Source organism: Dendrobates tinctorius, unplaced genomic scaffold (genome assembly GCF_039654945.1).
Source record: "Dendrobates tinctorius isolate UK_male_01 unplaced genomic scaffold, ASM3965494v1 ptg000069l, whole genome shotgun sequence".
Lineage (NCBI taxonomy): Eukaryota > Metazoa > Chordata > Amphibia > Anura > Dendrobatidae > Dendrobates > Dendrobates tinctorius.
The window spans coordinates 12,979,702-13,123,880 of NW_027361737.1; the positions used below are offsets into that span (position 1 = coordinate 12,979,702).

The 144,179-nt window shown below is 44.6% G+C and overlaps 1 protein-coding gene across 5 annotated transcripts; it reads left to right on the forward strand.

Moving 5' to 3' along the window:
* The first annotated feature begins 2,956 nt into the window (after positions 1 to 2,956).
* SERPINE2 (serpin family E member 2) lies at positions 2,957 to 111,004 on the forward strand. Of its 5 annotated transcripts, XM_073581109.1 has the most exons (11): positions 2,981 to 3,108; positions 11,099 to 11,170; positions 49,661 to 49,744; positions 67,597 to 67,877; positions 72,112 to 72,339; positions 73,531 to 73,728; positions 86,812 to 87,007; positions 87,355 to 87,455; positions 94,585 to 94,671; positions 97,886 to 97,969; positions 110,473 to 111,004. In XM_073581109.1, the coding sequence occupies exons 4-11, from the start codon at positions 67,622 to 67,624 to the stop codon at positions 110,508 to 110,510; spliced, it is 1,188 nt and encodes a 395-aa protein (XP_073437210.1). In that variant the 5' UTR covers positions 2,981 to 3,108; positions 11,099 to 11,170; positions 49,661 to 49,744; positions 67,597 to 67,621; the 3' UTR covers positions 110,511 to 111,004. The 5 variants fall into 5 exon arrangements, with proteins under 5 accessions (XP_073437208.1, XP_073437209.1, XP_073437210.1 ...); XM_073581108.1 differs by lacking the exon at positions 11,099 to 11,170 and having other exon boundaries at positions 2,969 to 3,108; XM_073581110.1 differs by lacking the exon at positions 49,661 to 49,744.
* The last annotated feature ends 33,175 nt before the right edge of the window (positions 111,005 to 144,179 follow it).

Consider the following 144,179-nt stretch of genomic DNA (forward strand, 5'->3'; position numbering starts at 1 on the left):
CTGCGTAAGCGCTATTGAATGTTGTCATTATTTACTTTAGTTTAATCACCAGCAGCGTTAATTAGATAGTAATGAGTAATAAAATTATCTCCCAATCACCTCATACCATGCACTGTCCTCCCTCCCCCACTGCATCTAGCTCACTCTCTGATTTTGAACCAGTCACAGAAGAAGAAGTAAGCAGGCTCCTTGCATCTTCTCGCCCAACCACTTGCACCAGTGACCCATTTCTGTCACATCTATTCCAGACCCTTTCCCCTGCTGTCACCCCTCACCTAACTAAAATATTTAACCTCTCTCTCTCTTCTTGTATCTTTCCCTCCTCATTTAAGCATGCTATCATACATCCACTACTTAAAAAACCATCCCTCGACCAAAACTGTGCTGCTAACTATAGACCTGTTTCTAATCTTCCCTTCATCTCTAAACTCCTGGAACGCCTGGTCCACTCCCGTCTTATCTGCTATCTCTCAGAAAACTCTCTTCTTGACCCTCTCCAATCCGGTTACCGTTCTTTACATTCTACTGAAACTGCCCTCACTAAAGTCTCTAATGATCTACTAACAGCTAAATCAAATGGTCATTACTCCATGCTAATTCTCTTGGATCTCTCTGCCGCATTCGACACTGTGGATCATCAGCTCCTCCTCACTATGCTCCGTTCCATTGGCCTCAAGGATACTGTTCTCTCCTGGTTCTCCTCCTATCTCTCTGACCGCTCCTTTACTGTATCTTTTTCTGGCTCCTCCTCCTCTCATCTTCCCCTTACTGTTGGGGTTCCTCAAGGATCAGTCCTAGGTCCCCTCCTCTTCTCTTTGTATACTGCCCCTATTGGTCAAACAATCAGTAGATTTGGTTTCCAGTACCATCCCTATGCTGACGACACCCAATTATATGCTTCTTCTCCTGACATCATGCCAGCCTTTCTAGAAAACACCGGCAATTGTCTAAACGCTGTGTCTACCATCATGTCCTCACTATATCTGAAACTGAACCTGTCAAAGACTGAACTCCTTGTGTTTCCTCCCGCTACTAATGTACCTATACCCGACATTGCCATTTCCGTGTGTGGTTCTACTATTACTCCCCAGCAACATGCCCGCTGTCTTGGGGTCATACTTAACTCCGAGCTTTCCTTTGTCCCCCACATCCGATCACTGGCTCGCTCTTGTTATCTGCACCTCAAAAACATTTCTAGAATTCGACCTTTTCTTACTTTTTACTCTGCAAAAACTCTGACTGTTTCTCTTATTCATTCTCATCTCGACTATCGTAGCTCCCTTCTAATCGGTCTCCCTCTTACCAAACTCTCCCCCCTCCAATCTGTCTTGAATGCTGCTGCCAGGATCTTATTCCTCGCCAATCATTACACCGATGCCTCTACCTTGTGCCTGTCATTACACTGGCTACCCATCCACTCCAGAATCCAGTACAAACTTATTACCCTCACCCACAAAGCTCTTCATTGCTCAGCACCACCCTACATCTCCTCCCTTGTTTCAGTATACCATCCTACCAGCGCCCTCCGTTCTGAGGTTAGCATCCTCAATAATGAGAACCTCCCACTCCCGTCTTCAAGACTAAACACGTGCTGCGCCAATTCTTTGGAATGCACTTCCCAGGTCAATACGATTAGTCCCCAATCCCCACAATTTTAAGCGTGCCCTGAAAACTCATTTATTCAGACTGGCCTACCGCCTCAACACATTAACCTAATCTATCCCTATGTGGCACAGCCAAAAGTTTTTTTACCATAACCAGGTTCCCCGCATCATGTTCCCACATGCTTTATGCATCCATTAGCCCTCTGCATCCGTACTGTTACACACTAAACATTATGGCTGGTCCATACAATCAGGGCAACTGTTACCACCCACCTTTCGTGTCTACCTCTTTCCTCATAGATTGTAAGCTTGCGACCAGGGCCCTCATTCCTCTTGGTATCTGTTATGATCTATGTGATTATTGTTATGCTGTAATGTATATTGTCTGTACAAGTCCCCTCTGAAATGTAAAGTGCCGCGGAATATGTCGGCGCTATAGAAATAAAATGTATTATTATTATTATGAGCGTGCCGAGCGTTAGCTGGCTGGAAACAGCTAGTATATATATACATACACACTGAAGGAATGAAGAACTTAAAGGGATAGAGGTTTTTCACCTATCCCTACAGAACAATCAGAGGAAAAGTATATTAGAAACACGTCACCACTTCTGTATTCATCGCTCACTCCTGGTTTTGGCTTACAAATACTGAGGTACAAATCTCACCATATACTCAACATGTGCATAGGGCCTTATATTCTGTGGATCACTCATTCACAGCATCTACAAAGATAACTCGTGGATTGGTACGGGACTGATCGCTCATATTAAATAGAAGGTAAGCTGCTGGTTTTTGCAACAGCCACTACACAGTGTACAGGGCTGTGCTGTTATGTTATCTCTTGACATCTGGATGTAAATGGAACTTAAAACAGCTGATCTGTGGGGGGCTCTGGGAATTGGACCCTCACTGACCCCCACTGATCTGATATCTTAAAGCTGAACAAATTCTTTGACTCTCCTCAGACATGCTGTTGAAACACATCAGATGATCGCACCATCAGTGGTTTTAGCTCATGGGTGACTGCTGTCATGTAAGCAGAGCCTCCATTCATGTTAGGAATGACTGATAAATCTGCTCCAGGGTGTTGTGTGTGGGTGTTATAATATGTCAGAAATACTCTATCCGGACTGACGTGCAGCCCCATGCAAGTCCCCTGAACCTGGCATCGTACAATACTCAGTCATACTGAAAGAAATGAATGAACTCACTGACAAGAGATGAAATGTAATCACATTTGTATCTTTCCAAAAAAAAATAATTTTTTGTACTATGTATCTGATATAAGCAGAGAAATGGTTACCAAAATGTTAGATTTTCCCTTTCTATAAAGCTGTAATAAGGAGCTGTGTCAGAGAAGGAAAGGCAGGGTGGGTGGACTTCTAATCTAGGGGTTGGGGGAGGAGGAAGAGGCAGAAAGTGGATGGCTGGAGGAAAATCACAGATCAGTAGAGTGCAAAGCTTCAGCCTAGGAGCAGGAGACAAACTACAGCACAAGGAGGTGAGGAAGCTTCTTATCACAGCTGTCTGCTGCAGCCAGGGCTGTGTAATGGCAGAAAGGCGCCTTCTCTTTAAGCATTGATTTCTTTTGTCTATCATCTATGCTTATGAAAGATATTTTAGCAAGTTTGATGTCTGTTTGATCTGTTGTTTGTGCTTTTACATGGGACTGCAGGGAGGCTTATTTAGTTTTTGCTATCTTACCAGTTAACAAGGTGCATGAATGAAACCTCTCTAAATCTAAGCCAGAACCTCTGCTCTGCTTCATCAGTGTGATGTTCCAATAGGTAAAGGTTCTTTGTTTGGAAATGTAAAATAATCAGTGTTCATTATTTGGCTGCTATTAGTTTGTGCTCATTACCTGCTGGAGACTGGAGCTCAGGTCTTAGGTTTCAATCACTGTTTCCAGGGTTTTGACCTTTTCAGATTTTCATAGGTCAGAAAAGTTCGCAATACGCTATGATGTTTCTGACAGAGGAAAAATTGATATGGCAAACGCTTATAGAGACCTGTTATAAGGTAATCTGAGAGACGTCTTCTGAATAGAAGACTTTAAAGGAATGTCCGGGATATAACAGCCATTGTAGTGGACTATAAGCCCCGACAAAAAGATCACCAGTCACTTATTAATGGGGCAAAACGTACCTTGTTAATTAACCAAAGTGTCTTTTGGGGGAAACAAGCCGATGTGGAGCATGATTGCCATATGAAGGGAAACGCTTGCAGACCGTAACTTGCCCTTGGATTGATTTGGCACAAATTATTCAGTGTTTCCTAAAATGTACAGTAGATTATTTTTTATCAAATATCCAGTAAGCATTAGGTGTCACATTACAGAATGCTGTAGATAAGCCCCTGATGTCGTTGGCCGCATATCATAGGCCAAAAATGAGGTGACAGATTCCCTTTAATGGGTGCATAAAATCTGCAACATCATAAGCTGATTGTGGGAACATAGCCAAACAGGGGCTTTATCTCATAAAATACTTAAACTATAGGGCATGAATAAAGAACGGACCAACAGAGTATATTACTCCCAAAATAATTTTATTACAACATAAAAATTTACAAAATATAACTCTATATAAGACCGGTACAGCTAAGTATTGGAGGGTCATTCCAAGTCAGTATACCAAACGGATCTGTGTGTTTATAATTAGATTGTAATAATAGTTGTTGCAAAGTAATATAGATAAGTATTTCCCTAAGACAGCAACCAACCAATCAAATCTAAAAAATAAAAATTAGTAATAAAAGCACTTACAAGCACTGCTGTTGGTTGCGCTTTGTCCCCGACACCCTAACAGGTGAAAAGAAGAGGAAAGATTAATGCATATAGAATATGCACATCTAATATATAGAAATAAAAAAGTACAAGTTTATTGCCACCCTAACACACGTTTCGCTCTTTCTTCATCAGGTGCTATTGTTCATTCCAGCCAATTGTATATATTTCTGAAGTTTTAAATGAGTTTAGTATTGCCAATTACGTGTGCTACTTTGCCTCCTAACATTCTAACTTGTTGGCCCCACACTGCTCATGGGAACCCCATTTGAAAGGAGTGGTGGCACAGCATGTGCATTGCGACTCAATACAGTGTCTCTCAGCCTGATGTCAATATCAAAGTGCTGTGCTTGACTGCTTCTACATTCAAGTTTAGGACTCAGAACTTCCATGCACTTTATAAGTCCCAGCAGTGAAACCCTTGGAAGTTATCATCTATCACATAGGTGATAAATTTCGGTCTTGGTACAACTCTTATTAATTAAAAAAAAAAAAAAAAAAGTAAGAATTTATCTAGCAAGAGGCCAATCTGTGTCTGAGTGCTCAGACGAAGTCTGTCGGGGAGTCCGTCTAGAGTAGGCGTACATGCCTGAAAATGATGTATGACAGACGCACTTTAAGGCAGATTTCACATTTGCGTTTAAGGCCGCAGCGTCTGCCTGCGCACGGCCGCTGCTAAGCCCCGCCCCCTGCCGTGCCTCTGCCGGTAGCTCCGCCTCCGGGCGCATGATGCTGCATGCGTCATGCGTCCCCTATCTTTATCACTGAGGATGCAGGCCGTGCGCAGTATGCATTTGGCGGTGCCTGCGTCCTTTTGGCGGTGCGCTGAGCGCAACCAAACTGCAACAGGTTGCGTTTGGCGCTGGTCGGCGCACCGTCAAAAGGATGCAGGCGCCGCCAAAACGCATACTACGCACGGCCTGCGTCCTCAGTGATAAAGATAGGGGACGCATGCAGCGTCATGCGCCCGGAGGCGGAGGCGTGGCAGGGGCGGGGCTTAGTGCAGCTGTGCGCAGGCTGACGCCGCAGCCTTAAACGCAAATGTGAAACCGGCCTAAGTCTGTCAGCACCATTATAGTCTATGGCGCTGTTGGCGCATATACCTGAATCCCGTTTTGCGAAGGGTTTGGACGTAATCCTGACAGGATCAACAAATGGGTGCCAGCAGTATGAATTCTCCTTGCGGAGAATGACATGCTAAGCATGTCGAGATGAGGAGACTTAAATCTGCAATGCTCCTCTGGGAATTATGCAAATTGTCTCTTCAGAGAGGAAGAGGACTAAAACACTAGTGCCACCTATTGGAAGTAGCAATCCTAAAAGCCAATGTCGACCCTGTAAAGAACCTTGTTACATGACTTAGGATAAAAGCCAAAACCAGAATCTCAATTTGTAGACACTGTGTTTCAGGGTATTGCCCCTCATTAGTGCCAAGTGTGAGATCTGGTTTGGCTGTGTGAGCGGCGTCTGACTGATATTCAAGAAGTATCGTTTTTCCTTGCAGAGAATGACATGCTAATCATGCCAAGATGAGGAGACTTAAAGCTGCAATTCTCCTCTGGGAATTATGCAAATTGTCTCTTCTAAGTAGCACTATACAGCCACATATGGGGTATTTATACATTCAGCAGAAATTGTGGGACAAATTTTGGTGCCATTTTAACCCATGTCCCAGTGTGAAAATGTAAATGCTGGGGCTAAAACATGATTTTTGTGGTAAAAATGTGATTTATCTTTCTTCAATGCCCAGTGGTACAAAATTATGTGACACACCTGTGGTGTCAATGTGATCACTGCACTCCTAAATTAATTCATCAAGAGGAGTAGTTTGTAACATGGTGTCTTTCATGAGGAGTTCTGCTGTTCTGACACCTCGGGGGCTCTCCCAGTGGGTCATGACATCCACAAATCATAGCAGGAAAATCTGCACTTATAATATGGCGCTCCTTCCCTTCTGAGCATTGTACTGTGCCTGAAAAAGTATTTCCCATTTACATGTAGGGTACTGGTGCACTCAGGAGAAATTTTTACAACAAACAGGTCCATTTTTTTTTCCTATTAGCCCTTGGAAAAATTAAAAACTTGGGGCTAAAACAACATTTTAGTGGTAAAAATTTAATTTCTTTCTTCACCGTATAATGGTATAAAATTCTGTGAGGCACATGTGGTATCAATATGACCACTGCACCCCTAAATTACTTGGGGAGTGTAGTTTGTAAAATGAGGTCATATATAGGGAAGTTTCTGCTGATCTGGCATTTCAGGGGCTTTGCCAATGTTACATGGCACCCTCAAAACATTCAAGAACATCTAAACTCCAGTATGGTGCTTCATCATTTCTGAGCTTTGTACTGTGCCTCAAAAGTAGTTTTTGACCACTTATGGGGTATTGGCTATACTCAGGTGAAACTGCATAACAAATTTTGTGGTCCATTTTCTCCCACTATCCTTGTGAAAATTTAAAAAAAAAAAATTGGAGCTAAAACAGTTTTGTGGAGGGAAAAACGTTTCATAGATCAACGTTGTAAAATTTTGTGAAGCACCTGGGAGTTCAAGGTGCTCACCACTTGTCTAGTTTGCAAAATGGGGTCACTTGTGGGTGTTAAAGGGAATCTGTCACCTATTTTCTCGACTATCAGCTGCAGGCACCACCATCAGGGGCTTATCTACAGCATTCTGTAATGCTGTAGATAAGCCCCCAATGTAACCTGAAAGAAGATAAACGAATTATATTATACTCACCAAGAGGAAGTCCGGTTTTTGTCCGATGGGTTGCTGTCCGGTCCGGTGCCTCCCATCTTCTAACGATGATGCCCTCTTCTTTGCTTCCCGTTGTGGCTCCTACACAGGCGCACTGCTCTGCACTGTAGAATGCTGTAGATAAGCCCCTGATGGCAGTGTCGGGAGCTGATAGTCGAAAAAATAGGTGACAGATTCCCTTTAAGGCACACCAGGGGCTCTCCAAACAAGACAAGACACTAGCACACAATACCATCAGACTCTGCTTTCCAAAACATCACTGATTCCTTTGAGCCCTAGTACTTATCCCTAACATAGGAGGTATTTGCATACTCCAGATAAATTGCTCAACAATTTGTACACTGCAATTTCTCCTTTTACCCTTGTAAAAATAAAAAGTTTGAAAATTGCAAAATTTTCTCCAGCTTTCAGATTTTTTTTGTTTACAAAGAAACGCAAGTCATATTGAAGAAATATTACCCCTATCATAAAGTACAATATGTCAAGAAAAAACAATCTCCAAATCGGTGGGATCCGCTGAAGCGTTTCAGAGTTATTGAAGGGGGGTGGGGTTAGGGGTTAAAAACCTGGAGCTGAGAAAAATGCTCAGAAGACTCAACATATGATCAGCAAAGTTGTTTTACATGAGAAATGAATAGGAATGGTCTTTCATGTGTGGGGGGTTTATTTCTTCTTTGCTATTTTAGTTTAGTCTTTTCTTCCCCATGCATATTTTGGCGAGGACTTGTTCCACATAACCTACAGGAAAGTCTGCATTTACTGTAACTTTTAAAAATCCCACCAAGGCCACAATGTGTGAGTGCAGCCTAAGGCTATGTGCACACGCTGCGTTTTTTTGCTGCAGTTTTGGCCGCAGCAGAACTGCAGCAGTTCTGCAGACAGTGTACAGTAGCAGGTTATCCTATAGGATTTACATTCTGCTGTGCACATGCTCCGGATTTTTAACTGCAGAAAAGCTGCGGTTTTGAATCCGCAGAAAAAAATGACATGGCAATTCTTTTCTGCGGATTCTGCTGCAGTTTACCATCTCCTCCATTGTAGAGATGATAAACCGCAGGCCAATCCGCAGGTAAAACCACAGGTCATTTTACCTGCGGTTTTACCTGCAGTTCCGCAGATAAAAAGTCCGCAGACCAATCCGCAGCGTGTGCACAAGTTGCGGATTCTGCTGCGGATCCGCAGCGGATTTGGCTCTGCAGATCCGCAGCTGTTTCTGCTGCGTTGTACAGTAGCATTGTAACCCATGCAAAACAAAAAACGCTGTGCATATGCTGCAGATTTTTCCATGTAGATTTGATGCAGTTTTAAATCCGCAGCATGTCACTTCTTTGTGCGGAATCCGCAGTGGTTTGACACCTGCTCCATTACAGGTGTCAATCCGCAGGCTAATCCGCACTAAATCTGCAGATAAAGCACAGGTCATTTGACCTCTGGATTTGGCCAAATCTGCGCGGAAAAATCCGCAGTAGAATCCGCAACATGTGCACATAGCCTAAAGGGGATTTGTAGATGTTTAACACAAACCAAAAATATAGGCTTACATCATGATTTTGTTTTGCAGAGTAGTTGTTTTTCTCTTCGCCACGACAGCACCCACTGAGAGAGGGGATCCGCCCCTAGGAACAGGAAACCTACACAGAGATAAATGGGGCGGTCCCCTTCACTCCCTCAGTTTGGTTTCCTGTTCCTAGAAGGAACCCACAGAGAAGAGGATTCCTGGCCTCGTAGCCGACCGCGGCATTATATGAGCAGCGGGGGCCCAAGAGCTGGAAGCAGAGATGGGCAGATCAAACGTTGGACTCCCCCCTCAGCTGGTAATGCGGGTGAGCGCGGCACAGTATCGAGGCGGCTAGAGAGCACACCCCCCCCCCCCCCCCCGCATGAAGAGGCCAGGGAAGAGAGGAATCCCTGAGCTCGCGCAGGACATGGTAAGTGCTGGGAGCGCTGAAGGGGAGAATTGACATACCTGACGGTGTCAGCAGTATGTCGCTCCGGCGATGCAGGGGCAGCAGTCGGGAGACGCGTGGCGGGCAGAGGAGGTGAGAAGGCTGGTGCTCCTGTATGGAGACCGGGTGGCCCAGAAGTGCAGGAGGAACTTCCGGGGCAGGAGGCAGAACATTGCGGTATCGCCGGGCGCGACCGCGTATGCGCTGTAGAGATAGAAAGAAGAAAAAAAAAAAGGGGGGGGGGAAGCGAGACCAGGAGGCTGCATAAAAGCACCGGCCAGAGGCACACCGGTGCGCAGCCATGTCTTCAGCAAACGACCCGGTTTCGCTCCAGGAAGGACAGCCGGGGGAATCCCCACACGGCAGTACTAAGAAAAGTGGCAGCACAAGAAGAAGTGATAGCACTAGAAGAAGTAGCAGATCCAGGAGGGATACTAGCGGACGCTCTAGGCAGAGCGAACCCTGGGAGAAAAAGCAGAAGAAACCATCTCGCGCCTCGCCTCAGCCTGAGTCTCGAACCCCGCAGCCAGTATTATGCTTACGAAATTCACGGGTGAGTGTTTTGGAGTCAAGCTCCTAGCTGATGGCACCCCTTTTTTGTCTGTTTGTATACTCTTAGGCCAAAAGAACGGAGAAAGCTAAACATAGGGAATGTGCCTTATGTTCCCAACCCCTCCCAGATAGTCACCCTAAGAGGCTGTGTCAGACCTGTATTGAGCAGACCTTGCAGGAGGAATCCTCAGGTAGAAAGGAGGATATCCGTACAATAATCAGAGAAGAACTGCAGGCCTTTGGCGGTTCCAGTAGTCAAGGAGGGCAGACCTCCGTTAGAGGGATAACTTCACCGGCGTCTAGGTTGCCTTCAGAGGCTGGGGAACTGGACTCAGATATATCTCAGGAATACCTAACCGCAGAAGAGGAAGAGCAGACTTGCTTCCCCACAGACATTGTTAATAATTTGGTCAAGTCTGTGCGGAATACCATGGGCTTATCCGATACTAAAGAGCCCAAAACCCCGCAGGAAATAATGTTCGCTGGTATCTCCCAAAAGAAAGTCAGGGCCTTCCCAGTAGTACCAGCAATAAAGGAGCTAGTAAAAAAGGAATGGAAGAAACGGGCAAAGTACCTTCATCCCCTTAGCTTCAGTGGTCAGTGAGCCAGGACAGGCTAGTATTAAAGTATTAAAAACGGCCCCTCTTATCTTCCCAAACGAGCTACTAGGTTTCATGGATCCCAAGAGATCTGTCTCCTCTCCTTCTTCTATGAGAACCTGGTAACACCAGAGGAGGTTAAATTCCACACCTTAGACGTGAAGAGCGCAGTCCTAGCCTACCTGGATAGGACAAGTCCCTGGAGGCAGAATAGGGCTCTTTTTGTCTCCTTCCAGGGTAACAAGGCGTCTAGAGTTACGAGAAGCACGCTGTCCAGGTGGATCAGGGATGCGATCATGATGGCATATTCGGCAAAGGGAGAAGACCCTCCACAAGGTTTAAAGGCACACTCTAGTCGAGCCATATCATCCTCCTGGGCAGAGAGGGCGAATGTCCCAATTGAGCTAATATGTCAGGCTGCAACTTGGTCTTCTCCATCTACGTTTTATAGTCACTATAGACTAGATTTATCCTCCTCTGAGGATTTGGCCTTTGGTATATCAGTCCTTAACATGGTGTGCTCTCCCAGGTGATTATCTCTGAAAATCTCTCAGTGGGTGCTGTCGTGGCGAAGAGAAAAAAAACAGATTACTTACCGGTAATACTCTTTTGTAGAGTCCACGACCGCAACCGCTTACTTCCCTACCCTTAATTTATAAGTTTACACGTGATTCTCTTTGGTGGTGGAAAATGGAATTGGGGTTTAATATGTAGATATGTATAGCAAACGTATAAATGTGTATATGTGTGAATCGCTGACCTAGCAAATTGACTAAAAAATGTATGGCTTTTCCTCTTTGTTCTCTGTAATTCAAACTGAGGGAGCCCGCCCCATTTATCTCTCTGTAGGTTTCCTGTTCCTAGAGGCGGATCCCCTCTCTCAGTGGGTGCTGTCGTGAACTCTACAAAAGAGTATTACCGGTAAGTAATCCGTTTTTTCATGCAGATAAGTGAACTGATGGTCGCAATGGAGCAGCATTTTGTATAGCTGCATATTTTGTAGCTATGAACAAATTCTTCCAAAGGCGGTGTTCAAACATTGATTATCCAGTCTTTCTTTTAAGCAAACTTCCAGGAATATTGTGAAAATGCAGTGATTCTAAAAGTTGTGTTGAAAAACTGACTGGTAATACATTGTCTGAACACTGCCAGTGGCTGACAAATTAGTAGGATTATAAAACCATGTTTTTCTGAAAAGCAGCTTTGAAAGAAAAATCGAAACTAAAGACTTTGTCCACTACTTATACAGCCTGATACATTTCTCCCCCTCGTAAAATAAAAACGTCATATATTCAGCTCCCGAACCGACACCATTCCAGCAATGTCTGCGCCGGGTGTCCCGAGCCTCGTGAGACATTACTATGCCATGTGAGTCCTGCCGTCTATCAGCCGCCGCTAATGGACTGGACTGCTCACACCTCTCTTGCATGTCTGAGGTTCATACGAAATAAGTATGAGCCAAATAGCTGCAGTGCTCATGTGGCATAGGTCACGCACACCTCAGGAGACATTACTGGTATGGGATGGGAATATATAGATTTCTTATTTTACAAGGAGCAATATAGTATTTAAGAAGGGTTTGTCTAAGTAGTGAAATTTTACTTATAAGGGGTGGTTCTAGGTCTACACTTGTAATCTATAGCGAAGCCCTTTACAAATTATAACTTTTCAAAAAGCAGAAGGTGTTACTTGACAAACCAGGTATGTAAAAGGAAAGCAGTTGTGGATATGCACTTACAGTTAAAAAAAAGAAGTTTCTTCTACACTGCTGATTTTGCAAGTTTTCTCATCTACAAAGAATGGAGAGGTGTGAAATTTTTATCTTAAGTACACTTCGATTGTGAGAGACAGAATTTAAAAATAAAAACCAGAAAATCACATTGTATGATTTTTAAATAATTGCATATTATTGCATGAAATACCATATAAATGTAGGGAAGGTGACCTGACGGATGGACGGACTTGTCAGAATAGAGAAAGGAAGGTTTGCACAGTTTAGTCAGTTGTTACAGTGGGGAAACAGCTAGGAAAGTGTAGTGGACGTGCAGTACCTTGGGTTGACCATTAGAGGGCAGGGAGGAGTGTGAGCATAGGACTTGACATCAGCTTAGGGCTTAAGAAACTGTTGGTCATGGGGGCGGAGTTATACGGAACTGGGAAAGTTATAAATTTGACAGGAGGGTTCCAGAAAGTTCCAGTCCCCAGGGGGAGCTCAAGTGACGAGGAGACTGTGACAGTTGCCGCACTGTGAGGAAAACCCAACCAGGGGGACTGAGGAGATAGGAAGTCAGGGGGGTGGTCCTGACACGAAGTAACGCAGTACAGACAAGGCCCCGGGGAAACACATACCGAGTTGAAGACGATACCTGACCAGAAACATTACTGTTGGTGTACGGGCCTAAGGCGGCCACAGTGACCGAGCTGACAGTTACGTCGATAAGCAGAAAGGGACAGTACGTGTATTTACGTCCTTGGTGATAAGTACGGTGTGTGTGTGTGTGTGTGTGTGTGTGTGTAACGGGGCCTGGACACGGAGGGCCGTGAAGAGAATTTGCGGTGTATTGTGAGGGCCGTCAGTCGGACGGTGGGAAATAAACTTAGACCTGTTGCACCCGAAAACTGCCTCCATCTTGTGTCTGTACGTTACTGCGCGGTATACAGAGGGACCACCCCCCCCCCAGCCCGGCCCACTGACCTTACATAAACTCGAGTATAAGTTGAGTTTTTCAGCACATTTATGTTAAAAAAAAAAAACCAAAAAACCCTCAGCTGGAGCCGGCTGCTGGGGTTAACTCCTGTGCCCGCTGCTAAAGAGAGATGAATATTCACTGCGCTGCGCTCTAATTATTGGAAAATGGAAGAAACACAAGGTAACCGTCATTCTTCTTCAGTATTCAGCTCTATGCATGATTTTGCCTCGTGGGGTAAAGATAATTGTGCGAAAGGTCAGTAATCAGCGCAGAACTACATGGGAGAACCTTGTCAATGACCTAAAGAGAGCTGTGACCACAGTCTCAAACATGACTAACACACTACACCATCGATTAAAATCCTGCAGGTCGCACAAGGTGACCCTGCTTACGCCATAATGTGTTCAGGCCTGTTTGATGTTTGCTAATGACCATCTGAATTATCCAGAGGAGGCATGGGAGAAGGTCATGTGGTCAGAGAAGACCAACATAAAACTTTTTGGTATCAACTCTTACTTGCTGTGTTTGGAGGAAGAAGGAGTACAGCCCCAAGAACACCATCCCAACTGTGAAGCATGGTGGGGAAAACACATCATACTTTGAGGGTGTATTTCTGCTAAGGGGACAGGACTACTGGACTATATTTAAGGGAGGATGGCTGGGATCATGTATCGCAAGATTTTGGCCAACAATCTCTTTCCCTCAGTAAGAGCATTGAAGATGGACTGTGGCTGGGTCTTCTGGCATCACAATGATCTAAAATGCACAGCCAGGGCAACTAAGGATTGGCTCCGTATAAAGCATTTCAAGGTCCTGGAGTGTCCTAGCCAATCTCCTGACCTGAACCCAATAGAAAATCTTGGAAAGGAGCTGAAACTCAATGTTGCTTAGCGACAGCCCTGAAACCTGAAAGATCTGGAGAAGATCTGTATGGAGGAGTGGGCCAAAATCCCTTCTGCATTGTGTGCAGACTTGGTCAAGAACTACAGGAAACATCTGACCTCTGTAATTGCAAACAAAGGTTTCTTTACCAAATATTAAGCAGTTTTTAAATTGTACCAAATACTCATTTCATGCAATTTAATTATTATACATTTGCTAACTTAATAATGGCAAAGTATCTGTAAAATGTTGATGTTATATCAATGATCCTTATGTGATCCTTAACTGATTAGATTTTTTTTTTACACAACAAGACTTGTATAGGAGAGTCTCATCCAATTTTTTTTCCATATGAGAAACTGTCATCTGAACAGCCCTATTGAATCACATTGGGCAGTCAGCTGTTTGATATTTTTTTTTTTTTTTCTACTGTGGACAGCGTATGTCCATAAAATATTGTCGCCTGAGTGAGCATTTGTAGCCACTATATGTACAGTGGGGAAAAAAAGTATTTAGTCAGTCAGCAATAGTGCAAGTTCCACCACTTAAAAAGATGAGAGGCGTCTGTAATTTACATCATAGGTAGACCTCAACTATGGGAGACAAACTGAGAAAAAAAAATCCAGAAAATCACATTGTCTGTTTTTTTTTTCATTTTATTTACATATTATGGTGGAAAATAAGTATTTGGTCAGAAACAAAATTTCATCTCAATACTTTGTGATATATCCTTTGTTGGCAATGACAGAGGTCAAACGTTTTCTGTAAGTCTTCACAAGGTTGCCACACACTGTTGTTGGTATGTTGGCCCATTCCTCCATGCAGATCTCCTCTAGAGCAGTGATGTTTTTGGCTTTTCGCTTGGCAACACGGACTTTCAACTCCCTCCAAAGGTTTTCTATAGGGTTGAGATCTGGAGACTGGCTAGGCCACTCCAGGACCTTGAAATGCTTCTTATGAAGCCACTCCTTCGTTGCCCTGGCGGTGTGCTTTGGATCATTGTCATGTTGAAAGACCCAGCCACGTTTCATCTTCAATGCCCTTGCTGATGGAAGGAGGTTTGCACTCAAAATCTCACGATACATGGCCCCATTCATTCTTTCATGTACCCGGATCAGTCGTCCTGGCCCCTTTGCAGAGAAACAGCCCCAAAGCATGATGTTTCCACCACCATGCTTTACAGTAGGTATGGTGTTTGATGGATGCAACTCAGTATTCTTTTTCCTCCAAACACGACAAGTTGTGTTTCTACCAAACAGTTCCAGTTTGGTTTCATCAGACCATAGGACATTCTCCCAAAACTCCTCTGGATCATCCAAATGCTCTCTAGCAAACTTCAGACGGGCCCGGACATGTACAGGCTTAAGCAATGGGACACGTCTGGCACTGCAGGATCTGAGTCCATGGTGGCGTAGTGTGTTACTTATGGTAGGCCTTGTTACATTGGTCCCAGCTCTCTGCAGTTCATTCACTAGGTCCCCCCGCGTGGTTCTGGGATTTATGCTCACCGTTCTTGTGATCATTCTGTCCCCACGGGGTGGGATTTTGCATGGAGCACCAGATCGAGGGAGATTATCAGTGGTCTTGTATGTCTTCCATTTTCTAATTATTGCTCCCACAGTTGATTTCTTCACTCCAAGCTGGTTGGCTATTGCAGATTCAGTCTTCCCAGCCTGGTGCAGGGCTACAATTTTGTTTCTGGTGTCCTTTGACAGCTCTTTGGTCTTCGCCATAGTGGAGTTTGGAGTCAGACTGTTTGAGGGTGTGCACAGGTGTCTTTTTTATACTGATAACAAGTTTAAACAGGTGCCATTACTACAGGTAATGAGTGGAGGAAAGAGGAGACTCTTAAAGAAGAAGTTACAGGTCTGTGAGAGCCAGAAATCTTGATTGCTTGTTTCTGACCAAATACTTATTTTCCACCATAATATGCAAATAAAATGAAAAAAAAACAGACAATGTGATTTTCTGGATTTTTTTTTTTCTCAGTTTGTCTCCCATAGTTGAGGTCTACCTATGATGTAAATTACAGACGCCTCTCATCTTTTTAAGTGGTGGAACTTGCACTATTGCTGACTGACTAAATACTTTTTTTCCCCACTGTAAAATCATAAATTATTCCCTTAGGATATTGTAAGGTAGCGCATGTTATATGTGTTGGGGACACTCGCTAGGCAGCCGATAAATCTGGTCCGGCACAGGTTTCTCAACATAAACTCAGTCCATTCGGTTTATTATGCAGCATAAACCCAAAGCAACAGAAAGTTCATATTAAACAGCATAGCGTCCATGGAAGAGCTTCCCTCTGTTATCCCTGTGGTCACACAGGTTATACAATGTCCAGTGCGCAGGCTCTCGCCTAACCACAATTCGCTCACCCCGTGGCCGGGTTACCTCATAGTTGCTTCATACTTCAGACGTTCATTCCCTCTCCCTGGGAACTGTCAGACACTTGCAGCCATTACTCACAGGCATTTCAGGAAGGCAGACACCTCTTCCAGCGAGACCTTCCAAACGGACCAACCGGGTCAAAGCATTCTCTCATGTGACCTACCCTGGCCACCTTATATAGTCCGTAGCCATGCCCACCGGGTCACATGGCTATGACCTCATCACAGGTCCTACAAGCATTCATACATTCTTTACTATGGTGTTCTAGACACACTCCTGGGTGGATTTGTAGGTAGCTGGTCTTGCCCGTCTCACCAGCTACCTGGAACGCTCTCCCTGACACAGTGTAACAGAAGCTCAGCAGTACCTCTGCTGACCAACACACATGTTCAAGCTTCCATCCCAAGGCCACCCACCTTGAGATGCATAACGGTCATTCAGTATCCTACCATTCATCCTCTCTCCTGGGACACCCACACTGCGCCCCCTAGCGGACACAGTGGTCACTATACCACAATATATATGCACACGTTAAGTATTTGCTGACATTTCAGTATTGAAAATGTCTCTTGGCTGGAAAATTGCTGCATAAAAGACGTGCGTTTTTTACTATTCTCTAAAATGGCTGAGAATTGACATTCTGCAAATTTGAAACTGCTTCAAATCTACAAGGAAGTAGTAGGCAATGTTTGCATGAGCTTTCCAAAATCTAAATCACTTTAGACAGTAAAATGCGGTGTTTTTCCTGGTAAAAACATAACTTGTGAATGTAGCCTTATACCTATATACAGTAATAAAGGGAGCCGTTCATGATGGACGGAGCACAAGTGGCTTGAGTCAGAGCCTGGATTTTCGATTTACATCAAGAGTAAAACTTACCTAGATGCAAGCGGTGTTTTGGGAAAAAAAAGTAAGGCATGATTCATAAAGGAGTTTTCACCAGATCTCTGTGAAACACTTTGAAATATTACAAAGTTTTGAGCAACTGTAAGTTATGCAAAAAGGGTGACTCTTTGGGTTTTCATGACACTCCTGGCCAATTTTGCTTACTTATAGAAAAGTAGTCAGGGCTGGTGTGGGACAGGTTAGAACCAAGCACTTCCAACTAGTCTAGTGGCATAATTGCCCATGAAGTGTAGTAAATTATGGCAAGTGTACTTCAGTTTCTAACTGGAGCAACATTTCTGGTGGTGGTGCACGGCTGTTGAAGGATGCACCAATTGCATTCTGATGCTCACACCTCCTAATGAATGTGGCATAACTTACTGCAGTGGACAATGTGTCAAGATGTATGCAATTGCCGATCTTCATGAATTGGGCCCATAGATAGGAAAAGCCAGCTAGCTTTTATCAGCTCTTCTCTTGATTGACCTGTTTGTTGTAGACAGCACTGAACTAGCCAGGTCTCTCCCTATGATCCTTGGCTAAGCAATTCAGCTTTTTAGAGTAAAACATGCCTGGCTGCAATCGCATGAGTAGGCTCTGATTCATGCTGCCATGAATTGGGCACCATGAATCTAAAGATGGGTTCCTTTTTAAATACATCTATAAAATCATAATATCATGACATAGTTTAATATTTTTTTTTCTTTTTTATGGTTGAAGGTAGATTTCAGTACATTAAGTTCAACCTATAGCCGTAAATGTTGATGTAGAGGAAGGTAAAAACCCCATGAGGTAGACACCAATAGTTCCATATTGGGGGAGAAAATTCCTTCCTGACTCCACAAATGTCAATCGGACTAGTTACATGGATCAGTGTCCCAAACAAAATTTGTTGCCCGTTACCTGTCATATTATATTTTTCAAGAAAGGCATCCAGCCCCTCTTTGTAGTTTTCTAAAAGAATGTAATGGTTGATTCTTTACAAAAGTTGGTATTCTTTCTCGCTTATCAACCTAATGTTCAGAACCCTAACTGCTCCACAAAGATCCCCTGTTGCCAGGTAAAAATGCCCATTGTTTATTCTTTATTTTCCGCTCTTCACTAAATATTTTTTTTTTTTTTTTTTTAAGTCCACTATACACTGCCAGACATACGGGCCTTTACTTCAAACTTTTATTGTCCTTACTATGGGTGAATGGCTCACAGGGTAATAATTTAGAGAAGTCTAAAGTCATGTGGCCTTGAAAAAGACCACAAAAATCAGCACTAAATAATGGAAGATCTCTAGAATTGTATGACAGATTTTTTTTAAAAAAAAAAAGACAAAAAAAATACCTCGGGGAATAAGACTGCCGTAGTTTGCTGCCTCCTCCCCCCGGTAGGGAGTTCTGCAGTGACTGAGTTGTAGTAGGGTTGGGAAAGTTGATTCGTAATGCCGTTAACATGTGTAAATAATGTTCCTATATATGTGTTGTATACAGGGAGAATGCAGCATTAATAACTGGCCACTCGATGGTGATATATTAGTGGACATAGTACAGTACAGCAGTTCAGTAGTGTAGATAGTTAATGTAGGAGGGGGTCACATAGGTTAGAGGAGGGGATCTTCCTGGTTTGGAGCAGAGGGAGCTGAGCGCTCATAGGGCTCAGATGGGCTTAAGTGCCCATGTAAGGAATAGATACCCAGCAACGTTGAATTATGTGCCCAGCTATCCAGGGTTCAGGGGAAAAGATTATACGGTAGCAGCTCCCACAGACAGAGCAGCAACACAAAAGAAGGAAGCAGAGAAACGTAGCGAGGTCACAGCAGAAGTGTGCAGAAAGGTCGTTCCCAATGTGGCAGATCACCTCCTGGGCTGATTTTCTCCTGAGTGGGTCGAAACGGGCAGGGGAGCGCTTTACTGAGGTGATGCTGAATGGGGAGGATGCTGAGGGGCCGTCTGGGACGTGCCATCCTGTACAATCGTTAAGTGACTCAGGGAAGAGAGAAGGGAAAGGCTAAATGATGTGCTGCGTGAACTGTGAACAAAATGCCGTGTCGGAAATGGATGTGCTGTGTCCTGAAGCAATAAAAGTTGTTGAGTTAAGATTTGCGTTGGACTGTGTGTTTATTCAACTGAAACTGTGGCTACAGGACACTAGCGAGACGGAGAGGACTCTACCAGCACCGTGAGTACAGGTCGTGCCGTGCAGAATAACCGACTCCTACAGAGTCAAACAATGCAAATTTACCTCCTGTTTCTATACAGAACTTAGAAGGATTCAGCTAGTCGGTTTTTAATCACGTGATGTCATAGACCTAATGGAAAAGAGAAGAACTAGCTGGGTAGAGAGGCAAAATGAGCAAATGTAAGTACACAGTGCCATATATTAAGAGGATACAAATTTTGATGGGCATGATTCTTTAAAAGAGTAGCAAAATGGCATGATTGACTTTTTGAAGCTATTACTCATCACACGCATTCTGTGATTTCACGTACTTAGTCTCAATTTATTAATTTTTTTATCTTAAACTCGGCTGTAGAAACAAATGCATAATGTGACTTTTTTCATGACCATCACAAACTTGGAAGAGACTGTGCGTTCTGTCCTGGAATGTTAAAAGTTGTGATATTTTCAAATATTTGTTATTTAAGGGATACTCTGAGGATAGAGGCATTGTGTCTTTGTTCATGCTCAGGGTCAGGCTAACATCAATCTGATCTGCAAACACCAACAAACACTTTAAATGCTAATTTCACATTTCAATTTTGAGCACGTCTCTTCCACATTCTGTAAGACCAGCAAGACTATTATTTCAGTTTACGTCTTGCTTGTTTACTACAGAAAGATTTGAGTTTTATTTTTTCTTTGCTGCAAACATTTGTTTTGTGGTTTTAATTAATGAGTGAACACTTATTCAACTGCAAATCTGCCAATTACTGTAGGATTTACCATGCAGTATTAGAGTTTTACCTGAAGCAAAGACTTGTAAACTTGCAGCATTATGAAATTCCATTTTCTGTTTTCTAAAACTTGGTGTAGTAGTTTTTCAATTTTCCAATGGTTAAACATTCTGTCTTATAGTTTTATTTGCTGTACATTGTGCCATAAAAAAATCCACATTTGACCATATCGGCTTATACTACGGTAACTTATTTTTTTAACTCCATAATAACATGTGCCACTTGGTAAGCCAAAATACTGTCCTTTTAAATCCTGCTGTATAACTAGTAAATGGTGTTCTCTTGTGTCAATTCTATGAGTAAGTGTGCGTGTGTAGCCCATTCACTATCTCCATCCATCCTTCACTCCCTCAAGATGGCTGGACCTTCATTGTAAATACATCATTGTAAATACACACCTGTACTTTGTATCTCCCTCACCTCATTGTAGATTGTAAGCTCTCACGAGCAGGGTTGTCTTATTTTGCTTTAATTATTGTATTGTTAACTTTGTTACTTATGACTTGTGTTTTGAAACTGTTAAACTGTAATGTGCTGTGGAATATGTTGGCGCTATATAAATAAAGATTATTATTATACAGAACTGAAGTAAGTTCTAGGAGTCTTCAGACCCTTGGGAACCAGAAATTAAGATATTCATCTAAAAACTTTGTAATAGTCCAGAACAAAACATGTCATCTGGTTGTGCTTTAAGTGTAATAGATTTTGGCTACTCACGGTTTCTTAATTCTGGAAAATTTGGTGAAAGTATCAAGAGAAACTCAAGTATGTGAGTAACACTTCACTTTTGTTTTATGCCATTTCTTTTAGGACATTTGTACTTAAAGAGGATACATTTTCTTATGACCTCTCAAATGGCATAAACTTATTTTTGGCATTGAAGACCCTAATCCTCCAAATGTCCTAGTATAGCACCCCAATTTCAGGCGACTTGCTGCCCATGATGTCGGCGTGTAGCTTATGGCTGCTGACAATGTATCCATAGCACTCAATATGACGGTGATCATCTGATTTTAGCAATTGTGTTCTCAGTTCACACACAGATGTCAACATGGCTTGGTGCCTAGAACTTGGGTGCTGCAGAAAGATGAAGGTGTTGGGGATTTTCCATTCTGTAAAATACCACTAATGCCATCTTTGGCTTTACATCAAAATGGCAAACCTTTCTAGCTTGTTGTCAAGAATAGTGCTATATGTAGATGATCATTGATTAAAACACTGTTACTCAACAGAAGCATTGTAAGCCTCATAAATATCTAAGATTTCCTCAAGATTTGTTGAGATCCATCTGTCATAGCTGTCATGGCTCCTATAATGATGCTTGAGTGATAGTGTGTTTAAAGGGAACCTGTTTCAAGGATTGTGCACAGTAACCTACAGACAGTGTCAGGTTGGCGCCGTTATACTGATTACAATGATACCTTGGTTGATGAAATCTGTCTTGTGGTTGTTGTGTAATATTTATTTTCAGTTTTGAGTTAATGATATGTCTGTGCCCCAGGATGGGCCTGGAGGGGTCATTATGTGGTGGACTGCTTATGTATTCATAATGCAGAATGCTGACAGGTCATTGATCCCTTAGTGACCTGCCCCCTAGTTTGCATAATGAATACTTGTAGATACTGAAAAAAAATCCTGCAGGCTGGTGCCAGCCGTGGCACCTGCGCTGCAGCATAATCGCATGTTTAGTGTCCTAGTAATAACTGTTCTTGATGTTATCGAGCAAGTACAAAGAACTATTTGAAAATGGCGCCTGCTGCGCCATTGTGGTACATTGTCAGATTAGGTGTCATGCCAAGACCCCCCCCGAGTGAGATCACTTTTTTCTGCACTCTAGGTCTTCTGACAGAGAGCTCTGTTGCCAGCTTGTTACTGCTGATCTGAGTCAACAACATTGTGTGAGCAGTCATTCGGTACATTGCGCAGGAATTAGGATCCCTTTACACATAGCGACGCTCCAGCGATCCCGACAATGATGCGACCTGGTAAGGATCGCTGGTATGCCGCTGCATGGATGCTAGTAAGCTGTCAAGCAGGCAGGTCTACTCAACAACGCAGCAAAGATACGGCGATCCGTATAACGACCTCGGCCGTCGTTGGGACCTTGGCACACAACAGCTATTCTGACGAATCAGGCCTCAATAGGCGTGCTTCAGCGTTGCCTTTTCCACGCCCCTCTGCTCCGATTGGTGGCCACTACTGCGCTATCACTACATGGTTTGCTTCAGTGACTCAGACAGTGATGCTGAAGCAAACCGCGTAGTGAAATCCACGAATAATAACGCACTACCGACCCCGTGTCAGTGACTGTGGATCCACGAATAATAACGCACTGGCGACTCAGACAGGGACGCTGAAGGAAAACCATATAATACGATCCACAGTGCTCAGGAACAAAGGATGGAAGCACTACTACTTTGTCTTTTATGACGAGGTCGCCCAATCAGAGAATGATAGCGCAGTAGTGGCCAGCAATCAGAGCTAAGGGGGGCGTTGAAAAGACAAAGCAAAATCACGTCTGCGTCCCTAAATTCTGAGTCACCAACGAGGTCGCTCGTTGTTATGGCGTCAAACACAGCGATGCATGCTGGCCAGCGGGACACCAACAATCAAAAAATGGCCTAGGACATTCGAGCACAATCAGCAATATCGCAGTGGGGGGGTGGTCGCCGCTATGTGTCACACGTAGCGAGATCGCTGGTAAGGTCGCTGTTGTGTCACAAAACCTGTGACGTTTCAGCGATTTCGCTAACGATCTTGCTATGTGTGAAGTACCCTTTAGCTTGGCTCCTGAAACAAGCTCCACTGAAGATACTTTGTTATAGGGATAGAGCAGAGGCTACGGCACTGATCGTAACCTCTGCCACTGAAGAGTCATCAAAAAAAGTAGCAAGAAAAAAAAAAGGGACTTTTTAATTCCAGTATATTAGAAAATACTTTAGATTCTGGCACTAATTAGATAGGGATTTAGCAGGAAAATTACTTTGCACTTCAGACCACACCTTTAAAAAAAAACACCCAAATGAAATGTATAGTTGAACAACATCCACTTGTGTTGTACAGCCCTGATCATGTTCAGTGACTTCACTTGGAGATTAGCTTACCACTAAGCTTTGTAGTAACACGTTTGTCCATAGTTTGTGTGGGGTCTTAGGGTGAAGTGCACACAGTGCGGATTGAGCTGCGGATTTTTCCGTGCGGATTTGCAGGTAAATCTGCAGGTAAAATGACCTGCGGTTTGCCCCTGTGTTTTGACACCTGGACAATGGGACAGGTGTCAAACCGCTGCGGAATCCGCAAAGAATTGACATGCTGCGGATTTAAAACCGCAGCAAATCCGTGTGGGAAAAATCCGCATGTGCACTGCGGTTTTTAAAAGGCATTGATTTGCATTGTACTGTACGTTGCTTGCGGATCCGCAGCAAAATCCGCACATTGTTAACAAGCCCTTACATTTCAATCCTATGCTTTCCAAGAGTGAACAACTGCAATATCAGCCACTTGACCTTAAGAAACTTTGTGCATGTTTGTGTGTTTTTGGAGCAAGTATTCTTTGTCCTAAATTGTAAGCTTGCGAGCAGGGCCCTAGCTCCTCTTGGTAAATGCTTAATTGTGTTTACACTGTTTTGTCTTGTCTGTACAAGTTCCCTCTCAAATGTTAAGTGCTGAAGAATATGTTGGTGCTATAGAAATAAAAATTATTTTAGAAAAAAAACTCTGCACCTTCTGACCTAGCATAAGCTTTATGAATTTGGCATATGTTTGCACTCCAAAAAGGTCATTGGGGATTTCCTTGATTATTATAATTTTTTTTTTTTTTTTATAAAAAAAAAAAAATCTTCCCTGATATGTGAAGGTATTAGTGGCCATCCTGAGACTGGAACTTCTAAATACATTTGCCAACAAATTCTTTGAGTAACAATTGTCTGTATATTATTTATTAATAATAATAATAACAATATTAATAATATTATCTCGAGAGAGCGGTAATGTCACAGTGGGGGCAGGCTTTGCAGCGTTTAGAGTCTCCCCCCCCCCCCCCCCCCCCCATGTGCTCACCCACCTATCCACTTTCTTTTGCCACATGTGCTGACTTCTCCCGTCTATGCTCTCTTCTTTGACCTTGCAAGGGTGTGAACAGGAATAACGTCTTCAGACAGAAATGCGCTCTGGAGCCGGAACTATCGGGGCCATCACCGCTGTTGCAGGTGGATGACTTGCCTGACGTGCCTGACTTGACTGGGCGGGAGGAGCTCGAGCACCTGACTGAAGGGTGCATGGGGGACTTAAAAGGAGCGGGAAGACAGGAGACTTGGCGGGAAGGGGACTTCAGAGCAGGACGAAGGTTGACTCCCTCTCCTCAACTACCGCCACTGACGCCAGCCCTTTACAGACTGTTCCCCTCTCATGTACTGTACCCAGTGTCTCCCTACAACTGAGACCCGTAACGGGAAGTGCAGCAGACTTACCAACATTTCCTGGATGTTGTTATTCTGTACAAGACCTTATCAACCCTGTGGCCTGTACCACATCATGCTCCCAGCATGTTGCATCACACTGCAACAACCCACAGCAGGAACTTTACCCCAAGTTCAACAGACCCAAGTACAACGATACCAAGACTGGCGGATAGGGATACTTCAGCACAGTCTGGAGACAGTGCATCTCGTTCTTGCGCCACAGAGCCTAAGACTTTGTTCACGGACTGCAACGCCGTCGGGAGCTCTTCCAACCGTTCTCCAATGAGATCTTCAACCAATAAGTCTTTATCTTCACTTTTACTCTTTGTTGAGCTATATTGTACATTTTACTGTCTTTCTTGGCACCTCCCTGCGCGGAAGGTTTCCTTGTAATCATATCCGTTAATTGCTCAAGTAAACTTTGTTAACCCCTTCTCTGTCTCCTGCTGTTCACTGCATCCGACAAACATTTACCACCTTTCTACCCCATGCGCTAACCCCCTTGTCTACTGTCTCTCTCCTTCCTGTGCTGTGTTCTCCCCTCCTGTGCTGTCCCGTTTGAGCTGTCAGTATTGTCTTTTTCTTCCTTCTCTGCCCAGGAGATGTGGTATGCTCCGTACGCGGTCAGACACAGACCATTTTTAAAATGAACTTTCATTCGTGGGGATAACCCCTTTAGGCTATGTGCACAAGCTGCAGTTTTGGCCCAGCGGAAGTGCAGCAGTTCCGCAGACATGGTACAGTACCATGTAACCCTATGGGCTTTCAAAACCGCAGTGCTCACACTGTGGTTTTTTTTCCGCAGCATGTCAATTGTTTCTGCGGATTCCACTGTGGTTTCACACCTTTAACATAGTAGAGGTGTGAAACCGCAGGTCACTTTACCTGCGGTTTTACCTGCGGTTCCGCGGGAAAAAACCCGCAGGTGAAACCGCAGCGTGTGCACATAGCCTTAATGTGTCCGATTTCCTCTGCCTGTAGACACGTCGCGTCTCTGCCGCTGGGATCAGCCAAATGTTTCATTGCGCCTGCGTGGAATTCGCGCAGGCACAGTGCGACGGTGTTCTGCTGGAGGTACCGTGCAATAGGTTGGAACCAGCAGCAGTTTCCATATTGAGACACCCATCACTTGGGTGTCCCAATATGGCAGTCGGTGAACTTCCTCCACTTGGAATTCTAGGATATGGTGACATCTGGACAGAATGGGAAATTAAAACATTACAAGGCAATTATGAAAAAAAAAAAAATATCAATTTATATTATAACCATACAAAACATTGATTCATGCAGAGCTGTATCCTACTTTTCTATCCACCCAAATAAAACTATTTACTGTAGATAGCTGACAAATCACTGGTATGCAATGAACACAACTTATTACCAATAAAGAAACGTTTAACCTATAATCATAAAACAATTATCAAAAACTAATGTCTCTTACATTACATTAAATAGTTGCATGACCTTGGAAATGTCCCAAATAGAATAAGGTAATCGAACACCTTGGATTTGCCTTCCGTTGGAGCAGCCTAAAAATGACACAGTCCAAAATTTACTTAAAACAAAATCAAAGGTGATCTTTCAATATTATTGATTTTAATTTCTGTCTACATTTCCTGTGCGAAACAGTGTGTCTCTATAGACAACAAACTAATCTTTTGTGTAGTCTGATCGTTCAGTCCTTCTCCCTCTTCTTTGGTTTCCTACTTCTTTAGTTCCGAAGATTAGCAAAAAGTACATGTAGTTGTAAAGGAGTTGGACCACAAAATACTATAATGCAAGGTTTGTTCACTTTTTGTGAAATGTTTACTCCAGGCTATTTCCATGACTGTTTTATTTTTATTTTAGATTGAGCCAGTAAATAAAAACTTAAGTGAGATTAACTCTTTAAAAGGTTTGTACGAGATGTAGTGTTGTGCAACATGTTAAGTCAAATGCCCCAGTCACCCATAGCATTAGGATAATATTAGCCGTTGTCCTCTTCTCCCTGAAACCTGTTTTGATCTTTGTGACCAGGCCAATTTTTACAATTCTGACCACTGTCCCTTTATGAGGGTATAACTCTGGAACGCTTCAATGGATCCTGTTGATTCTGAGATTGTTTTCTCGTGACATATTGTACTTTATGATGGTGGTAAAATTTCTTTGCTATGACTTGCATTTATTTGTGGAAAAAACAGAAATTTCTAGAAAATTTTGAACATTTCACAATTTTCAAACTTTTAATTTTTAGGCACTTAAATCAGTCATATCGCACAAAATAGTTAACAACATTTCCCACATGCTTACATCAGCACAATTTTTAAAACATAATTTTTTTTGTTAGGAAGTTATAAGGGTTAAAAGTTGAGATTTCTCATTTTTACAACAAAATTTGCAAAACCATTTTTTAAGGACCACCTCACACTTGAAGTTACTTTGAGGGGCATATACGACAGAAAAAACCCATCAAGGTGCGCAAAACCACATTCAAGAAGTCAATTAACCCTTCAAGTGCTTCACAGGATATTTTGGGATGTAGAAGGAAAAAAAAATTTACTTTTCTTTCACAAAAATTTTCCTTTAGACCTAATTTTCTTTTGAAAGCAAACATTTTTTGGAATAATTAGCGGATGCCATGTCTCATTTGAAGAGTTCCTAATGTGTCTAAACAGTGGAAGCTCCCAACAAGTGACACCATTTTAGAAACTAGATCCCTTACGGAACTTATCTAGATGTGTGGTGAGCACCTTAAACCCACAGGTGCTTCACAGAACTTTATAGTGTAGAGCCATAGAAATAAAAAAAAAATCACATTTTTCCCAAATCCTTTTTTAGCTCCATATTTTGCATTTTCATAAGGGTAACAGGAGAAATGACACCATACAATTTGTTGTGCAATTTCTCCTGATTTCACTGATACCCCATATGTGGTTGAAAACTACTTTTGAGGCCTGGGACATTCGAGCACGACCAGCGATATGCAGTGGGGGGGGGGGGAGGTCGCCGCTATGTGACACACGTAGCGAGATCGCTGTTGCGTCACAAAATCGGTGACTTTCCAGCGATCTCGCTAACAATCTCGTTATGTGAGATATGGCTCTTAGGGCCCCATCACACATAGCGACTCACCAGCGATCCCGACAACGATATCAACGTGTCAGGATCGCTGGTGAATCGCTACATGATCGCTGGTGAGCTGCCAAACAGCTTCACCAGCGATCAGCACAGCGACGCCGAGCGCGCGCCGTCGCTGTGTTCGTTAGTTACCAGCTACCTGCATCAGCGCGCTGGTAACTAACATACACATCGGGTATCTAAGGGATGCACGTCCCTTGGATACCCGATGTGTACGTTAGTTACCACTAGATCGCTGATCTCCCGCCTGTCATACGCAGCGATGCGTGCTGGCCAGCGGGAGACCAGCGACCAAAGAAAAGTCCAGAGGTTTCCAAGAGCGATCAGAGATACCGGCAGGGGGGTCGATCGCTGTCACACACAGCAATCTCGCTGGTGAGATCGCTGTTGTCACAAAACTTGTGACTCAGCAGCGATCTCGCTAGCAAGATCGCTATGTGTGACGGGGCCTTTAGTCTTTCTAAATCTTATGCTTGGCTGTGATTTCCTCTCTGCCTATGACGTAAGTATGCTTCTTTGGAGACCAGCATGTTTGTTTAGTGTTCTCGTAAACTCTCTGCTCCTTATCTGGCACCAGAACTGGGGTGTTTCCCTCACTGTTCCTGGAAGGGAAAACTATAGTGACATCTACAATGTAATCCAGCTTTGGAGTGCATATTGCTTAATAATCAGGTCACAGACAGAATAAAGTACAAGTGCAACAATAGTTACTGTTCCATACTCTCTCTCCAGTCCCTCATTGAGATTCACATGGTTAAGGTTTAATTCATATTAATTAGTGCTTCATCGTTGCTGATGGAAAGTACTGATTGTTCGTGTCCCCAGTGGTTGACATGAGCTTAAAAGGAACCTGCCACATAATTCAAGCTGCCTGTACTACGAGCTGCAAGGAGAGGTTATTGCTGCGAGTGGAGAGCACATCTGCCTGTAAAATGTGGCTTGGGGTCCCGTTACACGCTTCAATGTCCAGCGATCCCACCAACGATCAGACGTGGATGGGATCGCTGGGACAGTTAGCTGATCGCTGGTGAGCTGTCACATAGACAGACCCACCAGCGATCAGGACCAGCGAGCAAGCTGGTATCCAGGGTAAACAGCGGGTACCTCAGAGCCGCGCGGCTCTTAGTTACCCGCTGTTTACCCTGGATACCAACTCCCAGCGTCGCTGATCATTGGTCTCTCGCTGTCACAGGCAGCAATGTGTGCTGCCCAGTGGGAGACCAACGACAGAATTATGGCCCAGAGCATTAAGCAACGATTAACGATCAGCCATCTGCTAGTTGATCGTTGCTACATGTCAAACGCAACGATATCGTTTCGACATCGCTGCAACGTCACCAAACTGGTGACGTTGCAAAGATATCGTTCACAATATCGTTGTGTGGAACGGCCCCCTTAAGTCACACAAAAGGTAAGGCCACACCACAAGGTACCTCCTATGTTGTGTGGAAAAACCTCTGACTACCTAAAGGGAATCTATCGCCACGTTTTTGCCACCTCAACTAATAATGTATAAAAAGAGACCCTGATTCCAGCGATGTATCACTTTAATTCCCAATTTCTGCACCCATTAAACTATCAGAGTTCTGAGACATAGCATGGAGCAGAGCTGAGAAAAATAACCCAGCCCCCACCACAGCTCTTTTTACATTGTCTATTGACAACGATCTGCTTATCAGAGGAGGGGGCGTGGTTAGACGCCTGTTCACAAGCCAGCTTGTCACACCACCGATAATGTCCTGGTGATTAAAATGTTATTATAAGTAAACAGCACACCTTGTTGAATTCAGTGTTTAACACCTAGCTCATGCGGTTATCAGATTACACAGCAAAAATCTGCTGACCGATTCCCTTTAATTGTCCCTTTGTTGCCTCATTGTGGGTCAGTTATTGAATGGTCTCCTGTTTTACACATTTTTATTGCCTCATCCTTGAGTGCAAAACCTCTCCTCTCTTTTAAAGGCTGCACTATTCACAACTCATTTTTCTGTATCTGGGTAGTTCTACTCAAGATTGGTTTGTCAAGTTTTATGGCCACTGAAGTTTTTGCAATGGTGTCAACATATCATGGCTATTGATTGACTTAAGGCCCCGTCACACACAGCGATCATCGAGATCGCTGTGTGTGATAATAATAAATTTTATTTCTATAGCGCCGACATATATTCCGCAGCACTTTACATTTCAGAGGGGATTTGTACAGACAATAGACATTACAGCATAACAATAATCACATACAGTAGATTATAACAAATACCAAGAGGAATGAGGGCCCTGCTCGCAAGCTTACAGTCTATGAGATGGGGGTCAGCGACCGGCCCCCCTGCCGGATATCGCTGATCGTGCAGGATCGGCCTGGGCCGTTTTTCGATCGCTGGTCTCCCGCTGGCCAGCACGCATCGCTGCGTGTGGCAGCGAGAGACCAGCGATCAGCGACGCTGGTTTCTAATGTAAACATCGGGTATCCAGGAGTCACGCAGCTCTTAGATTCCCGATGTTTACATTAGAAACCAGCGTCGCTGGTCCTGATCGCTGGAGGGGCTGTCTAACGATGTCCCAGCGATCCCATCATGTGGGATCGCTGGGACATCGTTATGTGTAACGGGGCCTTTAGTTGGCCAAATGTGAATACTCCTGGCCATTTGCTGGATGGCAGAGGACCAGATGAGTATTAACATGTGAACAGCTGGGGACTGGATTGTCGGTACTGCTTCTCTTGTCATCTTACCATTGGCAATTGTTTGTAAAGAGTTAATGGGGCTGGGAAAACTACTTTATTCTGGATGAGTAAAACTAGTAATCTATTATAACTACCTGATAACATAGTGGTGTAAATGTGACTTTATCTTTAAAAGTTAACTGCTGGACTAATTGTAGCTAAGGCAGGAGAATGATGAAGAATACTAAGCACGCTATTTACACTGCCAAACCTTCTGAAACAAGAACCTCTCTCTTTTCAGTAAGCCGCCATCCAGAATGAGAAGGACGTGGGGAAATTAATGCACAATGCTTATGAGCACAGAAAACTGTACTAAGAAAAATTCTGGGAATAAGTGATACACAAGGCACAATCCTCTCTTGGTAATTTTTGGAGTAAGTTTTCCACCGTAATACAGGAATGCCTATGCTTCCTTGTAAAATTACATCAACACGGTGACTCATGGGTTTCAGTCTTTCCTCCGAGAAAGGACATTGCATATGACCTTTATAAAAACCATACTAAAAATTAAAAATCCGGATTTTGCAATGGTCACCGGGTTCTTTTAGGATGCCTTTGGGTATGTGCACACTGTCTTTTTGCTGAGGATTTGGAGCAGAAACAGGTGGGGCAGCGGGATAACGTCTTTTATAGCTTAATATGAGGGAATATGCTGCAGGGAACAATCGGTCTCCTCCTATTTCAGAACGACACTATCAAAATTTGTACTAGCGAATTTCCCAATTACTAACCTCAGTTTCGCCTATTAAGTGATCCTTACTGTGTGTCACTATTTCTCAATGTCTTGTAGTGATCTCTGTCTACTATTCTGACTCCATAACTAAGCTGCACATGTAGGGCACTTGGGACACTGTTTCTAGGCTGCCTCTATCAATCGTTCCTCACACAATGATGTCCTCAGGTAGCTTGAACTCGACTACGGGAGGCACATATAAAGATTCCAGAAGGCTTATTTTCAAGTTGAATTGCTGTAGTAACAGCTGCAGTCAGTAAAAGACTATTTTGAATCAGAGATGTAAGATATGAGCAGCTTAACATGGCGAACATACAAAGAATGAGGAAGAAGGGAGCGGTCACTGCCATCAGAGATGGTGCAGCAGACTGGGAGAGACCGAGGATGAACCTTTGACAGGCAATCCTTACACAGTTGTGTATTGTTGGGTTGCTATGCAATGATTCCCAAGTCATGGGGCTTGACATCTACCAAGCACACAACACCTTATTAGACTAATGAGAATGCTGTGCGCTCAGTTATACAATATGAAAGCTTTGATTTGACTGCAACTGATGTGCGGTCATGTGATATGCGGGTGGCATGCATTTTAACATATAAAAATTTCTCATAGTTATGAGAACAAAGTGCCACAGAAGTGTGTGTGTGTGTGCGCTTACTATACAGACATTATTCAGATGCAGAATGACTGACCATGAATCTCTAATTTTATGGAGAAAGTTATGCAAAGCGATTGCCATAGTAACCCATGACTCTGCTTTGTAGGGCTGATAAGGGGTTAATTAGTCTGCACTAGTTGGAGAACATTAGTGGGGTCAAAAGTTTATGGGGTGATTGTTACAAATGAGCAGAGGCATATAACAGGAGGGAGGGGCTGGGGGACACATCTGTCCTGGCCTTTTTGTCTTGGTTTATTCTGGAAAAAAGGGCATGGGTAGGATTATCATGGTGTAATTTCGGCATGGCGGTGTAAAGGGGTTCTTGAAGTTGGTGCAAAATTGTAGTTTGGGGGGGTTCAGCATCACGTAGACTACACCCTCCAATTGTGTTTTGGGATTAGGTAATGGCCTAGTGGAGTTTTTGTGACTCTTCAGGGTGGGGTCCCTGGGGAGTCTGTGGCATAGAGAAGGTGTTTCCGGTGACGGAAGTGCTCTCAAGCTGATGGTCACGGCTTGAAGATAATGATAATGAAGATAATAACAAAGAATTTGTGTTTGCAATCATTTTCTGAATTGCAAACACAAATTCTTTGTTATTATCTTCATTTAATTTGTCTTAAATGAAAAAACACAGAGAATTGTCCTAAAGCCAAATTGGATATAATTCCACACCAAACATAAAAAAGAGGGTGGACAAAAGTATTGGCACTGTTCGAAAAATCATGTGATGCTTCTCTAGTTTGTGTAATTAACAGCACCTGTAACTTACCTGTGGCACCTAACAGGTGTTGGCAATACGTAAATCACGGCAATAGTTAAAAGCTGGCAGCTGACGTCAGCGCACATGTCGCTGACATATGACATCATTGTTGTACGCCGTCGAGTCCACGCTGAAATGCCTGGGGTGGACTTCGGTGCTGGACTGCGGCCAGGTAAGGAGAAAGTTTAGTTTATTTTTATTGAAAGCAGCAAGCCGGGGGCATGATCTTGGGGCTGATGGGGAGATCATATGGGGGCAGGATGGGAGAACATATGACTGGAGCCTGCAATGAGATACATGGGGCCAGGATGGGGGATATTATTACCATAGGGGCTAATTTAGGGATATTATGGTATTACTGCAATGATGTATTAATTTTATTTTTTTGAGGATACTGTTTTAAATGGGGGCTCAGTCCTGTTACTATGCAGAGCGACACTGTCGCCTTTTTTTTTTTTTTCATCTGGTGTAGTGTAGAAGTTGGAAAAAAATTAATGTGTTCTGCAAGCGGAGCTCTAGATAACTGTTACTTCCTGTGTACAATGTTACTAGTGTTCACTGTATTACCTTTACACTTACAATATATACAGAGCTCCTGTGTACGTTGTCACTGGTGATCACTGTATTACCTGTACACAGACACTGCACACTAATACAGATCTCCTGTGTATAATGCCACTTATGGTGATAGTATTGTGTTTTTTTATTAATGATCAGTATTGTAGAATTCAGTCACCATGTGGTGGTATTTGTTCCTTGTATGTGCTATTATTCGGTCACTGTGGTGGTAATATGTGGTCTGGACATGGTGTAGCTGTGTTCGGTCCTTGTATGTGGTATTATAGGTCACCATTTGGTAGTAATATTGTGTCTGATCATGGTGTGGTGGTATTTGTCCCTTTTTGGATGTGATATTATTGGTCATTTTAACATTTGAAAAATAAATAAAAAAATACCTAAATTGTATTGCATATTTTTAAGAATTTTTAATAGGTTGCATTGAAGCATTACAATGAAACACTTCAAAGTGCCCTGGATGAATTTGCACCCCCTATAAATAGAACACCACAACGCAGACGGCGACAACCCTGGCACACGGTGCAAACACGTTTCCTGCAGCGGTGCTCCAGGTGCGCCGAACGTCTGTGGAGAAAATCCAATCTACACGAAGATTTCATCCATTTTAAGTTTATGCTTAGAACATACAACACTGCCCTTCACCTCTCCAAACAAACCTATTTCAACACCCTCATCACCTCACTGTCCAATAACCCGAAACGTCTCTTTGACACTTTTCATTCTCTACTCAATCCAAGAGTACAGGCCCCAACCACGGAGCTCCGAGCTGACGATCTGGCCAATTACTTCAAAGAAAAAATTGACCAGATCCGACAGGAAATTATCTCCCAATCACCTCATACCATGCACCGTCCTCCCTCCCCCACTGCATCTAACTCACTCTCTGATTTTGAACCAGTCACAGAAGAAGAAGTAAGCAGGCTCCTTGCATCTTCTCGCCCAACTACTTGCACCAGTGACCCATTTCCGTCACAGCTCCTTCAGTCCCTTTCCCCTGCTGTCACCCCTCACCTAACTAAAATATTTAACCTCTCTCTCTCTTCTGGTATTTTTCCCTTCTCATTTAAGCATGCCATCATACATCCACTACTTAAAAAACCATCCCTCGACCAAAACTGTGCCGCTAACTATAGACCTGTCTCTAATCTTCCCTTCATCTCTAAACTCCTGGAACGCCTGGTCCACTCCCGTCTTATCCGCTATCTCTCAGAAAACTCTCTTCTCGACCCTCTCCAATCCGGTTTCCGCTCTTTACACTCCACTGAAACTGCCCTCACTAAAGTCTCTAATGATCTGCTAACAGCTAAATCAAATGGTCATTACTCCATGCTAATTCTCTTGGATCTCTCTGCAGCATTCGACACTGTGGATCATCAGCTCCTCCTCACTATGCTCCGTTCCATTGGCCTCAAGGATACCGTTCTCTCCTGGTTCTCCTCCTATCTCTCCGACCGCTCCTTTACTGTATCTTTTGCCGGTTCCTCCTCCTCTCATTTTCCCCTTACTGTTGGGGTCCCCCAAGGATCGGTTCTAGGTCCCCTCCTCTTCTCCTTGTACACTGCCCCTATTGGTCAAACAATCAGTAGATTTGGTTTCCAGTACCATCTCTATGCTGATGACACCCAATTATACGCTTCTTCTCCTGACATCACGCCAGCCTTTCTAGAAAACACCGGCGATTGTCTAAACGCTGTGTCTAATATCATGTCCTCACTATATCTGAAACTGAACCTGTCAAAGACTGAACTCCTGGTGTTTCCTCCCGCTACTAATGTACCTATACCCGACATTGCCATTTCTGTGTGTGGTTCCACTATTACTCCCCAGCAACAGGCCCGCTGTCTTGGGGTCATACTTGATTCCGAGCTTTCCTTTGCCCCCCACATTCGATCACTGGCTCGCTCTTGTCATCTGCACCTCAAAAACATTTCTAGAATTCGACCTTTTCTTACCTTTGACTCTGCAAAAACTCTTACTGTTTCTCTTATTCATTCTCGTCTTGACTATTGTAACTCTCTTCTAATCGGTCTCCCTCTTACCAAACTCTCCCCCCTCCAATCTGTCTTGAATGCTGCAGCCAGGATCATATTCCTCACCAATCGTTACACTGATGCCTCTACCTTGTGCCAGTCATTACACTGGCTACCCATCCACTCCAGAATTCAGTATAAACTTATTACCCTCACTCACAAAGCCCTCCATGGCTCAGCACCACCCTACATCTCCTCCCTTGTTTCAGTATACCACCCTACCCGCGCCCTCCGTTCTGCTGATGACCTGAGATTAGCATCCTCAATAGTCAGAACCTCCCACTCCCGTCTCCAAGACTTTACACGTGCCGCACCAATTCTTTGGAATGCACTTCCCAGGTCAATACAATTAGTCCCCAATCCCCACAATTTTAAGCGTGTCCTGAAAACGCATTTATTCAGACTGGCCTACCACCCCAACACATTAACCTAATCTATCCCTGTGTGGCAGAGCCAAAAGTTTTACCATAACCAGGTTCCCCGCATCATGTTCCCACATGCTTTATGCCTCCATTAGCCCTCTGTGTCTGTACTGTTACACACTTAACATTATGACTGGTCCATACAATTCAGGGTAACTGTTACCACCCACCTTTCGTGTCTCCCTCTTTCCTCATAGACTGTAAGCTAGCGAGCAGGGCCCTCTTTCCTCTTGGTATGTGTTATAATCTACTGTATGTGATTATTGTTATGCTGTAATGTCTATTGTCTGTACAAATCCCCTCTGAAATGTAAAGTGCTGCGGAATATGTCGGCGCTATAAAAATAAAATTTATTATTATTATTATTATAATAGGTTAGAGAAGTGTAGGGCCCGGCCAAAAGCGTCTTCCTTGTTGTGGTGGCAGATTGAAAAAATCTTTTGGCCAAAACAAGAGCTGACTATGTGTGATCTAGTGATGGGAACTGTTAATGAGTGATTGGTGAGAAGTGGAGTTTTTCCAAGAGAGAGCGGTGGGATTGTGGACAGTTCAAGAGGTGGAGCCTGGGTGAAGTCTCAAGGGGGCCCCGAAAATATTGCCAGTGTGGGGCCCCAAAATTCCTAGTGGCAGCCCTGCTCTCTAAATTGTCCCCTCCCTTACACAGGAAGGCAGGGAGACTATACTACCCCTTCTTACACAAAGGTGTATGCTTAGGCTTAGCAGTCAGATAGTGAATTATGTACAACTTGCCTGGGCATAATAAATATGTAGGGGACCCCAGCCAATGTCCCTTCTTTTTTATCTCTCCCCCCTTCACTGCTTGATTCTTGGGTTCGTGATTCCAGGTGGTAAGGATTTGATAAATAGGATTTTATGTGCAATCACAAAATAAAACCAACTAATATTTTTAATGTAGTGTATATAAAAGTGATAACTTTTTAACATGAAAATACAAAGGGCAAAAGAGAGACACTTTTTCTTTACCTGTATTACCTAGTGGTGTACACTTATTGAATGACCTTGTGTGTTGGAAGTCTCAATGATGTCCGTTATTTTATTCCTTTGATTATTGCAAATTCCTTCTTGTGTGTTTTTTTTTTTTTTTTTTTTTTTTTCTTTTTCTCTTTCTCCTGAAATGTGATTTGTAAAGATTTTTCCCTTTTGTAATAAGTGTATTTGGCTGTCTGTTAACTTAATATATATTAATTGAGAAAGTATAATGTCTATAAATAATGGAATCTGGGATCTATTCTTTCTTGGGTCTCCTATTCCTGTACCCACCACTCCAGCAACCATGAGGGCATTAAATGGCAATGGATGAGCTAAGATTCACTTTCATTTCTCTAGTGTGGTGTGTTTTTTAATTTTGAGAGAAAAAAATAATCTGTCTAAATTAGATTTCGATGTTTAATCGGTTAGTGATTAGTATGTTGTAAAAATGATGCACAATAACAAATTATATTGTGGTACCATGTTAGAAAAATCAATGTGAATACTTTTCTGCCCGATGATGACAAAAGTATTCTATAAGTGATACCTTTATTGGCTAACCAGAAAATAGTATGTTTGCAAGTTTCAGAGCAGAAAGGGTCCTTCTTTAGGCAGGATTACAAAATCTATTTTCTGGTTATCGCTCCTAGAATACTTTTGTCATCATTGGGCAGAAAAGTATTCACATCGGTATGTTGTAAAAAGAAAGCAAAGTATACTTTCTAAAATACATTTTTCTGTTTAGCATAATTTACGTAGGAATTGGCAAAACATCTAGATAACCAATTTTAATTTGTAGATATCTTGACTATAGACTGATCAGTGTCCTCGGCTAGAACACTCTGCCATTCTGGAGAAAACCTGACAGGATTGTGGGCCAATATACATGAGAATAATAATAAAGTAACTTGGCACTCAACTGAATTGTCCTTTTTAAGTGAAGTTTTTATTTATCTGCAGTCCTACAAAAAGACGTTAGGAAGTTAGGTTGTAGGACTGCACATAAATAAAAACTTCACTTAAAAAGGACAATTCAGTTGAGTGCCAAGTTACTTTATTATTATTCACTTGTGTCTGGGTAACCTACTTGTGCACCTTGTGATAGTGCCATGCTATACTTGACACATATACATGAGAAGACGCCGTCATTCCTGTTTGCCTGATGGTTAGATCTTCCAACTTCTCCATACACCTGATAGGTCCCCTCCCTATGTACACACTTGGAAGAGACCAATCAATCAACTGTCGTAGTGTGTGGAGAAGCCAACCGGAGCCAGTCTTGCCTAAACTAGTCTCTGTCCTGCTTTTCACACTATATTTTCTTTGCAATGCCAGATCATTTCAGAAACAAAACATACTTGGCTGCATTTGTGCATTCAAGCTCTAATTCAGCTGCCCCTGGTTTGTGTTACATGTATCAAGTGACAGGTTCTTATGGAACTGCCAAATCCCACTCTTACCCTGTTCTGTCCCCACTTAAGGCAATTGAAGGTGTGTAGTATGGCAATGGTGTGAGAAGCCCTACTTTCGTGTCTTCGAAGCGGGGCAGACAGGGCCAGGTGTTGCTTCTGGGTGGATGAATTCAAACGTGGGTGCAGAGAGATGAATCTGCAGTGGTTTATTTGAACCATAACCCAAATGCATGAGGTGGTACAATGCAGATGGTACTAGTAGCCATTACTGTGGTTGTCTTGTGGGTGTTCACCCCTGGAGCCACTACTGAGTGGTCAAAAGACTTTGCTTTCTGCAGCCCAAAAGAGATGTGTACTTCTCACATGGTCACTGGAAGTAAAAAGGATGCCAGGAAGTGAGATCATATATAAGGCTGCAGGACACTCCCACATGCTAGAAAAAAATGTAAAAGGAGGAGCGAGGGAGTGACACACAAAGCTTTTGGTCAGTAGGTGGCAGCAGCAGACATGCATGAAAAACAAGCTAATACAACAGTAAATTGAAAGATATGAAGAGAACAGCACATACCTAACATGGTCATCTGTCAGGGGAGAGCTGGTGGGCCTACATACACACTAGGTAGTTGTCCAGTTGTGCCAAAATTGGGGAGGGTTCAACCAGGTTTAATTTGTGTTAAATTTTCCTACAGAGCCATTATTAGGATAGTTAAAATGATATTTCAGCTTTAACAAGTTATAACTTATCCATTGGATAGCTGAAAACTGTTAGATTGGCATAGGTCCCAAGGATGACCAGAACGGGAGTTTACCCCTGATTGAAAACGTTGTTGTTTTTATTTTTCTTTCTATAGCGTCCACTTATTCCACAGCACTTTACATTTTTAAAGGGGACTTGTACACCAACGTGTACAGAAGTTGAATAATGTGGTAGGTGGTAAATGCTCTATGCTGCTCCATTAATGTCCTATGAGGTCACGTTCAGTATTTGGTCAGTATTTTACATCTGCATTTTTCACCCACCCCTGGTTTTGGCTTAAAAATACAGCAGTCACGTGTCTCCATTATGCTTTTTCCTCTGATTGTTCCTCTCTTGATTTTTGGCTGACAAATACTGATGTAAAATACTAAACATGTGACCGTAACCTCACACTGAAGTGCAGCTCTTGGATGTTTTTGGGTATCTTTACTGTCATGGGACCCTTTAGGCAGAAGGGCCGGAGTGTGGCTGCAATTTTTAAAATATTTACTAAGTTTCTTAACTTTTTGTGTATAATTTCTCATATCTAGTAAGTCAAGAAAATTGCATCCAAGGCAAGAAATATATATTTCTGTGGCCACATATAGCAGAGTCTTTGACTTTAAGGTTTTCTGTATTTTGATGTATGATTCCATCCTGATAAAAGGTATGTTTTGTGGTGCTTATAAAGCAAAATAAAATGTCCTTTTTCATTCTTTCAGAAAATCATGGGGGAATTTTGAAGCAGTTGGGGAGCTGTTATTTTATTTTTCAGACTCCTAAACATCCTGTTGTACTGACAAAATAAATGTATGAGTCTGATCTCAACAACCAAACTCGTTTTGGCCGTGCAGTGATTTAACAGCTGTGAGTTTTCCTATGGCCACACAAAAAATAAATTTATATAAACTGTTTAGGCAGATAGTAAATTAATACAATCATACGTGATAAAACTAGTATCTATTAAAATTTGAGAAAATTCTCAAGCATAAATAAATTTTTACCTTAAAATGTGATATTGGATGTTCTCATAAAGTGCAGATGTGCTAGAGAATTAGGGTAATAGCTCCAATCAAGGGTCTTGTCAAAAATTCCAGAATAGATAAAAAGGCACTAGTAATTAATATAATGTAAAATTGGTTTATAAGGAAATATGCCCAAATGATTAAATATCAAGGTACTAATTAATTGAAATAATTTGAACAGATAGTATGGATGCTACATACAACATAAAGTCCAGAGCGCTGTTTAGTCCACGTCCATAAGATCATGCGCTCAGGAGATGGAGGACAGCGGTTCTTTATATTTGCTTTATCCAAAAAATCAAAACGAAAAGGGATCCATATCACTATTGAAACATATGTAATAAATTGTAGAGAGACCCTATGCATCAATATCCACTGTTCCCAGGATGGATACCGTGGTGAAATTAAAGCAACAGTAACAAGAGAGATGTTCAGTTACCTTAATCTCTTGCAATGGGGATCAGACGAATAGGTTGAAATGCCGTATTGCTCTAATTGCTAACGTCTGATAGTGAATGCTTGATAGAAGATCGGATCTAGTGAGCTATAGAACCATGAATTGCAGTGATGTCCCGGCCGGCGACATACGCTGGATGATAACGTCCTGTAGTTCAGCGCTTGTTGCACATGTAACGCTTACACTCGATTCAGGACCTGCAGGACCTAGATGACGTGTTCTATCACGTGACTCTTTGAAAATCAGATGATGCGCATATCTCAATGATAGGTGATTAGGACCATTTCCGGCGTGTTTTGGAAAATACCGCTTTCCTTCCTCAGGGATGGCCCTAGTCTCCTGGAGTTGCGTTTATATAGTGCTGTAATTTATTCAAATGCAAAAAGTTCAATTTCGTTATTTAATCCTTTTGGTTTTAATGCATCCAATTCAAAGATCCACTGGCTCTCTGCTTTTGACATTTTTTTTGATAAAATCCCCTTTGCGCCAGTTCTGTTTAACCACTTGAATCCCGGTTATGTCCATACCGTTTGTGAGACCACCATGTATACTGGCAAAATGTTTTGAGAGAAGGGTGGTCATCATATTTTTTTAGTATATTGCACAGATGTTCATTGATTCTCACATATAGGGGTCTCTTCGTTCGCCCTACATAAGTTTATTGCAAGGACATTTTATGCAGTATATAACCCCTTTTGTTGTGCACGTGATAAAATCTTTTATTTGATGGCTCTTGTCTCCCTGTATAATTTCGTTTCTTTTCTTTAAGCTAGTTTGCAGAATGTAAACTTTGTATAGGATCAAACTATACTTGGTTAATTTGCAGTATATGGATATAGTATCATAGAATGTTAGTGTTGGAAGGGGGACCTCCCAGAGTTATCACGTCCAACCCCCTGCCCAATTCAGGATTCACTAAACCATTCCAAACAGATATCTGTCCAGTCTCTGTTTGAAGACTTCGATTGAAGGAGAACTCACCACCTCGTTTCAGCCTGTTTCACTCACTTATCACCCTCACTGTCAAAAAGTGTTTGCTAATGTCTAATCTGTATCATCTCTCTTTCTGTTTTTGTTCCATTGCTTCTTGTTTCCATGTGTAAATTAGAATAAGGATGATCCCTTTACACTGTGACATCCCTTCAGATATTTGGAGACCGCTAATAAGTTTCCTCTTGGCCTTCTTTTTTGCAAGCAAAATGTTCCCAGATCCTTAACCATTCCTCGTAGGACATACTTTGAAGTTTGCTCACCATCCTGGTAGTTCTTCTCTGAACTTTCAATATCATTTTTAAAATGTGGTGCCCAGAACTGAACACAGTATTCCAAATGAGGCCTGACCGAGTAGTAGAGGGAGATAATTTCACGTGATCTAGATTCTTTGCTTCTCTTAATGCATCGTAAAATTGCATTTGCCTTTTTTTTTTTTTTTTGCTGCTGCATCACATTGTTGACTCATGTGCAGTCTTTGATCTATTGGTATACCCAAGTCTTTTTCACACGTATTGTTGCTTGATCCTATTTCTCCCATTCTGTAGATGCAATTTTCGTTTTTCTTGCGCAGATGTAGAATCTTGCATTTATCCCTGTTAAATACTATTCTATTAGTCACTGTCCATTGTTCGAACATACCTAGATCTTTCTGAATTTTGAATATATATTGGGGATCCATGTTTCTCATTAATGGCTCACTCATGTTACTGTATATCTCGGACGAGTGCTGTCCGATGTTTTATCAGATGGCACTCCGACCAATGTTATTTTATTGGTTCCGTGCAGATCTGATTTTTTTTTTTTCCTACAGACTGCATCGGCATAACAAAGAATTAGCTCCACAAATCTGATCACACGCACCCATTCAAGTTTATGGGTGCATGCAAAACATCGAACTGCACTCTGTCATCTGAGTGCAGTCTGATTTCTGCGGACACACAGTGGAGAAGATGAAGGAATTAATTTCTTTGTTTTCTCTGAACCAGAGATGCAATTCTCTTATCTGAAAGAATCTGATCATGGTAAAATGACACTCTGCTAAAGCTCTGATCAGAGTTTGAGCCGAGGGTCATTGCCATAATCGAGCCAGTTTTATCTCTGAACAGAGAATCATTGCTGGTGTGACTGAGCCCTAAGAACTGTTTTATACGTCTTGATATTTCCGGTACCGGAGATATCCATGTGTGATACTTGTGGCATGCGTGCGGCAACTGTGTGACCGATCAGTACCACACGCACTGATGCTAGGGAAGCAGCATGCAGTTAGCGCTGTTCCCCGGCACTGGGTGCTGAAAACAGCTCTCCTCATTCTCCCCTGCCCTGCCAGCCAGCCATCAGCACAAGGAACGGAGAATGATGAACGTTATATTCAAGTGATAACTGTGAGAGCAGGCGGTGGCTGATGGGAGTATATAGTAGCTGCTGACTGTGCTATAAATTAAATAATTAAGACTGTGCAATCCTCCCCACTTTTGACAACCAGCATTGCTAAAGCAGACAGCTGGGGGCTGGTATACTCAGGCTGGTAAGAGGCCATGGGTATTGCACCCCCCAGCCTAAAAAATAGCCTGTAGCTGCCCAGAAAAAGCTTCTCTACTATTAGATGCGTCAATTCTGGTGCTTTGCCCGGATCTTGCCACTTGCCCTGTAGCGGTGACAAGTAGGATAATATTTGTGGGGTTGATATCACCTTTTGTATTGTCTGGTGACATCAAGCCCATGGGTTGGTAATGGAGAAATGTCTAAATGACATCTATCATTACTAATCCTATAGTTGTACTGTAAATAAAGACATCGCCAGAATAAAGTCTTTTATTTGCAATGAAACAAAATACACTTATCCATTATTATTTAAAAATAAGTTATACTCCCAAATGCTCATTCCATCGAACTGCGGTGATCTCCACACCGTGGCAAAAAGTCATGAGTTCACTACAGTTCAGCCTCGGTGACCGGCGGTAACCTCGATGAGGGTTTCTATTTTTTTTCTTTTTTTTTGCTACTGCTTCTCTTGCATTCAAAAAAATTAAAACTCTACGGGTCTTGGATAATCTCAACATAAGTGGTTTATTTATTCTTTTTCTTCACCAGTTAAATAAAAAAAAGAACTTGCACATGTTTGAATCATATCGCGAGGTCAGTTTTACCATACAGTGAACATGGTAAATAAACCCAAAAAACAATCGTGGAATTGTAATTTTTTTTTTTCTAATTTCATTGCACTTCGAATTTTCTCTTTCCCCCATGACGGCACCACGGAGAGAGTGATCCGCCCTCAGGGACAGGAAACCTACAGATGAGAGGCGGTACCTCTCTCCCACATCAGTTGGTTTCCTGTCCCTGACGGGGAACCTACAGCACGTACCTGCAGTCGACGCGGGATGCCGGGGACCGAACCAGTCCGGTAATAGGCAGCGGGGCTCCCTGACTCGGCTGGGTCGAGGCCTTGCGCAGGCTTCCCCGTAGCACCACCTCCGGGGTCGGCGGGCCTTGAGGGTGAGTGGGGAGAGGCAGTGAAGATCCGAGGACGAAGCCTGCCGATCCCAAGAAAGAAGAGGAAAAAAAAAGGGGTTTGCGGCCTCCTTTAAGTGAGTGGCGGCGGTCACTCAGGGAGAGCCCCCCCGCTGAGCCCCAGACCCAGAGCGTGCGGAGGATGGCGGCGGCCACCGGGACGGCAAAAGGTACAGGGGTCAGGGCGACTGCCACCGGGAGCCGCGAGGTATAAGCCCGTAGGGCTTGCAGCAATGGGGGTGGCGGCGGTCACCGGGGGCTGCTGGAGAGAACGGAGGGCGCAGGACGCCAGTACTGGGAGGACGCGCACAGCAGCTTCCTTTAAAAAAAGGAGGCGCAATGCACTGCTGGGAAATCTCGCAGTGCGCATGCGCCGGCGGTCACTTCCAGCAGGGCCTTGGACAGTGGGGAGGAGGTGCCAAATTCAAATTAAAAAAAAATAAAATAAAAAAAAAAAAAATTTAATTTAAAGCCCCACTAAAATAGGAAGAAGGCGATCACTATGAGAGGAAATCCTCAGAAAGAGAAGGAGACGCGGCAGGGGTCCTCGAAGCAGGGGCGGCGGCAGTCACAAAAACAGCGCCAGCGTGACTCCTCCCAGCAGCGCGGCAGCAGTGGTCATACAGGATCATGGCACAGCTAAAGCTCCACCATGGCGGCACAGCCAGAAGTGGATTCAGTGGTGGAAATAATCCCTACGCCCGAGACGGTATCTCTCGTTCCACATGGGGGGTGAGTGATCTCCGTGAGCTCCCGCTCGCTAATATGCGATTATTAACTTTTTCTTTTCAGGGGCGCAAGTGCACAGCAAAATCCAAGCACATGGTATGTGCTATATGCACGGAGGAGCTGCCCCCCTACATGGCAGAAAAAGCTCTGTGCGGCGTGCATAGAGCAGACGATACGGGAGGAATCCCCGAGGTTTGCTTCAGACCTCCAAACACTGATAAGGACCCAGGTAGAGGACGCCCTCAAGGGCGTTAGAACCACTAAGAAAAAACATAGATCCAGGCATAGATCTCCAGAGTCCAGTATTAGTGAGTCAGGGAGTGAATCATCTAACTCGAGTTATTCATCATCCTCCCAGTCATCATCATCATCCTCAGAAGGGGGACGCAGCTGCTTCCCTATTGAGGAGGCGGATGCACTGGTAAAAGCCGTGAGGACAACTATGGGGCTGGTAGATGAACGCCCTAAAAAAACGGCGGAAGAGTTAATGTTCAGTGGACTGGAACAAAAAAAAGGAGAGTTTTCCCAGTGAATGAGAAAATCCACTCTCTAATCAAACGAGAATGGAAAAAGCCAGACAAAGCCCTCCTAACACCCAAGAGGAAATACCCTTTTGATGATCCGGCCTGCTCCCTATGGAGTAAAGCACCTAAACTGGATGTGGCGGTTGCAAAGGCTTCTAAAAAATTTGCCCTGCCCTTCAAAGATATGGGTACCCTGAAGGACCCAATGGATAAACAGGCAGAAAACTTTTTGAAAAACGCTTGGGAAGCGGCAGGAGGGGGACTAAAGCCAGCCATAGCAGCCACATGCACGGCACGTGCCTTAATGATTTGGTTAGACCACTTAGATTCCCAAATAAAAGAAAAAGTCCCAAGGGAAACAATACAAAGGTCAGTTTCTGTAATGAAGGGAGTAGCAGCCTTCCTGGCGGATGCGTCAGTAGACTCAACTAGGTTGGCGGCCAGAGCAGCCTCCTTCTCAAATGCCGCGAGACGCGCCTTATGGCTAAAATGCTGGCCAGGGGATCTGCAGACTAAAACCAAATTGTGCGCAATCCCATGTGAGGGAGAGTTCTTATTTGGCCCAACGTTAGACGACATCTTGGAGAAGGCGGGGGACAAGAAAAAAATCCTTTCCCAGTTTCCCTAATCAGGCATACACACGGCCTTTTCAGAACAGAAGATTTATGCGGCGAAGACCCCCAAAAGGGAACAGAGAAGGTTGGGAGGATAAAAGAAATAAGAACAAAGGCTTTCAGTTCAACAAGCCCACCGATAACAAAAAGCCACAATGAAGGTGCTCCCCGGGTCGGGGGAAGATTGTCCTACTTCTTCCAGGCCTGGGAAAAAATATCCGCGAGCCCGTGGATTCTGAACATAATAAAAGAAGGACTGAGACTAAAATTCAATACCCTCCCCAACCATTTTTTTGTGATAATGCCCCAAAGGACATCACACGAGCAGCTGGCTCTGCAACAAGAGGTCGCGAACCTAAGGGAAAAGGGGTACTACAAGAAGTCCCCTACCAGGACAGAGGCAAAGGCTTCTACTCCCCTCTCTTTCTCCGCAGAAAGCCAGACAGAACATACAGGGCCATAATAAATCTAAAGAGACTGAACAAGTTCCTGGAAATTCAGCGTTTCAAGATGGAAATAATAAAATCTTGTGTAAAATTGCTTCCCCCATCATGCTTCATGGCTGTATTAGACCTGAGAGATGCATACTACCATGTACCTATTCACAGAGACCACAGGAAATACCTCAGGGTGGCGGTGACAATCCAGGGGGAGATAAAACATTATCAGTTCAAAGCTCTCCCCTTCGGGCTAGCTATTGCCCCAAGAGTATTTACAAAGATAATGTCGGAAGTAATGGCCCACATAAGAGAGCAAAACATCCTGATAGTCCCATACCTGGACGATCTCTTGGTAGTAGGCGTCACCTTTCACCACTGTGAAACAGTTGGACATGGTCATGGGATCTCTAGTGAATCTAGGATGGATGCTGAATTTGCCCAAATCCAGACTCGTACCAAGTCAGGTACAGGAATACTTGGGAATAATACTGGGCTCAACCGAACAAAAATGTTATCTTCCACAGGCGAAGATTCAAAAGATGACACAGATGGTGTCACAAATGATAGCTTCCCCAGTAACTACCCTGAGAAAGGCAATGTCTCTATTGGGGTCAATGACAGCCTGCATGCCTGCAGTACAGTGGGCACAAAGCCACACGCGAGTCTTACAGTGGGAAATATTAGACGCAGACGTTTCCCTTAATGGGAATTTAGACAGGTGGTTAAACATCACACCAAACACAATACACTCCTTAGCATGGTGGACAGACCCAGCCAATCTAACCAAAGGGGTCCCTTGGGCGTTACCAACAACAAAAATCTTAACCACAGATGCAAGCCCCTGGGGGTGGGGTGCACATCTAGACAGCCAGGTAGCTCAAGGGCCCTGGGCTCAAAAAAGAGTCAGTTTCCTCAAACATGAAGGAGCTGCTGGCAGTGAAACTAGCTCTCGTTCATTTTCTAGACTCGCTTCGCTCCCAACACACAAGGGTCTTCTCAGACAACCGGGTAGTGGTAGCATATCTACACCACCAGGGGGCACCAGGTCTCGAGCACTGATGGAAGTAACAAAATCCATCTTTCACCTAGCGGAGCACAATCTGGAATCCCTGACAGCCCTCCACATAAAAGGGTCGGAAAACCGAACAGCAGACTTCTTGAGCAGAACACGCCTAAAGCAGGCGGAGTGGGAACTAAGCCAGTCAGTCTTCAACCAGATTGTGAACCTCTGGGGCCGGCCAGAAATAGACTTATTTGCAAACAGTCAGAACCGGAAATTGGAAACCTTCTGCTCAATAGATCCCCGGGGGGTCCCAGTAGCTCTAGATGCCTTCACGGTTCCCTGGGATTATCATCTGGCTTACGCTTTTCCTCCAATATCGCTCATCCCCTTAGTACTGAGGAAAATACGGGGGGGACAAAGCGACGGTAGTAGTAATAGCGCCCTTCTGGCCCTGGAGAATATGGTTCCCCTGGCTGAGAAAAATGTCTGTCACAGACCCTTGGGTTCTACCAGAAACCCCGGACCTTCTATCCCAGGGACCAGTGTATCACCCCCATATAAAAAACCTACACATGACAGCTTGGCTTTTGAGAGGGAACTCCTAAGCAATAGGGGCTTCTCGTCAAACTTGATAACCACGTTACTACAAAGTAGAAAGCCAGTAACCACTATGGCATATGGGAAGGTGTGGAAAAAATTCCTATCAATTTCAGATTCTGACCCAACGGGAGAGATCCCAATAGGGGAAATTCTGGAATTCCTACAGAAAGGGTTGGAAAAGGGACTAGCTACAAGCACCCTGAAAGTACAGGTGGCGGCCTTAGGGGCTTTGTATAATCATGACTTAGCTGGAAATCGGTGGGTTAGGAGATTCATGAGGGCCGCAAGTAGATCTAGGCCGATCCCCCTACGTACCACCCCCCTTTGGGCTCTAAACCTGGTATTGAACGCACTAACCAAATCTCCCTTCGAACCCTTGGCGGAGGCTCCCTTAAAAATATTGTCCCTTAAGACCTGCCTCCTCATAACCTTAACTTCTGCCCGCCGCATTAGTGATATACAAGCCTTGTCTGCCCACTCACCCTTCACGCAAGTTCTGGATGATAGGGTAATTCTTAGAACTGACCCAGCATATCTCCCCAAGGTGTCTTCACAGTTTCATAGGACCCTAGAAATCTCCCTACCCTCCTTCTGTCCTAATCCCAAAAACAAAACAGAAGAGGTATGGCACACTTTAGATGTAAAAAGATGCCTGGTCCAGTATATAACAACCACAAGGGAGTTTAGGAAGGATAGGGCTCTGTTTGTCTGTTTTCAGGGTCCTCGGAAGGGTCAAAAAGCATCGAAGGCCACGCTGGCGAGGTGGATAAGAGAAGCCATCACCCTATCCTACTCCTCCTGCGGGGCAGCCATCCCAGAGGACATAAGGACCCATTCAACCAGGGCAGCATCCTGGGGGGAGAAAGCCGGCGCTTCAATAGACCAGATATGTAAAGCCGCCACTTAGTCTTCCCCCTCTACATTTTTCAAACATTACCATCTAGACTTGACCTCCTCTTCAGATCTCACCTTTGGGAAAAGGGTTCTGGAGGCGGTGGTCCCTCCCTAGATGTACAATCTTTGTAATTCTCTCCGTGGTGCCGTCATGGGGGGAAAGAGAAAATCGTAGTTACTTACCGATAACGGTATTTCTCTGATCCCATGATGGCACCCGTACATCCCCTCCCTTTCACACACACAGGTGTGCACATTAGAGTGAGTTAGTTAGCTTTGATACTTAGCCACACGGTGCCTCTATTAAGCTTAACTTGAGTAATTTGATTAATTGTGGATTTTTTTTATAACCATTTGAGTTTCAGCTGAAAGTTCTGTGTAATGCTCTGTAAACCAACTGATGTGGGAGAGAGGTACCGCCTTTTTCATCTGTAGGTTTCCTGTCCCTGAGGGCGGATCCCTCTCTCCGTGGTGCCGTCATGGGATCAGAGAAATACCGTTATCGGTAAGTAACTACGATTTTTTTTTTTCCCCTCATTTTCCAGTACTCTATATGGTAAAATCAATGATGACATTCAAAAGTACAACTCGTCCTGCAGAAAATAAGCCATCATATGGCTACATTGACGGAAAAATACAAAAGTTAGGGCTCTTGGAAGAAGGGGGATGAAAAACAAGAACACAAAAATCAAAATTTTTTTTTTTTTTTTTTTTTTTTTGCTGAAACGTCGCAGTGTTTGAATCAAACCTTCATGGCTGAAATCAAGCGGAGTGCCTGATACATGCCAGCTGATGGGGCAGCATGTATCAGCTGTCAGGTTCACTTTAAAACTAAATGTGGTGACAGAATTACTGACATTTATAGTGCAGTGAAGACTTTTTTTCTTACTCTTCAGCTTTTTTGTAACGGGAAGCAGTCACCATGAAAATGCAGATCAATCTGCAGGCACCATATTATATAGTAGGAGGAGCTGAGCAAATTAATAAATAGATTGTGTAAAGACTCGGTTTAACCTGTCTTTTAACCATTTGAAACTTTCTAGGGTTTTTTTTTTTTTTTTTTTTTTTTTAACAGTTTGTACTTGCTGATTCCAGGTCTTTCTGTCAAATAAACTGGGAAGAAATAAAGCCCAATAAATGAATTGATTTAAGAAGTTTTCATCTCAGCAGCACATAAGTGATATCTCCCTTCGTTTTTTTCTTTTTACCAGGTCTTTCTGTAGCTCTCTACAGGTGGTCCTTGGTTCTTGGACAACTTTTATGATTCTTTTCACTCTTCTGTTTAAAATCTTACGGTAAGCACCTGATTATGGATGGTTTATGGTGAAATGATCTTTCCACTTCTGGCTTATGACCCAAACAGTGCTCACTGGCACCTTCAATAGTTTCAAAATTCTTCTGTAGCCGATGCAATCAGTATGTTTTGCAACAATAAGATTGTGAAGGTCTTCAGATGGTTCACTGGTTTTACCCATCATGAAATGTTTCTTTGTGTGGCACCTTGGTAATGAGACACCTTTTTATAGGCATCAGTTAAACGAGCTGAAAGTAATCCTGCCACTTACGGAAAAATAATGATTTCAGCTGGTGTCATTACTTTCTGTGGCTTTTTGCACTACCAAGTATTCAATACTTTATTTCCCCTGTGTCCCATCTCATTATTACACACAACTTTATTTATGAACATAACATCTATGGTTTGATTTCTTTGCCTATGTAGATTGGATTGGTTGTTGTTACTGACATCTGATTTAATGTCAATAGCACCTTTAGAAATATATTTATCTAGAAAATTGACGTGTTCAATACTTGTACACACACATAGCTTTGTCATGATTTATAACATTCAGCAATATTTTTTTTCCATCCCCAGTTTCAATATGTGGAACTGGATTTCACAATATTTCGAGACAAGTCTAAACAGTCATGAAGAAATTATTGGGTGGGTTGTGAGGTCGGAGATTCCATATTAAGTCTGTTACTTATGCCCAGTAAGAGTTTCATAACATATGATGAAATGGGTTTTCTCACTCTTTTTTGAGGTTTCAGGTGCTGGGAATTTGGTGTGGAAATTTACTTCCATTTATAACTTTTATTAGTGCAATTTCCAGTGGGGAGACAAAACTTTTGTTGTTTTATATGGCCCTTTTTACTTCTCTAATTATTGTACTTTGTGAATGTTCTGCAAAGAAAAGTAATTTCTGTAACATAGATGATGAAATTTGGCATTTATGGACATGACTGTAATCTTGCATATATGGATAACCCATCTACTCCAATGAATTGCTTTACAAAATATCAAGATATTTTTGAGTAATAGAGCCATTAAGATTTACTATACTTCTTGCCTTGTACAAACTTCTCCATATAAACCCAAGTCCTTTTTTTAACTCCTTCGAGACATACTATACAGTGTGTATGTGTGTGTGTGTGTGTGTGTGTGTGTGTATATATATATATATATATATGTATGTATGTGTGTGTATGTATATATATATATATATATGTGTGTGTGTATACCACTACCAGATTCACCCTACTTCAATCCAGACTGCTTCGGGATCTTACAAAGAGAAGCCGCCCACTATCAGGGCCTGGGCAAAGTTCTCATCTTTGGAGTCCTCAATGCAAGAACAGGGAGAGAAAATGACTTCCTGACCACGGATGGCAACATCTACATATTTGGAGCAGAGAATGACGGCCAAGACTCGGTAGTCACAGAGAGAAACAGCTATGACAGTACAGTCAACAAAAGTGGTAAAAAGCTCCTGAACGTATGCAGAAGTTTAGGACTTCATATTCTTGATGGACGAACCAAAGGAGACTTCTTTAGGGAGGTGTAAACTAAACTCCCATGTAGGGAGAAGTGTAGTAGATTATGCCATTACAGATATGAACCTGGCAAATATCAGCGCCTTCATAGTCTCCCCACAAACGCACCTGTCAGACCACAGCCAACTTCTTCTGTACCTGAAATCTACAGAGAAACCATCGACTCAAAAGCCTCAGCAGAGCGGCCTCTTCACCTGGCCTCCATCCTATAAATGGCACAAAATGTCGGCATTAAAGTATAAAGAGGCTCCCAGCAGACCTGAAATACAGCGGATGCTCCACCACTTCTTCAACTACGAGTACCAGCCTAACCCAAAGGGAGTGAGTCAATCTGCAAAAGACCTCAACAATATATTCTATGCAATGGCCAGACTGTCTAACCTTAAAGTGAACTACAAGAGACCAAAAGAAAAACAGATCAACGGATGGTTTGACAGAGAATGTAAAGCCGTATGGAAGACCCTGAGAACAGCCTCAAACAAGAAACACAAAGACCCCAACCACCTGGGTCTGAGGGAAGCCTATGAAACCATACAAAGGCAGTACAAAACCATCCTCAGGAGGAAGAAGCAGAGTTACATCTCTACCAAGCTTAACCAACTCCAAGATGCCCTCCAAGACAACCCCTTCTGGGAACTATGGAACCACGTGGGCACAAAAGACAAGAAAAACAACATCCAAATCCATAATGGCAACATCTGGCTCCAGTACTATAAAGACATTCCAAAGGAAAAACTAAGCCAAGAACAGGAAAGCATAAAGGCAAAACTAAAAGCAATGGAGGAAAAAGTAAAAAATTTCCAAAACCCCCATGGATGCACCTATTACATTACAGGAAGTAGCAGAGAGAATGTCTTCCATAAGATGTAGAAATGCCGGTGGCCGGGATGGAATCCTACCAGAAATGCTGAAGTACAGCCCACCAGAAATACAGGCTGCAATAGTTAAACTCTTCAATATTGTGCTAAGTGCCGGCTACTTCCCTCGTACCTAGAATCAAGGCCCCATGACACCCATCCACAAGAATGGGGACAGGTATGACACAGCCAACTACAGAGGCATATGTCACAGCAGCAACCTGGGAAAACTGTTCAACAGCATCCTGAACAAGAGGATCCTCAGTTTCCTAACTGAGCACAACGTCCTCAGCAAGAGCCAAGCAGGGTTCATGCCAAACCACCGCACTACTGACCACATCTACCCCTGCACAGCCTCATTCAGAGCCACGTCCACAATACAAAGAACGGGAAGATATACGCCTGTTTCGTGGACTTTAAAAAGGCCTTTGATTCGGTGTGGCACCCAGGCTTAGTCCTGAAACTGCTGGAGAGCGGAATAGGAGGAAAGACCTACGATGTTATCAAAAGCTCCTACATCGAGAACTTCTGCAGTGTGAGTGTGAACGGCAGAAGTACGGCCTATTTCCAGCAGAGCCGGGGAGTCAGACAAGGCTGCAGCCTAAGCCCAATGCTCTTCAACTTTTACATCAATGGGCTAGCTACCGCTCTGGAATCTTCCACAGCACCATGTCTCGCCCTCCACGAAACGCAGGTGACCCGCTGCTTCTGTCACCAACCGAGAAAGGCCTCCAAGACAACCTGAAAATCTTAGTGAAATTCAGCTCCACCTGGGCACTACTGGTCAACCTAAAGAAAACCAACATCATGGTGTTCCGAAAGAGAGAGAGAAAATCAGACCAGCACCCTTCATTTGTCCTCAACAACTGCGCCCTGACAGGAACGGACAAATACCTACCTGAGCCTAGAGATTCACCAGTCAGGGAGCTTCAAACAAGCCATAGGGACCCTGAAAGACAAGGCATGCAAAACCTTCTATGCCATCCGAAGGAAACTCTTACCATCTAAAGCCACCAGTGAGGGTCTGGTTAAAAGTCTTCAACTCTATCATCGCCCCAGTCCTCCTGCATGGCAGCGAAGTCTGGGGTCCTCACACCTACCCAGACTGGTCAAGGTGGGATTCAAGCCCAACAGAAATATTCCACCTGGAATTCTGCAAGCACCTTCTCCAAGTCCATCGGAGCACCTCCAACAGTGCCTGCCTGGCTAAGCTGGGCAGATCCCCTCTACACCTAACGGTTCTAAAGAGGGCACTGTCATTCTGGGCTCTCCTACGTAGGAGCAATCCAAGCTCCCATCACCATAAAGTCCTGACACATGTAGGTGAAACAGGAAAAACCAGGACCCTTGGAACAGCTCGCCCAAACCCAACCTGACCAGAACACCAATCACAGCAACCTGACAAAAGCCGGAATCAGGAAGATGGTAGACGAAGGCCAGGAGAGGTACGTGACTGGAAGAGCGACATCATCCGCTCACAGAAACTGACCATGTACCGGAGTCTACAGAGAGACTACAGACTGGCCCCATATCTGGAGAAACTCCCGGACCCCAGAGACCGCAAGATCCTGAGCCGGTATAGACTCAGTGCCCACAGTCTGGCCATCGAATCTGGCCGACACAGGCAGAACTACAAGCCCAGGGAGGAAAGACTGTGCCAACACTGTGACCAGGAGGCCCTGGAGGATGAGACCCACTTCCTGCTACACTGCTCCAAATACTCAGCAGTGAGGGACACTCGCTTCAGGAGACTCTCACATCTCTTCCCGGATTTCATCACCATGAAGGAGGAAGAGAAAACATATCCTGCTGGGGGAAGAAGAGAGAGCAGTGGAGATAGCAGCACAATATGTGAGCGAATGTCATAGACTGCGAGAAAGAGAACTATGATATGCCATGGACTTCTATGGCCCCCACCCTGGATATGCCCCATCCCCCCATCCACCTTCCCTATGCCATGGACTTCTATAGCCTCATCCTGGATCTGCCCCCATCCACCTTCCCTATGTCATGGATTTCTATAGCCCCATCCTGGATCTGGCCCCATCCTGGATCTGCCCCCATCCACCTTTCCTACAGCCCCTACCCAACATCCCTACAGTCCCTATCCCCATTCCCTTCTGTACACTTGCTTTGGCAAAGCTAATGTATATTTAGTCCTGCCAATAAAGCTTCTTTGAATTTGTGTGTGTATATACAGTGTATATATATAATATTTACACACATGCAGGTGCTTCTCACAAAATTAGAATCTCATCAAAAAGTTAATTGTTCTGTCCCCACATGAGGCGAATGGAGGTGTAGTTGATTGGGGCTGGGAGAGATTCCTACCTTCCATTTCCTCAATGCAGAGCAGACAGGACCTTTGTTGCTGTTCATGCATCCGGAGAGATGATACAAACCAGATATTGTGAAGTCCAGACTTGTTTATTGGAAATCTGGACGTACAGCATATGATTGGTAATGCAGTACTTCTCCAGAAATGCAGGTGTAACGACCAAGGTGGTACAGCAATGGGTGTGCAGCAAGTTGGTAGCAAGATGATTCAGCAAACTGTGGTAAAAAAAGCTGATGCCTTTCACAGCCTGGTAAGTGTGTCTCTCCCAGGAGAAAATGAAACTAATAATGGCCACCAGCAGGAAGAGAAGGAGTGACTGACCTGGAAGTGGAAGGCATGTACTAAAATTAATTAGCCGCAGTCTGCTGTACAGAAAAGGACCAGCAGGTGGCAGCAGACAAAATGCAAGACTGTACACAAAGAATGTGTTATGTGACCAATCTATATAAAGCATATAAGAATAACTTTAGCCGGAACAGCACACTCCCCGTCTAAAATTCCGTAAGGGATTTCACTATATTGTTTTTGTTTTTTGTTTTTTTTTTTTAAATTAAGTTCAATAACCTAGAAAGGAAACACAAATATGCATGCAACAATAACTTCAAAACGAGGTAGATGAGTCAGTTCCTATGACACTCCAAAGAAAACCCGTCTTCGGATCGGAGAAGCCGCACTAGGCCAAACGGTACCCAACGGTAATCCAATGGACGAAGCACTAGGGCAGAGTTCTGTTCATGGTTCATCCTACTGGAATGTCCTCAATTGGCAGTATCAATACGAGCTCGTGGATTGGCCTCTGAAATGTCTTAGGCTCGCCTTTCCTAAGGACCTTCAGCTCCACCTTTCGGACCTTACCGTCTTGTCTAGGGAAAGTCTTTGTAACGATTCCCATAGGCCAGTCGATCCTTCGGGCTTGTTGTTCTTTCATTAGTACCATGTCTCCTTCTTTCAAGTTCGGTTTATTCTGTCGCCATTTTCTTCTTCCTTGGAGAGTCACAAGATATTACTTTCTCCACTGGCTCCAGAAGTAGCCAGCGAGGTACTGCACACGTTTCCACTGTTTCTGGTAGGTGTTTGCGTGAGTAAACTCTCCACTAACTGTTAGCTGGTTCCCGGTCTTTTGGGTGAGAAGAGTAGCTGGCGTAAGAATGGTCGGTTTTTCGGGTTCCATGGACACTGGGACAAGTGGTCTTGAGTTGATTATAAAAAGAGAAAAGAGCCAGCACTGCCAGTGGTCAGAACGCATAACATGAGGTGCATATGCACATATCTTACTGCATTCAAAATGAGACATTTAGCAAAATATTGATCAATATATTGAGCCACCCCGCCACGCCAAGGCAATCTCATATGGGGGGTCCTACTCTACATTTGTATTTATTCACTGTGCCATTGCGGCCTCCTAAATGTTTTAAAAGCAAGACCATATCAAATGCAATCCATACCTGAAGCATGACTGCATCACTCCCGTGCAGCCAGATGGAGCAGGTGCAGATGAAGGCCAACCAGGTCTGAACACAGACATCTCAGGTTTGACCTCCACACACTGCCTGACCAGCAAACACAGATGAAGGGCAATTGCAGGCTCAGACATGGATGCAAAAATAAATAAAGCCTGGGGCAGGGCGGGGCTGCCGTGAGTGTGCACAGCAGCCTAGATCAATCACAATAAACACAGAAAAGATGGCGAACATGACCCAGCGTGCACGGCAACAGTGGTGGTCAGCCACAAAACCAATTTGCAATAAAAAGAGAAAAGAGCCAGCACTGCCAGTGGTCAGAACGCATAACATGAGGTGCATATGCACATATCTTACTGCATTCAAAATGAGACATTTAGCAAATGATTGATCAATATATTGAGCCACCCCGCCACGCCAAGGCAATCTCATATGGGGGGTCCTACTCTACATTTGTATTTATTCACTGTGCCATTGTGGCCTCCTAAATGTTTTAAAAGCAAGACCATATCAAATGCAATCCATACCTGAAGCATGACTGCATCACTCCCGTGCAGCCAGATGGAGCAGGTGCAGATGAAGGCCAACCAGGTCTGAACACAGACATCTCAGGTTTGACCTCCACACACTGCCTGACCAGCAAACACAGATGAAGGGCAATTGCAGGCTCAGTCATGGATGCAAAAATAAATAAAGCCTGGGGCAGGGCGGGGCTGCCGTGAGTGTGCACAGCAGCCTAGATCAATCACAATAAACACAGAAAAGATGGCGAACATGACCCAGCGTGCACGGCAACAGTGGTGGTCAGCCACAAAACCAATTTGCAATAAAAAGAGAAAAGAGCCAGCACTGCCAGTGGTCAGAACGCATAACATGAGGTGCATATGCACATATCTTACTGCATTCAAAATGAGACATTTAGCAAAATATTGATCAATATATTGAGCCACCCCGCCACGCCAAGGCAATCTCATATGGGGGGTCCTACTCTACATTTGTATTTATTCACTGTGCCATTGCGGCCTCCTAAATGTTTTAAAAGCAAGACCATATCAAATGCAATCCATACCTGAAGCATGACTGCATCACTCCCGTGCAGCCAGATGGAGCAGGTGCAGATGAAGGCCAACCAGGTCTGAACACAGACATCTCAGGTTTGACCTCCACACACTGCCTGACCAGCAAACACAGATGAAGGGCAATTGCAGGCTCAGACATGGATGCAAAAATAAATAAAGCCTGGGGCAGGGCGGGGCTGCCGTGAGTGTGCACAGCAGCCTAGATCAATCACAATAAACACAGAAAAGATGGCGAACATGACCCAGCGTGCACGGCAACAGTGGTGGTCAGCCACAAAACCAATTTGCAATAAAAAGAGAAAAGAGCCAGCACTGCCAGTGGTCAGAACGCATAACATGAGGTGCATCTTTTCTGTGTTTATTGTGATTGATCTAGGCTGCTGTGCACACTCACGGCAGCCCCGCCCTGCCCCAGGCTTTATTTATTTTTGCATCCATGTCTGAGCCTGCATTGCCCTTCATCTGTGTTTGCTGGTCAGGCAGTGTGTGGAGGTCAAACCTGAGATGTCTGTGTTCAGACCTGGTTGGCCTTCATCTGCACCTGCTCCATCTGGCTGCACGGGAGTGATGCAGTCATGCTTCAGGTATGGATTGCATTTGATATGGTCTTGCTTTTAAAACATTTAGGAGGCCGCAATGGCACAGTGAATAAATACAAATGTAGAGTAGGACCCCCCATATGAGATTGCCTTGGCGTGGCGGGGTGGCTCAATATATTGATCAATATTTTGCTAAATGTCTCATTTTGAATGCAGTAAGATATGTGCATATGCACCTCATGTTATGCGTTCTGACCACTGGCAGTGCTGGCTCTTTTCTCTTTTTCTTGAGTTGATTATGGCAGAAACTTCAGTCAGAAGTAACCAAGGTCTCATGCGTAAGCCTTGAAGAGTTTACGTCCATAAACATAGAGTTCAGGATGTTGCGCGAGATCCCGATCATCCTTTCCCAGGAACCTCCCATGTGAGAACTATGCGGAGGATTGAAGATCCAGGTGCAACCTCGTTCTGCCAGTTGATCCTGAATTAGCTTGATGTCAGTATCCAGCTCTCGACATGCACCGATGAACTTGCTTCCGCTGTCAGACCTCAACTGTTTCACCGGTCCTCTGATCGCTAGAAACCGCCAGATCAGGCTGGATGTGTCCATAGGCTCTATTACCTCTATGTGGACGGCACGGACAGTCTGGTCCCAGGTCTATGTCCTTGAATCCTGCTGCGTGGTCACTTGAATCAAAGGCTCTTATGACAGCCAGGCTGTTTGAAGCAATTTTGTGCAATCTAAGCTTAGCTTGGTTCAGTATACCTTGGGTCCTCAAGAGTAGATCGATAGCCGCTTCTTCTGTGGGTAGAGATTTTAGTCCATCATCTACATAGAAGTCTTTCTCTACAAAGTCTCTGGCATCTGTTCCATATTCGGTCTCTCCTTTTTGAGCGGTTCTCTGCAGGCCATAGGTTGCCACTGCTGGGGAAGGGCTGTTCCCGAATACGTGCACTCTCATGCGATACTCCACCATCTCTCTGCTGGGGTCATTGTCCTTGTACCATAGGAACCTGAGGAAATTCCTGTGGTCTTCTCTGACTATGAAACAGTGGAACATCTGTTCAATGTCGGCAGTGATGGCGATGGGCTCTTTCCGGAACCTCATCAACACTCCTACTAGGTTGTTTGTAAGGTTAGGACCCGTGAGGAGGACATCGTTGAGAGATACACCTTGATGTTTGGTGCTTGAATCAAAGACCACTCTAATTTGCTTAGGTTTACGTGGGTGATATACTCCGAATGAGGGTAGGTACCAGCACTCCTCATTTTCCTTTAAGGGAGGCGCTGGCTCCGCATGGTAATTCCGGAATATCTTGCTCATAAAGGTGACAATGGGTTCTTTTGTCTCCGGTTTGTTGCTAAGTGTGCGCTGGAGAGAGTTAAATCTGGACAAGGCTTGTTCATGATTGTTCGGGAGTCTTACCCTGGTAGCTCAGAAGGGTAGGTGCCTTAGGTGTGGTTGGTGGAACGCAGCTTCTGGGGTAGGGATCTCATCCCTTTGGTCGGGTATTTGATCGCATTCGATTAGCATAGGTAAAGGTATTTCTACGCCTCCGCTGACAGGAGAAGCAATGAAACCTTGTGCCCTTCTGCCGCTAGTCTCTATGCGGCCTGAGCAAGTGTTCAGATTATATGGCGTTGCTGGTCCCTTGATTCCAAAGGCTTCAAAGAACTTAGGTCCAGCTAGGGATCGATTGCTCTGATTGCCAATGATAGCCTACATTTTTACTGCCTTCTCTGGTTGCCCTTCTGGATAAACTCTGATTAGGCATATCCGGGCACAGCATTTATCACTTTGGCTCTCCCCACATACCTCTGAGCAGGAGACAGCTGTGGTAGACTTGGCGTTATTCTGTGGCTCCCCGCCATGGCTTGTAGCTGGACTAGAGGTAAATGCGACTGCTGGATCACTGGTGGCCGAGGTTGGATGCAAAGCTGATGGGTGTATGACACTCTTTACACTTAATGGCAGATTTACAGTCCTTGGTCATGTGTTCTAATGAGGCGCAGCACTTGAAACATACCCCAAGTTCGCTGAGGATTTTCTTGCGCTCCTTCATGGTTTTGGACCTGAAGCCTCTACTTTTGTTCAATGAGTGTGGTTTTTTGTGAATGGGACACTCACGATTGAAAGACTTATCTCTCGATTGAATAGTGTACTGTTTATCGGCAGTTACTGCAGGTGGTGGCAGGTTAGTCTTTCTGACACTTATACTGCTCCTCAAGTCCTTGTGTCTTTGTGAGACGCTTTCATACCTAGATGACGGTGTTGCTGGAGCTGTAGTGTTAGACTCCAGGAAGTCTAGGCTAGGGTCGTTCCTCATTTGGGCCTGTTCGTCGACAAACTTGCAGAACTCATTGAACGGAGGAAAGGTGACATCATGTGATCTTTTGTACCTGGAAACGCATACTGCCCTCTTCTCTTGCAGACTATGTGGCAGCTTTGAGACGATTGGGTTCACCCCATGGGCAGTGTCAGGTAGCATAATCCAGACAGATGAGGGTCACATAACACAATCTATATAAAGCATATAAGAATAACTTTAGACGGAACAGCACATTAATTTATTTCAGTTCTTCAATACAAAAAAATGAAACTCCTATAGAGTCATTACAAACAGTGCTCTGATTCAAGTGTTTATTTCTGTTAATGTTGATGATTATGGCTTACGGCCAATGAAAACCCAAAAGCCATTATCTCAGTAAATTAGAAAACTTTATAACACCACCTTGAAAAATGATTTTTAAATCCAAAATGTTGGCCTAGTGAAATGTATGTTCAGTAAATGCACTCAATACTCGGTTGGGGCTCCTTTTGCATCAATTACTACATCAATGCGGCGTGGCATGGAGGGGATCAGCCTGTGGCACTGCTGAGGTGTTATGGAAGCCCAGATTGCTTTGATAGCAGCCTGCAGATCGTCTGCATTGCTGTGTCTGGTATCTCTCATCTTCCTCTTGACAATACCCCATAGGTATGGGGTTAAAGGGAACCTGTCACCAGTTTTTTGCCCTACCAGCTAAAAATATTGAATTGATTGTGAGCTATGCATTCCACGACTATATCTGAAACCTCCTGACACCCCATGAATCCCCCATAAAAACCTTTTATATTTGTCCCGTGCTGTATGCTATTCTGTCCAGTCCGATGGGCGTTGGCTCTGTTGCTGCACTCCACCCCAACTCGGCTGCTGTACTCATTTTTCCCAGTGAATATTGGAGATCGCGTATTGCATTGGCGTGTGCCCAACTGCGGGCAAAGCCGAAAATCAGTAGTGCACATGCGCAGTTGTCCTGGAAGTATTTTGCGGCCTTTTCTCTGTTCCCTCCCTCCGCATGCGCACTACTGATTTTCGGCTTTGCCCGCAGTTGGGCAAAAGCATACTGCGCAAGTGCCGGGGCACATTTCAATGCGCATATGCCAAAGCAATACGTGATCTCCGATATTCACTGGGAAAAATGCATACAGCAGCCGAGGAGGGGTGGAGTGCGGCAACAGAGCCAACGCTGACCAGACCAGACAGGTTAGCATACAGCGCCGGACAAATATAAAAGATTTTTATGGGGAATTCATGGGGTGTCAGGAGGTTTCAGATAGTCGTGAAATGCATAGCTCACAATCAATTCAATATTTTTAGCTGGTAGGGCAAAAAACTGGTGACAGGTTCCCTGTAAAGTCAAGTGAGTCTGCTGACCAATCAAGCACAGTGATACTGTTGTTTTTCACCTCTTAATGACCAGAGGTATTTTTGGTTTTGCATTTTCATTTTTTGCTCCCATTCTTTGATCCCATTCTTCCCAGAGCCATAACTTTTTTTATGCTTTGGTCAAAATGGCCATATGAGGGCTTGTTTTTTGCAGGACGAGTTGTACTTTTGAATGACATCATTGGTTTTGCCATGTCTTGTACTAGAAAACTGGGAATTTTTTTTTTTTTTTTTTTTTTTTTTGCCATTTTCAGACACCCGTGGCGTCTCCAATTTTTGGGATCTGGGGCTGGGTGAGGACTTATTTTTTTGTGTGCCAGTCTGACACTTTAATTGATATCATTTTGGTTTAGATACAATCTTTTGATCGCCCGTTATTGCTTTTTATTGCAATGTTGCCGTAATCAAAAAAAGTAATTCTGGCGCTTTGATTTTTTTTTTTTTTTTCTCGCTACACCATTTACCGATTTGGATTAATTCTTTTTATATATTGATTGGGCGATTCTGAATGCGGCAATACCAAATGTGTACATTTGATTATTATTATTTTTTTTCTTTATTTTATTTTGAATGGGGCAAAAGGGGGTGATTTGAACTTTTTTACTGTGTATTTTTTTATATTTTTAAAAACTTTTTTTACTTCAATAGTCTATATGGGAGACTAGAAGCTGCAGTTTTCTGTTCGCCTCTGCTAGATAGAACAGGGCTGCAGCCTTGCTCTGTGGCAGATATGCTCACTTCCTTTGAGCGACGACCACCAGGCAGCGCTCATAGCGATCCAGCAATGACAACGACAGGGGTCTCCTGCTGACCTCGGGTTGCTATGCCAACTGGTCAGCGACCCGTGGTCATGTGACAGTGGCATTTAACATGTTAACAGCCGTGGGTGAATCGCTATTCTACCCACGGCTGTTCCAGGCACATGTCAGTTGATCAGCTGTCATGTGCTGGAAAAGGTGCTGGCTCATCGCCAGAGCCTGGAACAAACAGGGGGAGGTGTCCAATGACTGAGTCATGGACGTTAAGGGGATAAACCAGGTATTGGTACTTTTGGCAGTGTGGACAGCTGCCAAGTCTTGCTGAAGAATTACATTTCCATCTCCAAAAAGCTTGGCAATAGAGGGAAGCATGAAGTGCTCTAAAATTTTCAGGTAGATGGCTGCGCTGACTTTGGTCTTGAGAAAACACGGTGGACTTAAACAAGCAGACAACATGGCTCCCCAAACTAGACTAAAGTAGCTCCACACTACCACACTAGACCTCAAGCATATATATAATTTTTTTTTTTTTAAGTTCGTTACCCCCAGTGAAAATAATAGTATTAGAAAAATAAAAAATACACATTTGGTATCGCCAAGTTCATAAAAGACTGATCTATCAAAAAATATAAAAACAATTAACTCAGTCGATAAATAATGAATGGAAAAAACTCGATCGCCAAAATCAAAATTACCTTTTTTTTTTTTTCTGGTCACCACAAAAAATGCTGTAGCAAGCGATCAAAAAGTCACATATATCCTAAGATGGTACTAATAAAAACGTTGCCTCGCCCTGCAAAAAATTGGCTATCACACAGATTCATTGGATGAAAAATAAAAATGTTACGGATCTCAGAAAATGGTGACACAATCTACCCCCCCCCCCCCCCCTATCCCTCCGCTGCCAATTTTTTTTTTTTTTGCACCTTTCAAGATCTTGGTTCTACAAATTCACAATATTGCAGGCTGGAGAAGGTCATGCAAAACCACCCCCTGTGATCTTTCTTTCGAACAGCTCTGCTGCCAGCTATTGTCCGGGCAATTACTTACTTGGCCAAATAACTGAGGAGGCCGCAGGCTGTTTGCACTAAAGGCCACGTCACACACAGCGATATCGCCAGCGAGATTGCAAATTTTGTGACGCCACAGCGATCTCGCCAGTGAGATCGCTATGTGTGACATGGATCAGCGATCGGCCCTCCTGCCAGGTATCGCTGATCGCGCTCGAAAGTCCTGGGCTGTTTTTTGATCGTTGGTCTCCCGCTGGCCAGCATGCATCGCTGCGTGTGGCAGCGAGAGACCAGCGACGCTGGTTTCCAAGGTAAACAGCGGGTAACTAAAGCCGCGTGGCTCTTAGATACCCGCTGTTTACATTGGAAACCAGCGTCGCTGGTCTTGATCGCTGGAGTGGCTAACTGTGTCCCAGCGATCCCGTCCATGTCGGATCGTTGGTGGGATCGCTGGGACATCGTTATGTGTAACAGGGCCTTAACAGGCCATTTATCGGGAAATAGTGAGGGTATGGTATATACACCTCCGGACTCCAACACATGGAATATATGTATTTACCCCCTAACTCCACGATAACCCCAGACTAGTCACCCCACCACCAATCTTTTGTATAGGCCGATTGGATGCCTGATAGGTAGCTTGTGGCTTCGAGGCATGGTTTACAGAACAAAGAGAACAGAGCTATTACATTTTATATTTAATCCAAAGAGGCAATTTTTATGAAAAATATACAAAAGATTTTACAATGAAACAAAAACAAACAATATATGTGAGTAAGGGCCAAGGCTGTAGTCATGGCCGAGGACACTGAGGCTTCTAGGCCCTGGCCTCCCATCACATGAAAATAATATCCATTAGTCAGCATACCTTGACTTCATAAAGATCTCTTCTGCACCACCTAAGGCTGTCTGCAAACGATTTCGCATCGATTGAGACAGTTCATTTCAACTTGAAACTGAACAACTTTACTGTTTTCATTTCTCAGCACATCCAAGTATTTCACAGAATTATTCACATGTTCAAAATTACACACTTATTCCTCTTTCCCTGTACTTCTTTCACTATCACACAGCACGTTCCCGGGTTGGACCGTACCATAGGTTCCTCAGCGTCCTCCCTGTTTGGCTCTGCCATGGCTAGACACTCCTCAGTCTGTTTCACCCCAGACATCATATCCTCTGTTCCCGAAGTCAGTTGCCACATGGCGAGAGACCTGCCCTTCTATACTGTCATAGCTTCTCCTGTGGTACTTCCTATTGCCTACATTACATTACAGGGGCCTACCGCCTTTAACGCTAATGCAGAATCCTCTCTGCTTATACTCACTGTGGTTGGGGAGTCCCTCAGCCATTTCGCACTGGATCTTAGGGCATCAGCCCATGCGATAAGTTGCCACATCATGGAGTCTCCTGCGTCCCTCTACTCTCCTGGCCTTTCCTTCTGCACCACACAGCTGTAGCCCACTGTAGTTCTGTCTTGCTGCTTTCCTGGCCTGTTACTACAGATGGCTGGGATCCTCACTTAGTATAACTTTGCGGGGTTACTGCTATGATTCTGGACACTTAAGTCCGTACTATATTCCTGGGCACTGAAGCCCATGCAGGTGGTTTGGGCACTGTGGCCCGTCTGTCTCCTATGAGGAAGTTCTCCCTCTTAGCTGCCGCTTACCCATCCTACATTAACTATTTACTCTGTGAAACTCCTATGCTAGTTTCCTACCATACTATGTACAGTACTCTATCTACGACTATGATGTGCCCCATCTTGTGGCTAAATTTAGGTACTATGCTTTCCCTGCTTAACAGTAGATGTACAAATCATTTTGGTCAATACCCAGCAGCAATACAAATATATGCAACATATTATACAAATGGTTATATACAGCACAACACATGGTACCGGAACGAGTGGGAGAGGACAGTATCGCCTTTGTACCCCTTACACATGCACAGTTACAAAATAAACTTAATATACTGGAGAGACTATTCAGTTTGGCTGAAGCAGAGCACTTCGATTGGCCATTTAGTGATCCTTGCGTACACTATATGTATCTTTCTACACGAACACAGATCATAATTCGCCTTGATCTTTTATTAGCCCCTGAGTGCCACTCACACACCCTCCCTATGATGACCTCACATGGGTCAGGTTGTGGGGTGTTCTCAGCCCTGTAGGATTTTATGAAATCCCAACTCATGCGATAACTTCTCACCGGACGATTGCAGAAGTTTGAGGGTGTTGCCACTTTTTTTTTTTTCTTGATTTTATCTTTACATAGAGACCAAATATGGCATAACTGTTGGCAGTTATCTTGCCCCTATGGATTTTGGGCCTTTTTGGCAAGGGTTATGGTTAAGAGAAAATATGCACCTTTTTACATTTTCAGCGCTGGGGCTAACCAGGTATCTTTCAATAATATCGGATTTATAGAAAATGGAAATTTTCTATGTTTTCTTTGAGACCTACTGTCTGAGCTGGCTTATCATAACATTTCCGCCTGCAGGAACCCAGTGTCACCCGAGTCCAACATACATTTCTTATAGACAAAAGGACTTCCACTGTCTTGTTTGTGTAGGCTGGGTAACCATGGCTGTTTGTAAAGGGTGTGAGATACTCCATTTCATCCTCTCAAAACTTAAAAATCCTTTCCCTTTCTAAACGATGTCTAACCTGTGCTTTGTCTGTCTATGCACAATATATACATATTCGTTCAGTCACCTGGACATAAAGAGGACTCCATGCATTTTAATTAAGATGGTTCACATCTTTGTCCAGTGCCATTTTACATAAAAGCGGCTTTAGATTGCTAGCTCCTGTTTCCTTACTGCAAATGAGAGAGGGGCAGAGGAAGAGTGGTTTTGCATCAGGTCCTCTGTTAAGGGGGTTTTACACATAGCAATATCGCTATAGCGTCGCCGATTTTGTGACGCAGCAGCGATATTGCTAGCGATATCGCTACATGTGATACTTACCTCCGACCGGCTCCCCCGCTGTCTATCACTGATCGCGCGAGATCGTCCACTTCTCATCGGCTGCTTCCTGCTGGGCTTCCTGCTGGTGCCGACGAGCGATGCGTGGACGCGGGCCAGAGGACGTCATCATCGCCGCGTCTGAAAGGTAAGTAACGACCGCTGCTGCATCGCTGTGAGATCTGCCTGTGTGGCAGCTCACTAGTGACCATTTAGCGATGCACCAGCAATCCTGACCGGGTCATATCGTGGTCGGGATCGCTCGTGCATCGCTAAATGTAAAGGGGGCTTAACTCTTACTGTAATCTGGTGACAGAAAAAATGAGGCGGGGGATTGGGAGTGACTTCAGAGATGAATATTATCTATGACATCACCACTAAAATAATTTAAAAAACTAAATGTTTGGTATTGGTTTCTCCATCATGAAGAGAATCCTATTGGATGGTCATTTTTACCACAAAATGTTCTCCAGGAGCGGACACTGACAGCTTGGGGCCCCTGTGCAAGAAATGTCTGGGCCCCCCTCCCTGCCGGATATGCTGCTTATGATGAGAGCAATCTGGCAATGGGACCCCTGGACCCTCGGGCTCTGAGAAACCAGACAGATTGCCGTCATTATTGCTGCTCTGCAAGCAGTGACGTACATAGGAATCACAGGGCCCCATAACAAAAGCTGTGGCCAATGTTGGTCAAATAAGGGCAGCTCAAGTCTGCCACAATGGGGGCCATTTGTAATTAGTAGCCATGAATTCTTGCTCGTAGGGAGTGGTTCTGTATAAAAGGAAAACCTGAAATGTGGATGTTGATGCGTATAATGGCATAAATGACTACAGCTCTGACTGATCAACCAGTGTTTTTTTTTCTTTTTTCTGTGTAAGACTTGGCTTTAAACTGTTATAATCAAAGTGTTTGACATGGTTCCCAGGCTTTGACTCTCTAGACATTTTTAGCTGATTAGAAGTCCTCCTTCAATTTTTCTCTAGGCTTCTATCCTCTCGCTTTCCTGCGCTGGCATGATACCAGGTTCAGCGTTACTGGCTTGCTCTACATTGAGGTTGGGAATGCCAGCGGTATTTAAAAATGTTAGTTTTTTTCTGAAATGCTGTCAGCCACAAAAAAAAAAAAATTGCAAAAAAATTGATACTTTCAGATGCAGGATCCATTGCAATCCTAATAACGATAAAGCCATAGCTATATTATGTATGCGTTTTGCAACTTGAAGAAATCTTGATGTGGGGAACAGAGCGCACAGTAGGGTGATGCCAAAGGGAGGGAGATGGGTAAGTGCTTGGTTAACACTCAACCTGGTGGAGTTGTGATAGGCAAAACTCCTATGTGGGCATGAAGAATAACAGCTGCTGCTGCTTTGCTGATAAATCCTCCAGGAAATATTGGATCCAGTTGGTTGGAACACGTTGGGTGGGCTGCACTACTGGAGTAAATCAATTCTTCAGCAATGATAATGGCTTCTTTTGCTTTACAAACCTGCACATCATCCTTGTAAAAGTCCAATATATCTAAGGGCATAGTATCTGATACTTCAGGAGCAAAAGGATATGTATGCTCATATTGTTCCTACTCTTTATTTTCAGGTGAGCTCGAAAGTGTTTAAAGATCATGAAGAAGCTCTTCTTGGCTTTACTTACGGTGGTGTACTTGGCGTCTGTGCTGTCTCAGATCAACCTGTTATCGCTTGAGGAGCTGGGTTCAGATATTGGAATTCAGGTGTTTAATCAAGTGGTAAAGAACAAGCCTTATGACAATGTGGTCATATCTCCCCATGGAGTCGCTTCAGTCCTTGGCATGCTTCAGCTGGGTGCAGATGGCAAGACAAAAAAGCAGTTGACAACAGCAATGCGGTATAAAGTGAATGGTCTGTTTATTTTACTTTTTTCTTTTTTGTCTTTCTTATAATATGTGGGTTGCACCTTATGTACATTGCATTGCAAACTGAGAATGGAGATCTGTGTATATACTGTAAATTAACTATACTGACAATGCATCATACATTTTTTTTTTTCTTTTGTCGAAACCCCTCCATAATGTTTTATCTTAACGTATCCTATTAATTCCATTCTCACCTCTGTTCTGACATCCGGAATGGAGAGGTGTAGGATTTGCACCGGGTGATGTATTTGCTGAGCAAAACGGCTACCAGACTGCCTCATGCTTTGGTCCTGTTCTAATAAAAAGTTGCATTATTGATTTCTCAACTAAACCAACCAAAGCCCACCTTGTGCTTCCTCATGCCCCCTCTGTCTAAAATAAAAAATGGTGTTCACAGATAAGTTTATCTGACAACTTTGCAACATTTACAAGGTAATTTTGTTTCTCCCACACACTAAGTTACCCCTTTCATGGCCCTCAAAGTATGATGCCAGTTTGTGACCCCCCCCCCAACACTATGATACCCCCACAGTGAATTTCTCCTCAGTACCCTCCACAAGCCCAGTAGGATGACCCCCCCACAGTGACCCACCCTCCCCACACACACGGCCATACAATCCTACAACTCTGTATAATCAACCTCTACATTGTACTTATTTAAAAATGAATAAATGCGATCTGCACTTGCAGGCGTGATGTAGTGACATCATTACGACTGCTGCGCTGAGATATAAGAGCTCAGTTGCACAAGGAGAATGATGGATGAGGGAGCTCACTGCTGCTCCCTGTTCCATCATTGTTTTCAACTGTGTCTGCATCCAAACTCAACTCATGGGCTCCTTAGCGGGCCTCACTGCTCTTTAAAGTCCTTTTAAAGATGGGTTCTAAAAGGAAATTAAGCTTCTTGGTGTGCCGATGAATCTTCCTGTTCAATGTTCCTTAGTATACATGTCGCAACCTGGCCTGTCTTCTCTATGACCCTCAGTTCTGGCTACACTTCTGTAGGGAAGTTGGACTGACGGACAGATCTGCCTGTAGTGAGAGACAGAGGGGGGTAGCGCAGTGTAGGTGTGAAAGCGCTGAGATAAAGAGAAAGGGTGCCGTATTATAGTTTGACCATTAGAGGGCAGTGGAGAGTGTAAGAGTGGGACTGAATAACTGCCATTGGTCAGAGAAACTGTCAAGTGATAGTGGGCGGAGCTACCAGGACTGGGTAATAAAGGGCTGAGGGAAGGTTCTGGAAAGTCTAGTCAGTGAGGGGAGCACACTTGAGAGGCGGTTCTGCTGCGGAAATAGAGACAGTAGAAAGGCTCCAGAGAGTACTGACAGTTGAGGCGGTCACGGGGGGTTGCCCAGAGGATGGTAGCCGCAGACTAAGACGGTCTGTGGGTATTGAATGGACGGTGTACTAGGATTGGTGAAGTGCTGTGGTGGATGTGCCTAGGGCAGCCACAGTGAAAAGAGCCACAGATGACGCCACGATTATAGTGACAAAGGAAGTGAAGGTACCCGGGCCTGCACACAGAAGTGTGGAACTGCTGTGATGAGCTGTGGTGGTCGTCAGAAGGACGGCCAATAAAAACGGACCTGTAGAATACAAACTCTGTCTCAGTCTCGTGTCTGTCTGCGGCAAGAAGCGGGTCACCCCCCCATCCCTGTTAGTTAAACTTTTCCTCCATTCTACACTTCCACTTATCTAGTATAGGTAAGGCTTGTTGTACGCCTCCACTTGCCTGAGATAAGTAATCCTTCTGCCACTTGATACCAATTCAATCTAGAACTTGCTATCTGAGTATAGTCTCGCTTCTTCACACACAGCACCTTCACAAAGCAGGACCATAGGTTCTTCCCTCTTCAGTACTTTCTGCTAACTCCCTGACCAAAACACAAGCTGAATTTCATATGCCGCTGTAGGGAAGGTGGACCGACGTACAGACCTGTCTGTAGAAGAAGGGCAGAGGAGTAGTGTATAGAAGGTGGACTGTTGTAGTTAAAGAGGGGAAACAGCTGGAGATAGGAAGGAGGGCTGTAGTATTGGATTTTGACCATTAGAAGGCAATGGAGAGCTGTGAGGTTAGGACTGAACAATAGCCATTGGCTAAGAAAACCGTTGAGTCATGGTGGGCAGAGTTACCAGAACGTGAAGGTTATAAAAGAGGGAGAGAAGGTTCTGGAAAAGTCAGTCAGCGAAGGGAGCACAGGAGACAAGAAGTATGTTTGAGGAGGGAGGAAAGAAAGGAAGCTCCTGAGAGGACTGACAGTTGTGACTGTTACGGGGGGGTGGCCCTGACAGGATTAGCCGCAGACAGAGACAGCAGAGATCACAGATGGAGAGCAAAGAGAGGCCGTAGACAGAGACAGCCTGGGCTACCACTAAACCGAACGGACTCGGACTGGAGAAACGCTGTGGTGGTAAGCCTAGGGCTACCACGGTGAAGGAGCCGCGAGGGACGTCCATTTGCCAACGAAAGAAAGTGAAGGTACCTGGGCCTGTGTACGAAGTCAAGCAGCTACTGTGTGTGGCTGAGGGGATTGTCGAGCAGCTGCTGTGCGCAGCTGTGGAGGTTTTCGAGCAGCTGCTGTATGAGGCTGCGGAGAATAACGTGCAATTGCTGTGAGGTGCTGTGGGTCGTGGAAAGACGATCAATAAAGAAGACCTGTTTAACACGTTCCTGTCTCTGTCTCGAGTCTGTCTGCGGCCAGTAACGGACCACCCCCCAGTCGGTCCCCCTACCTACACGTACTATATTCCTCCCTCCTTGGGCTGGCCTCAATAGTTAGCAAACCAGTGCATAAGGTTAAGCGCTGCAGGCCACAAACTAGATAAAGTAATATAATGCATTGCCATGTTTTAAGATCTTCAAGGGGACTGTGGAGAGCTTCTCCACTCCTTTACAGGAGCACCATGATGTCACAAGGAAAAAGTGATAACGAAGTGGCTCTGTGACCACTGACCATTTTGGGTCCATGGCAAGGAAACTCACAGATGTAAATTTCATTGAGAACCTGTGAACAATTCACACATAGCAAGTGTACAAATAATAGTGATTGTGAAAACCCATTCTTAGGACCCTGTCACACATGGCGACTCACCAGCGATCCCGACAATGATATCAACTTGTCAGGATTGCTGGTGAGTCGCTACATGATCGCTGGTGAGCTGTCAAACAGCTTCACCAGCGATCAGCACCAGCGACGCCGAACGCGCAGCGTCGCTGTGTACGTTAGTTACCAGCGCGCCGATGCACGGAGCTGGTAACTAAGATCGACATCGGGTTTCTAAGGGGCGTGCGTCACTTAGAAACTCGATGTGTACCTCGGTTACCAGCTCCCTGCACCAGCGCGCTGGTAACTAAGGTACACATCGGGTTTCTAAGCACCGCCCGGTGCTTAGAAACCCTGCATTTACCTTAGTTACCAGCGCGCTGATCGCTGGTCTCCCACCTGTCACACGCAGCGATGCGTGCTGGCCAGCGGGAGACCAGCGATCAAAAAAATGTCCTGGCTATTTCAGGACGATAAACAATAACCGGCAGGGGGGGCCGGTCGCTGGTCAGTGTCACACACAGCGATCTCGCTGGTGAGATCGCTGTTGCGTCACAAAACTTGTGACTCAGCAGCGATATCGCTAGTGAGATCGCTATGTGTGACAGGGGCTTTACCTAATCAGTGCTTGGAGGTTGTCATCAGTCATGATTTGGCCCAGAAGCTAATATCAAGCATACCAGGGCGAATTGCAGAAGTCTTGAGAAATAAGGACAACATTATAAATATTGAGTCTTTTACACAAACCTTATGGCTTTATCAAAAAGATCAATAACTTATGAAAATCTTTTAATTGTACTTCAGTACCTGGAGAAACATTTGACTAAAAGGTCTAAATGCACTTAAGTGTCAAACTGTGCAAAAATGAAGAATTGTCAATCTCAAGACTTTTGGTCACGACTGTAATGTCCAATCATAGCAGCAATAGTCCTGAAAAGTACATTTGTCAACTTCAGCCATGACTTGCCTGCTATTTTATGATCTCTGATCTGGGTCCCAGTGTTGTCTATTTTTTAAAGGTCTTTGTGATGAAGAGCAGTAACGAATTGAAAATATTCTGAGTCTGTTCTTTAGATTTGCATTTAACTTTTATATCATTTATGCCTGTTTTTTATATTTTTTGTCCTGGATGTTTTACGGTATTTTACCAAAATAAATTAAATCTTATTTTTCAGTTGTTGGGAAAATATTAAAAAGGATCAACAAGGCAATAGGAGCAAAGAAGAATAAAGATATTGTGAACACAGCCAATGCAGTATTTGCCAACAGCGGATTCAAGATGGAGGAACCTTTTGTTAGCAAAAATAAAGAGGTCTTTCACAGCCAAGTGAGAAGTGCAGACTTCCAGGACAGGAACACAGCTGCCTCTATGATCAACCAGTGGGTAAAGAATGAGACAAAGGGTAAGTGGCTCACAGATGTACCACACTTATTAATGTGATCCCTGGACACACAATGTTTACAAGGGGTCCATTAATGTATCATATGGACATACCGTATAACTTACGCTTATGTATAACCAAGAATAAATAAATTCTGTAGAATGTATCAAACTTTTATGTCCACATATAGGCTCAGGACTGAAAATAGGCAGACATTTATAAATTTATTCCCCAAAAAATGGAGAAAATACCCCAAAGCAGTATATATATTTTAAACAAGATCATATAGATTTCAAGTAGACACAATAATGCTTATAAACAAAAAACTACTTGAAGAAAGAGAATACCAAAAAAATCGCTTAAAATATTCCATTATATTTTATTTAGCATTGACACCAAGAAAATATTAAAAATGAAAAGGGAGCAGGTCAGCACATACAGCAAGACATAATGCAAGTGCACGGTACATACGAGAGGTGATTTTTAACCCTAAGGCTACACAAAATATAAGCAATACTGACCAGGGTTCATGCTGGATGTCCTGGCACTGCCACCCTACACGCCAGTATTTTTGTTACTGACCTGGCCTCTTTAATGTGATGATTATTGATTGTGTTCTGGAGTTAGCAGGGAGTCAGAATCGGTATAGATATCACTAAAATGGCACACATGCCCTGCACTTTATATTGAATCTGGTTCTGCTTCTCTGCAATTCTGGTATCACACCTTATTGGATTCTGACTTCTTATAATTATGTCTTGCTGTATGTGCTGACCTGCTCCTCTTTCATTTTTAATATTTGCTTGTTATGTGTCTGGTTTTATTATGTGTTTTACTTTTCTTGGTGTCAATGCTAAATAAAATATAATGGAATATTTTAAGTGATCTTTTTTGGTATTCTCTTTTTTTCAAGTACCATAGTTTTTTTGTTATAGACAGACATTTATAGATTGTCTAGTTTTTAAAAAGTGCAAAACTCAGTTTGGGATATCTTTATAAACATGTTTACTATGATCATACAAATGCTTCACCTATTCACATCTGATTATCGCTAAGAAAACAAAATTTTTACATATAATTATATTATTTTATAGTCATTCTGTTCCAAGGGTCAGTACAATCTCAGAAATTTGGAGCACATAAGGCATAGTGTGACAAATCCATGGAGAATTTTAAGCTGCGCTCAGGTTCATCTCTATCTGTATTTTATAGGTATGATCGACAACCTAATTTCTCCAGAATTGATAGACAGCTCAATGACCAGATTGGTAGTAATCAATGCCCTGTATTTCAAGGGTCTATGGAAATCTCGTTTCCAACCAGAAAACACTAAAAAACGGACTTTCCATGGTCCCGATGGAAGGACTTATCAAGTCCCAATGCTGGCCCAACTTTCTTTGTTCCGTAGTGGTAAGTGTTAACTTATTTCCTTCCTATACTATTGAGACGTAATTAGTGATAAAAGTAAATAGAAGATACACTTGTCCAGAAAATAGCAAGCAGAAAACCCATACATATTAATTTCCTGTTAGTCTTTCCCCAGATAAAAATGGATGAGATCAACTCCTACCAAACACGTTGGACTATGTTCCCACAATGAGCTTTTGGGGAGTTTTGATGTTGTAGAGTGTTGAAGCACTTTTATCAAAACTTTTATCATCATAATATATTGCAGTCATCATATTATATAGCACTGTGTACTTACAATTGCTCATTTTGCCTTTCCACCCAGATAATTCTTCTCTTTTCCATTAGGTCTATGACATCGCATGATTAAATATAGACAAGCTGAATCCTTCTAAACTATATAGAAAAAAAGGAGTTTCTTTTCACTGCAGGAGTTATCACTGTGAAAGTCCCTGATAGGGGGAAGGAGGAGCAGCTGGGTCAGGAGTTGAAGAGGGGAATGATAAATTTAGGGACAAGAAACTTCTTGTTTCTACATAGAGTAAAGAAAAGAGAAGAATTCATATGTTCTCTGAGAGCTGCTTCCAGACATGTCTGGTAGTGGCTTATCTCAAAGAGAACAAAAGGATCGGTAGTCCAAAATCGGATCCTTAACTTCCCTGACAATTTAATTTTCTGTGGCCCCCATAAATATTAGACTGTGGCAAATCCCACAATTATTGGCGGCTTCAGCTAACAATGGTCTGTTTATGGGGAAGCTTAACGTGCATAAGAAAGTTTCCTACTGTTGTTTGAGCGTGGGGTTGGACTATTACTGCAGCATGATACCTCTACATCCACTAAAGGCTCAAGGAAAAAGAAAATAAAACAAAGCTTTGATTTTCTGGCCTACTTATTTTTTTTCCCATTTCTCGGTTGTAAATTAAATGTGAGACCAAAGAAGATCGACATAAAGGAGGAATTTTATTTCCTTGTATGCATTTTAAGCTTTGTATATCAAGGGGTTGTCCACTGCACGTCAATATATTGGCAAATAATTTATAAATAAGCCATGGCAGTAGAAAAATCAAATTTTCACAATAATATAGGGATATGTACCCACCTGCATAGAGCAAAAATGACTATACAGCCATACATACGAGGGGCGATCCAAAAGTAATGATAATCAATAATAAACACAATGAATATAGTAAAAAAAAATAAATTATTTTTCTACATAGTCTCCTAACAAGTCTATACATTTAGTCCATCTCTTTTCTAAACTTAGAATTCCCTTCGAAAAAAATTCTTGATCTTGACCCTCAAAAAACTCCCCAACGGCGGTTATCACGTCGCTATTGTCATCAAATTTCTTGCCCCGGAGGTGTTCCTTGAGCCGAGGAAAGAGAAAGAAGTCACTGAGGACTAGATCTGGTGAATAGGGGGGGGTGTTCCACCAGTTCAAAGCCCGCTTCTTGAATGGTAGCCATGGCAACTGCAGCTTTGTGAGCCGGTGCGTTATCTTGGTGAAACAGCACTCCAGCCCGCAGTTTGCCGCGCCTTTTCTCCTTGATAGCCTCCCGCAATCTTCTTATTTGTTCTGCTTAGTAGGAGCCCGTAATAGTGGCTCCCTTCTCCAAATAGTCCACCATAATAATTCCTTCAGTGTCCCAAAAAACAGACGCCATAACCTTCCCTGCTGAGCTTGACACTTTGAATTTCTTCGGCGACGGTTCGTCGGCTCGTTTCCATGTCATCGATTTGTGTTTAGTTTCGGGATCAAAGTGGTGGATCCAGGTCTCATCCATGGTCAAAAAACGTGACAAAAAATTCTCCTTGTCTGCTTGGAACTTTTCGAGATTTGCAATTGAAATGTCAACTGGTTTCTTCTTTTGCTCGTCGGTTAACACTTTTGGCACCCAACGCGCGGAGACCTTTCTCATATGCAATTCTTTTGCAAGGATTCTTTGAATACTGCTATGAGATCCCTGTGACCTCAGCTACATGCCTGATAGTCACTCTTCGATCTGCCAACACAACTTCTTCAACTTTTCACGTTTTCTTCATTGAGGGACGTGGATGGGCGTCCTTCGCGATGTTCATCTTCCGTCGACGTTCTTCCCAGCTTAAATTCCTTGGCCCAGCCTGCAACTGTGGAATATGGAGGAGAAGAGTCCCCCAATGTTTCCACCATGTTGCTGTGTATGTCTTTGGTAGACATTTTTTTCAAGCAGAGGTATTTGATGACAGCTCTGAGCTCGTTTTTTTCCATTTTGATGTTCACTCCTTGGCAGTTCATATTCAAATGAATGTAGCTCCCAGGAATTGTGGCCTATTTAAGTGATTTTTTTTTTCCTGGACTAGTGGGTACCTAAGAGAGAAGAAAACATTTTATTTTAATTTCTGTGTGCAATAGAAATAACCGATTATCATTACTTTTGGATCGCCCCTCGTATGTATTTATATCAAGTGATTTGTAGGCTTCTAACAGCTATGGTACCATGAATCAATAAACAGTTAATCAGTAATCAAAGGTATACATAGATAAATCAATGGTATAGTTACACCACACCCGACGTGCGTTTCGCTATGAAAATTATTACCTAATTTATTATATGTATATCTTCATGTGTTCCCCACTGCATTCTGCAACTGCAGAAAGCATTCACTGGTAGCATCTATTGTGAACATTTATTTGATTTTTCTACTGCCATGGTTTCTATGTATTTATGAATTATGTGCTAATATATTGACTCTTTTGGTATACAAATATATACGCTATGGCTGTATGTATTTACAATCCTGGTGGTTCCCACTTTTCCTTTCTGTATTTGTGGTGTTTTGCTCCATGCTTTTATATTTTTTATTACATATCTTGTTTCAATAAAAGTATATCATTGTGATTTGGCTGTGCGTAAAGCTCTTTTTTGGCATTATATTATGTCTTATTTGCTTTATGGCCCTTATGCAGGATAATAGTCGGTGTGTCAAAGTAATACTCTATTTAATTCATCTTCTGTCTCTACTACTATGCGAGTTACAGCAAAGATCAATTTACCCGTGCCAGTGGCCTACCTAGGGTTCACTGAACCCTGGTGCAAAATTTAGACCTGGGCCCCCACCTTCATGTTGGTCACATGTAATACTAGATCCTATAAAGACATTTGTTCTTGAGGCAACCCCCCCCCACCAACCCATCCTGCATGTAATAATGTCTTCCATCCTGGCACCTTGTTGTAGTAATCTCCAATCTGGCCCATTCCAGAAATAATGCTCCCCCATCCTGGGCCCCTTCCATTCTTCTCCAGCACATTTTAAAAAGAAGCGAACTCTGCTCCCATGTCGCGTGCCATTGTGGGGAGGTTGACCTGGCAGATGGATCTGCCTTTAGTGGTAGGCAGAGGGATGGCTCAGCGTAGGAATGGAAGCGCTGAGATGAAGAGGAAATGGGTGCCGTGCTGTATAGTGACCATTAGAGGGCAGTGAGGAGCGGAGAAGAAAGTGGTTATTTAACGGCCATGGGTCAAGGTCATTGTCATTGGTCAGAGGTCTCTGTCAGGTGATAGTGCGCGGAGCTACCAGGGCAGGTAGTATAAAGGCTGAGGGAAGGTTCCAGAAGTTCCAGTCAGCCAGGGGAGCTCACTAGATAGGAGGGTCTGCTGTGAAGTGAAAGGCAGCGGAGGGCCCTCAGAGAGGATCTGACAGGAGAGACGGTCACGGGGAGTGGCCCAAAAGACAGCAGCGGCAGACAGACTGTCTGAGTGACAAGTAACGGTGTACTCTGAACGGTGAAGCGCTGTGGTGGAAGTGCCTAGGGCAGCCATAGTGAGGAGAGCCACAGAGGACGCCATGACTGTGAAACAGAGGAAGTGAAGGTACCCGGGTCTGTGTAAAAAGGGAAGTGTGTAATTCCTGTGACAAAGTGCTGGGAGTCGTCAAAGAACGGTGAATAAACACGGACCTGTTGAACTCCATTTCTGTATCAAGTCTCCAGTCTGTCGGCATCAAGAAGTGGGTCACCCCCCCAGTTCGGTTGGATCAGCACACCTTCCCCGCTTATCAGCATCAACAACACTAGATCACGCCCTTGCTCAGCCCGACCACTACATTTGGCGTAGTCGGCAGGATCGTTGATGCCAATACAACATCTTCAGCGGCTAGCCTGCCACCAAGTAACAAAGGCCCCCAAGCTGTGTGGGGTGAAGAATTTTTTCTTCTCTCCGTTCCCTGTGGATTACAATTTAAAAACTGGACTGTGGATTGCTAGCTGTTAACAAGCGGATCCGGAGCGGAAAAGTGCTTTGTTAAAAATGGCTGTGGTAATTTGGCACCAAAAGAAGGAGACACAGGCGTTTACAACTGAACTGGATGACCCGGGGCTATATATCAAATCCGCCCCTGGGGGGAGTGGTGTTCATCTGGAGAGACCTGCTGCGGCTGTTTGGCGCCATTCGCCTACTGGACCCCAGGTGGCATGAGACGTTGCAGCTGTCGGGGTATCTGGCTCCTGGAATGGCGGTGGCGCCAAGAAATGGAGGCTCATCAGGAGACCTGCCCAGGGAGTCTCCCCGCGGAACTGACGGGCCTGGAGCCGGCCCTGCCGGATGGCGGGGTGAAGGTCAACGACCGGAGAGGGAGCCGTGGGAGAGCCTACTGGGAGCTGCGGCGGCTGTGAAGGTGAGTGTGCCCCCCGGTCCCGCCGGTGGTACTCCAGGCAAACCTCAGCCCCACGCTCCATGTATCGGACAGACCACGGGGCCCTGACACGGCCCTCGGCCTCCCCGCCTGACTCCTTACGCCGTGGTACCTCCCACTCTGGATGACGGCGTGGCCCCCGCCAAGTTGACTGCCGCTGCAGCGTTCCCACCCCCGGTCGCTGCTGAAATCGGACCATCAGCTACAGTGGATGACTCACCGGCAACTGCGGTCGCTGCTTCATCGGCAGCCCTGCCTGCGGTTGATTTGCCGGAGCCTGTGATCGCCTTAAGTCCATCTGCGGCCTCCCCCGCGGCCACACCAATGTCACCGTCAAAGATGGCTGCGGCCTACTCACTACCGGAGTCTGCGGCCACTCCTGCCCCTCCCTCGACCGCGGCCCGCCCACCGGACTCTGCGTCCTATGCCGGACCCTCCGCTTGGGTTGCGGAGGTCATCGAAGGAAAGAAGGCCAGAGAGCGGGAGATTTGGGGGCTACTTCATGAAAAAAGAGAGGCTGGCATGGCGGTTCCACGATCCATCGGGAGGCTGGTGCACACGAATCGGGAATAAGGATATGGCTTCATCCGGGATCGCGCCACTGGTGAGAGTGTATTTAAATGTGGCGTCCATCCGTCATGGCCGGGCTCTACAGGACGGAGACTGGGTCTCTTATCATAAGGAGTACTGCCTCCGAGGTTACTACGCTGTGGCAGTAATTGCTTGTCCTGAAGATAGTGCCCCTGTAAAAGGGACTCCTAGAGACACCCCAAGAATCCCAGGACTTCACGGCTGTGGAGTCTTTGCTCAGTTGGTGGAACACCAGCCACAGGAGATGGCCCGGACTACCGGGAATTCGATGCACCGTTGTGCAATTCATAGGATAGTTCTGCATCCAAGTTAAAAGAAATGTTTTTTTTTTTTTTTTGTTCTCCCCTGACACAGCGGGGACGCATATGGGGAGGTGCTCATGGCAAAGGAAGGGGGAGTGTTATGATTGAGTCACCGTAGGAGGCAGACACAAAAATAGAAGCTAAGTCCAGAAAACCAGAGAAGTTGGCAACTATCAGATTGCAGACCCCTGAACCTATCAACACAACTAGCAGTAGCCGTGGGGGGTTCCTACGATGCCCTAGACCCCTCGATCACAGCCGGAGCGCTAAATAGCCTAAAGACAGAAAAGGAAATCTAAACTGCCCCAGAGCAGACCCCAAAGTAAAAGGCAGCCCCCAACATATAATGACGGTGAAGCAAGATGAAAAAACACTCACACAGATAGAAAGATAGGCTGAGCAAACGATGGGGCCCAAGCTAGCTAAACAGAACAGGAAAGGAAGGTTGCTGTCTGCAATCTGCCAAAACCCTATCAAAGACATAAGCCAACAAGCTGATATGAAAAAGACCCTGAAGCAGCTAGGCTTCAAAAACTAAATCAGCACTCAGGTATTTTCAGAAGACAGAGCTAAAGGAATTCAGCACACCCCAGCAGGGAATGGCAGAAATCCAGAAAAACAAAGCAAAACAAAGTCTAAGCACAAATGCAAAAGGCCGAGCAGAAAACTTAGCTTTAGAGGAGCAGGAATTCAGACTGGTCTCCAAGGATCCCACAGAGAAATCACCCGCAGGGCAGAAGGGCAGCCTTATATCCAGTCAGTAACTCCACTCAGCCAGTCATCATCATCAGACTCAGGTGTTTGATAATCAGGCTCACTACCTTTCTTTACCAGAAGAGGGAGTTCCTCGGGCCTCAGTAGTGAAGGGGAAAATGAACTCACAACAGTACCTCCCCCTTGAGGAGGGGTCACCGAACCCTCAACCACGCCACCAGGGCGATCAGGGTGAGCCCGATGAAAGGCACGCACCAATCTTTTTGGCATGAATATCAGAGGCAGAGACCCAGGAATTATCCTCCTGACCATAACCCTTCCACTTAACCAAATACTGGAGTCTCCGTCTAGCCAGACTGGAATCCAGTACTTTCTCTACCTCATATTCCATGTTACCTTCAATACAGGGTCTGGAGGTGCCACCCCTGGAACAACAGGTTCAACAAACCTCTTCAACAAAGATTTATGGAACACATTATGGATTTTACATGTGACAGGAAGAGCCAAACGAAAAGAGACCGGATTAATAATCTCCAAAATCTTGTAAGGTCCAATAAATCTAGGCTTAAACTTAGGAGAAGCTACCTTCATAGCAATATTTTTTGATGATAACCACACCATATCACCAACCTTCAACTGGGGACCAATGATCCTATGTCGGTTGGAAAACCGCTGGGCCTTTTCCTGGGAGAGAGAGAACTTATCCACCACTTGGTCCCAGATCTGGTGCATTCTCTCCACCACAGTGTCAACACCTGGGCAGGCAGAGGGCTCCACCTGCCCTGAAGAAAATCGAGGATGAAACCCAAAGTTACAAAAAAAGGTGACATCAAAGTGGCAGAACTAGCTCTATTATTCAAAGCAAATTCGGCCAAGGTCAAAAATGAAACCCAATCATCCTGATCAGCAGAAATAAAACATCTCAAATATGACTCCAAGGTCTGGTTTGTTCTCTCTGTCTGCCCATTGGTCTGAGGGTGAAAAGCAGAGGAGAAGGACAACTGAATTCCCAGCTTGGAACAGAAAGTTCTCCAAAATCTAGACACAAACTGGACTCCTCTGTCAGAAACAATGTTCTCAGGAATCCCGTGCAAGCGAGCCACCTGTTGTAAAAACAGGGGCACCAACTCAGAGGAAGACGGCAACTTAGGGAGTGGTACAAGATGAACCATCTTAGAGAACCTATCACAAATCACCCAAATAACAGTCATCCTTTGAGAGACAGGCATATCCGAGATGAAATCCATTGAAATACGGGTCCATGGCCTCTTGGGGACAGGCAAAGGCATCAACAACCCACTAGAGCGAGAACACGATTTAGACCGGGAGCACGTCCCACAGGACTGCACAAAATTCCTGACATCACGAGACAAGGAGGGCCACCAAAAAGACCGACTCACCAGATCTCTAGTACCAAAAATACCTGGATGACCAGCCAAAGCAGAGCAATGAACTTCAGACATCACTCTCTTCTTCCACTGGTCAGGAACATACAACTTTCCACTGGGACAACGCTCAGGTTTGTCCTCCTGGAACACTTCCAGAGCACGTCTCAAATCGGGCGAGATGGCAGAAAGAACTACCCCTTCGCCTAAGATGGTAGCAGGCTTGGTCACCACAGGAGAATCAGCAAAGAAGCTCCAAGAGAGGGCGTCTGCCTTGACATTCTTAGTGCCCGGAAGAAAAGAAACCACAAAATCAAAACGTGTAAAAAACAAGGCCCACCTAGCCTGTCTAGGGTTCAAGCGCTTAGCCGACTCTAGGTAAATCAAATTCTTGTGGTCAGTGAGGACCACGACTTGATGCTTAGCTCCCTCCAACCAATGTCTCCACTCCTCAAATGCCCATTTCATGGCCAACAGTTGCCGATTCCCCACATCATAGTTACGTTCAGATGGAGAGCACTTTCGGGAAAAGAAAGCACAGGGATTCATTTTAGATGTTACAGGATCCTTTTGGGACAAAACAGCTCCTGCACCAATCTCCGAAGCATCCACCTCTACCTGGAACGGAAGTGAGACATCAGGTTGCCGCAAAACCGGGGTGGAGGTGAATCTTCGCTTCAGCTCCTGAAAGGAAGAAACAGCCTCCGGAGACCAATTTAACACATCAGCACCCTTCTTAGTCAAATCAGTCAATGGCTTGGCAATACTAGAAAATTTTGCTATAAATTTTCGATAAAAATTAGCAAAACCCAAAAACTTCTGGAGGGCCTTCAAAGAAGTGGGCTGAACCCAATCGTAAATGGCCTGTACCTTGGCCGGGTCCATTTCAATATTTGACGGGGACAAAATAAATCCCAAAAAAGAAATCCTCTGTACTCCAAAAAGGCATTTAGATCCTTTAACATACAGGGAATTCTCCCTCAAGATCCAGAACACAGTCCGAATATGTTCCACATGAGAATCCCAATCCTTGGAGAAGATCAAAATATCATCCAGATAGATAATCAAAAATTTATCGACAAAATCTCGGAAAATATCGTTCATGAAGCACTGGAAGACAGAAGGGGCATCAGTGAGCCCAAAAGGCATCACCAGGTACTCAAAATGTCCCTCCGGAGTATTAAACGCCGTCTTCCATTCATCCCCATGCTTAATGCGAATAAGATTATACGCCCCCCTGAGGTCAAGCTTGGTAAACCAGCAAGCACCTTTAACTCTGGAGAATGGATCCGAAATCAGGGGTAACGGATACTGATATTTTACAGTAATTTTGTTGAGGGCACGATAATCAATACAAGGTCTTAATTATCCATCCTTTTTGGCTACAAAAAAAAAAAGGCACCTAAGGTTGACGAGGATGGTCTAATATGACCCTTCTCCAACGCCTCCTTAATATAGGATCGCATAGCCTCGTGCTCGGGTACAGATAGATTGAAGAGCCGACCCTTGGGAAATTTACACCCCGGGCTCAGTTCAATTGCACAGTCATACCTCCTATGAGGAGGCAGAGACGCAGACTCATTCTCACTAAATACATCATAAAAGTCCGCCAAATAATCAGGAACATCATGTGACTGAGGAGAGGTGGAAAACACCGGAGCCTCACTAAAGGCACACCGACAACCCCAACTCACCACAGACACAGATTTCCAATCCAAAACTGGATTATGAATTTGTAACCAGGGAAACCCCAGAACAATAGTATCATGCAGATTATGCAACACCAAAAATCTGCAATTTTCTTGATGGTCTGGGGCGACCCACATTACCACCTGGGTCCAAAACTGAGGTTTATTTTTAGCCAAAGGAGTAGCATCAATCCCCCTCAAAGGGATAGGCGTCTGCAGAGGTGTCATCGGAAATCCACAACGTTTAGCAAAATCCAAGTCCATTAGGTTTAGGGCTGCTCCCGAATCCACAAAAGCCTTGGCGGAAAATGTGGACAGGGAGCAGATCAGAGTAATAGCCAGAAGAAACTTAGGTTGAACACCACCAACAGAAAACGTGTGTGCAAAGCGTTTCTCTCGTTTAGGACAGACGGAGATAATATGCGAGGCATCTCCACAGAAAAAACACAACTTATTACGCCTTCTGAACTCCTGTCGCTGCTCTCTGGAAAAAACTCTATCACATTGCATAGGTTCAGACATTTGTTCAACAGGTGGCAACACCTCTCGTGCAGCTTTGCGTTCGCGCAAACGCCGATCAACCTGAATGGCTAATGACCTAGAATCGTCAAGACCAGAGGGAACCGGAAATCCCACCATAGTATCTTTTACGGCTTCTGACAACCCCTTCCGAAAGAGAGCAGCCAAGGCATTATCATTCCAGGTAGTAAGTACTGCCCACTTTCGGAATTTTTGACAGTACAATTCTGCAGGATCACGACCCTGGTTCAATGCCAGCAGGGTCTTTTCAGCCTGATCAATGGCATTAGGTTCGTCATACAACAACCCTAAGGCCTGAAAAAATGCGTTCACATTAGTCAGAATAGGATCTTCTGGTTTCAAAGAAAACGCCCAATCCTGGGGATCGCCACGCAGCAAAGAGATGACCATTTTAACCTGCTGCACGGAGCTCCCTGACGAGTTAGGCTTCAAGGCAAAAAATAATTTACAATTATTTTTGAAATTCAAAAATTTAGACCGATCCCCAAAAAATACATCAGGTGTAGGAATCTTTGGTTCAGCAGCATGTGAATGAGCAAGGTAGGCGGAAATTCCCCGCACTTCCGCAGCGAGCTGCTCCACACGATCAGACAATTGCTTTATCTCCATTGAGGGAAAAAAAAATTCCCCCTACGGCCTCAGAGATATAGAGGAAAAAATATACAATTCTTTCCTGCTATTGAGTACCCTAGGATCTGCGGTATGGCGGGTGATTCTGTTATGATTGAGTCACCGTAGGAGGCAGACACAAAAATAGAAGCTACGTCCAGAAAACCAGAGAAGTTGGCAACTATCAGGTTCAGGGGTCTGCAATCTATCAACACAACTAGCAGTAGCCGTGGGGGGTTCCTACGATGCCCTAGACCCCTCGATCACAGCCGGAGCGCTAAATAGCCTAAAGACAGAAAAGGAAATCTAAACTGCCCCAGAGCAGACCCCAAAGTAAAAGGCAGCCCCCAACATATAATGACGGTGAAGCAAGATGAAAAAACACTCACACAGATAGAAAGATAGGCTGAGCAAACGATGGGGCCCAAGCTAGCTAAACAGAACAGGAAAGGAAGGTTGCTGTCTGCAATCTGCCAAAACCCTATCAAAGACATAAGCCAACAAGCTGATATGAAAAAGACCCTGAAGCAGCTAGGCTTCAAAAACTAAATCAGCACTCAGGTATTTTCAGAAGACAGAGCTAAAGGAATTCAGCACACCCCAGCAGGGAATGGCAGAAATACAGAAAAACCAAGCAAAACAAAGTCTAAGCACAAATGCAAAAGGCCGAGCAGAAAACTTAGCTTTAGAGGAGCAGGAATTCAGACTGGTCTCCAAGGATCCCACAGAGAAATCGCCCGCAGGGCAGAAGGGTGTCGGCAGCCTTATATCCAGTCAGTAACTCCACTCAGCCAGTCATCATCATCAGACTCAGGTGTTTGATAATCAGGCTCACTACCTTTCTTTACCAGAAGAGGGAGTTCCTCGGGCCTCAGTAGTGAAGGGGAAAATGAACTCACAACAGGGGAGTATCCCTATCTGGTTAACATTTAGTTTTAGTATGTTTAAAAAAAAAAAAAAGAGAGGTAAAAGAAAAAAAAATCTGTTTTGATAAAAATGTGTTGCAGCAAATATGGAAAAGTGTGTAGTGAATTTGAAATGTTAAGGTGTTAAAAAAAAAAAAGTGTCCAACAGGTCCCAGGTACGTGGAGTATGATGACCACGGCTTACTCAAGTTGACAGGACAACGAGACAGGAAGAAGGTAGACAGGCCGGGGTATTTGAGTCAGGCCCTCAGTGCGGCCCATGCCACTACATTTGGTGTAGTTCCGGGTATGAGGGTCTGTGTGACCAAGGGGTTTGTGTGACTAAGAGGTCTGTGTGACCGAGACGCCGACCATGACTTGTTTTACAATGCCAGGTCCCTGACACCACGTACACCCCAGGAGAATAGGACGAGATTGTCGAGGACAACAATGGTTAAAGGAAGGGAGAATGTGCAGAGGTTGATCTGGTGGATGGATCTGCCTTTAGTGGTAGGCAGAGGGATAGCTCAGCGTAGGAATGGAAGTGCTGAGATGAAGAGGAAATGGGTGCCGTGCTGTAGAGTGACCATTAGAGGGCAGTGGTGAGCGGAGAAGAAAGTGGTTATTTAACTGCCATGGGTCAAGGTCATTGTCATTGGTAAGAGGTCTCTGTCAGGTGATAGTGGGCGGAGCTACCAGGGCAGGTAGTATAAAGGCTGAGGGAAGGTTCCAGTCAGCCAGGGGAGCTCACTAGATAGGAGGGTCTGCTGTGAAGTGAAAGGCAGCGGAGGGCCCTTAGAGAGGATCTGAAAGGAGAGACGGTCACGGGGAGTGGCCCAAAAGACAGCAGCGGCAGACAGAGACTGTCTGAGTGACAAGTAACGGTGTACTCTGAACGGTGAAGCGCTGTGGTGGAAGTGCCTAGGGCAGCCATAGTGAGGAGAGCCACAGAGGACGCCATGACGGTGAAACAGAGGAAGTGAAGGTACCCGGGTCTGTGTAAAAAGGAAGTGTGTAATTCCTGTGACAAAGTGCTGGGAGTAGTCAAAGAACGGTGAATAAACACAGACCTGTTGAACTCCATTTCTGTCTCAAGTCTCCAGTCTGTCGGCGTCAAGAAGTGGGTCACCCCCCCCCCCCCAGTTCTGTGGGATCAGCACACCTTCCCCGCCTATCAGCATCAACAACAGTAGATCATGCCCTCGCTCAGCCCGACCACTACACCATCCTCTTTTGTAGCTGACGCAGGAGCCTTTAGCTGACTCTGGCATTACGGACAAATTCTCTTTAACTGATAAATGGCAGCCGCAGTTCTCAAGATTAAAGACAACTTCTTCTGGACTGTGGGTGCAAGTTAATGTCAAAAGATTTTTGAGGTGTTTTTTTTTTTTTTTTTTGCTTAAGTGCGTTCATTTTTGGCTAAAACATTTGTTGCAACTTTGATCTTCTACTAAACAATCTTTTAAACTGATTTAGGCCTAAATCAAAGGGTTTTAGACCCTGTTGGATTCAATGGTAACTAATTCTGCAGTATATGTTCAGTGAAACCAAGCCTTTACGAGCTCAACCATCCAAAATGTCCAAACATACTTTATTCCCCCTTGTTATATAGTTTCTAATTTTTATTGGGCACATTGAGGTAGTTACATTTATATATATTTTTTATATTAAAATACAGGATCTGCAAGTACTCCCAGTGGTCTGTGGTACAATGTAATAGAGCTGCCTTATCATGGAGGGAGTGTGAGCATGTTGGTGGCACTTCCTACAGATGAAAGCACTTTACTGTCTGCCATCATACCACACATTAGTACAAAAACTCTGCAAAGCTGGATGACGATGACCCCAAAGAGAGTACAGCTGATTTTGCCTAAGTAAGCGGCTATTTCTTAATTTTAAAATATTTGATATCTTGAGTATGTGTTCAAAATAGTCGTATTCTAAGACATTTCCTTTAGGGCATGTCTGCTAAGTTGCTAACCATACAATATCCATCCTAGAAGCTGTGTTGACTAGTAATTAGTGAAGATTGACCAAGTTGTATTGTTGCTCTTTTTGTGGGTCTTTTGTGGCCCAGAATTACATTTTAAAAAACTTCCACTAAGAATGAATATTGGTGTTTTCCATTTGGCAATCGAAGACATTTCCCATTTGTGGATCACTGCTATGACTAGAATTCTGCGTATATGATGCATTTTTTAATCCACCATGTTCATTCTAGATTCACAGTGGAGGCTGATGCTGATCTGAAGGAACCTCTTAGAAACCTTGGCATCACTGACATGTTTGACTCCTATAAGGCGAATTTTACTCGGATTACTAGTAAGTTGGAAAAGCCATAGCTACAGCTATTAAAGGCAACCTGTCGGATCTCCCATGGCCTCCAACCCAGCAGCATTCAGCCATGTGCGATTAAACTCCCTCCCTAACCAGCCCCGTATAACCTAATTCAGTTAAATAACCTCTGCTTTTCCTATGCTAGTGAAGACTTTGAGTAGTCGATGGGGCATTTAGTGTCTGAAAGTAGTCAGCCCTCTATCACTGTTTTCATGCCCTGTGGGTGTGATAACATAAATTTCACTAGCCGGCATCATTGCCACTAATGCAAATCTAGCGCATGCGCACCGATCATTAAGGCAGTGTCACTGCGTCTCTGAAGCCGGGTGTATGCTTTATCATTCCCACAGGACACATGATAATGTGGAAATAGGGCTCACTAGTCTGGGGCAACTAATTAGTCAAAGCCCTCATTAGCATAGGAAAAGCGCTAGTTATAAACGATTTTTTAAAAACGTTCATGTAACTGAATTATATTATGCAGGGCTGGTTTGAGAGGGAGTTTAATCACACGTGGCTGAATTCTGTTGGACTGGAGGGCATGGGGGACTACCATCATTTTTATTTCCTGACACAACCTCCTGTATAATGTGTTCATTTTTGTCCTTTTGTTTTGATATAACATCATAGTGTAAGATAAACTGGTTGCTATAATATGCTGCCTGACATTCGTCCGCCCTTCCCTCACTCCAAAAGGCCGTAAGTTATCCATACCAACAAGTCATAAAGGGGTTGTCCACTATTTCTATAATGATGACGTATACATTGTTCACCATTATCAGATGAGTGGGGCTCTAACACCCCTTAGCCTCATGTGGCGCCCCCGAGGCTCAGTCGCCACAGAGGTACTGCACCTTCTCCTAAGGTGTAGTGCCCCACCATCCAGGTAAGGTGGGAACTCCTTTCCACGCTCCAACACTCGCACCCCACACAACAGGGTAGTTCTGCACAACCACATTGCGGCTCAGTGCTTAGAGAGTAGCAGAGCACCTCTGGTGGTTCCCTGCTTGGAACACTGGATGTGCTGGGAGGTGGGTGGAGTTGAGAGACATAAAAGAGTGGGAAAGGGTAGGATGACGGGTCAGTCTGACAGGAGGTCAGTGAGGAAGGAAGCCACTCGGGAGGAGTGGGGATCCCTGGAAGAAGGGATGGAGGAAGGTGTGCTGCAGCTGCCTCAGTGATCTGAGACAGCTGGCACGGGAAAGGAAAAGGAGAAAGACTTAGAACTGCAACCTAAGCTTCCATAAGAGAGAGAGGGACTAGTACGGAACGAAGGAGTAGGAGAACAGTGGGTTGGAAGAGGAACCCTGCCTATAGGTCCTCAGCGCAAGGCCGGGGCCCAGTCCAGGAGGTTTAATGGACACTTATGGTTCTGCAGCAGACACCGGTGGAGTAGTTGGCTGTAAATGCACTACTCCCATCTAAGACTTGGGGCACAACAGGAACTGATTAGAGAGCCGGGACTCAGGAGAAGGGAGTCCCCGAAGCAGGCTACAGCTGTCTGCCGTACAAGTAGAGTTCTTGGGAACATCTGTAAAGAGTAACTCCAGGGTACCACGGTACTGGAGATCTTCACACCTTAAGGCGTTCAGGAAAGGTACACGGCGGAGTGTTGGAGAGGAGCTTTCCATCTGGCCTGGAGGTTGGCTGAGTCTCTGACCCGGAGGACACGAATCGGAGGCAGGCACCCTTGTGTACCGCAGACTGTGAGTTAAGCCTTGGAACTGCAAGCCTTGGTGTCCTCCATTCATTCTTGCGTCAACCAGCTCAGCACTGCTACATCTGGGTACCATCCTTTACACTGCCCTGGGACATCAGCCCTGCCTGTGGAGGGCTATACCATCACTGCTGCACCACACCATCTGTCCCAGAGGACCTGTCTGCAGCGTCGGCTTAACACCTCCCTTGTCGAGTACCACAGGTGGCATCACAAATTATTCTATTCCATTTCATTAACTACATTTCCCCATTACTTGGGCGCCCAGGGCCACGGGCCGGGTCACCGCTGCTGTGACACATCCCCAGGACACCGGCCCGGTACCGAGTACCCCACGGCCCTGGGAGGGCGACCCACTCACCCATCAGATGTGGCACCGACCAGATAGAAGTAATGTAGATAGCTCTGTTCGCTGTTTAGCGGCCGGTTGCTGTGAACTGCTGCTCAGTTCTTATTAATTTTAAAGTACCCAAGAACGGCCACTACACAGCGTAAGGAGCTGTGCTGTTCTGCTCTGTACATTGCTTCCATCCGTCTGCTGCCGATAGGTGGGGTTGCAAGGTTTCAAAACCCTGAATAGGTGAGGTTGCCAGGTGTCAGAACCCTGGTAGGTGGGGCTACCAGCTGTCAGGCCCCTGTGTTTCCTTGAAAATAAGTCTCCAAAAATCCTGCAAAAATCATGCCAAAGCCCATTTTGGGGTATACTCAAAATATAAGCCCTACTCCTATAATAAGTTCTAGTTAGTCAGGACCAGCATTCGAGTGGGTGTGGGTCGAAAACCAGGCATTTGTCTAGGGCCACCACTCTTGGGTGCAAACAGCATTTCTATTCTGGGGTTAAAATTGCTTAAGGCCCTTGGGTGCTACTAAAACTTTCAGATATGTAAGGGGAGCACCGAAGGGGATACTGGTATGGAGACTTTTTTTTTTCAAGGCAATGCTCCATGAGATACAAATAAGGTGGATTACGTTACTTTTCATACTTTTTTCCATACTTTTTTTCATACTTTTTTTGTCTTTTAAATAAATCCCCTTGAGCTTCATCTAAGTCAGGGGTCCCCATCCTGTAGCTGAGGAATAATGTGGCTCGTGGGTCCATGATCTTTAGCTTGCATCTGTCTGCCAGCTTGCTGCATTTACACCTGGTCTATCAATCCGCTATAATGAGAGAATCTGCAGATGGTGACTTCTTGGAGTAGCCTCACACAAGAGCAGATCTTGGTGCACATTTACTGGCTTTGGGGTGTAGAGATAAATATGGTGAGCTGGATAAGATAATACGGAATGGGGGTAAGGTGGGGACCCCTAGATGTTAAAATCTATCACTGTGAGGGGCACACGATCATGGTGTGATCTCTGTGGGGAAGCTTTGGCTGTCATCACAGTAATGGATGGCACTGGCTGTCGCTTCTCCAAGGTAGGAGGCAGCTCTGTATGTGGCTTACGATCACCTCTGAGTTGAATGTGTCTCTGACAACCCCTTGTCAATCTGCGTGTCTGCCCCTGTTAAAATAATACTCCCCTTACGTGCCAACGGTGTCTGCACTTGCTCTTCTGGAGCTCACGCAATGTTACGTCACGTGATCCTTGCATCCAATCAGAACCAGCTATGCAGTCCTGTCTTCGAATAAATATAACATCAAGTGACCTGTCATAAGCCTATGAGGATGCATATGTAAGCCAAGCACCATATAAAGACCCGCCACAGGACGCCCCGGAGCACGAAAATCTCATTATCGGAAAACTGCAAATGCAAATTAACAAACACCACTAGACGGATTTCATCAACCCAGGTATTCTTTTAATCAGTATGACTATGCTGAACTGACACTGTCTGTAGTTTACGGAGCACAAACCTGCTGACAGGTTCCCTTTAAACACAGGTTGTATTGTAACAAAATAGGTAAAAAGTCAAGGGGTGTGAATACTTTTGTAAGTCACTGTTTTTATATTTTAATGGGGGCAAACACTGATTGAAAAGTTGCCCTAGTAGCCTCTTTTTATGGTTAGAAAAAAATCTAAGGCATCTTATGCCACCATCAAGCTTTGTGCTCTGTACAGATGAGGGTCAAGAGCCCACAAAACAGTAACTGCTACAGATGGGACGATGATTTAGTAATGAACTGCTTTTCATAGATGCATACAGAGAATCTTATTTCTTGTACACTGCTGCCATCTGATGTCAAAGACTGGAATAAGTCAGCAGCGGGAACATCTGTGATCACATCTGGTAGGAAAACATCTCATAGAGTTCTCACACAAATATACTGTGGACTTCAGATTTACCAAGAGGACTTGTGCTTCCTAAGTTTGGGGAACGCTGTGGCTTGATGCTGCAATGGGTCATCGGTAGTGTTGAGCATTCCGATACCGCAAGTATCGGGTATCGGCCGATACTTGCTGTATCGGAATTCCGATACCGACTTCCGATATTTTTTCAATATCGGAATTCGGCATCGGAATCGGAAGTTCAGTTGATTGACGGCCTGACGTCATCATGATGCGCGGTGTGTGCGCATCATGATGCGCCGTCATTTCGGGCCTTCCGGGGGTCTCTGCCGGCCTGCCGGGGGGCTGTGCCGGCCTGCCGGGGGGCTGTGTGGACTGCCCGGGGTCTCTGCCGGCCTGCCGGGGGGCTGTGCCGGCCTGCCGGTGGTCTGTGCACCCTGTGGGGGTCTGTACCGGCCTGCCGGGGGGCTGTGCCGGCCTGCCGGGGGGCTGTGCTGATGTCCGGGGGTCTGTGCAAGCATCGTCCGATGGGACTACAAGTCCCATCGGGCGATGCCTGCTACCATGACAGTGATTGACACATTAGCCAATGATGGGACAGTAGTAGTCCCATCATCCGGCTAATGTGTTAAATGTTAAAAAAAAAAAAAAAAAATACTACATACATACTACATGCATGCTACATACATACTACATGCTACATACATACTACATATATACTACATGCATGCTACATACATACTACATGCTACATACTACATATATACTACATACATACTACATACATGCTACATACATACTACATGCATGCTACATACATACTACATGCATGCTACATACATACTACATATATACTACATACATGCTACATACATACTGCATGCTACATACATACTACATACATACTACATACATACTACATGCATGCTACATGCATGCTACATACATACTACATACATACTACATACATACTACATGCATGCTACATGCATGCTACATGCATACTACATGCTACATACATACCACATACATACTACATGCATGCTACATGCATGCTACATACATACTACATGCTACATACATACCACATACATACTACATACATGCTACATATATACTACATGCATGCTACATACATACTACATATATACTACATGCATGCTACATACATACTACATACATACAATACATACATAGACATACAGTACATATAACATAGAGTAACATACTTACCAATACTTGTCACATTGTTCCCCGAAGCCATTGTCTTTCCGGAATAAATATTAACATAACAAACCACAAAAATACTCACCCACGATCCGAAGCAGTCCACGAGTGTGTCCCACGACGATCTTGGGTAGAGAACTGCAGCATCAGCTGTTGCTGCCGTTCTCTACGGGCTGCAGGAATCCAATGACGGAAGGTAGGTATCCTTCCGCACTGTATTCCTCCGCCACTTAAAAAAAAAAAAGTCCCTAGTCTCACTTTATGCCATTGCTGCGTGGGAATTTCCCACACAGCAATGGCATAAAGTGAGACTAGGGACTTTTTTTTTTTTAAGTGGCGGAGGAATACAGTGCGGAAGGATACCTACCTTCCGTCATTGGATTCCTGCAGCCAGTAGAGAACGGCAGCAACAGCTGATGCTGCAGTTCTCTACCCAAGATCGTCGTGGGACACACTCGTGGACTGCTTCGGATCGTGGGTGAGTATTTTTGTGGTTTGTTATGTTAATATTTATTCCGGAAAGACAATGGCTTCGGGGAACAATGTGACAAGTATTGGTAAGTATGTTACTCTATGTTATATGTACTGTATGTCTATGTATGTATTGTATGAATGTATTGTATGTATGTAGTATATATGTGGTATGTATGTAGCATGCATGTAGTATATATGTAGTATGTATGTAGCATGCATGTAGTATATATGTAGTATGTATGTAGCATGTAGTATGTATGTAGCATGCATGTAGTATATATGTAGTATGTATGTAGCATGTAGTATGTATGTAGCATGTAGTATGTATGTAGCATGCATGTAGTATATATGTAGCATGCATGTAGTATATATGTAGCATGCATGTAGTATATATGTAGCATGCATGTAGTATGTATATGGTATGTATGTAGCATGTAGTATGTATGTAGCATGCATGTAGTATATATGTGTTATGTATGTGGTATGTATGTAGCATGCATGTAGTATGTATGTTGTATGTAGTATGAATGTAGCATGTATGTAGTATGCATGTTGTATGTATGTAGCATGTAATTTTTTTTTTTTTTTTTTTTTTTTTTTTTTACATTTAACACATTAGCCGGATGATGGGACTACTACTGTCCCATCATTGGCTAATGTGTCAATCACTGTCATGGTAGCAGGCATCGCCCGATGGGACTTGTAGTCCCATCGGACGATGCCTGCACAGACCCCTGGAGCCTGCACAGACCCCTGGAGCCTGCACAGACCACCGGCAGGCCGGCACAGCCCCCCGGCAGGCCGGCACAGCCCCCCGGAGCCTGCACAGCCCCCCGGCAGGCCGGCACAGCCCCCCGGCAGGCCGGCACAGCCCCCCGGAGCCTGCACAGACCACCGGCAGGCCGGCACAGACCACCGGAGCCTGCACAGACCCCCTGGCAGGCCGGCACAGCCCCCCGAAAGGCCCGTACAGACCCCAGAGAGGCTGTACAAGGGCAGGAAAGGGTTTTTCTTATTCCGATACCGGAAGTCCCATAGACTTGAATGGGACTTCCGGTATCGGAATCGGCGATACCGATACTTTTTTTAAAGATCGGCCGATACCATCCGATACGATACTTTGAAGTATCGGACGGTATCGCTCAACTCTAGTCATCGGTGTACTGTAATCCTGATGGCCTATGTGATTGTTTCAACATCAGATCTTTTGTCGCCATCTACTGGACATAAAGATAAATCAGTTTAGTCTCTGATTTTAGGCAAAAGATTTCAAATCTGCGAATTGATGTGTTTTTTTGTTCTTATGTTTTTGTATTTCTGTATTGTAATAAACTTTTTATATTTTAGTTTAGAAAAGGAATCATGCAATAAATGATGCCGGAGATGGTTCACAATGTCCTTTTAAGTGATATATAGAGTATTACAATTGCTATTGCAGTAATTCACTTTGTATCTTTACATTAAAAGGATCGGAGCAAGTCTTTGTTTCCCATATGCTGCAGAAAGCTAAAATTGAAGTGAAAGAGGATGGTACGAAAGCCTCAGCAGCCACCAGTAAGTAACACCATGATAAATAGACAGTCGCCATACCTTCTTCTTTCCAGGCTTGAGAGCTCCTGTGTTTCACTAGTCTGGCCTGGGATCTGGGTGCTGACCCTACTCTTTAGGCTATGTGCACACGTAGCGGAACTCTCGCGGAAGTTACCGCGAGAATTCTGGAATTCCGTTCAGCGGGAAAATCGCATTTTAAATTCCCGCGATTTTCCTGCGGAGCGTAATTAGCTTGCAGAATGCTAGCGTTTTCCAAGCGATCTGGAGCATCGCTTGGAGAACTGATTGACAGGTTGGTCACACTCGTCAAACATAGTGTTTGACTAGTGTGACCAACTTTTTACTACTGAGGCTGCCAATGCAGCATCAGTAGTAAAAGATAAAATGTAAAAAATAATAAAAAAAAATATTGTTATTCTCACCTTCCTGCGTCCCGCGCAGCCTTCCCGCCTCTCTCCACACTCCCGGTCCCAGTAATCCTTTGCGCAAATGACCGCGAGACGTCGCGCTCCCGTGACGTCATCGCAAATGACCGCGAGACGTCGCGCTCCCGCGAGTTCTCGACATCATCGCGGTCATTCTTGCAAAGGATTACTGGGACCGGGAGCTTGGAAAGAGGCGGGAAGGCTGCGCGGGACGCCGGAAGGTGAGAATAACAATATTTTTTATTTTAATTCATTTTTTTACAGGGATATGGTACCCACAGCCCAGATGACAGTCTCCTCTCCTCCATCCGCAAATGTTACTTTTTGCATGGTGGGCACAGCCACATGCGGGAAGTAAGTGGAACAATGCAATCCTATGGGTGCGGGATCGCCGCGATTCCGCTAAATTAATGAGCATGCTGCGTTTTTTACCGCATAGCGATTCCACCGCGGAGAAAACCGCAGCATTAGCACAGCATTGTGGAATCCCATAGGATTGCATGCGATGCTTATTTTTCACGTTTTCGTGGCAAAATCACGCATTTAAAACCGCCGCGAAAACACCGCAACGTGTGAACTCGGCCTTACAGGGAGTGTGTCCTCACAAAATGACTGTTCAAACAAAGCACACCACTTAACAGGGGTCATAGCCCTAATAAAAATCGTAACCTTAGCGTCCAAATCCGTTGCTCCATTGGCAAGAAATTCTTTATTCTAATATGCTAATGAGGAGCTAATGTATCACAGGGTGAGTCGAGCACCACATTGGCATACTTGTGTTTGCACAAATTGTTGTTGTTCAGATATTCTAATGAGGCATTTGGTGCAGCTTCGGTGCACCTAGCACCTCATTAGTAGTGTTGAGCATTCCGATACTGCAAATATCGGGTATCGGCCGATATTTGCTGTATCGGAATTCCGATACCGAGTACCGATATTTTTACAATATCGGATACCGGAATCGGAAGTTCCCATAATGCAATGAGCCAGTGTTGTGGCTGTGATTGGCTGCTGAAATGATGTCATCATGATGCGCGGTCGGTGCGGGCCTGCCGGGGGTCTGTGCGAGCCTGCCGGGGGTTGTGTGTGTGTGTGTGTGTGTGTGTGTGTATGTGGAGGCATCGTCCGATGGAACTACAAGTCCCATCGGGCTATGCCTGCTACAATGACAGTGATTGACACATTAGCCAATGATGGGACAGTAGTAGTCCCATCATCCGGCTAATGTGTTGAATGTAAAAAAAAAAAAAAGCATACATACTACATATATACTACATTCATACAACATACATGCATACATACTACATACATACTACATATACTACATTCTTACAACATACATGCATATGTACTACATACATACTACATATACAGTACTACATTCTTACAACATACATACTACATTCATACATACAATACATACATATAGACATACAGTACATATAACATAGAGTACATACTCACCATCACTTGTCACTTTGATCCCCGAAGCCAGTGTCATAAAAATATTAAAATAACAAACAAGTGATATACTCCCTGATCCGCAGAAATCCACGAGTGTCCCATGACGATCTCCTGCAGTGCATCACTGAGAGGTTACTATGGTTCACTGGTCTCACTTTATGGCAAAAGCTGCGTGGGAACTGTCTCACACAGCAATGCCAAAAGTGAGACTAAGGACTATTTTTTTTTTACAGTGGTGGAGGAATATAGTGCGGAAGGATACCTACCTCCCGTCATTGTATTCCTGGGGCCCCTAGAGAGAGGTGGCATCAGCTGATGCTGCTGTTCTCCACGGGAGATCATCGTGGGACACTCGTGGATTTCTGCAGATCAGGGAGAATATTGGTTGTTTGTTGTTTTAATATTTTTTTAAAGATGACACTGGCTTCGGGGATCAAAGTGACAAGTGATAGTGAGTATGTACTCTGTTATATGTACTGTATGTATGTATTGTATGAATGTAGGAATGTATTGTATGTAGTATGTATGTTGTATGTCTGTAGCATGTTTTATGTATGTTGTATGAATGTAGTATGTATGTAGCATGTAGTATGTATGTTGTACGTATGTATGAAGTATGTATGTTGTATGAATGAATGTAGTATGAATGTTTTATATATGTCGTATGTATGTTTTTTGTTTTTTTTTTCACATTCAACACATTAGCCGGATGATGGGACTACTACTGCCCCATCATTGGCTAATGTGTCAATCACTGTCATTGTAGCAGGCATAGCCCGATGGGACTTGTAGTCCCATCGGACGATGCCTGCGCACACACACGCATAGACCCCCGGCAGGCCCCCGAGAGGCCCGTACAGACCCCGCACACACAGACGCACAGTGTCCGCCCACGCACCGCCCACTCCCCCCCCCCCCCCCCCCCTCCTCCCGAACTGGATGTGCAAGTAAAGAAAGGGATTTTTTTAATTCCGATATTTCTGTCCCATTGACTTGAATGGGGTTTCCGGTATCGGTATCGGAATCGGCAATGCCCGATACTTTTTGGGTATCGGTCCGATCCAATCCGATCCGATACTTCATGGTATCGGATGGTATCGCTCAACATTACTCATTAGCATATTTGAATAAAGAATTTCTTGTGGAAATGCAGCAATGGATTTGGACATTAAAGTTTGACTTTTTTCTTTTTATACTAGGGCTATATCCCCTTTTGAAATGCTGTTCTTGGTTGGAACAGTCATTTCGTGCAGACATATGCTCCCTACTGATGGGTTTATGCCCAGATTGCAGAAGAATAGGTAAATAATAGTTCTTTTCATTTACAGCGGCAATTTTAATAGCAAGATCCTCTCCTCCTTGGTTTATAGTGGACAGACCATTCTTGTTTTTCATCAGACATAACCCAACAGGTGAGCGTTTCTGTCTTCATACCTAATTTTTCATAGTGTAAGATTGGGAATGTGCACGCGTTTACAGTACTAGCGGCAGATTTTTAACTGCAAAAAAACAGCGTTGACAAAAAACCTGTAAAATTTGGGCATTTTTTTAATTGCGTTTTTGCTTGCATTTTTCTCAGTGCACTTGAATGGTTGAAAAATGCTGCAAAAACACAAACAAGAAACCTTACCCTGCAGATTTAAAAAAATAAAAAAATGCCTTCAAATTAAAAAAGCAGCATGGCATAAAATCTCATTCACTTTTTCTGGTTGTGTAAAATGTTATGTTTTTCCACTTAAAAATGCAATGTGTAAACAAGCCACTAACCAGATGTCATCCAGATGTTTTTAAGAGGAGAAAGGGAAAAATCTGCGGTCGTGCTCCTCTGGGGGTGGCTTATCTCCAGGGGGAACATAAGCATCCACTGTTTGGCCCTAAAGGTACTGTCACACTTAGCGATGGACCAGCGATCCCGACCAGCGATATGACGCGGTCAGGATCGCTGGTGCATCGCTAAGTGGTCGCTAGTGAGCTGCCACACAGGCAGATGTCACCAGTGACATCGCTGGGGTCGCTACTTACCTGTCACACCAGGCGATCCTGACGTCCTCCCGCCCGCTTCCACGCTCGTCGCTCCTCTCTCCACAGGAAGCCCAGCAGGAAGCTGATGACGAGAAACGGTCCAGGACGTTCTCGCACGATCAGCGATAATCAGCGGGGGAGCCGGTCGGAGGTAAGTATCAGACATAGTGATGTCGCTAGCAATATCGCTAGAACGTCACAAAACCTGTGACGTTCTAGCGATATTGCTAGCGATATCGCTTAGTGTGACAGGCCCTTAAGATGACCGATCCTTATCATGCACAACATCATGTGTCTGATTAGAGTCAGGAGGCCTCCATACAGATAGGTGGTTGGGCATGCTGGAATTGGTGGGTTCAGTCCTCTTCAATCTACCGTGTGCAGAAGAATCTACTGTCTGGTGTATGGAGGCTTGGCACATATAAAACCTTGATTTTAATTTGGATTATACAAAACCTTTTATTTGCATACTAAAAGTTGAACTTGCCAATATCGATGGGACCAGCCAGCTATCTTGTATGTATATTGATGTCTTTAGATGATGGAGAGAAGTAAAGAAGAGTCAGGCATAGTTCCCCTCATGAGTGATGAGCTGCTTCTGGCTGCAGCTAACTCTCTTCTCATTGGGAGCTCATGAGCACTCAGCTGAATGGAGTGTGCTTACAGTATGTCTGGGGTGGGTCTGGGTCAGGAGGAATACCTATGTACTGAACAAATGTTCTGCTGATGGCTTTTGATGGATATGGCCATCTTAAGTTTAAGACTCAAATATGAGTTATCCAGAGAAGAGTTGTCATTAGTAAAGGAGTTTAAAGCCACACTCTCAGTATTTGGTCCGTAATTTACAACAGTATTTGTAATCCCCCCCCCCCCCCCAAAAAAAAAAAAAGTGGGTTGCAGATACTGGAGTGGTGACATGTTTCTATTATACCTTTTCTCTGATTGTTCCTCACCTGGTTTTGGCTTACAAATACTGATGTGACCGTAGCATTAATATGGCCACACACCTTGGGTTGACCCAACCAACCTTTTTCGTCAGGAATAGATGAGAATCAAATGACCAGCATTTGTTTTTTTTTTTCTCTTGTTCAAGAGGAAAGAGGCATTTCAACATGTCCTATTCTTTGTCCTTCGATGAGATGAACTGCTGCCACAAGTGTTCTTACTGAGCACTCTCCATTCTGAACAAATTATCGCTCAGCCACATTGTGTTTGGGAAGTTTTTTAGGAATGGCGGTTGGCCAACAACTATTTAAAGTATAAGGTTAAGGATATATAGAGGATTTTTGCAGTGTAGCGGTTTGTTAAAGGGAATCTGTCAATAAGTTTTGCCCTTGGCAAGAAGCAGTATTGCTCTGAAGAACAGTGTAAAACTTTCCAAGGATGTTGTGTTTTTTTTCTTTTTTTGCTGTTTGCTCCATTGCTGTGAGATTCTTCTTCTATTCACTTGCAAATTTGCTTTGACAGTGTATTGTTGGACCTATAAGTGGACTTACAATCTTCCCTTATCCCCTCCAGTACACTTCTTGATTGACAGTTTAGAGCATAGGTGACATCATGCCTGTGGCTCCACTTGTCAGTCATGCAGGTGTGGCACCACAGAGGTACTGCACTTCACCCAGAGTTGTGGTATCCCACATCCCAGGTAAGGTGGAGGCACCCAACAGTACTCTTACACCAGCATCCAACACATCCTATAGCAGCAGGGCATCTGGATGTACCCTACGGGAGGATGATCTCAACCCTGTCTGGGTGGTAAAGGGTGTTGGGAGGAGGGTGGAGCTAGTAGGATGAGAACGGGAGAATGGAGTTCAGTGGGGAGTCCACCCTGAGGGGAGGAAGTGGAAGGATGTGTGTAAAGCATCTCCTGGTCAGAGGAGCTGCTGGGAATGGAAAGACTGAAGGAAGCTCCCTGAAGAGGGAAGGGATCCTAGAGGCACGGTACAGCGACCATACTGTCCATGGGGCTCGTTTCACGCCGGCTGATGTCGGAGGGATCAGGTTGCAGTTTAGGGACTGGCCCTAAAACTAGTGAAGTGGTCAATGGACTTGGCTAGATAAACCAGAGGCTCCGAGCATTGCAAGTGCTACAGCCAAATCCACAATTATTTGCTGAAAAGGCAGACACATAGGATCCAGGGACCTAGAGGTTATTCCTGCCAAGATCTGAATCTGCTGGCTTGGGACACTGTTTGTTTGTGAAGGTGCTGGAAGGAGGGAAGAAATCAGCACAGGGAGATGGCCAGGAAATGAACACACTGAAGGGAGTTCTGGAAAGGTGTTCTCCATCTTCCTGGAAGTTTGCTGGACCCCTCACCTGGATGGACGCAGCACCAAGTGGGCATCCATGCACACAAGAATTGTGAATAAAGCTTTGGAACTGCACCCACCTGTGTCCTCTGAATTCTTTCTAAAACACCTACTCAGCACTGCTACATCCACCACTACCAAATACAACATCTTTGCTAGCACCACTGCCCTGAGACAAAAGCTCTACCTGTGGAGAGCTATTACAATTCTGGAATAGCTCACACCATCATTCCCAGAGGATCTGTACTGCAGCGCTGGTCACCTCTAACCAGAAACCACAGGTGGCGTCACAAACACTTTACAAACTCTATTTTTCCCATGTAAATATCCCCTTTAATTGGATGCCCAGGGCCACGGACCGGGTCACAGCTGCCGTGACACATTCCTTTAAGTGGTCCAGTACAGAGTATCCCCACTGCCCTGGCAGGCGCTCCACAAGAGAGCCTGTGGCTACACTTGTCAGTCATGCACGAGAGCCTGTGGCTCCACTTGTCAGTCATGCGCGGGTGCAGCGCTGGCTAAGAGGAGCAGAGAAACACAAATGATAAAACCAATAGCGCACTTGGGAAGCTAATTTGCATGTGAATAGAAGAATTTCACAGCAAGAGAGCATCAAATGGCAACAGAAAAGGTAGCTTTGGAAGGGTTTTGGACTGTTCTTTTCTGCATTACTTCTGCTTGCCTAGGGAAAATCTTACTGACAGATTCCATTTAAAGAGGACCTGTCACCAGATCAAGTTTTTGCTTTTATTTTGCTCCAATTTATTATGTCTTAATATTATTATAATTAGTATTATGTATTTATTAAATATGAATAACTAGATTTTTATTTCAACACTGCTCCAGAGATGTGAAAAAATTATTTTTTAGTGCTATTTTGTAAATTTGTGTGGTCATTAACAAAAGGGCGTGGCTCAGCAGAATTCTCAGGGGCGTATCTTTAGGCTGTTCTTCGAGCACTCTCTGGCCACTTTTGATCTTGTAACTGGTTTTCTTTTAAACATTAAGCTTCAGCTGAAGCCAAAAGCTGCTGAATGCATGCAACACAATCTTGTGGACTTTTAGCGTTTAATATTTTAGGATAAGTTTAACCCCTTAACAACCGTCGATACACCTTTTAATGGCGGCAATTAACCCCTTCATGACCCAGCCTATTTTGACCTTAATGTCCTGACCATTTTTTGCAATTCTGACCAGTGTCCCTTTATGAGGTAATAACTCAGGAACACTTCAACGCATCCTAGCGATTCTGAGATTTGTTTTTTTGTGACATATTGCGCTTCATGTTAGTGGTAATCGTAGGTTGATAATTTTTGCGTTTATTTGTGAAAAATATGGAAATTTGGTGGAAATTTTGAACATTTTGCAATTTTCAAATTTTGAGTTTTTATTCTGTCAAACCAGAGAGTTATGTGACACAAACTAGTTAATAAATAACATTTCCCACATGTCTACTTTACATTGGCACAATTTTGGAATCAATTTTTTTTTTGTTTAGGAAGTTATAAGGGTTAAAAGTTGACCAGCAATTTCTCATTTTTACAACGAAATTTACAAAACCATTTTTTTAGGGACCACTTCACATTTGAAGTTACTTTGAGGGGTCTATATGGCAGAAAATACCCAAAAGTGACACCATTCTAAAAACTGCACCCCTCAAGCTACTAAAAACTACATTGAAGAAGATTATTAACCCTTCAGGTGCTTCACAGGGACTAAAGCAACATGGAAGAAAAAAATGGACATTTTAATTTTTCCAACAAAAATTTTTTTTTAGCATTAATTTTTTCATTTTCACATGGGCAACAGGATAAAATGGATCCCAAAATTTGTTGGGCAATTTCTCCTGAGTACACCAATACCTCATATGTGGTCATAAACCATTGTTTGGGTGCACGGCAGGGCCCGGAAGGGAAGGAGCGCCATTTGACTTTTTGAATGGAAAATATGCTGGAATATTTAGCGGTTGCCATGTCGTGTTTGGAGAGTCCCTGTATACCTAAACTTTGGAGCTCCCCCACAAGTGACCCAATTTTGGAAACTAGACCCCCAAAGGAACTTATCTAGCTGTGTGGTGAGCACTTTGAACCCCCAAGTGCTTCACAGAAGATTATAAAACAGGGCAGAAAAAATCATTTTTTTTCCTCAAAAATTATATTTTAGCAAGCTAATTTTTATTTTCACAAGGGAAACAGGAGAAATTGGACCCCAAAAGTTGTTGTCCAGTTTGTCCTGAGTACTCTGGTATCTCATATGTGGGGGGGACCACTGTTTGGGGGCACGGCAAGGCTCAGAAAGGAAGGAGCGCCATTTGACATTTTGAATGGAAAATTAGCTCCAATCGTTAGTGGACACCATGTCGTGTTTGGAGAGCCCCTGTGTGCCTAACTTTGTAGCTCGCCACAAATGACCCCATTTTGTAAACTAGGAAACTAAACCCCCTAAGGAACTTATCTAGATGCTTAGTGAGCACTTTGAACCTCCAGGTGCTTCATAGAAGTTTATAATGCAGAACTGTGAAAATAAAATTTTTTTTTTTCCTCAAAATGATTTTTTAGCAGACAATTTTTTATTTTCACAAGGGTAACAGGAGAAATTCGACCCCAAAAGTTATTTTCCAGTTTGTCCCGAGTATGATGGTACCCCATATGTGGGGGTAAACCACTGTTTGGGCACACGTCAGGCCTCGGAAGGGAAGTAGTAACGTTTTGAAATGCCGACTTGATGGAATGGTCTGCGGTTGTCATGTTACGTTTGCAGAGCTTCTGATGTGCCTAAACAGTGGAAACCCCCCACAAGTGACCCCAATTTGGAAACTAGACCGCTAAAGGAACTTATCTAGATGTGTGGTGAGCACTTTGAACCCCCAAGTGCTTCACAGAATTTTATAACGCCCAGGTGTGAAAATAAAAAAATCATTTTTTTTCCCACAAAAATCATTTTTTTATCCCCCAATTTTTTATTTTCCCAAGGGTAACAGGAGAAATTAGACCCCCAAAGTTGTTGAGCAATTTTTCCTGAGTACGCTGATATCCCATATGTGGGAGAAAACTACTGTATGGGCACACGTCAGGGCTCGGAATGGAGGGAGCACTGTTTGACTTTTTGAACGCAAAATTGGCTGGAATAAATGGTGGCGCCATGTCATGTTTGGAGACCCCCTGATGTGGCTAAAAAGTGGAAACCCCTCAAGTCTAACTCCAATCCTAACCCCAACACACCCCTAACCCTAATCCCAACCCAAATCATAACCCTATCCTCAACACACACCTAACCCTAATCCCAACTCTAATCCTAACCACAAGCCTAACCCTAATCCCAACTCCAGCCCACCCCTAATCCTAACCCTAATTCCAACCCTATCTGTTATGATTGGGTCACAGATGAGGAAAGCAAGACCAAGCTAAGCCACAGAAAACCAGAGAGGTTGGTAACTAAGTGGATTGCAGACCCCTGATCCTATCCACACAACTAGCAGTAGCCGTGGAGCGTACCTACGATGATTCTAGACGCCTCAACACAGCCAGAGAACTAAATAAGCCTAAAGCAAGAAAGGGGAAATCTAAACTGCCCCAGAGCAGACCCCAAAGGAATAGATAGCCCCCAAACTTATTGTCGGTGAGACAAGATGAAAACACAAACGTAGGTAGGAAAATAGGCTGAGCAAACAATGGGGCCCAAACTAACTAGACAGGACAGGAAAGGAAAGACACTGTCTGCAATCATGCAAAAAACCCTGCAAAAAATGCCCAACACATCTGATAGAAAAAATACTGAAGTCACTAGACTTCGCCCACTATATCAGCACTCTGGTATATTCTGAAAACAGAGCAAAGAGAGGCCAATCTAATAAGGGACAAAAACAAACTGGCACAAATGGTAATATAAGGATGGAAATTCAGCACAGCCCCGACTGGGGCTGGCTGACCACACAAAACTGAAATAGACAAAACCAAATCAAATGTGAACAATAGCAAAAGAACACTTAGCTTGAGCATGCAAGGACTGAGCTGGAAAATAAGACCTCAGGAGGCAGGAAAAAAATCACCAGCAGGGATAGAGGGAGTCGGCTGTCTTAAATCCAATCGTCCTCATTATCAGGTGGCAGGCCTCTGTTAATTAGATCAGCTCCATTACCTCCTGTAATCACCAGAGGGAGCCCGGAAAGAGAACTCGCGACCCCTTTGTTAATACAACCATCTCCACTACCTTCACCAGCAACCAGAGGTAGGCCAGAAAGTGAATTCACAACACCTAACCTTAATTCCAACCCTAACCCTAATTCCAACCCTAGCTCTGTCATGATCCATGCTGGATCATGACTGATATAATGCACAAAGTAAACTTTTTTTTTTTTTTCCCTAAGCTGTGCTTAAGGTGTTTTTGCCCCCTGTGGCCATTAGGATTATTTCACTGTGTCTCCTTTGTTCTAAGTTTTCCCCCCGGTGGTGGTGAGCATCATTGCACTCTAGTTTCGTTTGTTTAGTACACATGATTATAATGCAGGTGCGATTGCTGGCTCTGCTATAAAAGAGTCACAGGTGTTGCAATCAGTGTTGGTGATATTGTTAGTCTTTTCCAACCATGCTGGGTGAAGGATGGAGCTGAAGGAGAGTCCTGGGCAGCTCAGTGAGAGTCCTGGAGTGGCAACTATGATGTCTGCGAGGAGGGCTGGCATGGCTTGGTGGAGTTGCAGCTATAGTGTCAGCAAGTAGTTTTTGTATGGCTCGGTGGAGTGGCAGCTATGGTGTAGAGCTGCACTCATGATGCTGGACTCGGTTGCTGGAAAGCTGGACTCATATGCTTGACTCTGTTTCTGGACAGCTGCACGCAGGTGGTGGACTCTGTTTGCTCCAAGGCTGCACTATGGTGCTGAGACGAGTCCAGGACAACTCAGAGTCCTGGAGTGGCAGCTATGGTGTCAGTGAAGAATTCTTGCAAAGCTTGGTGGAGTGGCAGCTATGGTGTACAGCTGCACTCAGTTGCTGGACTCTTTTGCTGGAAGCTGCAGTCAGGTGCTGGACTCCGTTGCTGGACAGTGCACCCAGGTGTTGGACATGGTGGGAGGAAGATGCACTCAGGTGTTGGGCTCTGTTGCCTGGAGCAAGTGCATCAGAGCAAAGCTGAGTGTTTCCCTGTTTGTCACTTTTCCTCATGTTGGTGTTAGTACAGCGGTGGGGCCAGTGCCTGCACCACCCAGCTCCCTAGTAAGGAATAGGTGTAGGGTTTGCTAGGGCGACAGGTTCATGATCGGCGCCCGGTGTGGAACCGGCATAGGGAACGTTAGGAGCGTTAGGGACACCGACTCAGGGGAGTGCAGGAGGTCTCCAAGTCCCCGTTCCCTATCGCAGGGCCCACTGTTGTAAATGTTTCCCTATCCCCTGCATCTTGTTGTATTAGTTACCGGCCTGTGGGCTGCGTCACACTGGACAATTACTCGTGCCGTGTCCTGTTGTATTAGTTGCCGGCCGTGTCACACAGGACGGGGCAGGTGACATTATCACCAACCATACATTTTTTTTTTCTGGTTAACATCGGGCCATGTTCAGACCTGTGAGCATTTGCTGCTGGGCCTCACTGAGGTGAGTGAGGAGCTGCATGGTGTGTAAGCAGTTCCAGCAGCAGTAATCAGGGTCTGGGGCCATCCCTCGGACACAACCGGAAAATCAAATAGCGGCTGGCAATGAAGCCCCTAGAGTCGCTGCTGGGGAGCGGGACTTGCTCATACTGGCGGATGCACCCAGACAGGTGGGTGGAGTTGGTGTCCCTATGGTGCTGTCTGTGGTTCCCCGAGGTGAAGGGGTACATCCCGGTAGTGAGCAGACTGGTGTTATAGTCCGTGGGGCTCATGCCAAATCTTCCATACCACCGAAGAAGCCACCCCCTCCTGGTCGTGTGGAGGAAGGCGACCAGGGAGTGTATTTTTCCTCCATATCCCAGGCCCCTCCCTCACCGGTGTGAGCAGCAGGTGTGCTGCGGGGGAGTAGGGGCAAAGCTCAACCCTCGCCATTAGCCTACCCTGGGAGGCGCAGACCTCGTGGTGTAAAGGGTTGGGGGGTGGTGTACCCCTTGGTGGAGTGCGGGGGTGTGAATGTGGTGACACAGGGGGACGCCTCTGTTGTCAATCCCAGAGAGAGTTCCCCGATTATTGACAAACTAATGTGTGGCAATTAATGCTCAGGTCCGGACCTGTGTGTGAATGAGTGTGTATGGGTCCCACCAAAAAAACTCTGGGTCTGGGCGTCTCCGCTGTAGGTGGTACCCTGATGGGGAGTGGTCTTGAGGGTCCAGAGGCCCCTCATTAAGGGGAGGGTACTGTCATGATCCATGCTGGATCATGACTGATATAATGCACAAAGTAACCTTTTTTTTTTCCCTAAGCTGTGCTTAAGGTGTTTTTGCCCCCGGTGGCCATTAGGATTATTGCACTGTATGTTAGCAAGGAGTTTTAGCATGGCTTGGTGGAGTGACAGCTATGGTGTAGAGCTGCACTCATGATGCTGGACTCGGTTGCTGGAAAGCTGGACTCAAGGTGCTAGACTCTTTTGCTGGAAAGCTGGACTCATATGCTGGAGTCTGTTTCTGGACAGCTGCACGCAGGTGGTGGACTCTGTTTGCTCCAAGGCTGCACTATGGTGCTGAGAAGAGTCCAGGACAACTCAGAGTCTTGGAGTGGCAGCTATGGTGTCAGCGAGGAGTTCGTGGAAAGCATGGTGGAGTGGTAGCTATGGTGTCAGTGAAGAATTCTTGCAAAGCTTGGTGGAGTGGCAGCTATGGTGTAGAGCTGCACTCAGTTGCTGAACTCTTTTGCTGGAAGCTGCACTCAGGTGCTGGACTCCATTGCTGGACAGTGCACCCAGGTGTTGGACACAGTGGGAGGAAGATGCACTCAGGTGTTGGACTCTGTTGCCTGGAGCAAGTGCATCAGAGCAAAGCTAAGTGTTTCCCTGTTTGTCACTTTTCCTCTTGTTGGTGTTAGTACAGCGGTGGGGCCAGTGCCTGCACCACCCAGCTTCCAAGTAAGGAATAGGTGTAGGGTGTGCTAGGGCGACAGGTTCGTGATCGGCGCCCAGTGCGAAACCGGCAAAGGGAACGTTAGGAGCGTTAGGGACACTGACTCAGGGGAGTGCAGGAGGTCTCCATGTCCCCCATTCCCTAACGCAGGGCCCACCATTGTAAATGTTTCCCTATCCCCTGTGTCTGGTTGTATTAGTTACCGGCCTGCTGGCCATGTCCCACAGGACAGGGCACGTGACAAGCCCTAACCCTAATGGAAAAGTAAATATTTTATTATATGTGCCTGCCTATGGGGGTGATAAGGGGGGCCGTGACTTACTTTTTTTTTATTTTGATCACTGTGAGAGTTTAGTTGCAGGAGGAATGGTGGGACATAGCAGGTATCGGGGAGGGTGAGGGGGGGGATCGGGCAGGGAGGGGGGGCAGATCGTGAATGCAACATCCGATTGCTGCCGTCAGTCCGTGGTGGGGGCGATCGCCCCCGCCAGCCGGTGTGGGGGAGGGTCAGGGTAGTGTCTCCAGCCATGTCCGATGCTACTGCAGCATCGGGCATGGCTGGATTGTAATATTTGACCAAATTTCATTGGTGAAATATTACAATCGTACTGCACATGCGCCCGCCATTTTCCAAGATGGCGGCATCCATGATCCGGGACAGCCAGAGGGACATAGGAGGTACCGGAGAGGGTGAAGGGGGATCGGACTGCAGGGAGAGCGGAAGGAAGGGAAGTGGGAGCAGATCCTGATGGCAGTGTCCGATCGCTGCTGTCAATCCATGGCGGGGGCCGATCGACCCTGCCAGCCGGGTGGGGGGGGGTCAGGTTAGTGTCTGCAGCCATGTCCGATGCTACTGCAGCATCGACCATGGCTGGATTGTAATATTTCATCAAATTTCATTGATGAAGTATTACTATCGCTCTGATTGGCTGTTTCACTTTCAACAGCCCATCAGAGCGATCGTAGCCACGTGGGGGCTAAGCCACACCCCCTGCAGTGAAGCACAAAGCCTCCTGTGTGTACGCGGGTCGGGTGACCTTTCAGTGACCCCGGTCACCCGACCCGCAGGAGGGTGATTTATACCATGACTCCTGCGTAGGTGTCATGGGTTGTTTAGGCACGACTTTTCATGACGCCTACGTAGGCGTCATGGGTCGGGAAGGGGTTAAGGGTACTTATGCCTCAGTGCCCCTTTTTAATGGCGCTGAGAAATAATTGTATAGCTCCCCCCAGGGTCGGAATATAGACCCCAGAGAACATGATTTCGGTCGATTTTTACCGACCCTAGTGTTGCAGTCGCCGATATTAATGGAATAACGGCGACCACAAAAACAGTCCAATTTCTCATTTAATCTCTCTCCTCTGATGTGATCGCACATCAGAGGAGAGAGAAGTGGAGTCTCACGAGCCTCCCCCGGTACCTCCGGAGTCCCTGTGAAGTCCCCCGGGCCGCCGCCATCTTCTTCCGGGAGAAAATGGCGGGCGCATCCACAGTGAACCCGCCGAGATCTGCTGGCCGGCAACAATAGGAAATTTTTCCTATTGGTTCATTTTGATCACAGTAATAGAGTCTAAAAAAAAAAAAGTAAATCAAACCCTCTTGTATAACCCACTTACAGTAGTTAGGTGAAAATAATACAATTAAAGTATGTATTTCCTTTTTTCCATTCGGGATGGGGTTGGGCCAAAATTACACAGCAAATTTTGTGGTCCATTTTCCCCTGATACCCTTGTGAAAATAAAAAAATATTGGTTCCAAAGTTATTTTTTTTGTGAAAAAAGTGAAATGTTTTTTTCTTCCACATTGCTTTAGTTCTCGTGAAGCACCTGAATGGTTAATAAACTTATTTTATGTAGTTTTGCAAACGTTAAGGGGTGCAGTTTTTAGAATGTCGTCACTTAACCCCCGAAACTCACTTCAAATGTGACGTGGTCATTAAAAAAAAAAATGGTTTTGCAAATTTTGTTGGAAAAATGAGAAATCGCTGGTAAACTTTTAACCCTTATAACGTCCTACCAAAAAAATTTGTTTCCAAAATTGTGCTGATGTAAAGTTGACATGTGGGAAACGTTATTTATTAACTATTTTGTGTGGCCTCGCTCTCTGATTTAAGGGTGCAAAAATTAAAAGTTTGAAAATTGCAAAATTTTCAAAAATTTCCGTGTTTTTCATAAATAAACACAAGTTGCATCTAAGAAATTTTACCACTAGCATGAAGTACAATATGTCATGAAAAAACAATCTCCGAATCAGTGAGTTACGTTGAAGCGTTCCAAACATATAACTTCATAAAGTGACAGTGGTCAGAATTGTAAAAATTGGCTTGGTCATTATGTGCCAAATTGGCCCTGTCACTAAGGGGTTCATATTTGTTTGGAAAGTTCCTTTTTTTTATGGGAAACACCATTCCAAGCCCATTAAAACAAAACAAAAAAAATGATGAGTTCAGGAAACTTAGAGGATCCACCACTGTCTTTAAATGAGTCCTAATGCTCATTTCAAGGGGGAGGTAAAGGATGTGCATCCATATGTGCAGCTGGTTGTATATAAATGTTCTCTCTTTTCCAGGTGCCGTTCTCTTCACAGGACAAATAAACAAACCTTGAGGGTGAACAATTCCCGTGACACGTCTGAATCCAGTGTTTTGTATATTACTTTAGTTTTATTTTGTGAATGATCATTTTAATTTTCATTGTAATTTTAACAGTAATTTTTATTGACCTTTGTATTTTTGATACAGTAACTCGTGTTGTGGAATTTTTTTTTTTTTAATTATGATTGTTGTTTCCATTTTTTGTATATTTACGTTTGTTTTTGGTTTCTCAGAGGTCAGTTGTGGTATGGACCTGGTGTATATTTCATGGTACAGTATTTGTGGCTGGGATGATCTATGTTAGGGACTACTGGCCTTAATTAGCGGTACTTTGGCACACATTTTACTTATGAACATTAATTTTTGTTTTTAGGAGGTACTTAAATGTATTATGTGAAAACTGGAGACTAGATTTCTTTTCTATACATTTCTTGTAATAAATGATGCATGTGTTCTTTCAAATTAAATGCTCCAGACTGCATCTCGTGTTGAGGTGCTTTAAAAGTATATTGGAAGTGTGCGCTTTTTTTTTTATATTTTATTACTACACATTGTAAATTCATTATACCTTCTAAATGGTGGCGATCAATTCATTCATTTAGACAGTAAATACAAGGTGAAGTATGAATCTGCTGATCTTTTGATGCCAAGGTATTGGTATTTATGCCAGAGGCAAGTTACACATTTCCAATGTGTACAAACTTACCATTCTATACTAAGCTTAAAATGCCATTCTATTCTGTCCTTTATTGCAATAGATTCCAATGGCTTTAACCCCTTCCCGACCCTCGCCATACTAGTACTGCTCTGCGGGAACTGCATTTCTGCCGCAGTGTTACTAGTACGGCGGCACGATCACCGCGGCCTCACGCTGAGCGCCGTGGTGATAGGGTGCGGGTGTCAGCTGTATGTGACAGCTGACACCCCCAAGCAATGCCCACGATTGCTGCTAGCACCAATCGTGGGCATTTAACCCCTCTGATGCCGCTGTCAGTACTGACAGCGGCATAGAGAAGCATCGCGCAGGGAGTGGGCTCCCTGCGCGCTCCCACCGATACAACGCAATGCGTAAGATAAGAGCTAAGCTAAGAGTGCAGCATCATTCACCAGCAGTGACATCACTGGCATTTTCCCATGGTCCTGAAGTCACCCGCAGTTCAGCCCGGCCTCGATGTCACCGCTGGTGAATGATGCTTCATCCTCTGACAATAACATTTGGGGGAGTACTGCAAGTGGTGGTCTCTCCCTAAGCTGTTTAGTTTCTTCATAAACCTCTCCGCTGTGCTGTCATCGGTGAAGGGAAACCACCAAGGTTACTTACCGGTATCCGGTTTTTCCAGAGCCTATGACAGCACCTGTATATTCTCCCCATACCCCCTTTTTTACTGTGCGGTGTTCACTATAGATTTTGGTGACTTGATCATGGTGTTGGTTATGTATATCATTTTTGTAGGTCCTCTCCTTGTCTGTAACCCAACTGATGCGGGGGAGAGGTATTGCCCTTTTATTTCAGTAGGTTTCTTGTCCTTGGTGGGCAGATCTCTCTCTCAGGTATGCTGTCATGGGCTTTGGAAAAAACAGGTACAAGTAAGTAACCTTAGTGTTTTTTGCTTATTCTATACCTGCTGATCAACAGAGTATTTATTTTTTTGTTTAAATTTTCCATATTGTTGCAGTGCTATGGACCTCTTTATTCAGTTCTGATTTTCAAGATGTACAATGATGGAGAACAGGACACCAGAAAATCCTGTGAGCCACGTCTCCTTGGAAAGATCATAAAAATTACCACTAAATAAAAAGGTCCATATCTCTGGAACCGTATGGCAGGTTAAAGAAAACTGAAAACAAAATTCTTCAAAAAGGCAGGAATAAAATATCTAGGCCTCTAATGTCTCAAGATTCAAGCGAGGTTATCAACAGGAACTGTCACTTCAAATATAACAAAGTCCAGGTTCCTTATCCAAGAATGTTATACAGAGTAAGACATTTTTTGAGAAACACTGAAATGAATCTGTCAGCAGGTTTTTATGTAATCTGACAGCATAATAATGTACGAGTAGAAACCCTATTTATATCTATATATCACTTAGCTGACTAGTTGCATCAGTTGTTACCAAATCACCATTTTGTTTGCTACAGTTCTAGCAGAGCTTAGTTGTTGAGCTCTGTATAACCAGCCCACACCACCGATTTGCAGCTTCTGTATAATTAGAGAGCTGCCGTTCATTAATGATGATGGTGGAGTTTGGACTACCAGGCATGAGGCCAGTTGTCCTATGGTGATAATCACCTGCTGATAATTGCTGATTATATTGAAACGGCAAAACTCGGACCAGTAAGAGACCCATTACTAGAATAAAGTTCTCTTCCCCTACATAATGGTGTTCTCACATTACATAGCAAAACCTGCTGACATTCCGTTTTAAGGTTTTGTGTCACAGTATAGACTTTTGGTGGAATAATTGTTTAGTTGGAACACCAGATGTGACTCCTTTGATTACAAATTAGACAGACCACCTTGTCTATTCTCATCTGATATGACACAGTATTCTCCAACTTTTGCTCAATGCACAAATCACTAAGTAGTTTTTGTCCAAAAATTAGTGGAGAGCTCGATAAATGTGGCATTCAGTCTGAGCCTTCTTCTTTACAATGCAATTATCCCAAGAACCTTTGACAATTTCATTGATAAACCTGATTGTAGCAAATTATGTAACTGGGTATTTTAATAAGGTCAGATTCACATTGTTGGCCAGTATTTTTCATCAGTATTAGTAAACCAAAATCAGAGGTGTGATGTAAGCGGAGAAAGTTCTAAAGTAAAATTTTGCACCTCTTCCATTTTGGAGCCACTCCTTCTACATACTGAAGAATTCTGCTATGCAAAAATATAAAAATTACATACACTGCTCAAAAAATAAAGGGAACACTCAAATAACATATCCTAGATCTGAATGAATGAAATATTCTCATTGAATACTTTGTTCTGTACAGAGTTGAATATGCTGACAACAAAATCACCCAAAAATGATCAATGGAAAGCAAATTTATTAACCAATGGAGGCCTGGATTTGGAGTCACGCACAAAATTAAACTGGAATGTAATGTCCTTTTAAAACAAGTCAAAATGATGCTCAGTATTGTGTGTGGCCTCCATGATCCTGTATGTCCTCCCTACTGTACAACGCCTGGGCATACTCCTGATGAGGTGGCAGATGGTCTCCTGAAGGATCTTCTTCCAGACCTGGACTAAATCATCCGCCAACTCCTGGACAGTCTGTGGTGCAACGTGACGTTGGTGAATGGAGCGAGACATGATGTCCCAGATGTGCTCAATCGGATTCAGGTCTGGGGAATGGGCGGGCCTGTCCATAGCTTCAATGCCTTCATCTTGCAGGAACTGCTGACATACTCCAGCCACATGAGGTCTGGCATTATCCTGCATTAGGAGGAACCCAGGGTCAACCGCACCAACATATGGTCTCACGAGAGGTCTGAGGATCTTATCTCTTTACCAAATGGCAGTCAGGCTACCTCTGGCGAGCACATGGAGGGCTGTGCGGCCCTCCAAAGAAATGCCACCCCACACCATTACTGACTCACTGCCAAACCGGTCATGCTTAAGGAAGTTGCAGGCAGCAGATCGCTCTCCACAGCGTTTCCAGACTGTCACATCTGTCACATGTGCTCAGTGTGAACCTGCCTTCATCTGTGAAGAGCACAGGGTGCCAGTGGCGAATTTGCCAATACTGGTGTTCTGTGGCAAATGGCAAGTGTCCTGCACGGTGTTGGCTGTGGACATCAGGCCCTCCGACCATCCTCATGGAGTCGGTTTCTAAGCATTTGTGCAGATACATGCACATTTGTGGCCTGCTGGAGGTCATTTTGCAGGGCTCTGGCAGTGCTCCTGTTCCTCCTTGCACAAAGTTGGAGGTAGCGGTCCTGCTGCTGGGTTGTTGCCCTCCTACAGCCCCCTCCACATCTCCTGGTGTACTGGCCTGTCTCCTGATAGCGCCTCCAGCCTCTGGACACTACACTGACAGACACAGCAAACCTTCTTGCCACAGCTCGCATTGATGTGCCATCCTGGAATGGCTGCACTACCTGAGCCATTTGTGTGGGTTGTAGAGTCCGTCTCATGCTACCATGTGTGTGAAAGCACAACCAACATTCAAAAGTGACCAAAACATCAGCCAGAAAGCATTGGTACTGAGATGTGGTCTCTGGTCTCCACCCTCAAAACCACTCCTTTATTGAGGGTGTCTTGATAATTGCCAATAATTTCCATCTATTGTCTCTTCCATTTGCATAACAGCATGTGAAATTGATTGTCAATCAGTGTTGCTTCCTAAGTGGACAGTTTGATTTCACAGAAGTTTGATTTACTTGGAGTTATATTCTGTTGTTTAAGTGTTCCCTTTAGTTTTTTGAGAAGTGTACATAGACTGTAAAATAATTTTTTGGCATACGTACGCCTAATATGGAAGAATTACAGGCTCTTCTCCTGCACAGTTTCCTCATACCACCGCACAGCTTTCCTGTTCAGTTGATGGAGGATCATGTGATCAGACACCATCTATTAAAGAGGACTGTACATTGGAAAGCTGATGGACAGGTCTGGTCTCACACCCCTCCATTACCTTCCACAGTCTGCCATTCGTTACTAAGAAGAATCTGTGATACTTTATATATTAGTAAGTGCCACAAAATCATATCCCACAAACATTGAGATAAAGTGGACAAACCCTTTAAATTTGTCAGCCAATGCATAAATACAGGTAGCTTTTTACGTAATCTACTTCATTACGATTTACTGAACAATTAGCTTTCTAGATCTGCTGTGTGGGATATTTAGTAGTTTCCATACAGCTGTCTCTTTTTGTAAACTTGTCAATGGAGTTTAATGCCCAGTCAATCTGTGATGCCTTTCATATGATTAACCTTTCAATTGCATTATCTTGGCTCCAATCTTGTTCTGCCCTATCCTGTAGTAATGATTTCCTGTATATGATCTGCCTTATTAAAAGCTTCCCCTTCTCTTTAAGTTGTCAGTGCTCAAAGTAAGTTCATCTTCAGAATAAGGGAAGCAGCCCCCCCAGCACATTAAGATCTTATCACACATGAGAACAAGAACAAATACAATCTGGAACAAATATTGCAGTGAGAACTTTCTACAAGGCTGTAGACTGAATTGCTTTTTCTCAGATTTTTCCAACAGCTTATATCCTATAGAGGCAGCCAGGTCAGACTCTGGCCCTGCTGTTTGCTCTCTGTCTGGGACCCAGGTAGCCTTCTCCTGCAGACCACTCGGCTGCACTCTACCCGCAGGCCTCGGGCCTCTTCAGCCCCATGCCAGTCCAGGACGTGGGGTGACACCGTTGTACATGGTACCTCCCCTAGCAGCATCAACATACCAACTGCTATGCGGGCCATCACTCTCCCAATCGCGTCATGTTGTAACTCGCACTCCATCAAGTAACGCAGATGCCTGCATCCTTTGATACTAGATGATGGGCCTACCTCTGTCCTCACCTTGGAGTAGTCCAGGCCTCGAACTCCCTTGGCACACACCGACTCTACCCAGGTCTCTTTCTGTTGCCATCAGGGTCTTACTGCTGCCATCTCTCCAACCTTCCTCCACCATCACTAAACCGCTCTTATACACAGGGCTGCACAATTCACTCTCCGTTCTCCAACAAAGTCAAAGGCATCGACCTTTTGCATTGCTGCACGTCCTAAGTCACTGCTCTGCCTTTCACTGGGTGGGATTTCCTTCGGTGCACTATCTTTTTGTTAACGCCTCCTCCCATTTTCCCTTCTCACACTTGAACGGGTGGGCCTTTTCCTTCCACTTCACGTTCTTTTGGGAGGGCAACTCGTACTGTGGGCTGGTGTTTCTTTCTAAGACACTCTTACTATTCACTTGCTATTTTTATTCCCATGGTCTTATTGTAATTCTGGGTAGATGGTTACAATGCAATGTCCCTAGTCTACAAGATCCCATCTTGGGGCCAATAGTTTCACTGCCCAATACTAGGTGATACCCAGCCCACAGCTTTTATATCTCCCACCGGTATAGTCTTCTGTACTCATAGTCCATGCTCCATACCACAACCATAGCACATATCATGCTCTGGCCAGAAAGATAGTTCCTCAAATCCAGATAATGGATATCATGACCATAACACGTGTATCAAAATGGAAAAAAGTACAATAAAAGATATATACTGTATAAGATAAACAGCATTACATGGGGTATTGGTCAATATTTTTATGCATGATGCAGCCAGGCCCTTTAGTGTTGGTGGGGTGCACTTATCTATTTCTGCACAGCCTGCCTAATAGTATGGGCATCATCAATAGGCTTTAAGCCAGACACTGTGCATTACATGTATCTTTGTGACTGGTGTCCTATGCAAGCTCCATCTGGGTGCATGTGTAATACTACACAGACTCTCCCTCCATGAATTGGCTGGTTTGAGAGTAGCTGTCTGCATCAGTATTTTGCACCTGTGGTGCCCCTGCCTTTATCATGGAATCTGCTGCATTATGCTAAGTGCATTGGTAATCTGACCTGGTGGTGGTAAGGCTGTATCATTTTTTTTTTTTTTTTTTTTTTTTCTCCCACATGAGGTATTGGCATTCTCTGAAGCACCTGAAGGGTTATTAAACTTCTTGAATGTGGTTTTGAGCAGTTTTTTTTTTTTTTTAAATTTGATTTAGAATGGTGTCAATTTTGGGTATTTTCTGTCATATAGGCCCCTCAAAGTCGCTTCAAATGTGAGGTGGTCCCTTAAAAAAAAAAATGGTTTTGTAAATTTTCTTGGAAAAATGAGAAATTGCTGGTCAACTTTTAACCCTTCTAACTTCCTAACTAAAAAATTATTTTTAAAAAATTGTGCTGATTGTAAAGTAGACTTGTGGGAAATGTTATTTATTAACCGTTTTGTGTGGCATAACTCTCTGGTTTAATGGCATAAATGTGAAAATTTTCAACATTATCTGATATTTTTACAATAGCGGACACAGTGTTCACTGCACCACATACCTCCCCACTCTGTTCAAACTTGTGAGGTTGAACACATGACATCACCCAGGGGACTCAAGACCAGGCACCCATGTCACCTTGCCCTACCAATCGAGAGGACTGTCTCAGTCTGTTTTCGGTGTCATACGGCATCATTTTTACGTTGGGCCTCCCCCGCCCCCAGCGGTCAGTATATCGGTCTTGGGCTTTGGTATTCCAGTCAAAGTCCGTCCGCGTCACCAGACACTTCTTAGTCTCCACACTTTCCCTGTCTGCTCCATCCCCCAACTTTTCTCTCCATGGCTGGCTCTCCCGGTTGGTGCAGTCATAAGTATTACTTAGGGTCGAGCTCCCTGTCTGGTCTGACCCATTTAGTACATCAAAGGAGCTACTTTATAGGTCTCTCAGTCTCATACTGTGAGAGGAACTGCCACTTGCAGATTTGCGACGTTCACGTTTTGCTGAAGGTCTTTGGCCACCTGCCATCTCATTATTTGGGGGGTATCTTCTGGTCCTTATACCCCGGGATGCAGGCTGCCGCCATCTGATGTTCCGCATCTCTTTATTAATCTGCAGTCGGTCCAGTCTCAACTGCTCTATCTCCTGCAGGTACGTTACTTGGTATTCCAGGAGCATCCTGAAGTTCCTTAGGCTTTCAATGGAGCCAACCACAATGATGGGAATCATGCCCTCTTCACCAGATACCTGGACTTCACCATCAGGAGGAATCCTCACCCTCGCCACACCGGAGATATCTACAAGGTTGTGCATCACTTTACCGAGCCTTCCAACGACTCCACCAGATATTTGGGTACTGGAATTACATCTTCCTCCCCCCCCGCAAGCCCAGACGATTCTTAGCTTCCCTTGCCTGCGCTAGACGTCGAGCAGCATTCACATTACTCTGCCTGAACATCTGTTTAGCGTGGAGACATTGCAGATGCATATCTGCCAGGACAGCCACCCGCTTTTCTGTGTCTTCCCTGTTTGATAGTACCACCAACTGCCGAGTCTCAGGTGCCCAGTGCACCTTACACGCTTTGACCGCTTTTTTAAAAGCCTCATGCACACCTTCATTGGTACAGGCATCTTGCACATCTTTAGGTACGTCATTCACGCACTTGAAGGTTGTGGACTTGCTCTCTTCCTGGACAGAAGGCTCCAGGTTTACCACGGACACTTCCCTCAATACAGTTGTCCTGACCGGGGGAATATCTTGTTCAGCTTTCCGCTCCACATCTTCAGGAGATTTGACCTCTTTGAGACCCCTTGCCAAGAGGGGTAGTGGCAGTTCCGTATTGTCATCACTCGGGCCCGGCCGCTGTAAGTCTTCGTCTACCAACTTCTCCCACAGAAGACCTCTTAGTTTCTTTAAGTACTTCCACATCTTCTCTGAGGGTCTTATTCATATTTTGCCATGTTGACAGGTGACCTCTGAGCTCCAAGACTTCTTTCTCCAGCTCATCCACTCTGTGCTCGGCCGTTTGTCTCAGGGTCTTGACTGCCGAGAGCTAGGACTCTAGGTGGCGCAGCTGCTCCAACTGCGTGGAATTGGTGACTTCCATACTCGCCACATTTAAACATTCCTTTGCCAGCTGTTGACAGATCTCTTGGCGCGCTCTCTCTCCGAGTTTCGTATGTGCTCTTCTACCTGGTGAAAACTGTCAACTCACTCTTTCCACATGCACACTTCCTTGGTCAGGTTGTCACAACTTGACCCTCTAGCTGTCGGGTGATAGCGGTCAAATTGGAGTCACCACTCACCCTGTCATCCGGGAACAGCAAGCTCCCATTCACACAGGTGTCAGACCCCTTTTCTGGAGGTACCCCGTTTCCCACGGTCACAGGTTTGGTCACCCCAGCCAAATCCCTGGGTTGGTCAGACCCACACTTTCTCTTGGTCACCCGGAGCTCTGGACTATCGACCTTAGGTGGTGCAACCTCCTCCTTTGAGCCACCCCACACTTCATCAACTTCCCCTGCATCTTCAAACAAGACAAAGTCCTGGCCCCTCTCAAAGGGATACACTAAGTTTGGTGGTATACTTGTGGCACCTTGGCACTCAACACTTTTGGACCCCTCAATCATTACTCTGTCCACAGTATATTTCCCCAGTGACCCCATGGTGGCAGCGAACCTTGACCTTTTTCTCGATCAGACAGAAAATGAGGAGTTCCTGTCAGTCACCTGACACTTTGAGTCCAGCCGTCCAGAGACTCCTTCACGGTGTAGCATCACGATACACACCTGCGGCCCGTCGTCATCCGGAAGAATGTGCCACACTCAGAAAAAGTCAGACACAAACACCGCTGTTCCCCAGACATATCCACTGAGGTAACCAGTGCTGCCTCTTTTGAAAACTCTGCCCCTTTTTGGACCATTATCCCCTTTTTGGACTTTGCCTCCCCTGGGACTCCACCCCTTTTTGGGTTAGAACCCCGATTTGGGTCACCGCCCCCTTTCATTATTTCACCATGTCCCTTCTACAGGTCTTAGACCAAAGTTCACACTGTACTGTTTGTCTTTCAGGCTTATATTGGCCCTTTAAGAGGTTGCACAGTCTGTACCTCTGACGTCTGACACCCCAGAAGCTCCTGCTGGCACTGCCATAGCTCCTGCTGTAGCCACAATCACTGGCACCTCTGGCTGCCGCTCATAAATAGCTGCTGGCGTCACTGCAGCTCCTGCTGCGCTGTATTTGTGGACCCATCGATCCACAGCAACCTTCGTAACCCAGCCGAGTTACAGCCAGCCACTTGTCACCTTCGTGACCCCACTGAGCCACAGCAAGCTGACTTGAGAGGGAGAAAAAAAAACAACACAAAAACACACGTGGCCTGTCTGTGTGCTATTCAGGACGTCTGTCCCCACGTGGAACCGTCCAACACAGAGGCCTCACCGGATGCTATTCAGGGATCCGTCCCTACTCCCAGGGACTCCCAACACACCGGCCTCACCGAGTCCAAGGTCGCAGCACGTGCTCCAGGGATCCAATTCTTCTCCCAGAATTTCCCAACACTGACCCTCCAGGACCTGGCACCCTGAACCATTCAGGTGCACAGTCTCTCACTGATCCCGGTCAGTATAACACAGACACCTGTCCGTTACCTGCTGGTGTCGGCCACACAGGTTTCCGGACGCCTCTTCTCCTCAGAGGTATCCCACAAATTATCAACAGTCTCTTTTTCTGACCTCGGTCAGCATAACTCACTGTTTTCACGACTGTTTGCCCCCCTGGCTCAGAGTCGCCAGCACTGCAATATGTGCTTCTTGGAACCGTTGCCCTTAGCAACCGAGATTTTCAGACCTCGTCCATTGCCCCTAGCAACAAGGCTACAACAGTGCCCGCATTCTCCACCAATTGTAAGGTAGCGCCTATTGTTCATGTAGGGGACACTCATTTGGCTGCAGATAAACCAGGTCCGACACAGGCTTTTCACATAACACAGTCCAAACTGTTTATTGTATACAGCATAAATCATAGCAGCATGAAGAAAATAAGTCTTACAGCAGACCACACGAATGTTCATAGTGGAGCTCTGCTCCCTTAGCCCTGTGTTCACACAGACTGTGCTTTGTCCAGCAATCGGACTCTACAGTCTGTTATTTCCCCTTGTCCGGGGTTATCTCTTAGCTGCTTCTCAGTCCTGACGTCCCTTACCTCCTGGGGACTGTCGAATACTCCCAGGCTATTACACACAGGCCACACACGGTCAGCGGCATCAACGTGTGCGCTTCAGGAAGGCAGCACACCTTCTAGCACGTCAGCCTTCCGGGACCTTCCACATGAGCCAATCAGATCCAGGCATTCCCTCATGTGACCTACCCTGGTCACCTTATATGGTCCGTAGCCACACCCACAGCATCACATGGCTATGTCCTCATTGCAGGTCCTTCAGATTCACAACCACACACATAGGCTTTACTTCAGACACACGTCCCTGGGTGGGTTTGTAGGTGACTGGTCCCACCCATCTCACCAGCCACCTGGAAGCCTTCCCTGACACACTGTAACAAAACCTCAGCAGTACCTCTGCAGATTATCACACATTCAAGCTTCCATCCCTGGGCCACCCACCCTGGGATACATAGCGGTCATTTACCATCCTTCCGTTCATCCTATTTCCATTACCATAATGGACATGCCTGTATAAATGTCCTTGGGCACCCACACAGCGCCCCCTAGCGGACACAGTGGTCACTGCACCACTATATATACTTTTGCACTTTCGTTGAATAGCAGTTTTTAGAATACTCTTATTACAATGTATTTCCTTGCAGCATTGAGTTGGTTCATGGTCACTTGGTCTTGATGATATTTGTCCCAGCATCTTTAGACACTTTTGCTCTTAAAAACTTTCTGTAGAATTGATCTGTTTTTCTGCCATCGATATAACAAGCACATTGCACTTTTTCCTGCAGTTCATCCTCACACTGACTAGTTTGACCTTTTATACATATTAATTATAAACATTTGTCTCCAGTCTTCACAGTGTTGCTAAAGCCTTCAGCTGTTTGATAGTCTGCACCTTGCTACTTTTATTTGAAATACCCTATTGTTTAACGTCCAGTGAACGATTTTTAAATTGATTTCTAATAAAACATTGTAATTTTAAATTTTCAAGTTATTGCCTCTTCATCCCACCAATCTGTTGGGCTGAGATTTTTGCTGAATATCTTTTAAGCTAATGCATAACTCCATTACAGTTCAGCGGAACTACAGTAATTTTGCCATCTCTGCCATGTCCCCAGAGACACCTAGTAATAAATGCTTGTGGGGGTGCTGGATGCCTATCCTAAACTCCGGCAGCAGCTGAATGTAAACTGTGTACATTTGTGATATCACAGCTAGATTCACTGTGTAGTGACCTCTCCTGAATACTATAGAACACCTACTATTCAGCACAGCCACAGTCAAATGCTTGTTACAGCCCTTCTTAGTGTCACCCCTCTTCAATGCTCTGCAGTACATCTTGTCTGGCAATTTGCACACTCTTGCAGCCTACTTAGTGAATTGCCATGTATCAGTTCCTCATAGACTGGCTGGAGGCTCCAGTAATCCTCTTCACAATCAAACATTAGCACTTAGACTTCTTAGATGTTACACTGTTCACGGTAAAGAATAAAAAAAAAAATGGTAAAGCTAGAGAGACAAAAGGCGCAAATAGGGTCTTATCTGACCGCCAAGTGGTAAAAGATATTGTAGGTGCTCTGTACATTCACAATACCTATAAAAGCACGGAAAGGCTGCAGCAGGACCACGAAGGAGATATGATACAGTGAATGAGGAATACGGTGGATCAAAGTCCGCACTGCCCAAAGTTCCAAAAATGCGACCATACATGGAGGTGAAGCATGAATGCAGTTTGCCAACTCGTTTCAAGGTTTCAAAACCTCCATCAGGACCAAGCAACAGGTTCCAAAAAATGTGATCACACGTGGAGGTGGAGCATGAATGCGGTTTTTGTCAACACATTTCAAGGTTACCAAAGCTGTGCAGAGCCTTAGTGCAGTACACAATGTATACTGAGCGCTAGTCACCCCCAATTGGAGCTTAAAGAGCTCTGTCAGCATAGAATGACTGTTCAAAGAAGTCCCACCGCTCTGAGTATCATGGTGGGGCCAATCATTTAAACACACCTTGCCACCTGCTTGTTTTCCCTCAACCTCCACCCTCACTACTCTGACATCTCTGGCTTGATAGAGCTAGAGAAGGGTAAAGATAGATGGAAAGCAAGCAAGGGGTAAGTTATATTTAAATGATTGGCCCTGCTGTGAAGCTCCACGAACCTGTGCGTTGTTTGAATAGTAGTGTTGAGCTTTCCGATACCGCAAGTATCGGGTATCGGCCGATATTTGCCGTATCGGAATTCCGATACCGAGTACCGATACTTTTTTCGTATCGGATACCGGAATCGGAAGTCCAAAATGCAATGAGCCACTTTTGTGGCTCTGATTGGCTGCCGAAATGACGTCATCATGATGCGCCGTCAGTTTGGGCCTTCGGGGGGGCTGTGCCGACTGTCCGGGGGTCTGTACCGGCCTGCCGGTGCTCTGTGCAGGCTCCGGTGGTCTGTGCCGGCCTGCCGGGGGGCTGTGCCGGCCTGCCGGTGGTCTGTGCCGGCCTGCCGGGGGGCTGTGCCGGCCTGCTGGTGGTCTGTGCAGGCTCCGGTAGTCTGTGCAGGCATCGTCCGATGGGACTACAAGTCCCATCGGGCGATGCCTGCTACCATGACAGTGATTGAGACATTAGCCAATGATGGGACAGTAGTAGTCCCATCATCCGGCTAATGTGTTGAATGTAAAAAAAAAAAATTTACATGCTACATACATACAACATGCATACTACATATATACTACATGTAACATACATACTACATACATGCTACATACTACATGCATTCTACATACTACATACATGCTACATACATACTACATACATAATACATATATACTACATGCATGCAACATACATACTACATGCATGCAACATGCATACTATATATATATATACACTATATATACTACATGTAACATACATACTACATATATACTACATGCAACATGCATACTACATACATGCTACATACATGCTACATACATGCTACATACATACTACATACATAATACATATATACTACATGCATGCAACATGCATACTACATATATACTATATATACTACATGTAACATACATACTACATATATACTACATACATGCTACATACATACTACATACATACACTACATGCATGCAACATACATACTACATATATACCACATGCATGCAACATGCATATTACATACTGTATATACTGCATATATACTACATGCATGCAACATACATATATACTACATACAATACATACATATAGACATACAGTACATATAACATAGAGTACATACTCACCGTCACTTGTCACTTTGATCCCCGAAGCCATTGTCGCCTGAGGAATAAATATCAAAATAAAAAAACACCAATATACTTACCCCTATCCGCAGAAGTCCACGAGGGTCCCACGTCCATCTTGCGTGGAGAACAGCAGCATCAGCTGATGCTACCGTTCTCTACCAGCTCCAGGAATACAATGACGGAAGGTAGGTATCCTTCCGCACTGTATTCCTCCACCACTGTAAAAAAAAAGTCCCTAGTCTCACTTTATGCCATTGCTGCGTGGGAATTTTCCACGCAGCAATGGCATAAAGTGAGACTAGGGACTTTTTTTTTTTACAGTGCGGAAGGATACCTACCTTCCGTCATTGTATTCCTGGAGCTGGTAGAGAACGGTAGCATCAGCTGATGCTGCTGTTCTCCACGCAAGATGGACGTGGGACCCTCGTGGACTTCTGCGGATCGGGGTAAGTATATTGGTGTTTTTTTTTATTTTGATATTTATTCCTCACGCGAAATGGCTTCGGGGATCAAAGTGACGGTGAGTATGTACTCTATGTAATATGTACTGTATGTCTATATGTATGTATTGTATGTAGTGTGTGTGTGTGTGTGTGTGTGTGTATATATATATGTATGTATGTATGTATGTTGCATGCATGCATGCAGTATGTATGTATGTTGCATGCATGCATGCAGTATATATGTATGTTGCATGCATGCATGCAGTATATATGTATGTTGCATGCATGCATGCAGTATATATGTATGTTGCATGCATGCATGCAGTATATATGTATGTTGCATGCATGCATGCAGTATATATGTAGTATGCATGTTGCATGCATGTGGTATGTATGTAGTATGTATGTTGCATGCATGTAGTGTATGTATGTAGCATGTATGTAGTATGCATGTAGTATATACAGTATGTAGTATGTATGTTACATGTAGTATATATGTAGTATGCATGTTGCATGCATGTAGTATATATGTTGTATGTATGTTGCATGCATGTAGTATATATGTATTATGTATGTAGCATTAATGTAGTATGTAGCATGCATGTAGTATGTATGTTACATGTAGCATGTATGTAGCATGTACATTTTTTTTTTTTTTTTTTACATTCAACACATTAGCTGGATGATGGGACTACTACTGTCCCATCATTGGCTAATGTGTCAATCACTGTCATGGTAGCAGGCATCGCCCGATGGGACTTGTAGTCCCATCGGACGATGCCTGCACAGACTACCGGAGCCTGCACAGACCACCGGCAGGCCGGCACAGCCCCCCGGAGCCTGCACAGACCACCGGCAGGCCGGCACAGACCCCCCGGCAGGCCTGCACAGACCACCGGCAGGTCGGCACAGACCCCCCGGCAGGCCGGCACAGACCACCGGAGCCTGCACAGACCTCCCGGCAGGCCGGCACAGACCACCGGAGCCTGCACAGACCCCCCGGCAGGCCGGCACAGACCACCGGAGCCTGCACAGACCCCCCGGCAGGCCGGCACAGACCACCGGAGCCTGCACAGACCACCGGCAGGCCGGCACAGCCCCCCGGCAGGCCGGCACAGACCACCGGAGCCTGCACAGACCCCCTGGCAGGCCGGCACAGCCCCCCCGAAAGGCCCGTACAGACCCCAGAGAGGCTGTACAAGGCAAAAATAGGGTTTTTCTTATTCCGATACCGGAAGTCCCATAGACTTGAATGGGACTTCCGGTATCGGAATCGGCGATACCCGATATTTTTTTTAGATCGGCCGATACCATCCGATCCGATACTTTTAAGTATCAGATGGTATCGCTCAACACTATTGAATAGTCATTCTGTGAGCCTCCTGTTCAGTGGCTGCAGACTAATCACCAGGCCAATGAACAACAGTCACAAAAATTGATGCCAACAATATTCACGACTTTTCTCTGTGGACTAATTAAAGGTTCACATTCATTTCAAAGACTACATTTTTAGCTCAGTAATTGACAGATCACTGTATCTTATATTATTAGACTCTCTTGTAACCGGGTTGGTTCCACAGGATTGGAGGATGGCTGATATAGTACCAGATATTGAAAGGTTGTAAGGTAGGCAACTACTCTCTGGTAAGCCTGACATCAGTAGTGTGCAAAGTTTTTGAGGGCATTATAAGAGATGACCTTCAGAGATACATTACAGAGAATAATATAATATGTGACAACCAACACAGATTCATGAAAAAGAGGTCATGTCTATCCAACGTGTTAGGTTTCTATGAGGAGGTGAGTGCAAATCTGGATACTGGTAATACAGCTGATGTGATTTATCCTGACTTTGTAAAGGCATTTGACATTGTTCCACATAACAGCCTTATACTGAAGCTACAGAAGCAAAGACTGGGGGAAACTATATGCAGATGGGTAAGGAATAGGCTAAGTTACAGGAAACCTAGTCGTCAAAGGATAAGTTCTCTAAATCGGATATAGTCATCAGTTGGGAGTACAGGGATCTGCTAGGACAGATTCTTTTTAATCTCTTTATTAATGACCTAGTGGATGGGATTGAGAGTAAAGTGTCAGTCATTGCTGATGACAACGAACTATGTAGAATACAAAAATCTGAACTTGAGATTACAATATTGAAAAACAATCTGGATAAGATGTCTCTATAGGCAAACACTTGGCAAATTTTGTCTACTGTAGATAAATGTTGAGTAATGCACATAGGACGGGGTAATCCTATTGCTACATATACATTAAATTGGAGTATACTCTGGACTACAAACCGGAGAAAGAATTGGGTATTCTGGTTAAAGTAAGCTGAGCAGCTGTACTCAATGTCAAGCAGCAGCTGCAAAAGCAAACAAGATTTTATAGTGCATAAAAAGAGAGAAAATCCTTTTATCCCAATATATTGTTACCCCTTCATAAATCACTGTTGAGGCCACATCTAGAATATGGCATCCAGTTTTGGGCTCCACATTTTAATAAGGATATTCAGACGTTAGATTCAGTTCAAAGGGGGGCAACTGGATTTATTACAAGGGATTGAAGGCCTTTCATATGATGAGAGGTTGGAAAAATTGGGCTTGTTTAGCTTGGAAAAAAGATGCCTCAGAGGGGATCTAATTTGCATGTATAAATGTATGATCAGTACAGAGGACTTGCACAAGACTTATTCCTACCAAAGACCATACTGAGGACTAGGGGCACTTATTACGGGTGGAAGAAAGATGATTCTGGCAGATAAATAGGAGAGGGTCCTTTACAGTTAGAGCAGTCACTCTGTGGAATGCTCTAACACATGACAGCCCCCTGAGGAAGCCCACATGAAACGCGCGTTGGGGCTGCTGGCACAGCAGGTGCACACAGGCTGATTTATAGGTAAGATGATTCCACTCTTTGAAGAACATCTTTAATCTGACTTTTAATAGTTTTTCATGCGTGGACTTTACACCCCCATTTGTACCACACTGGGCTGATATACGCTTTGATTTCAAATAGTGGCTATCCATTTATCTACTGCCATATCTGGGATGCTTTAACAGTAGAATCATATGCACTGACCCTTCCTGATTCAAGAATGATCTAGATAGATGTTTTTATTTGGTTGGGTGACCATGATTTATGATTTTTTTTTTTTGTGATTGCTTCAGGTATCTTAATTGCCCTACTCTGCTATTTGTTGTGGACTTGCAGCCACAAACACCTGTGATTTTCGCTTCATGACCTGTTTTAAATCTAATGTTACATTTGTCAGCCTGTTCATTTTGAACTAATAAAATCTTTTTGTGTGATACCCCCCTTTTTTGTGGACCTTAGCTTCATGTTCATTGTCGGTATAAAGTCATATCACAAGATATAGCAATGGCAGACACTATAACAGCTTTTAAAAAGTGGCTGGATAATTTCCTCAATACACATAACAGTGTGGGTTATAGTTAATTTAGTGACAAAATGAACATTTGCTAAAGAAAGGTTTAAACTTGATAGACCTAGGTCTTTTTTCAACCCATGTAATTAAATAACAGTGGACCCCAGGGAACTATATGCCTGTGAGCCTGACTTCTATACTAGGAAAGATCTTTGAACAAATTATTAAAGAACATGTATGCAAGTACCTTTATGAGAATGAAGTGATTAACCAGAGCCAGCATGGGTTTGTAACCAATAAGTCATGTCAAACTAACTTAATTTACTTCTATGACAGAATCACTGACTGGGTGGATCAGGGAAACACAGTAGATATACTGTATCTTGACTTCAGCAAAGCATCTGACAAAGCATCTCATATTCTTATTGAAAAAACTATGACAAACTATGGAATGAACAAGGCCAATGTTAGGTGGATTCATAACTGGCTTATGGTGACTATACAACTAAGATGAGTGGGTAAGGATTAGAGATGAGTGGATTTGACTAAATTCGCCAAATTGTGTGTATTTTCCCAGGAAATTGGATTGTTGCAAACTTATTCTCCAAGAATATAACATCCCTGCCGGCCTCACTGCATGGCTTCCCATCTCCCATCAGGCAGATACACCAACTTACCACTCCGGGCCATGCTGTGAGTTCTGCCCTCTGCCTGCTCCATGCTGTGAACCATGTGTCCTCTGCTTGGTGTATGCACACATCCTGGCTGTGTGCTCTAGGGTGGCGGTGCCTGCACTTCCTGTGTCTTATAGAGACTGTGCACATTCCTAATGTGTCCCCAGCCTATTACCAAGAGATACTGGGTACTTAAGGTATCTCTGCCAATAGGAAGATACCTGAGCAACAAACTCTGTCTGCTTTCTGCTACTGAGTTGCCATGTCCTGTCCTGTTTCTGCCACCCTGGGGGCTGTATACCCATGCCCGTATCTGTATTCTTTGTGTCTCATTCTCGCCTTCCAGGGGGCTGCATACCCAGGCCCGTACCTGTATTCTATGTGTCTTGCTTCTGTCACCCTGGGTGCTGTATACCCAGGCCTGAATCCTTTGTCCTGAACTTGTTTCCGTGTCTGAACTTCATCCTATACCTGTACCTGTTTGTTTCCTTGTCTGTACTCTTCCCTACTCTGCCCCTGTTCCGCATCTTGTGGCTCGGCTCTGCTCCTGCTCCACATCCTGCAGCTCTGCTCTACTCCCGTCCCGCATCCTGCAGCTCTGCTCTTGTTCCGCATCCTGCGGTTCTGCTCTGCTCCCCCTCCGCACCCTGTGGCTCTGCTCTGCTTTCGTTCAGCACCTTGTGGTTCATTTATCCCTCTAGTCTGAACTGGTTCCTACCTGTTCTCATATCCCACTCGTACCTGCCTTTTTTCCTGCCCTACCCGAAACTCTTCCAGTCTGAGCTGTGCCTGTCAGAGTACCAGTCGTGCCCTTCAATACTTGCCCGCACCTGTCATTAGTGTTCTGTCCCCTGTGGGATCAGCTGTTACTGCCAGACACAGCCCTGGAGTGGTACACGGCGGCTACCTGCAGCACAAGCCTGACCTCACCACTAGAGGCTCCAGTGAACACCAAGGTAGCTGCTTAGTCACGCCCCTCCTGGGTAGTCTGAATCCTTTGTCCTGAACTTGTTCCCGTGTCTGACCTTGTCTTTACTTCGGCCTAGACCTGTACCTGTTTGTTTCCTTATTTGTAGCCTTCCCTACTCTGCCCCTGTTCCGTATCCTGTGGCTCTGCTCCTGTTCTACATCCTGCGGTTCTGATCTGCTGCTGTCCCGCATCCTGCGGTTCTGCTCTGCTCCCATTCTGCACTCTGTGGCTCTGCTCCTGTTCTGCATCCTGCGGCTTTGCTCTGCTCCCACTCTGCACGCTGCGGCTCTGCTCTGCTTCCGCTCTGCACTCTGTGGTTCATTTATCCCTCTAGTCTGAACTGATTCCTACCTGTGCCCATATCCCACTCATACCTGCCTTTGTTCCTGCCCTACTCGAAACCGTTCTGGTTCCTCCAGTCTGAGCCATGCCCGCCTGCCTGCCAGACTGCCAGCCGTGCCCGCCTGCCTGCCATGCCCACCTGCCAGAGTGGCAGTCGTGCCTGCCTGCATACCAGAGTACTAGTCGGGTCCGTCAGTACTTGCCCACACCTGTCATTAGTGTTCTGTCTCCTGTATGATCAGCTGCTACTGCCAGACACAGCCATAGTGGTACCTGGCAGCTACCTGCTGCACAAGTCTGACCTCACCACTAGAGACTACAGGGAACACCAAGGTTGCTGCTTAGTCATGCCCCTCCAGGGTAGTCTGGTTTGTGGCACAGTTGGGCCATGATCCTTGCTCGCGCAATTCAGTCTGGGCGCAAGCGTTAGAGACATGAATGTGCCTTATTATGCTCTGGGTCTCCAGAGTATGAGACAAACATAAATGTACCCCAGACCCTACAGCATAATAAGCGCAAGATGTAGAAAATAAAAAAGTACTTAAACTCACCTCTCTGGCCTCTCTGCTCTTCACCATCCTTGGATAATCCTCAGCACATCTTCTTATCACTGCTGAATGATAAATGCCCGTACCACTTCATGCTAGGCCCATACTTGATGAGGTCCAGCACAGTGGCTCAATGGTGGCAGAGTATGGTAGCCCTGTGGTTATCACTACAGCTTTGCAGCACTGGAGTACTGGGTTTAAATCTCTCCAAGGACAACATCTGCAAGGAATTTGCATATTCTCCCTGTGTTTGCGTGGGTTTCCTCTGGGTATTCTGGTTTCCTCCCACATTCTAAAGACATACTGATGGGGAATTTAGATTGTGAGCCAGATCGGGGACAGTGCCAATAATGTCTGTAAAGCACATGTGGAATTAATGGCGCTAAATAAATGAAAAAAAACACATACCATGAGATATGGCCTTCCCAAAACCCTGTCTGATGACAAATGCACATCTAGCAGGATGTAGCAGGCCTCCACTAATAAAATCAGCCACCCACACCTTCCATACTATGGAGGGGTTGGCTGCCTAGTAGAAAAAATTGCACATTGATATGGCTTGCGTAGGACGCCAGTCACACAGGTAAGTGTGATGCAATTTGTCTGGCTAGCAGCCTATTAATGACGCCCATAGTATTATCAGGCGTGCTGTACCAGCTGTTATGAGCCACCAGAAAACCAGAGAGGTTGGTAACTAAGCGGATTGCAGAACTTTGATCCTATCAACACAACTAGCAGTAGCCGTGGAGTGTTCCTACGATGCCCTAGATGCCTCGGCACAGCTGGAGAACTGACTAAGCCTAAAGCTAGAAAGGTGAAATCTAAGCTGCCCCGGAGCAGATCCCCAAGGCAATAGACAGCCCCCAAACATATATTGTCGGTGAGACAAGATGAGACACAAACACAGGCAGAGAACAGACTGAGCAAACAAACACAGGCAGAGAACAGACTGAGCAAACAGTGAGGCCCAAGCTGTCTATACAGGACAGAAAAGATACTGTCTGCAATCACGCACAAAACCCTAAAAAAATCCAACACATCTGACATACAAAAAACCTGAGTATGAACTGGAAGCAAAGCAAAAGATACTAACATAACAGGGGACTCAACAAAATGACGCAAGCTGGAACATATGAGCAGGGCCCAGCGCTGCCCCCAGCAGGGAATACGCTGAACCCTAGCAACAAAGCAAAAAGCAAAAAAAAGGCACAACCAGATTAGATTCAAAGGATTAGCAAAAGAATCACTTAACTCAACCATGCAGATCAGGCAGGAGACAAAAGAACTCCAAATGCACTCCAGCCAGTAATCCCAGATTCCCAATTGTCGTCGTCAGGTGGCAAACTTCCATCAACCTGGCCAGCTCCACTACTCCCAGAAATCACCAGAGGGAGCTCTGGCTCAGAAGTCCGAGCAAGGAAATTCACAACAGTACCCCCCTCATCCACGCCACCAGGCCGATCAGGATGGGCCCGGTGAAAGGCACGAATCAATCTCTTGGCATGGATGTCAGAAGCAGAGACCCAAGAATTATCCTCCTGGCCATAACCCTTCTATTTGACCAATGCTGAAGTCTCCGTCTAGCTAGGCGAGAATCTAATATCTTCTCTACCTCATACTCCTAATTACCCTTAACCAGTACAGGGTCAGGGGGCGCCGCCATGGGAACTACTGGCTCCACAAACCTTTTCAACAAAGATTTATGAAAAACGTTATGAATCTTAAACGTAGCTGGAAGAGCCAAACGGAAAGAAACGGGGTTAAGGATTTCCAAAATCTTATAAGGTCCAATAAACCTTGGCTTGAATTTTGGAGATGCAACCTTCATGGGAATATTTTTTGAGGACAACCAAACCATATCATCCACTTTAAACCGGGGACCAATGGTTCTATGCAGGTTGGAAAACTGTTGGGCCTTTTCCTGAGAATGGGACAACTTATCCACTACTTGGTCCCAAATCTGTTGCATTCTCTCTACCACAGAATCCACACTGGGGCAGGCAGAAGCTTCCACCTGCCCCGAAGAAAATCGAGTTTGAAACCCAAAGTTACAAAAGAAAGGAGACATCAAAGTGGCAGAACTAGCCCTATTGTTTAGCGCGAATTCGGCCAAGGGCAAAAATGAGACCCAATCATCCTGATCAGCAGATATGAAACATCTCAAATAGGACTTCAAAGTCTGGTTTGTTCTCTCAGTCTGCCCACTGGTCTGAGGATGAAGTGCAGAGGAGAAAGACAACTGAATTCCCAGTTTGGAACAAAAAGCTCTCCAAAATCTGGAAACAAACTGGACCCCTCTGTCCGACACAATGTTCTCAGGAATCCCGTGCAAATGAACCACTTGTTGTAAAAACAATGGCACCAACTCAGAAGACGATGGCAGCTTAGGAGTGGTACAAGATGGACCATCTTAGAAAATCTATTACAGATCACCCAAATAACAGTCATTCTCTGAGACACAGGGAGATCAGAGATAAAATACATTGAGATATGGGCCCATGGCCTCCTGGGCACCGGCAGGGGCATCAACAAACCACTAGCATGAGAACAGGGCTTGGACCGAGAACAAGTCCCACAGGACTGCACAAAATTCCTGACATCATGAGATAAGGCAGGCCGCCAAAAAGACCGACTCTCCATATCTCTGGTACCAAAAATACCTGGATGACCAGCCAACGCGGAGCAATGAATTTCAGACATTACTCTTTTCCTCCACTGGTCAGGGACATACAATTTTCCCAAAGGGCATCGATCAGGTTTATCCTCCTGAAATTCCTCCAGGGCACATCTCAAATCGGGAGAGATGGCGGAAAGAACTACACCCTCATTTAGAATGGTAGTAGGCTTGGTCACATCAAGAGAATCCGCAAAGAAACTCCTAGAAATGGCATCTGCCTTAACATTCTTGGTGCCCAGAAGAAAGGAGACCACAAAATTAAAACGCGTGAAAAACAAGGCCCACCTAGCCTGTCTAGGATTCAAGCGCTTGGCTGATTCAAGATAAATCAAGTGTCATGATCACGTGTGTCAGGTCGCAGATGATGCTGCAAGGCGAACCCATAACACACGTGACCCAGGATACACCGCCTCCAGTGGGGCGAATTTAAATAATAGAACGTGCAGGTGGATACGCCGCCTCCACCTGGCGAATTTAGGTATTACACGTTATAAATATATTTCTAGAAACACCGCCTCCAGTAAGGCGCATTTAAATAATAAGGGGGGAACCTGGGAAACTTTAACAATGGTGGGCCCTGCGATAGGGAATGGGGGACGTGGAGACCTCCTAAGCTTCCCTGAGCCAGTGTCCCTGCACTCCTTACATTCCCTAAACAGGCTCCGCACCTGTCGCCGCACGCGTACCTTAACGCCCTTGCTCACCCTGACCCTAAACCCTCACTAGGGAATGGGTCGGTGCGGAGACTAATCCCACCACTGCACTAACAACACACATGAGGAAAGAGACAATACAGGGGGAACACCACTTAGCTTTGCTCTGTTGCGTGCGCTCCTAGCAACAGAGCCCACCACCTGCGTGCATCTTCCCCTCCACCTGGATCCATCACCATAACTGGATCCGTCACCATCGTGCAGCCTGGGAGCAGAGTCCATCACCACTTGCAGCAGTCCAGTACACAGAGTCCCAAGATGAGTCCAGCCTCTGCCAAGAATCCAAGCATGCTCGAGTCCAGTTCTCAGCAACCAAGTCGAACATGCTGAGTGCAACTCTCTTCCTAGTCGCCACTCCTCTAAGCCATGCCCGCACTTCCCGCCGACACCATAAACTGCGACTCCACCAGGCCATGCCAGTCCTTCCTGCAGACACCATTAGCTGGCACTCGTTCTTTCTGGCTGACTGCGCAGGACTCCTATCCAGCTCCATCATTCCACCAGGCTCTCCAACAACTAAGCAAGAAGTATCACCAGCAGTGAGTGAACACCCTGAGACCCATTTATAGAGTGTCACACCTGCACCATAATTAAGTGCAACCTAACCTAAGGTGCAATACCACTCACCACCACCGGGGACAGTCAAAACACCTTTGAACTTAACCAAAGTAAAAAAAGTTCACTTTGTGCTTTTAATACCGCCAGATCCAACACTGGATCATGACATCAAGTTCTTGTGATCGGTGAGGACCACAACTTGATGTCCAGCTCATTCCAACCAATATCTCCACTCTTCAAATGCCCACTTCATGGCCAACAATTCTCGATTCCCCGCGTCATAGTTACGTTCAGATGGAGAAAATTTTCGAGAAAAGAAGGCACAGGATTCATCTTAGAGGTTACCGGATCTCTTTGAGACAAAACTGCTCCTGCACCTATCTCAGAAGCATCTATTTCCACCTGAAATGGGAGTGAAACATCAGGTTGTCGTAGAACTGGAGCAAATGTGAATCTCTGCTTACGCTCTGAAAATGCTGAGACTGTCTTTGGAGACCAATTCACCACATCAGCGCCCTTTTTGGTCAAATCTGTCAGAGGTTTAACAATACCAGAAAAATTACTTATAAATTTACGATAGAAATTAGCAAAACCCAAAAACTTCTGAAGAGCCTTCAGAGAAGTGAGCTGAACCCAATCATAAATGGCCTGTACCTTGGCTGGGTCCATTTCAATAGCAGACGGGGACAAAATGAATTCCCAAAAACAAAATCCTTTGTACACCAAAAAGACATTTCGATCCCATAACATGCAGAGTATTTTCCCTCAAAATCTGGAACACAGTCCGGACATGTTCCACATGAGAATCCCAATCACTGGAAAAAATCAAAATATCATCCAGATAAATGATCAAAAACTTATCTACAAGGTCCAGGAAAATATCATTCATAAAGGACTGGAAGACAGAAGGGGCATTAGTGAGCCCAAAAGGCATCACCAGGTACTCAAAATGTCCCTCCGGAGTATTAAACGCCATCTTCCATTCATCCCCGTGCTTGATGTGAATAAGATTATACGCCCCCTGAGGTCAAGTTTGGAAAACCAACAAGCACTTTTAACTCTGGAAAATAAATCAGAAATCGGGGGTAATGGGTACTGATATTAAACAGTGATTTTGTTAAGGGAACGATAGTCAATACATGGCCTTAATGAGCCATCTTTTTTGGCCACAAAAAAACAAGCACCCAAAGGCGAAGAGGATGGTCTATGACCCTTCTCCAATGATTCCTTGATATAAGATAGCATAGCATCATGTTCAGGTACCGATAAGTTGAAAAGCCTACCCTTGGGAAATTTACAACCGGGCATTAGCTCAATTGTGCAGTCATAACTCCTATGAGGTGGCAAAGAGGCAGACTTACTCTCACTAAATACAACAGAAAAATCAGCCAAATAGTCAGGAACATCTTGAGACTGGGGAGAGGTGGAGAAAACAGGAGTGTCACTAAGAACACATTGACATCCCCAACTCACCACAGACACAGATTTCCAATCCAAAACAGGATTATGGGTTTGCAACCAAGGAAAACCCAGTATAATAATATTATGTAAATTGTACAACACGAGAAATTTACAATTCTCTTGATCGTCCGTGGCGACCCGCATTATTACCTGGGTCCAAAACTGGGGTTTAGTCTACGCCAAAGGGGTAACATCAATCCCCCTCAAGGGAATAGGGGTCCGCAGGGGCACCATGGGGAAACCACAAAGTTTGGCAAAGTCAAGATCCGTCAGATTCAAGGCTGCTCCTGAATCAACAAAGGCCTTAGCAGAAAATGTAGACAAGGAGCAGATCAAGGTAACTGCAAACAGGAACTTAGGCTGTACACTGTCCATGGCAAATGAGTGAGCAAAATGTTTTTCTCGTTTAGGGCAGACAGATATAATATGAGAGGTGTCTCCACAAAAGAAGCATAACTTATTACGCCATCTAAACTATTGATGTTGCATCCTAGACAAAACCCTATCACATTGCATGGGTTCAGAAGTTTGGTCAAAAGGCAGAACTTTTACGTTCACATAAACGTCGATCAAATGAATGGCTAATGACATGGAGTCGATAAGACCAGAGGGGACAGGAAATCCCACCATAACATCTTTTACAGTTCCTGCCAGACCTTTCCGAAAGAGAGCTGCTAGGGCATCATCATTCCATTTAGTAAGGGCCGCCCAATTTTGGAACTTCTGGCAATATAATTCTGCAGCATCCTGACCCTGGTTCCATACCAATAAGGTTTTCTCAGCTTGATCAATAGCATTAGAAAAAGAGGAAAAAATATATTAAAAAATTCTGACACTTTTTTTTTTTTCACAATTCTTTCCTTCTTTTGAGTCTACAGTTTGGCTGGTGATTCTGCTATGAATGGGTCACTGAGGAGGATGGCAGGAACAGGCTAAGCCACCAGAAAACCAGAGAGGTTGGTAACTAAGCGGATTAAAGACCCCTGATCCTTGTAACTCTAACCTCCCATTTATCATAAAAATAAGGGAGAAACGAAGCGATCCCAAAAACATAAAGAATTTTATTCACAATTATTTAAAATACAATACTGAAAGGGTTAAAAGGCACAATGCTGTCTGGGGACACTGAGCAAAAAAAGTACATGAAAATCTTATAATATGTTATACTAGTACACTATTACAAGTCTCCCTTTGGCTGCAATACAGCATGCAGAAAATTTGAGACAAAACAATTCACAAGCGCTTTTCACATATACATAATACAGGCAAGATAAACTATGTAAAATCTGACATGCAAGGTAGGCACAATTATGACTGCTTCAATATAGGCACCATCAAATAACTAGATCTTATCACAAGCGCTTCCAGCATTCATGTGATACGGGCAAAAAATCCCCATGTAAAAGATAAGTATTCTAATGTGCCATAGATAATAACAAAGCAGGTACAAATGTGACCGCTATCATATAAGCACCACCAAGTGAAGAAACACTATTGTAATCTGCATGTAAAGTAAAAAGAAAATATATTACCTAGTATCAGACAAGTGTAGCTCAGCGTCCCCTCACCCCATTGAGATTTGACACCTTTTGTGGTAACTAGACCCCTGATCCTATCAACACAACTAGCAGTAACCGTGGAGCGTTCCTACGATGCCCTAGATGCCTCGGCACAGCCGGAGAACTAACTAAGCCTAAAGCCAGATAGGTGAAATCTAAACTGCCCCGGAGCAGATCCCCAAAGGAATAGACAGCCCCCAAACATATATTGTCAATGAGACACAAACACGGGCAGAGAACAGTCTGAGCAAACGGTGGGGCCCAAGCTGTCTAGACAGGACAGGACAGAAAAGATACTGTCTGCAATCACGCACAAAACCCTAAAAAAATCCAATATATCTGATATACAAAAAACCTGAGGCCACACGACCTCACCCCTGCTAGATCAGCACTCTGGTATGAACTGGAAGCAAAGCAAAAGCTACATAACAGGGGACTGAACAAACTGACACAAGCAGTAACATGAGTGGGGCCCAGCGCTGCCCCCAGCAGGGAGTACGCTGTACCCTAGCAACAAATCAGAAAGCAAAAAAAGAGGCACAACCAGATTAGATGCAAAGGATTATCAAAAGAATCACTTAACTGAACCATGCAGATCAGGCAGGAGAGAAAAGAACTCCAAATTCACAAGGAGGAAATCACCAGCAACCACCAAGGGAAGCCTGCTCAATTATATGCTCCCAGCCAGTAATCCCAGATTCCCAATTATCATCGTCAGGTGGCAAACTTCCATCAACCTGGCCAGCTCCACTACTCCCAGTAACCACCAGAGGGAGCAGAGGGAGCTCTGGCTCCGAAGTCCGAGCAAGGGAATTCACAACAACCAGCACTATAATATGCAGCACACAGGCCTAGCTGCATCCTGCAAAAACCAATATGATAAAAAGTGCAAAAAATTAATGCGTATGATAAATACATTAAATGAGGTATTGGTAAATATTTTGGCCAAAACAACTAACATGGAAAAAATTTTAAAAAACACCGTGAGATATGGTTTTTGATGTTAGTGTTAGGACTCACAAATATGAGGAGTCGTGACGTGGCTTGCTATTTTGCTTTTCTATTTTGGCCAAAATATTAACCAATACCTCATTTAATGTATTTATCATATGCATTAATTTTTTTGCACTTTTTATCATATGAGTTTTTGCAGGATGCAGCTAGACCTCTTTTTGCTGGCTTGGTTTATTAGGGCGTCTGTCCCTGTGTGTTGCATATTATAGTGCTGGTACAGCCCACCTGATAATACTATGATCATCATTAATAGGCTGCAAACCAGACTCATTGCATCACACTTACCTGTATGACTGGTATCCTACACAAGCCATATCAATGTGCAATTTTTTCTACTAGGCAGCCAACCCCTCCATAGTCTGGTAGGTGAGGGGTGGCTGTTATTATCAGTAGTTTGCACCTGTGCTGCCCCTTGCCTTTATTAGTGGAGGCCTGCTGCATCCTGCTAGATGTGCATTTGTCATCAGACAGGGTTTTGGGAAGGCCATATCTCATGGTATGTGTTGTCCACTATATAAATGAGTAAAATAAAAAAAATATTTGTGTAAACATACATAAGATCATAGAAGGAAAACAGGAGAAAAAAGGAGCAATCGAATCGGTTGGGGCTATCCGTGCACCACCTGGTAAGCTCCTTCCTTTCATGATTTGGCGTGTCAAATGATGCAGTAAATGCAAACATTACGGATAGAGCTCACTGCCATTGGCTTTGTTGTCTGACTGCACACTGACTGGCCAGCCCTTAGGGTGATTTTTCAGAATTGATTTGGCTATATATGGGCATTTGTGCCAGCCTCTGAACATGTCGGCATACTTCACAAGCCATTCTGGCTAAATTTGGTATAGGTGTACCCCTCTGCTTCTTCACTTTTGCCTGCCTATCCTGTCATTGGTGTTAATTTGCCACCTGCAATTTCGCTGGTTTTTTATATGTACTGTTTGTGCCCGCACTTAATAAAGATTTTTATACTTTTATACTATTTTGGATTCGATTGCTCCTTTTTCCTCCTCTTTTTCTGTTTATGCTTATGGAGCAGAACCTGTTGTGAGCTCATCTGTTCATTCACCTTTTGTGTCTGAGGATCTCCCTCTTCTGGTGAAGGAAGGTAGTGAGGCTGATTTGGATGAAAGAAACCAAACACCTGATCAGGTGGATTGTGACTGGGTAACAGGAACTTCAGACTGGATATAAGGCAGCCGACGCCCTTCAGAGTGGCTGGTGATTTCTCTGCTGGATTCTTTGAGACCAGTCTGATTCCTGCTTCCCAAAGATAAGTTTTTGCTCTGCTATTGAACTTATTAGTTTTGGTTTTGTTTACCTTGTTTTGGAGTTCAGCAATCCCCGGCTGGGGGTGTGCTGGATTCTTATTCCTTGATCAGTGTTCTCTTTTGCTCTGCTTTCAGAATATTCTGAGTGCTGATATAGGGTTTGAAGTCTAGTGACTTCAGGGTCCTTTTTGCTTATCAGTTGTGTTGGTAATATTTTTAGCAGGGTTTTCTCGGACTGCAGACAGCAGCTTTTCTGTCCTGTCCTTTTTAGTTAGCTTGGGCCCCATCGTTTGCTCATCCTATCTTTCTATCTGTGTTCGTGTTTTCATCTTGCTTCACCGTCATTATATGTTGGGGGCTGCCTATTGCTTTGGGGTCTGCTCTGGGGCAGTCAGTTTTTCCCTTTTCTCTCTTTAGGCTTATTTAGATCTCCGGCTGTGTCGAGGTGTCTAGGATCACCGTAGGAACACTCCACGGCTAGTGCTAGTTGTGTGATAGGATTAGGGGTCTGCAATCCACTAGTTTCCAACCTCTCTGATTTTCTGGGCTGAGCTTGCATTTTTGTTTTTTCCTCCTCGGTGACTCAATCAAAACAGAATCACCAGCCATACCGCAGATTCTAGGGTACTCAAAAGCAGGAAAGAATTGTGAAAAAAAAAAAAAAGTGTCAGAATTTTTTTTTTTTTCTGTATATTTTTTCCTCTTTTTCTCTGAGGCCGTAGGAGGAATATTTTTTTTCTGATGGAGTTTAAGCAATTGTCTGATCGTGTGGAGCAGCTTGCTGCTGAAGTGCGATGAATTTCCGCCTATCTTGCTCATTCACACACTGCTGAACCAAAAATCCTTACTCCTGATGTGTTTTTTGGGGATCGGTCTAAATTTTTGAATTTTAAGAATAATTGTAAATTATTTCTTGCCTTGAAGCCTAACTCATCGGGAAACTCTGCGCAGCAGGTTAAAATTGTCATCTCCTTGCTGCGCGGCAATCCCCAGGATTGGGCGTTTTCTTTAGTACCAGATGATCCTATTCTAACAAATGTGGACGCATTTTTTCAGGCCTTGGGGTTGTTGTATGATGAACCTAATGCAATTGATCAAGCTGAAAAGACCCTGTTGGCATTGAGCCAGGGTCAAGATTCTGCAGAACTGTACTGTCAAAAATTCCAAAAGTGGGCGGTCCTCACCACTTGGAATGATGGTGCCTTGGCAGCTCTCTTTTGGAAGGGTTTGTCAGAAACCGTAAAAGATACTATGGTGGGATTTCCTGTTCCCTCTGGTCTTGAACATTCTATGTCATTAGCCATTCAGGTTGATCGGCGTTTACGTGAACCTAAAATTACACGGGAAATGCTTCCACCTGTTGAACAAATGTCTGAAACTATGCAATGTGATAGAGTTTTGTCTAGGGCGCAACGTCAGGAGTTTAGAAGACATAATAAGCTGTGTTTTTTCTGTGGAGATGCCTCTCATGTTATTTCTGTCTGCCCTAAACGAGAGAAACGTTTTGCACACACATTTGCTGTAGGTGGTGTACAACCTAAGTTTCTTCTGGCAATTACTCTGATCTGCTCCCTGTCCACATTTTCCGCTAAAGCCTTTGTGGATTCAGGAGCGGCCTTGAACCTAATGGATTTGGATTTTGCTAAACGTTGTGGTTTCCCTATGACACCCCTGCGGACGCCTATTCCTTTGAGGGGTATTGATGCTACTCCGTTGGCGAAGAATAAACCTCAGTTTTGGACCCAGGTGGTAATGCGGGTCACCCCAGACCATCAAGAAAATTGCAGATTTTTGGTGTTGCATAATTTGCATGATACCATCGTTCTGGGGTTCCCCTGGTTGCAAATCCATAATCCAGTTTTGGATTGGAAATCTGTGTCTGTGGTGAGTTGGGGTTGTCGGTGTGCTCTTAGTGACACTCCTGTTTTCTCCACCTCTCCCCAGTCGCATGAAGTTCCTGACTATTTGGCTGATTTTTATGATGTGTTTAGTGAGAGTAAGTCTGCGTCTTTGCCCCCTCATAGGAGTTATGACTGTGCAATTGAGCTGAGTCCGGGGTGTAAATTTCCCAAGGGTCGACTTTTTAATTTATCTGTACCCGAACATGAGGCTATGCATTCTTATATTAAGGAGTCATTTGAGAAGGGTCATATTAGACCATCCTCTTCACCCTTGGGTGCTGGTTTTTTTTTGTGGCCAAAAAGGATGGTTCATTAAGGCCCTGTATTGACTATCGCTCCCTTAACAAAATTACTGTTAAATGTCAGTATCCGTTACCCCTGATTTCTGACCTATTTTCTAGAGTTGAAGGTGCTTGCTGGTTTACCAAGCTTGACCTCAGGGGGGAGTATAATCTTATTCGCATTAAGCATGGGGATGAATGGAAGACAGTGTTTAATACTCCGGATGGACATTTTGAGTACCTGGTGATGCCTTTTGGGCTCACTAATGCCCTTTCTGTCTTCCAGTGCTTCATGAATGATATTTTCCGGGACTTTGTGGATAAGTTTCTGATCATCTACTTGGATGATATTTTGATCTTTTCCAGGGATTGGGAGTCTCATGTGGAACATGTTCGGACTGTGTTCCGGATTTTGAGGGAAAACTCCCTGTATGTTAAGGGATCGAAATGTCTTTTTGGTGTACAGAGGATTTCATTTTTGGGATTTATTTTGTCTCCGTCAACTATTGAAATGGACCCGGCCAAGGTACGGGCCATTTATGATTGGGTTAAGCCCACTTCTTTGAAAGCTCTCCAGAAGTTTTTGGGGTTTGCTAATTTTTATCGTAAGTTTATAGCCAATTTTTCTGTTATTGCCAAACCATTGACTGATTTGACTAAGAAGGGCGCTGATTTGCTGAATTGGTCTCTAGAGGCTGTTTCTTCTTTTTAGGAGCTGAAGCGGAGGTTCACTTCTCTGGTTTTGCGACAACCCAATGTCTCACTTCCATTTCAGGTGGAGGTGGATGCTTTAGAGACTGGTGCAGGAGCTGTTCTGTCCCAAAAGGATCCTGTAACATCTAAAATGAACCCCTGTGCCTTCTTTTCCTGAAAGTTCTCTCCTTCGGAACGCAACTATGATGTGGGGAATCGAGAACTGTTGGCCATGAAGTGGGCATTTGAGGAGTGGAGACATTGGTTGGAGGGAGCTAGACATCAAGTTGTGGTCCTCACTGACCACAAGAATTTGATCTACCTTGAGTCGGCTAAACGCTTGAATCCGAGACAGGCCAGGTGGGCCTTGTTTTACACGCGTTTTGATTTTGTGGTCTCCTTTCTTCCGGGCACTAAGAACGTTAAGGCTGATGCCCTCTCTAGGAGTTTTTTGGCTGATTCTCCTATTGTGACCAAGCCTGCTACCATCTTAGGTGAGGGGGTGGTTCTTTCTGCCATCTCGCCCGATTTGAGACGTGCTCTGGAGAAGTTTCAGGAGGATAAGCCTGAGCGTTGTCCCAGTGGTAGGTTGTATGTTCCTGACCAGTGGAGGAGGAAAGTGATGTCTGAGGTTCATTGCTCCGCGTTGGCTGGTCATCCAGGTATTTTTGGTACTAGAGATTTGGTGAGTCAGTCTTTTTGGTGGCCTGCCTTGTCTCGTGATGTCAGAAATTTTGTGCAGTCCTGTGGGACTTGCTCCCGATCTAAGCCTTGTTCTCGTTCTAGTGGGTTGTTGATGCCCTTGCCGGTGCCCAGGAGGCCATGGACCCATATTTCAATGGATTCTATTTCTGATCTGCCTGTCTCTCAGAGGATGACTGTTATCTGGGTGATTTGTAATAGATTCTCTAAGATGGTCCATCTTGTATTACTCCCTAAGTTGCCATCTTCCTCAGAGTTGGTGCCCTTGTTTTTGCAACAGGTGGTTCGCTTGCACGGGATTCCTGAGAACATTGTATCAGACAGAGGAGTTCAGTTTGTCTCTAGATTCTGGAGGACCTTTTGTTCCAAGTTGGGAATTCAGTTGTCCTTCTCCTCTGCATTTCCCCCTCAGACCAATGGGCAGACGGAGAGAACAAACCAGACTTTGGAGGCTTATTTGAGATGTTTTATATCTGCTGATCAGGATGATTGGGTCTCATTTTTACCCTTGGCCGAATTTGCTTTAAATAATAGAGCTAGTTCTGCC

What these genes read in the sequence shown, in the direction of transcription:
- SERPINE2 (XM_073581107.1), top strand. Translation starts at nt 67,622, where the DNA reads ATGAAGAAGCTCTTCTTGGCTTTACTTACGGTGGTGTACTTGGCGTCT. An exon ending in GGTAAAGAATGAGACAAAGG is followed by an intron (nt 72,340 to 73,530) that starts GTAAGTGGCTCA and finishes TGTATTTTATAG; the next exon opens with GTATGATCGACAACCTAATT. An exon ending in ACTTTCTTTGTTCCGTAGTG is followed by an intron (nt 73,729 to 86,811) that starts GTAAGTGTTAAC and finishes ATTAAAATACAG; the next exon opens with GATCTGCAAGTACTCCCAGT.